Source organism: Pyxicephalus adspersus, chromosome 3 (genome assembly GCF_032062135.1).
Source record: "Pyxicephalus adspersus chromosome 3, UCB_Pads_2.0, whole genome shotgun sequence".
In the NCBI taxonomy this organism is placed as follows: domain Eukaryota; kingdom Metazoa; phylum Chordata; class Amphibia; order Anura; family Pyxicephalidae; genus Pyxicephalus; species Pyxicephalus adspersus.
In genome coordinates, this window is record NC_092860.1 from 32,821,032 (window position 1) to 32,965,210 (window position 144,179).

General features: G+C 36.5%; 1 protein-coding gene across 1 annotated transcript; it reads left to right on the forward strand.

The window, feature by feature from the left end:
* The first annotated feature begins 26,691 nt into the window (after nucleotides 1-26,691).
* CEMIP2 (cell migration inducing hyaluronidase 2) lies at nucleotides 26,692-83,954 on the forward strand. Its single transcript, XM_072404161.1, has 24 exons — nucleotides 26,692-27,044; nucleotides 48,086-48,434; nucleotides 49,105-49,245; nucleotides 50,514-51,075; nucleotides 51,296-51,465; nucleotides 52,902-53,090; nucleotides 56,724-56,893; nucleotides 58,514-58,708; nucleotides 59,785-59,990; nucleotides 60,547-60,616; nucleotides 62,189-62,317; nucleotides 63,261-63,349; nucleotides 65,928-66,059; nucleotides 67,267-67,302; nucleotides 69,463-69,618; nucleotides 70,760-70,937; nucleotides 73,263-73,478; nucleotides 75,163-75,371; nucleotides 75,654-75,827; nucleotides 76,839-77,058; nucleotides 78,401-78,502; nucleotides 80,392-80,540; nucleotides 82,331-82,437; nucleotides 83,371-83,954. The coding sequence occupies exons 2-24, from the start codon at nucleotides 48,104-48,106 to the stop codon at nucleotides 83,565-83,567; spliced, it is 4,128 nt and encodes a 1,375-aa protein (XP_072260262.1). The 5' UTR covers nucleotides 26,692-27,044; nucleotides 48,086-48,103; the 3' UTR covers nucleotides 83,568-83,954.
* Nucleotides 83,955-144,179: the final 60,225 nt, after the last annotated feature.

Sequence of the window (144,179 nt, forward strand, 5' to 3'; positions counted from 1 at the left end):
GTTAAAAAAAGGCTTTAGTTCCTCACATTTTTATGCAATCTTTTTGTTCAACCCACTGAAATAAAGCTGAAAGTTTTCTTCTTTCTTCTGAGTTGTTTCATTTAAAATAAATTGGGATAATGCACAGAACCAAAATTAAAAAAAAGTTGTCTCTTTTCCACCTAACTGTACCTTTAAAATATTGTGGCCTGGGGAGGAATCAAGTGTCTCACTAGATCTTGTTGGGTCCTGAAGAACTGCTTCTCCTTGTTCAGTGAGTCTCATCTTGTTGGTGTTTTTCAGATCCAGGTGGATGCCCTATTCTGCCTTCCAATCACCACTATTGGAGAGAAAGTCAAAAAGTGATTAGTCATATATGCAAACATTATACAACATTCTTTCTGATAGATTGAGATTTACCAACAAATCTTATCAGTTTACCACCCATCTGGCAACAACAAATTGTTAGGTAACTATTTTTCAGTAGTGCATTTTATTATTAATTCACACCAGATCCAAACGTTTCATTGTATTGTCAACAGAAATTAAATATCTGCCAATTTATACCCAACTTTAGAGATTATGGTTACCTAAATCTGAGGTTTGCTGACCATGGAATTTTAGTGGGTTTGCCAAATAACTGCTATTTTCCCAGACTGACTACGAGACAAAAATGCGGTATTTTCATAGAAAAAGTGGGATCCTTAGATATTAACTTTAAATTGAAAAATTAGATAATTAGGGTGTACAATCATTCAACCATTAGAGTATGCTTCTCTTTGATTACCAGTAACCCACTACCTTGGCCATGAAAACTTTAAATAGTTCTCCCTTTTTCATCATAGTTGTCCCATAAATGTATGACAAGGGACCATTAATAAACAGAGACAAAAGGATATTTACACATTAAACCTACTTCACCATTCTCCAATCACCACAAATCACCTTCAATCATCCACATGTAACTAATCTAGAGGTCATTTTTACATTTTAGTATTGTCTTTTTGCATAATGGAACAAAAGATAATCATACAGTTTTCCATGGGCAATTTTATTGCTTTACTGTGCCTGTGATATTTTACATTGTTCTGACATTAATGTTACAGCCCTGAGGGATGTGTATATTAAGACTATTGTAGCATGTTCCTCCTTTATGAAAAGTAATAATGTCATGTGATGTGTCGTGATTTCTTCACAATGTCTGACATTTTAGTTGTGGTGATGTGGAATAATGATAATTATGTGTTTGGTGTCCTGGCAAGTGTTAGAAAATATTATTGCATCAATACCCTGGATAATGAAGCTGTGACTGAACAGTACTCTATTAGATGTTCTCTTCTACAAAGGGTCTTGATATGTGTAATGGAAACCTGTAAATGATGCCTCCATTGCTGATCTTCACCTACCTAAAGTATCAGCTGTCTGGCTGTCACACCCCACTTTAGCTTTGCTAGGTTGGATACAGTCACATGGATTAAGATTTCTATTCTGTATACTTGTTGCAGAATGATGATTAATATTAAAGCAAAATGATCAGAATAACAACTAGGCAAATAGTATTTTCAGAAGGAGATAATTCTCTTTCTTAATGGCTTGACTTTAATGTGTACTACTTCCCTTTAATATTGATATTTATTATTATTACTAATAATAATAAACAGTAATTATATAGCACCAACATATTACGCAGCGCTGTACATTAAATAGGGGTTGCAAATGACAGACAGATACAGATAGTGATACAGGAGGAGGAGAGGGCCCTGCTCAGAAGAGCTTACAATCTAGGAGAAAGGGGGAAGCAGCCCACAATAAGAGGGGGATGCGGAGTTGTGGGTGAATAGTGAGGGTTTTAAAAGACAGAAGAAGATGGGTAGGCAATTTTGAAAAGATGGGTTTTGAGTGCTCTTCCCTTTATGTACTATTTCATTTCCTATTCACATCTATCCAAAACTCCCCAGATTATATCTTCTATATTCCGCTGTGCTTCCTCATCATCCTGCACATATGGCTCCTCTTCATTGTTGTGCCATTGTTAAGGGTCCTCTGTGCTCCTCTCCACTTGTACCCTTATTGTGCCATAAAAATTAAATCTTTCTTCAAACTACATAGGACAGGAAAAAAATCAGGAGCTGTCAGCCACTTGAAAAAATGACAACCCTTTTAAATCAAAAGACAACATAACTGTATGCTTCCTGTATGCAACAGGAAATGATTGTCAGCTTTATACAAGCCCTGATTTTTTAAACTGAAAAAATGAGAGGAGATTGCCCAGGGCAAGGATTTATTTTTTCCTAATACTATTTTCCTTAAAACTTGCAAAATTATCCAAAAATCTGTTTTTTGTGTCCCTCTTCTGCACATTTCTGGACATTAGTGGCTAAACACAGCAAATCACTTTTAGTGTGTACAATTTATATTAAGAGGAGTCAGAAGACACTCTACCTTATGCTACGTACACACTTCCAATTATTATCGTTGTTAAACGAACGACGAACGATCCTGCACGATATCTACGAACGATCGTATAGCACCGATCCTGCACATACAGATAACGACACGATCGTTCGTAGATATTGTACACACAATAGATACGATCGTTTGAGCGATAGAGGGAGTGACGTGCACGACAGGAAGTGAACGAACGTTCGTTCATCACGCATGCTCAGACCATGGACGATCAACGAACGATCGTACACACGAACGATGGTCAACGATCGTCGTCCAATCCGATCCGCCGGTCCGGTCGTTCGTTTCCAACGACTTTCCTCGTTCGTCGGCGTCGTTGGTTACTTTTTTCACGAACGATTTTTGCCCAATCGATCGTTCATCGTTCGTTCGTCGTTCATTTTGAACGATAAAAATTGGAAGTGTGTATGCAGAAATGATGAAACTTTTTCTTTTATTTAGTTTGTTAGTCTGCTGTGAATATAAAGCGGATAACATGCTTCCTACAATAGTACATTCTAGCAGTATTTTTCCTCAAATAATTGAAAGTTAAGAGTGGCTAAGTCTGTAAGAAAGGGTTTCATTTTTCGGGGGTACATAGGACAGCATGATGTTTAAAAATTGCCCAACAAGCAGCCTATGTGTTCCTAATCAGACAAGAAAGCCTCTACAATAACAAAAACTATTACAGTTTAATGACTGACAAAATTGCATTTTTGTCTGTGTTTTCCAAACTATATAGCAAGATGGGAACCTTAAAATAACCTTTCCAGTTATATATTTGGCAGAGAAACCCATTTTAGAACAAAGCTAAAATGAAACACATAGTTATTTGTGTGGTTGTTATTTATTACACGGAATGAGGCTGTGAGTCTGGTGAAATCCCTGTGGGATAGCGGAGTATGGCATTAGTAACTAATCAGCAGACCTGGATTTCACCATGACTTAATAAACATGCATAGCTCAATTTCTCTTAAGATTTGTACAGATCTAATTTGTTATGGCATGCAAGTAAATTGGTTATCAAAATACATCATCCCAGAAATGTGAGCAGTGTTGCTTATTCAACCATTTAAAACCTCCTTCTGTGCCAGAGGCAATCTGTGCCTTAATATTCTCCATGTACACAAATGCTTAGAGCTGCTCTATACAATGGCCTGCTGATCTACATGGATAGAATGTTTCTATACGTATAGTGATAATTAACATTGATTTCTTTACCATTAATGATGTCAACACAATTGATTGTGTGGGTAACAGGCTACAGAATTTGTAATGGCCTGTTTTAGGTAACCTTGTTTAGAAAAACAGAACAGATCAAAGTAATTGAGCACAGTCCAAATGATTTCTAAGTTCATACACACAATCACTGAATATTGGATCTTGTGAAAAAACATACATATTGGGATATGCATTTAACAACATTTAGGTGACCTGACAAGTAGATGGTTTGTACTACTAAATGTTAATATAAAATTGCCTAGAAAAGAGAACGCTAGATCAAAAGTAAAGATGTTCCCTATGTATTTACAAACTATTTAATGGTATGCAGAAAATTAAAGCTCGTAAATCATAAATACTTTGGGTTGGATATCCATTTTTGGTATCAAAACTGCTTCCCTTCCTATACATGTATACTGGCAGGTCAAATGGAGATGTGGGGTTTTACAGATATTTTGTACCCATCAATGAACTGAACCAATAGGATGAACTTATGATGATCTCAGATGTATCTCAAACTCAAACTTCATTTGACCGTCACCTCAAACCCAAAGTTTATTGACAGAGACCATAACAAAGTAGGAATCATGACTGGACCATTTCTTCAGGAACATGATTTCAACCAACGCCTGGGGTGGGTTTTTAGAGAAAGGAGGAATAAGCGTGGACAGCTTGGGAGGTGGCCAGATATCATGTCTTTGGGTAACAACGGGTTTATAAAGCAGTGAATTTACTGAAACATTCCCTGGTGGAAAATCAATCACTGCCATTGAAACACATAAACCTGGATTCTCCACTAGGGAATGTCTTATTGAATGTCAGATTCACAGCTTTACAAATAGAACCATTAGCACCAGAAACCATTGTTCCCACTATTTCTATTTATAGCCATACAGTGGGTTTTAGTGGTAAATCCTTTGTAGACCAATCTGCAAGAAACCCAAGTAAGCCCCTTAGCTTAACTTTCGTGACTGTGTACTGAACAAGTTTTATTTGGTAGATAAAGATATTCTGTAAAACATGTTAGAACAGACATTATAGGCACTGCTTATATCTTCGGGATCTCCCTCCCTACCCCCCAGTCAAAAAGTAAAAACTTTTGTATTTGCATTTGAACAGATCAGAACAATTGTCAAAGAGTATCCCTCAAAATGAAAGCACATTTTGGCAGAGCAGTGAGTTAGAACTTCCAGAAATGTTTTATTGTCTTTGCTTTTTTGTCCTGGTAAAGCCTGTACATCCAGAATTCTCCCCAGCCCCTTTTGGGCACACCACCCGGCTGTTTTTGGGTGGGTCCTAATCCAAAGAAAATTGGACAGTTGGGGCATAATACAAACATGATAGAAAAATGGGGCCTACTAAGAGGGTGGGCATTACAAAGTATAGAGGATGATATGGTATAACCGGTTACTGGTTTCCTATCGAAAAAACAACTGGGAACACTTAAGTTGTTAATGTAGCCCTGCTCACTGCTACACATTCCCCCTAGCCTAAAAAAGTTTCTGGGTAGACAATTGCACCCATTTTTCATGTAATGCATGTACCCCTTTATTTGTACAGGTGTTAAAAAACAGAAAATATGGGGAAATCTTTCCAGTTGGGTAAAAAAACCTTTTTATACCTGACAGAACATAAATTAAGTGTAATCTTTCAGGGAGACTATTTGCTTTGGTAAATGGTCAGACCCTTTCTGCATATCTGGTAATCCTGCAACATCTATGACTAGCTTTATGCAATAACAAAATCTAGGTAAGTTATGTCAGAGGCAATAAACGGTACTTACCTTTCCAGGAAGACCTAGGCATGAAATGGCTGAACTTTGCTGGTCACTACAAGTGCACTCCCACTTCTTTTAACAGGTGGAAGCCAAAATCTAATCTAACAGCCAAATCTAAAAGAAAGCAGTCAACACACAAATCAAACACATTTACAGAAACAATAAAAAAATTAATAGCACGATTTCACATACTAATCAATCCAGGCATCACACTCCCATATCCCAACATAACACATAACGCATATCCCAACATGTCAGTATTTCTCTCATCAAACTTCTTTGACCAGATAAAAATCTAAAACCCTGCAAACCTAAATCTAAAAAAGGTGAAACCTGTGCAAATGGTTGTCCTCAATATGAGCAGACGTTTTTACGCTTGGGGTCATACTGGACAGGAGCTGCCAGAGTTAAATTCCAGAACAAGGGGGCATTCTTTGAAACTGCTGTAGTGAAACTTATGAGACCTGAAAGACATTTTTTATTGAAGTAGTTGATGCATGAAGAAAATCAAGCATAGGAAGTTAAATAAACAGTAATAAAACAGTATAAAAACACTTGGATTACATTCAAGTCAGTTTGGCAAATAAGCAATTAATAAAGAAATTTGTATGGGCCAAGTCAGATTTATTTATATTAAAATAACTTTAGAAAGCCACGGCAAAACCAGGTAAAACAAAAGCTAAAACTCGGACAAAGTACTGCTCTGACCACTTTGTAAGTTTGTTTGAGACAAAATTTTGAAAAAGCGTAACAGAAAACAGATGTGTTGTTCATATTAAAAGTCAGATATTTGTTTCACTTGCCAGACTTTCACTAGAAAATAACTAAATTTGAGTGACTTTTTTTTTGTTGAACCCATAATCTGAACATAAAGGCTTATTTAAAAATGCACTCATTCAAATGTTTTCTTGTTTTCAGTGGACAAGGCTTAAAACCTTTTTTATTTTATATTGTAATTCCTCTTACTTCCTGACCCAAGAAAAACTGTAAAATTTTAGATTTTGAAAAACTTTCTGTCCTAATGGGCCTAATTTAATAAAGCTCTTCAAGGCTGGAGAGAATACACTTTTTATCAGTGAAGCTAGGCGACCCAGCAAACCTGGAATGGATCTGGTCCAGTATTCAAAACATTTGCTAACAAATAGCAAATTACTTTTAGGAAATCCATTCCAGGTTTGCTGAACCACCCAGCTTCACTGATGAAAGTGTGTTCTCTCCAGCCGTGGAGAGCTTTAATAAATCAGGCCCTTTGACTCCAATGAGGGGCCATTACGGCTAACCTGAATGCTGAATATTAGCAACATTGTTGTGGCTATATTTCGTCTTACTATTGCATAGTAGCATTATTACACTGGTTTTGAACTGATATACTAAGGGCTGTGGGTAAGTGAATCTCTTTGAGCAAGCTAGAACTTACAGTGAATCCAAATTCATTCTACTGCAAATCTAATTAAAATAAACTAGGAAATAAGTTCAAAGAACCACCTACCGGTTTGCTATAAAAAGAGGAACAGCACATATTTTCTGCCTTCTAGGTTGCTCCAAGTCTTACAGGATCATGTGAAAATCCTACCTAACCGGTCAAGAATCCAATCCAAGTGGGATGTTAGCACCCTAGAAATGAAGTAATACATTTATTTATTGGATGTTATGCAAAATATACAGGGGACATAATGCACATGGTTGTTAACAATACATGGTGGTCATATCCAGTTTGCTAAAAGTCGGTTTTAGTTAAATTGTGTGAACAGGTTAGAGCAGAGTTTCCCAACCAGGGTTCTGTGGAAACCAAGGGTTCCTCCAGAGGTTGTTGGGGTTATTTGAACAATAAGCAATTTGTGCCTCTGAGAGCAGATTAACTGACACCAGTGGGCTATCTGTTAGGGGGACATTCTTCCCACTGGCCAGCAATGTAAGAGGCATTTGTCCTAATGAACACCAAGTTAGTATACTGTGAGCTGTGGATATAGTCATTTTAGCAGGGGTTCCTTGAAGACCTGAAAGTTATTTCCTCCGTGTTAGAAAGGTTGAGAAACACTAGTTTAGACACTCTATATAGTTTTATGGCTGTACTTGACCCTGTTGAGGACATTTCTTTTTTTTCAGATTGCCATCGCTGGTCAGACGGGAAAGAAGTAACAAATGTCAATAAACAGCTTTTAGGTTAGAAAAGATTAGAACTTCAGTCAAATTTTACTTTTATTTTCCACTGGGGAGAGTTCCCTTCACATCCTGTCTCGGTTACTTTTAAAGTGTTGACTGGTTTTGAGAGCTGCTCTTTGATTAGTTTCTGTATAGCACTAAACTGATAGCTCAGATGCTGAGTGTGGATATCCTGCATGTGGGCAAAGTGCCCGTGCTCGAGATCATTCAATGACAAGCTGTGCATTGGCACGTTTGTCTCCGTCTTCTGCAGACGGCCCTCTATAAAAGATGGTGCACTAATAGCCAAGGTGCCATGTTCTTTTAGTTAGGGATAGAGCTTGGTATAAAACCACAGGGACATTTAGTATTTATAAAAAGGGGCAGACAATGCATCCTGATAATTACTTTGGGCAAAACTACTTTGGTAAAGTATTTAATGGAGATGTGAGTTTGGATAAAAGTTCTTGGGGAAAGTGTTTTTGGAAAAATTGTTCTTGGTAAATTGTTTAGTACAAAGTACCAAAGAAAATGCTTTGGAACAGTGTGACTGTCAACCAAGTGAAATCATAGCAAATAGTTATCAAGCAATTTTACAAAGACAGTTTTCCCACTGTTGTGAAAAAAATCATCCCAGCACAATTACAGCTGAATAGAACAGAAAAATGAATTCAGACTGCCCCTATGCTATCCAAGGTTCCTAAACGTGACTACAGAAACCATTTATGCCATTTTAATTTTAAGTCCGAATTCTATGTTTCTTTTCTGATTCTGAACAAATTTCCAGACCGTTCTAACTGGATTAGGTCCGACTTTTTTAAATTAATTTTTTAAGTAAAGGCAACAATTAATACCTTTGACATTTTTAATCTCCTGTCAATACTATCAGCACAACATTACATACTAATGTCCATCTATTATAAATAAATCAGGCTTGTATTAAAAGTCTCTGGTTTATAATGACTACATAAAGCTCCAGGGGAATTTTTTCAGTGTTAATCCATTACTGCTCATAACAATAGGAGATTTGGGAATGTTGTCTTTTGTCTGTGCCAAAGTCATTACCAACTGAATATCCAGACTGCCATGTTAGTTTTACAGAACGTCCAGCAAAAACACAGGCCAAAAAATACAAGCTGAATATCTCCCTTTCAACACTAAGTCCTATAGCGTACCCACTGCAAGACAAAAAATATTTAATCATTTTTAATTATTTATTTCTACAGCCATAACAAGAGCATTTTCCTAAATCATGAATGGGATGAAACTTTTAAGCACATGATTTGATATGTCTAAAGAAAAATGACCATAGTAAATTGATGGAGGAGACATAATTAGAAATCATTCTGCCCTAGGCAGACAAAAACAGAGATGCCCTTTTGTACAAGCTTCATCCTTTACATCATGAGATCAGTTTTGTAAAAACTAAAGCTAGTCTGTGCTATTACTTGTACACACCATTGAACATGATAAAGAGAGATGATTTAATGTTTTCTCAACTATACAGAGCCTTTTGATTCCTCTGAACTTTCCTTGTACCCGTCTACCCCTACAGTTCTCTTGATAAATTTAGCCACAAATGTCCAGAGGTGACCAAAAGGGGATAACATAAGAACTAAAAAGTAACTGCTCTGAACCCTTCACCTCTTGCCCTTTTTCTAGGTAAACTAGACCAATAGATATTCTAGGTATTTCGGATAGAATGAATTAAAGCCTCTATGGAGAGAGAGAGCCAAGTTAATGTGTTCTAGGAGGTATGGGAGTCATATATTACTGTGCTTCCCTATACACTATGCTGCATATTATAAAGACTAATGTGTTATCGTATGAGTCCCTGATCATACTGTCATATCTTTTTTTCTATTTTCTTCTTTTTGAAATACTGGACCTTTGCTTCTGTGTGTAAGGCCTTGGTCAGCACCAGTCCTCACCAGACACCAGTCCCCCAATCTAATGCCCCAGTCTTCACCTATACCAAGCTCACGATCAGCCCCGGGAGACTAGATGCATCTCCCAGCACTCGGTTGCCCCCAGGACTTACTACGCAAGGGATGGTGTCTGGGAATGGGCTGCTAGCAAGCCAGGAGCCCAAAGATAGCAGTACCAAGATTCCAACAGAGACAAGGTCATACAGAGCAGAGCAGAGGTCATACACAGAATACCTGTCCACCAAGCGAAGTAGACAAGGGCAAAACACAAGCAGATTCGGGGTCACAGGCAAAAGGTCGGTTCAGGCTGCGTACAAACGATATGTCTGGACAGGCAGGATCAGGAACAGTAAATCACACAAAACCACACCAGCAGCAAGTTAGCCTAGCCTAACTCTACAACAGGCACTGATGACTGCGAGCAGAGAGGCTTTAAAGTCCCAACAGCCCGATAAGCGTTTCCTAACACTGTGTGCGTCTTTTGAGATATTCCACTGCTCCAAAGAATGCACTTTACTCCCTTTCTTCAGTATCCCAATCTTTAAAATTAATGTTTATTAACCTTATTGCTTAATATACCGTATTTTTCGCCGTATAAGACGCTCCGGAATATAAGACGCACCCAATTTTAAAGGAGGAAAATCTAGAAAAAAAGATTCTGAAAGATTATTCCCCTTCTGATCACTCATGTGCCATTCATACCGGTATTCCCCTTCTGATCACTCATGTGCCATTCAAATTCCCTTTCTGATCACTCTCTACCTTTCAAATTCCCTTTCTGATCACTCTGTGTCATTCAAACTCTCCTTCTGATCACTCTGTCATTCAAACTCCCCTTCTGATCACTCTGTGCTTTTTTTCTATTGTACGGCAGTTAGGACAGGGAACAGCAGGTGGCGCTGTGCCAGCTTCTTTCGCTTTGCTTTACAGACAGGAGAAAACACGATGCTGTCAGAGGAGAGAAGAGAGACACGCTGCAGCCAGAGACACACGCAGGATCGGGTATCGGGTGAGTATAATATTTTAATTATTTTTTTTAACACATTTGTCGTATAGGACGCACTAACTTTTCCCCCCTAGTTTTGGGGAAGAAAAAGTGCGTCTTATATGGCAAAAAATACGGTACTGCCTGTATTGGGATTTCTTTTTGAGTAACTTATTCAAATGTTTGTTTGATCATCTGGAAATGAATTAATAATAAAAAAAAGGTAATTGCTATTTGTACTTTTTTGAGACACTTCCAGTGCTGTTACAGAAAATATAGGCCTGGATGCAAATTTAAAGCAAATGTGATCTGTGATAATAAAAAGAAATACCCACCTCTTAGTTTACTCATCGTACTGAGCCATGATTGTAACATCTTTAGGTGCTTCCTTATGGACCATTTGGCTAACCAACTTACCATATTGATTTTCATTGTTGATAGATGTATAATTCCATTTACCATCTTATATTACATTTACTAAAACTTCACTTTCCTGAGGAAGCAGCAATAGCTGCGAAATGCGTAGAGAAAGAGTAGGAAATTTTTATTATATATTAATATAATATATTATGTAACTGCCTTCTTTTATTTTCAAAACATTCACTTGTGGTGATAGAAATTCATTACAACAACCCCTTTTTCACATTCATTACCATCGGAGCAAGCTGTGCTTTGATATGCAAAAAGAAACAACTGCAGAGTTTGTCTTGGTCATTAAAGAGTTACAAGAGCTTGCACAACAGCAAAAGATTTCTTGCGAGCAAGTCATGCGAACTGCCCCTCCCCCCTCAAGCCTCCAACCTGAACACAAACAAGCAGGGAAGCCCCGTCTGTATGTCGGATGTCCTTTTTTTAATATTGTCCTTAATATTATGCAATAATTTATTTAATTAAAATAACTATTTTAATTGCATTCAATTTAATCAGCAAATTTTAGGCAACATATGCTAAATCACTCTTGTAATCTCTTTGTAATGTGCATACAAATAAAAATGCGCTAAATGTTGGTCAGCACTAAGTAGTTTGCCATATGCCACTGAAATAAAAGGTGCTAATTTCCAATGACAGGTTTCCCTTAAAATGATAATACCATGAACAGTCAGACAATGGCCATTTATATTTAGCGGTTAATGCTGATGGAAATGAAGAGGAGGATTGTTCCTTCCCAGAATGTACTTTGTACTGTAAGTGGTGATCTCATGCGCAGTGCACAGCTGAAAAGTGGGTTTGTCATGATGTATAAATGAACTCACACAGCATGGGATTCAGATAAACACTGAGTGTAATGTTAGGGACAGCGTGATTACTTATAAACATGGCAAGCAGATGTTTACTTGTCCCTAGGAATTATAGTAACAGAATGCCAATGGGACTGATTAGCAATAAAGTTGCTGCCATCATGTCTACCCTGTATTAGGTTTTATCTAAAACATACATTTACCAAAGTCAATTTTGGGTATATACCACAGGGATTTTATTAAATGGGAGTTTAGTGGTAGTTTTGGTCGAATATCTCACTATTTGATTCGACAGCTAATCAATCGAAAAGGGGGATATTGTTCGGGTGATCGAATGCCGAATTTGAACACCATTAAAGTCAATAGTGGGAAAATTCAGGTTATTTTTCGTGACTGTAAAGAACTGCAAGAGCAATCAGGGGAGCAGAGCTGAGCTGTTTTGAATAGGGAGACTTGTCCCATTTAACCTCTAGTGCCGGGGATCGCACACTGTTCTAAATGAATTCGACCACAGCTGCATTCATTGAGAATATCCCTGGGGCACTAGAAGCTAAATGGGGACAAGTATCCCCATTCATTCACCTCTAGTGCTCTGTCATTGGCTGGGGAACGGAAAATCCTAATGACGCTTGAGCTGTCATCGGGGTTTACCTTTCCCCAGCCAATCACAGAGCACTAGAGGTGATGAATAGGGAGACTTGTCCCCATTTAACCTCTAGTGCCCGGGAATCCCACACTGACAGGAGGATTTCCACGGCTTAGCAGCTGTGGGAATCATCCTGTCATTGTGGGATAACCTGTAAAAAAATAAAAGTTAATTACACAAATCACACACATTCAATAAATTACTTTAACATTATTTATTTATTTATTTTTTACACACATGAATTTGCGCATCCTGTGTTTCTCAGGTCGGGTCTATCCGAATTGGAACAGCCATATTCAGGTTTAATAAAAGGACAACCGGAATTCGAACACCAACACTATTTAGTGGTAGCAGCACTGGTCCTACATTGGCTCCCCACCTACCTGCCAAAACTGTTGGAACTCTGCTTTAATGTATCTGTTGGACAATACTGAAAGACAAAGACAATTATTTGTGCTGAAACAGAACAAGTGGGCAAAGTGCAAAACCATGCCAGGAAAATATTTTCATTTAAATTCCTAAAAGATAAAAAATCCAGAGGATGTGCCCATGCGCAGGATTTAAAATGATGAATTTAGTGTTCTGTGAGGTCCGAAAGGTTGGCGACCACTGCTCCAAACTACATGAGGCTCAACTTAGTGCAATTCTCCTAATTTACTCTTCACACCTATAAATTTTCTTTTGCTGTCCAGAAACCTCTGATCGGTCGTACTATTAATCAGAGATTATAAGGTGAAAAAGGTAAGGCCAAACAGAATAAAAGTAGCTTCCCCCCATGTGGCAGTGTTTCCTGGTGGGAGGAAGCAGTAAATGCACCGCAACGTCACTGCCAGTGTGAAATATACCTTATCGCATCCATTTCAACGCAATCTAATAATATATCCTAACTTAGCAAACAAAATACAATAATAATTATAAAAATGTAGAAAAAATGTGGTCATTTCATTTTACTAAATAGCTTTGTGAAAATAATCTTTTAACTAAAGGGAGATCGTTTTTTAACATTTGAATGGTATAATTTAAGAAGAAAACCTCTTTATATTTGTACAATAATTTCTCATTATTAAATATTAGTTTAACCTATGAGGGTATATGTTGTTTGTTTGTTTAATCTAATACAGTCTAGAAAAAGTAGAACGTATGACACAATATTTCTATCTTTGTTTTATTAAATGTATTGTTAAATAAATAATAATATTCTACAGTCTGTACTGTAGATCACTTTTTTCTTATATGTTACCATATCACTAGTTATTCTCAATAGCAAAGACACAAAGGGAAATTCAAAGATTAACAAGCCTAAACCTAAATTTTGTAATTTGGTATTTGTATTAACACATTTAGGGGGCCCAATACAAGAATACGTTTGGTGGGATGTATGACCGCTCCCCAGCCATGCACATCTGCAGCCACACCTATGCTCCTCCCTTGGCCACATCCTAAAGAGAATAACAGAACCGAGGCACAGAAGTAATATATTGTTTTATTAAGAGCACACACACAGTCCAAATAAAGGCTTAGGTAAATAAAAACTATTTTCAGTTTTTATTTGGAATGCATGCTGGTATGGTCTTAAAAAACAGTCTATACTATTACTTTGCCTATGGTATTACTATGTATCCATTTCCTTTGGCGGTTATTCCTCCAGCAAAGTGTTAACTTTCAGTGGTGTACTATCTGAGCAGTGCTGCTAAACTGGGCAAAAATTAGCCTATTTTTTTTTAATGTCACCACTTGCAAAAATATGATAATCACAGCTATTAGATTTATTTCCTGTTCATTCCCGCTCTGCACTAGTGCTGCAACATGTAGCTCGAATGACAAGCAATGCATTGCTAAGGCTTATTGCCTGGGCCGATCAGGAGAGTTGTCTTTCCATTTACAACTGATTAAGACATTCTTGTCAATTTTAATTACTTTCCTAGCTAAATAAAATTCAGTATTTTTTGCTTGCTTTTTAATTTATATCTAGCATTGGCAGACATCTAAACATATACCAAGGTTTTGGCAGTTTGCTTTTTTTAAACACAAACACTCTTCCTGGCCAAGATGTTTTATAGGGTTTCAAAAATCTATTATAGTGCATCCCAGACTATAGCTAGTCGTCTCACCACAACAGCCCTGACAAGTGTAAAAGTGCCACCTAATCTTCCAAATTATATATTTAACCTAACCAGGTAGATGAGCGTAAAAGCTGTTTTGTAAATTCCATTTTAAGTAAAACAAAACTAAACAAGGAAGCAAATATTTTTGTTTGAAATGTTTTAGAATTGCATGTTCATGAATGTTGTGCATGTTCAAGATAACCATTTTATATAAAATACATTTTTTTTTCTTTCACACACCTTTTTTAAAAAAAAAAAAAAAAATGGTAAGCCCTTCCTCTTTTGCGGCAGTAAGGACTAAATGGGAGTGCAGAGCCTCCTGGGGTACCTACGTCACCTATCTAAAGCTGCTTCTTCTGCGCATGTAAACTAGCATATTAATAACACACATTTTTCAACTCATTGGGCCTGATTTAATAAAGCTCTCCAAAGCTGGAGAGGATACACTTTCATCAGTAGAGCTGGGTGATCCAGCAAACCTGGAATGGATCTGGTCCAAGATCTAAAACATTTGCTAGCAAATAGCAAATGACTTTGATGAAATCTTTTCCAGGTTTGCTGGATCAACCAGCTTCACTGATGAAAGTGTATCCTCTACAGCCTTGGAGAACTTTTTTAAATCAGGCCCATTGGTTGTAGACCACCAAGCACTCCACAAAAAAAGGAATTTTCTCACTTATTAATATTATTATTATTAATAATAATAATAATAATAATAATAATATTATTAATAATAAACAGGATTTATATAGTGCCAACATATTATACAGCGCTGTACCTACTATACCAGATACCCCTGTTTTGGGGATAAAGTATATGAATGTTTTTGTTTAGGCTAACAACAATAAAAATTAAGAAGTTTTAACCTCCCTAGCGGTAACCCTGAGTGTGACTCGGGGTAGAAAAAAGTTGCTGAAAGTGGTAACCCAGAGTAACAGTACAGTATGTAAACCTTTGGGGAGGTTAGTAAATACAGCCTTACCTGATCCTCCGGTGTCCCGCTTTGTCCATCGCGGCAATCCCTGCCTTCTTTCTTCTTCCTTCGACGTCTTTTGCACGCGATGAGTCACCGAGGAGTTCCCGATGACGTTGGTTCATGTGTATGTTGGGCGGGAAATTCAAAATCCATTCTTATTGCATTCAATACAAAATACCTGTAATGAATGCAATACATTGGATTTATATGTGTAAAAGCAGTACATTGTTTTCATGAACATTTATTTTACAGTATATATAATAGTATGAGTGTAATATAAAAACAGTAAAAAAAAAAAACAAAACAATATATATATATATATATATATATATATATATATTGTATTTAATTTATTATTTTTACACTATTTTGTGTTTCAAACTTTATTATACTCATACTAATATATTATACTGTAAAATACATTTTCATGAAAAACAATGTACCGATTTTAGACATAAAAATCCAGAAAGAAATGAACCACTAGGGAGGTTAAACTGAACAATGCTATTGCGACAGGAACAATAAAATTCTGACAGCGTTTTCATGTTTTCCCTATTGTATTCAAGACAAAACATTTTGACTGGAGTTACTTTTAGTTTGGACCTAAAGTCCTGAAGTTAAGACCTGGCTCGGGATCAAGCAATCCTGCGTGGCTCGTGATTGGCGCTAGGTCACCCGCACAACAGCACTGGTTCTTAAAAAAATCAGAATTGGCAGTACTGTATCTCTTACTGCCAACCCAAGTCATTCTCTATGGGGCTGCCAGAGGCAGAAGCTACTTGTAGGGACTCTCCCAATTATTTGGGTGAAAAGCTTTGAAAATCGGTGGCCAGCAGGAAGGATGTTCTTCCTTATTGTGTTGGATAGCACTTTTACAAACTACTGAAAAAATTAGGAAAAGAGTCATACAACTGACTTTAAAAAGTAATGTTGGCTCCAGAACTTTGCAAGAGATCCACCAGTCCCTGTGGTTCCATTGAATCTTTATTAGGAATGGCTGCAATAGTTTTTAAAGCATTGCCAGTCTATTCTCTTCCAGATGCAGATTAATGAAACCAGGTTTCCTCTCACTTGAAGACATTTTTGACAAAACTTTGCATCCCCTGACTTCCATTCTGGTGTCTGTATCACTGAAATGTTTGCATGTTCATGCGGAAAGAAGAATTAGATGGCTTTTAGTAATTATAGGAAAAGCAGCAGATATGTGGCATGTATGTCTGTATTATGATTGTGTACCTGACAGATTGTACTTGATTAAATCCTTTGGCATGTAATACCAGCTAAATGATGTATATTATTTAATCCACTTCTACTGTCAATTTATAGCTCACTTTTTAGCTACAAACACAAGCATATCAATCCAGTGTAAAGTTTTGTTTAGGAAATAGCTGGAATGTTATTATTGTACTATATTTATTTCTATCTCTGTTTATATATAAATGTATCAGTTTGCAGGGCAGTACATGATGTAAATACTGTATCATGCGCCATCTAGTGGATTCTTCCCAAAACAACCTCAATCCCTACCTGCTATAAGGAATCAGTGTTCACAACACTTTTTTTTAATAATTGTGCAATTCTTAATGTGATTGAGGAATACAGCTACACAGATCCAGAATAATGTAATAGCAAATGGGGCCTTAGGCAAGGTATTATTAGTTTTTGGATTCCCTTCCATGACCTATTGTGATCATCGATTCTTTTATAATTTTCTGGTTCATGAACCAACTGATATATCACCAAACTGATAAAAGGTTTACAAATGTGATAGAGATGCCTGACAACCAGGGCTGCATTATCCACAAGGCTAGCTAGGATGTGCCCAGCTATAACCTTCATGCTCCCTCAGTAAACCAGAGAGATAATGCAGTTTGATTACATTATTGTTACTAAAAAAGGAATATTGTTGGGCAGACTGAGTATCAATTACAGTAAAAGCTAAAAAAACAGGGAATTTGACATTCCTCAAACATTCCCTGGTGGGGATCTTCCAGGTCCATGTGTTCTGGAGTGTACTGAACACTGGTATGGGAACATCAGCACCATGCGGCATAGGTCGTCTTACTGATTCCAAATCAGGGTACTTCCACCTTTTACATTCACAGCACAAAAATAACAATCATTATGATGATTTCTGGGCTCTCGCTATACCATAGGTACACCAAATTTCAGTTTGCCATTTTTCCACTGACGTACACACTCTACACAAGTTTTGCATTCCATATGGGGAGCCCAATACTTATCTTGGTCCCCCAGTATAATACCAAAATATGCAAGATATGCTTGTTTCACAAATTCTGTAATGTTTCCTCTCTGTTTTTGCTGAGAATATTCACCACAAATGTAGCAAAATACATGAAGGTCATTTAAACAACTTCTTCTCTGTAAAAAAAGAAAATGGATGAATAAAAAAAAGGCAAATGAAAGTTACATGAAAATAATGCTACATTTAATATATAAAATGCAAAACATCAGTGTAAATAAAGATTGATAATGATATGCTGTGTTAACATTTGTTGTTGGTAAAATCGTCTATTCTGATTTCTGTATCACAAGAACTAGAGCCAATTCAATGAAACTGATATCATTTCTGGATTCAGCAGACCTGAAATACACTAAATATATTAAAAAATCCTTGGCAAGTGATTTTTTTGTTGAGCTGTGTGATTATTATTATTAATATTAATAATAATAAACAGGATTTATAAAGCGTCAACATATTACACAGCGTCGTACATTAAATAGGGGTAGCAAATGACAGATACAGACCATGACACAGGAGGAGGAGAGAACCCTGCCCAGAAGAGCTTACAATCTAAGAGGTGGGGAATCATAAATGAATACAACACTAAAATATACTTACTATGCTTTGTCAGTATAATAATTGACATGCAAGGTAGGTACACACACTTGGTACACCGTGTTAGAGTAAGGTAATACATCAACAAAAGCATATATTTATAAGGGAAAATGTTTGTTTGAAAACAAAGGAATAAATACAAATAAAGTAGGTGTTATATCGCCATCTAGTGGAGGAAAGGAGGATTTCCATGGCATCACATATTTACCAAGCTTATCTATCTCAACTAAATAAACTTCAACCTCAAAACTCGGGCCCCTTTACACGGACAAAGATACCAATTTTTAAAGCATCTGTTTATGTTTTTCTGTATTTTGACAAAAATGAAATATTTCCAGCTGTTTTCATTTTAAAGATTCATTTTACCAGTAAAAAAAGCAGGCCACTCTAATCTTGAATGAATCTAATTATCTTCTGTAGGAGGAGGACAGATGGTGGAGTTTTTTTTTTTAAGGTTTGAATGTTTTTCAGGAATATAAGTGGTCTTCATGTCACTTGTTGCAGCCTCTAATGCACAGTGTGAGAAACTCAAATTGTGCCATGAAATCAAAGTCAATCTGTGGAGGAGCCTACAAAGGTAAACCTAAAAATTAAACAATAACTATATTCTTAGGTTTACTAATTTATAATGTAATTAATCAAGGACAGTACATTTTGGTGCACAAAGATTGACACTACTATGGACTTTGTACAGCGCTGCGTAATATGATGGCGCTATATAGATACTGTGTAATAATAATAATAATTGTCACTATCCATGAATACATTTTTTTAAAAAATTGTTATTTTTTTAGTAATTTGACTGTTATTTTCACAATTATTATAACTTAAGCTACGTACACACGGCAGATTTTTATTGCCCGATAATCGGCATCGGCCAATTATCGGGCGAAAATCTTCCGTGTGTACAGTCGGTGTCGTCCATCGTCCGGACGACTGACCTGCTGGATCCACGGACGATGGACGACAGCCGATCGTAATGAAAGTGAAGGGGAGAGCGCGCAGCAGGGTGCCGCTCCGTCACTCTCCCCCTCCCCTCTCCATAGAGCATGAACGGTGCTGTATGTACAGCATCGTTCATGCATCTTGCAGCCCCTTGTCGTTGGAAAGGATCGTGAAAGATCCTTTCCAACGACAAAAATTGCAAGTGTGTACGCAGCTTTAGTGAATGAAATATGTAGCAAGCCATGAACAGTGACAATGCTCTATTTACATGTAAAACAGCAGCATGGATGAACACCAGCTGTACTCTGTAAATACATTACAGAGTAATGTAAAATACAATACAGAGTAATGTAAAATACAATACAGAGTAAATACATTACAGAGTAATGTAAAATACATTACAGAGTAATGAAAAATATATTCTTGACTTATTATTGCTACATATTGGGTCTCTTAAGAAAAAGCCAATTCTAACATTACTGTAAAATAAAATTTACCATAGCTGTATATTATTTATTATAGGTAGCTAGTATATAGAAGCAATCACATCAGGCTCAGTTCCAGAAGAACCTATAATCTAATTGCCTCTGGAGCAGCCATACAATTACATACATCAACACCCAAAGGTCAACTCAGCCACAATCCAATTAACCTTACAATGATTTTCTTGAATTGTAAAACTGGAGAACTGTAAGGAAAACCCACACAAAATAATATACAAATGTTTCAGTGAATGTCAGAATCACTGCTTTATAAATAGACCCCAAAGAGTTACACAAGGATTTTTTTTAATTTTCAGCCATGTTACTAACGTTTCAAATCTCATTGGAGATTTTTGAAATGAATACAACTTATCCAGTTTTAGCTTACTGTGAATTGAGAAAAACAAATGTAGATAAAATATAAATAGAAGGGTGATTTATCTTGCTTTGTGTTTACATCTTAACTGATTTTGTAGTCTAAGTATAGATGGAAATTTCTTCTAAACTCTTACATGTGATCCTATTTATTCTTAATAGGTTTTTGCAAGATTCCATGTAGATAATTTAAGCATGGGCTATGAATGTGTCTTCCTCTGAATGAGAGATAATTTATTTTGGGTGTTATCCCTAATTTAATTTAAAATCCATACAGTTTAACACAGTGATTGAAATGATTTGTTTTACAGTAAAGCCTTTGTCAATACCTGAACAATATGTACAATATCCATAGGGCACAATGGGCTCTATTTATAAAATCAGACATTCCTCCATGAGAATCTTCCAAGTCAATGTGTTTCAATGGCAGAATTTGATTCCCACCGGAGAATGTCTGAGGGAATTTCAGATTCCCTGTTTCATAAATAGAGCCCAAGGCCTGCCACCAGCAGAAGAAAGAATTGAGAAATGAGAGAGGAAATAATTCAGGTATATCTTACTGAAGAGTCCATGGCATTGTAGACTCAACCCATTGGGCCGGATTTATTAAAGCTCTTTATGGCTGGAAATAATACACTTTCATTAGTGAAGCTGGGTGATCCAGCAAACCTGAAATGGATTTCTTCAAAGTCATTTGCTATTTCCTAGCAAATGTTTTGAATCCTGGACAAGATCCACTGCAGATTTGCTGGATCACCCAGCTTTACTGATGAAAGTGTATTCTCTGCAGCCTTGGAGAGCTTTAATAAATCAGGCCTGTAGTAACAGAATGTAAACTGATGCTGAAGCAGCAAAAGTAGGGGAAAGTTGCTTACACTAACAAATCTGCCAATATTCTTTTAAACATAAAATAGACAGATCAAAAATTCAATACTTTGTGGTTTAGGTTGCATAAATTTGAAAAAATATTTGTGGAAGCCACATTTCTTTGTTTGTCAAGACCCCTCTGTAAAATGTGGTGACAAACATTGAGAGCTCCATCTTGGAATAAATAAAGCAATAAATATGCTGGAGCAGGTATGCTCACTCCTCTTTTAGGTTGCACACCAAAAACCGAGCACAGTACAATGGCAACTAAAGACACCAAGTGTACCTCGGCATTAAATCCAGGAAGCAAACAAAAAGGGCAACTGATCTAAACAACATGCAACATGCACGGCAACTGATCTTCAATATATGCCTCTAAAGCTTCAATGGATATACATCTAATTTGTTTGCAACAAATGCATTTGCACACCCAGTAAAAGGTAGCATTGATATCATAAATGTGTTGCACATTGGTTGTGCAGAGCTGTAAGAAGGGTCTGGTAGGTCCACTTACTTCAGGTTATCAGCAGAAAAGTAGAGCAGAGGATACAAGACCAGTTATCCCCAGGGGTGCAGTCCTAAAAAAAGATGATGGTGCACAGTACTATACATGGTGAGTGTGCATGTGCATCATTGTTATGTAAACTCCTCATTCCCGAAAAAAAGTGAGCATACACATACATTATCCTTAATGTATTTGGACAATATTTGCTTATACTGGGGTATCCTTCTCTCAGTGGCCCTGATTTATTAAAGTTCTCCAAGGCTGGAAAAGATACACTTTCATCAGTGAAGCTGGGTGATCCAGCAAACCTGGAATGGATCTGGTTCTGGATTCAAAACATTTGCTAACAAATAGCTAATGACAAATAACTAATCCATTCCAGGTTTGTTGGATCACCCAGCTTCACTGATTAAAGTGTATCCTCTCCAGCTATGGAGAGCATTAATAAATCAGGCCCTGTGTATAAAAACTGCCCCTCCTTTAGTTGCTCTCTTGTGTCTTACCCTGATTGAGCTTGTTAAATTGTTCATGCTGGTCACCATGTTACTATTGATTATTGTCTGCAGAAGGACATATTTTGCCTCCTTGTAGTGGATGGGGGCCAATAGACTTCTATATTAAGCCTGCTGGCAACTGTTCTTACCAATAATGTTATGATCCTTTGACAAAAGATTCTGAAATATCTAGCTGCAGTTCTACCCATGTGTAATACAGGTAATGTACAAAGTATATACACTTGATTTTCACACAAGGAATACACTTGATTTTCAATTTCTCAGTTATATAAATTTGTCTTTTTATATTGGAGTGTGAATATAGTCTTTCCAAGCAGGGTGGAAGCTGTAGATACAAGGTTAATAAATGGATGATAAAAACCTATATATAGAAAACACTTGTATTATTATCACACATTTTTGCAGGCTACCCACGTGAGCTAATTCACTGTAGGACTAATAATTTATTACTCAGAAATGGCTCCATTTAAAGGAAATATAATATGCTGTTTAAGCACTATAAGCTGGTAGTGCTAATTTATTAAATAACAAGCTGAATATAATTTAGAGAATTGTGGCAATATATTACTATAGATAGTTACTGCTGTTTAGGAATAATAATGCGGGGCTCTGTAGTAGTGAATGTAGTGACAGCACATAGCAGAGAATAAAGCCATTTGTCTTATTTAGTGATTACTCAGTAAAATGCCATATCCTTAAAAGCATGAAACAATCAATGTACTGAAAAGCAGAATGCAGCTCCATTTAGCTCCAAACCAATCGATGACAAAAACATACTTATGCACAGAGAGCGCTAGCATGGCATGAAATGATTTATGAATTCTCAGTGTCATCCACATGCACTGTGACTAATTGCTCTTCCTTCCCTTACTATTATGGAATTAACTGAGTGTGCTCAAAGTTTTATTGAAACGCATAGTTGACCAGATGCCCTAATAAAATAAAGGACGTATTTGATCAACCCTTGTTTGGTGGCTACATCTGCCTGTATGGCACATATATTTAGTACAGTTTTAGACTAAAAAAAAAACGTAACTCCTTCTTAAGCACACCCAAGAGACCCTAAACATACTGGCATTGTAACATTTTTGGTTGGAAATGAAAGCCTAAAAAGTATTACAGTTAGCATACATTTCACCAACATCATATCTTAATATCTGGGTAACATCTGATCATGGTGGTCATGTAATGATCAGGGATAACATATACAAAGCATCCACCTTTTCCATCTGAAAGAGATGAATATCAATAAAATACATAAAAATACATTGTTATTCAATTTTCCATAGTTTTATAAACAACATAGGCATTGTATGTCAAGTAAAACAAAAAATAAAAACATACATGAACAAACAATAAGAATCTTCATTGAAAAAAGGGGGAAATGCAATAAAAATAACACAGTAATAACAAAGACAAAACAAGACAAAAATCTTAAGGCCATAAAACACATAATTGGAAAATATTATACATGTAGCATATTTATAGATGTAACAACCTGGTATTAGATCTGGTGTAAAATGATGGTCCAACCAAGGAGTCCCATACCTTGTAAAAACTAGGAAAAGAATCCCTAACTACAGCAGTCACGTTCTCCATAATCATAGTATCTGTGATCCGTGATATAACAGCAGCGAAACTTAGTGTAGGTTACTGCCAAGTTGAAGCTATAACTAATCTAGATACATGGGAAATCAACCGGTTTGCATGTTTACGATCTAAAGGGACAGGTTTATGTAATAATGCTTCCCAGGGGTTCTTGAGTATGGTAGTTTGCAATATTGTGCGGAGATGATTGTACACATGTATCCATAAATGTCTAACGACAGGACATTCCCACCTAATATGGAGAAAGCTACCTGTTGCTGTACAACCCCTAAAACACCTAGAAGAACCCCCGAGACAAATTTTGCAGTTCTAGCCGGGACCATCTACCAATGGAGCAGGGTTTTGTATGCATTTTCCTGCGTAGGAACGTTGGTGGAGCATGAGGAAACCAGGTCAGATCAGGTCTGCCAGATTGCATTCCAGTCCAAAAGCGGGAAGGGAAGATGAGAGCTCTTTGTATTTCTGGCCCTTTATTGCTAAGATTTACACCACCATAGAATTGTGGGAGATTGGGGGCACCCTGAGAAGAAATATTTTTGGCGTGTAAAGCATGCCAAGGTACATGGTGAGATTGCCGTAAAAATTGAAAGATCCTAAATGCTATAGTCCCCATACCTGTAACATATTCTTTACATTACAAGGGATAGTGTTGAACACATAAGTCCCAGCACTATAATTAAGTTTTTACAACACAAATGCCTTTCTGCACACAGAATAAAACACTAATACTTGGTCTCATCTTACACAGACCCTCAGTCATATAGCCAGGTAACAAAATATTACTGCAAATATCAGCAGAAGGGAGAGAGCAAGGGGCCACAGGCAACAAAGCCCCGGTGTGGTTCCTTGCTGCTTTGGCCCATCTGCTTTAAATGTTAGTGTGTTTGGCCTGTATACCTGTATACCTTAGTTTTAATGAGTGCTTATTTAGGTTACTGTTGGCTTTCCATCAGCTTGAACCTTTTCATTCTCCTCTGACATCTAGCATTTTTGCCCAGAGGAAAGGAAGGTGCTTCTATTCCACTATGGTGGCTGCAGGGGGAATGGGAGGATGGTAGCACAGTGGGGACTGAAAAGGAAAAGGGTAAGGGAAGTTTTTGGCATTGCGGTGTCATATGGAATGCTGCCTAAAACACATATTAGATTGGAATTTACTGAATCCAATGCAGTGTAAGTGTATCCTTCAAGTCACACTTTGACCATTCTCTTTAATTTTGGAAAGAGTGGAATTAAAGTGCAACTAAACTAAAAACAAAAAAATGACACTTACCTTTAACCCTGCAGGTCTTGATGGTACTGGTCCTTCCCATGATCCGGTCCCTCATCGTCCTGGAATTTCTCTTCGTCCCGGCACTTTGTCATCTTCAATCTTCTCTTCCGTCTTCTTCCTTGGTCTTCTTTCTTCGTCACCAGATCTCACTGCGCATGCGTTAGATCGACATATCTTTCCCCTAGGAGGAAAAGTGCCCCTTCTGCACATGTGCCTTCTGTCTACCCTTCTATGTAAAGTAAAAATGTTGAGTTTAGGTATGCTTATCAATGTCCCCGCTGGGTAGATGTTCCCCTATATTTGCCAGGGTGATGATTGTCAAAAAGACAGAAATTTAGGTGAAGTTATAATCAGAGCAGTAGGTGAAGGAATCACCAATCAAAACAACTTTCTGGAATAATAATTGTGTTCACCTTGAAGTGATTTCCCCTTATTTACTTGCATCTTTAGGATAGGAAGTAAAGGAAAATCTCACTATTAGTGTGCAGACAGCAAACAATAGCCTGATAGGGGTTTTAACCCTTCCTGTACTATACATAGCTATTTATTTGCAGGGAAATTACATAACAATTACACTTGTTGGTCTAGGTTACGTGGCATGGATTGGCCCTTTGACTACAGAATTTATACTAAGAAAAATGTATTGCCATCTCACAAAATATAAGAACAAAAAAAAGATTAATAGAAATGTATTGTTTGTTTGTATAAAGTGTGTGTGACAGCCTGTGTTTTTTTTTTAATTATTATTAAACACGTGGCACGCTGGCTCAGAGGTTAGCACTCCGACCTTTGCAGCGCTAGGTGCCAGGTTTGAATCTCAGCCAGGACACTATCTGCATGGAGTTTGCAGGTTCTCCCTGTGTCTGCGTGGGTTTCCTCCCACATCCCAAAAACATGCAGTTAGCTCAATTGGCTTCCCCAAAAATTGGTCTGGACAGTATTTGGAAACAGGTGACTATGGTAGGCCCATGAGATTGTGAGCCTCTTTGAGGGCCAGCTAGTGATATGATTATGGACATTGTACAGCGCTGTGTAATATGATGGTACTATATAAATACTGGGTAATAATAATTTATATAGCACCAACATATTAAGAAGCACTGTACATTAAATAGGAATTGCTCATATATAGTTCTATGCACACTGTTTTCTATGGGGTTTATTTAGTAAAGTTCTCCAAAACTTGAAAACAAAGACTATCACGACGGCTCAGGCGTTAGCACTCTGGCCTTTGTAGCACTAGGTCCCAGGTTCGAATCTCAGCCAGGACACTATCTGCATGGAGTTTGTAGGTTCTTCCTGTGTTTGTGTGCGTTTCCTCCCACAATCCTGAAAACATGCAGTTAGGTTAGTTGTCTTCCCCCCAAAAAATTGACCTTAGGTTACATTAATGAGATATGACCAAGGTATGGACATTAGATTGTGAGCTCCTTTGAGGGACAGTTAGTGACACAACTATGGACTTTGTACAACACTGCATAATATGATGGTGCTATATAAATACTGTGTAATAATAATAACCATGGGGGAAACTGGGTGATCCCGTAAACCTGAAAGGGATTTCTTAAAAATACTTAATGAATGTTTTCAATCTTAAACTAGATCCATTCCAGGTTTGCTGGATCAGCCAGGTTCTGTCATGACAGTCTATAACAAGTAAGTGTAATAAATCAGGCCCAATGAGTAGCAGAGAAGTAACAGCCAGCCTCTGCAGTGTGTGATCCGTCCAGTAGGGGAGCTCTCTATACACAGCCAATGATGATGATATGAGGCTCCGCCCCCTCCTCCAGCAGACGTATATATAGGGTACGCCGTGTCCCCTGTAGACTCGGATTTGGGAGAGGATTCCCCCCAGCAGAGCGCCTCACATTCTGTCCTCCTCACTTCCTCCCGGGACTGCTCCTTCACACACTGACAGTCCCATAAGCCGGCTCATGTACTAACGCCGCCCTATATAAACAATGCAAAGTCAATAAAGCCCCCCGAGCAATACACAAAGCCGGGCAGTCGCAGCTCCTTTGTTGCAGCGGGCTCGGGGTGGGGAAGTCGGCAGAGACGTCATTTCTGGGAGGAAAACTTTTCACCTAATAAGCAACCGGTGCGACGGAGTGCGGAGACCGTGCCATGGGAAGGAGGGCGGCGGGCAGCTCGGTGCACGTGTGACAGACATCCCCGGTAAGTGCCCCGGGTACAGGGGGAGGGGTACTACACCCATCCTAGTGGGGGCACAGGTTCTGCACCACGTGACCTGGTGCCAGCTAGGTGCCAATGTCATGGCAGTGCCAGCCTTCTCTGCCTATAGACCTCCCTTGTCATAACTTATAGGGAGCCCCCTGCTAATGACATATTTACAGCTTACATTATATGAGTATGGACATGTGAAGTGTGTAAAAGAATAATGGGTCAAAGTATTGGCAACTACTACAAATATATTGTATATTAAGTAATGGCAGAGGGAATTGTATTCTTCAGGTGTCAGTGGAAAAGTTCCCATTTATAAGAGAAGGGTCATTGTAAGTTGGTGGTTTCTTGATGATAGTCAGAGGAAGAAGAGATCCATTACACTGCTGGTCATTGGGATCAATGCTCCCTACAGTGATAGTTATTGGAGAAAGGTCCCTGGACCCTGAGAGAAGAAGCACCTTCTAATAATAGGGCTGTTTTATCTCTTAGATTGTAAGCTCTTCAGGACAGAGTCCTCTCCTCTTCCTGTGTCACTGTCTGTATCTGTCTGTTACTATTTAATGTACAGCACTGCGTATGTTAGTGCTATATAAATACTTTTTAATAATATTAATACTGATGGTCAATTCAAGAAAGAATTCATTACATTGGTGGTCATTGGGATCAGTGATAGCTATAAGAGAAGGACCCCTGGTCCATAAAGAGAAGAACCACCTTCTAATAATAGGGCTTTTTTATCTCTTAGATTGTTAGCTCTTCAGGGCAGGGTCCTCTAATCCTCCTCAATCACTGTCTGTTGCTATTTAATATACAGCGCTGCGTAATATGTTGGCCCTAATTAAATATTTATAATATTAATACTGATAGTCAGTTCAAGAAGGAATTCATTACAATGGTGCTCATTTGGATCAGTGCTCCTTTTACTGATGGTTATTAGAGAAGGGTCCTTGGTCTGAGAGTAGAACCACTTTTTATTAGTAGTCATTGATAGAAGTGCACTCTGTGGTCAGTATAAGAAAAGCTTTAGGCTAGGCTCAAACCTGCCTTCCGATCTGGCTGGTACTATGCCCAATCACATGCACCACCATGCTAGTTATTATTATTAATAAACAGGATTTATATAGCGCCAACATATTGCGCAGCGCTGTACAATAAATAGGGGTTGCAAATGACATAGAACCAGCATCTGCAGATTTGACAGCGGCCAGCATTGAGTGGTCCTCTTTCATTTTCTAAAGGGTCTGCCACAGATAGAAGGTACTTGTAACACAGTGTTCTTGGTAAAAGGGTTTCTTACATCAGTAGTAATTTAAGAAGGGTATCTGGTCAATTGGTAGTCATTGGAAGAAAGGCCATCTTATACTGATGGTCAGTGAGCTTCGTTACACTGGTGGTCGGTGGGAAGAGCTCTCCTTACATTGATTGTTATTGGAGAAGGGTCAATCTGAGAAGACTCACCTTCTGTCGGTAGTCATTAGAAGAAGGGTCCTCCTGTACTGACAGTAAACTGTGCTCTTTACATTGATGGCTATTGGAGAAGGGTTGGGTCAGTGAGAGCCGGATAAACTTTTATTAGTGATCATTAAAAGAAAGGCTTTTGTACATTGTTGTTGGTGGTCAGTGGGGAGAAAGTCTTACACGAAGTTAAAAATATCAGTGGTAACATAGAGGCAGAATGGTCCATTGTCTAGGAAGCCTTTAGTAAATTTTACAAGAATGCCGATTGAGAAACTCAGTACCAGCACTAAAGGACTCGGAAGCCCCAACTTGCAGCCTCATTCTTAAATAGCTTCCAACTGTTTTGGATTTCCAAAAGTTGTCTCTAGGAAGTTTTGTCCCTTCTGATCATCTAATGAGTTCATAATAAACAGATGCCCATAAAGTGCTCAATTCCAACAAAAGTTTGCCATACACATGAAAGCAACATTGTTACAAAATTGAATTAATATTTCTTCTCCATTAACATGTATTTTGTGGTTCCTGGCATTAGTTGACTGTAGATTCTTCATTAGCACCAAAGTAATGTCTCTGGAAGTGTTTTTTTTTTAATAATGACTGTGGTAGTAGTCTTTAACAGTCCCTGTGCTGCAGAAACATTGATTTGCTAGCCCCGTTCTGTGCTGCTGTATGCACAGGTATATTTGGGGCTGTTCTGCAGCTCCCTGCTACGACATCCAGAGAGTGATCAGAGACCAATTAGTGCCGTCTCTGATCATGTAACCACTAGGATTACAGCGGTTAGCCATTTGTGGTGATCAAAAGGAAATTTTGCTTTGGGAAAACAAACTTTTCCTTGTCATTTAAACTTAAAGATGTGACAGCTGGAAAGGGTTAAAGGACTTCTGTGTGAGGCTATTTTGGCTCCCGCTCAGGTACCAGCATATAGTCACAGTAGACGTGCATAAGGAAGGAGATGAAGACGAAGAGTCGCTTGTCCTTGGTACATACTAGGAAAATAGAGCCAGCTGGTGAGTTGCCAGTATTTCCAGTCCAAATGATGTAAAGACAAAATGCAAACATTTTTAGGGTTAAGCAAGCAGTAAAGAGAACCCCTCACTTTTTACCTGTACTAGTGCCCAAGTCTGTGAGACAGAAGAGGGGGGATCTCTGCCTACACCCAGCCCATATGGGGTATAAAGGGGCTGCTAACTACTTTCAGAATCTGTGCCCTGGGGAAGATATGCAAATGAGAAAACTCCGTCTTTATCGTCTTACTAATCAGAACATCAAAGTAATAAAAAAAGGCATCTGCATGACAGCAAGGCAACTTTCATTTGTTCAAGGAGAAAGGCTTGACAATGACCGCTCTCAATGTGAAGTACCTAGACACTGTTAGAATGCTACTGTGCTTTCAATAGCGAAAAAGGAAAGTTTTATGTCGGTACAATAACCATAAACTGGACCCAAAGTCACCTTATTGTATCTTTGTGTCCTAAGCAATACTAGCATCCCTTTGTGGTTACAAAGAGGACATCACTCCTGTCTATAGTATGTACTACTGTTTCCGGTGTATACTTATGTAGTAGTCATGAAGTGTGAAGTTGTGTGCTCAGTCAGTGGCCAGGCTTGTATGTGTGTGGTAGATGTAACAGCTGGGAGTTAGAACTTTTGTTCTACTGTTTTTAACCATTTGCTCTCAGTTAGGCAAACTCTTGTACTTGGTGGTCTCAACAGAGGATTAGCCCTGCTGGTGCTGGCATACACTTTCTAGTTGCAGAAATAAAAGTTTGGATCTTATCTGGAGTTCATGACAATCTTTGAATTAGCTATGTGGAATGTGACTGGTATTTTGTTCATCATTGGTGATATTGCCTTATACCATTAGACAGATGTTAAAGAATAACCTAACCAGTACAACTAATTACTATAATACATCAATAACAATCACTGCAGATTTCCATTTTTTTTGCAATTTATAAAAGATTTTCTGCTTAGTAGTCACCTTTAGGGGTTAAGAGTTATGCCTGTTGCTTTTGAAAAATAAATGGATTGCTGTATACATATAAGTAAGCACTGCAATATAAATATTCCTTTTCCTGAAAATATAAATTTCCTGATGGGTCTTGGCACAGCAACCCCTGGCTTGCTTACCACAAGTATTGGATCGATGGCACTCAGCAATAGAATGCCTTATCCCAAATTATTTGCAGATGTGAGTGTGTTTGTCTATGATTAATAAAAACTTGGACACATCTAGAAAATAGATATAGTTACTAAAAGAAAAAGAATGCATGATTCTGCACTTATCGCTATATGCTTTTGTAACTGCACTATACTGATTTATTTTTCATTGGTTTGTCTCATAAATATATAGTTGGGAAAACGGAAATTTAAAGATGGTAAGTAGGCCATTCAGAATATCTACCTTGAAGGTTGATATTCTAGATCAGCCCATCTCAACCCTTTTGACCCCAGAAGAACCCCTAAAATAATTTCCAGATCCTGGGGAACCAATACAAAGTGTGGAAAAATGCCCCTTACATTAGTGGTACATACATAATCTTGCTCTTAAAGACAGCTAAAACAATCTCTGATGTCATGCTTGTGGCTCTGCTAAGTGATGTTGCAAAGAACAAGGCACCGTCTAATAAAAGGTCAATCATCCACAGTCCACGGGAATCCCTGAAGGAACATTAGTGTTCCACAGAACACTGGTTGAGAATGGCTGTTCTAGATTTGCAAACTTTTGTTTCTTTTACTGGAACTCAAAAATGTTTTGTTACTACAGTGAAACATTTTGGCTAAGTGTTTTGCTAACTATTTAATGGAAAGCTGGGGCCCTGGATTCAGTTTGAATTCCCCCTTTATGTGGTTTTGTTAGCAGCTGTGGTTTTCCCAACAACTAATAAACATGCACCACCCGGCACTTTTTAGTAACCACCCATTTGTTTGTTAGGTGGTTACTGAAAAGTTGGGTTACAAGGACTGCAGCTTCTTTCTGGAGAATACTGATGCTGGTTGAATATATCTCTCTACAGTACCTTAGAATATAATCTCAGTGACTGTTGTTGGACAGGAGACAAATTTTTGAACATGCTCCTAATCTAATTTTTGCTGCCCAGAGACACGAAAACATGGTCAGTTCATGATACCACTCTGCAAAGTTAGTTCTCCAGTAGCTTGCAGGGTTTGCTTTGTTCTAGGAAGTTTATGCACATTCGGAAGGGAAAAAAAAGAGGACAGCATCATTGAAGACATGTCATCCAACCCACTCAATAGATTATTGGAACATATTTGCCACCTTGGAGGACAAGTAGAAGTCACCTTGCAAGTACATTCTTACTTGTGGCAAGTGTGAACATTTAGGGAAGAATTTTATTTGCTAGCTATTTTATCAGTATCATATGGATGGAGTGTACATCAAATTGACACTAGGAAAAACAAACAACATATACGTATGAGTAGTTTTGGGTGAAATAGTTTATATTATATGTTCTTTTTACTAAAATGCCTAGTTATGCAAATTGCATACCAAGAGGTTAAGCTTGCACTGATCTTAGGCATTTGAAAAGCTTCTAGAACTCAATAATAATCTCCTAGTTGCATGAACAGAATGGTAACAATGCAAAGTTTACTCTCCAAAGTTCAGTCATTATGAGCATGTCAGTCTATAATGTTTTCCATGCAGTAAAGTGTACAAAGGCTGAGTGGCAGGATCCTTCTTTAGATCTCGCTGTACAGCCAAAGGTGGTCATATACAGCTGGATATATACAAGAAATGAGATTTAGGCCTTCCTTGCGATAATATAGTAGTGTAGAGGATAACAAAGTTATAATGAGCATTGGGAGTTCTCGATTTTTAGATTCAGATACTTTCAGACATAATGGCAAATCTGTGCTCTGCTTTTTTCTCCTCCATGGAAAATAGCCAAGGAGAGAATGTTGATTCTTTTAACTGGTAAAGTCAGAGAGAAGGCCATGCCAGATCCACTGGAACCCAGATCCCATGTAGACAGCCAACATTTATACCACACATCTTTATGAGAAAATTCTGATTGTCCATGGCCACCCATAGAGCAGCTCAAATCAGGCTTAACATTTCTGGTAGTGTGTAGCCTGGAAAACATGTTTGTGTGTGTATGTATGTAAATGTATATGTGTGTGTGTATATATATATATATATATATGTGTAATATTTATCATTTACATTATACAACATGCTCCAACCAACCTGCATGTGACATTAGCTTGCATGGTGGAATTTCCAGCCTGCCAAAGGAATGATTGATAAGGGAAGTCCTGTGCCACTTACTTTAGTAGATCATTGTTCCATGTGGGTAGTTTTATGGCTGAGTATAAAACATCTGGACAACTAAACTAAAACTAAAACTGAACTAAAAGTGAATATGACTGCACGTACACAGAGAATACCGGTGGACTGAATTTTTTTATCACCGGTTTTTGGAAATAAGTTGATGTCTGATAAATATTTATTGAGTGGTACGAGTTGTCTATTTAAACATAATAGGCATCATTGGCACCATCTGTGCAGGCAGATTATTCCTAGGAAAATTGCCATTATAGTCACCCCTAAATGTGGTACTGAAAATAATTATAAAGCCAAAAATGTCTTCTTCAGCTTTGGAGTCAGAAATAGTTCCTACCTTTTATCTACCTTTTTTCCTTACTTACTGCCCCAGAAACGCAGCATGAAGTAAGAAGAGATCTCTTACTGTTGGAGTGTGGGCTGACACGTGGTAACATATATATAACATCACTTTAGGATGGATGAATCCTTTTAAGTATGTCTATCAGCTGATAAAGAGTTTCCTCCAGTTTATGAAGTCTCTTTATGTTTGCATCCTCCCAGTTCAGTTTGTATTTTAATTCTGTCTTAAGTAATTGCAAATGTCCGAAAACATGTGTATTTTCATTTCACTTGGCCAGTTTTGTTGAAGCTAAAAGAATATACATTTGTGCTTTAGAAAACAATATTTCTGAAAAGGAAATTGTTGACATTTCCTTAAACAATTTAAAGTTTAGTCCAGGAAATAAAGTAGTGAAGTATGAGGTACTGATACACTTACTGATTCAAAACATAAAAACATAATAAATGTTTGGCTTTATCATTATGTGTTTTTTCTAATATTTTTGTTTGTTGCAAAAATAACTTAACTTGGCATTGGGATTATTATTGTGGTTTAAAGTATAAAACAAAACCTCAGAAGATCTTTCCCATACCATAAGTTAACAACTCCTACCCTGGATTCTTACTTTCCCTTGTAATGGAGCAATAAGTCTGTGCAATGTTTTCTTCACCGCCCAGCAGAATCCTCTTTAGTGCTGGCTGATGCCCGGAGACTTAATGTGGGCACCTCCAGTCCCTCAGTACCATATAATTTCTTTTTATTTTGTTCAAAAACTTCAGAATGACTGACTCAATGGCCATTTTGCTGGTTGTCAGAAATGCACTGCACAGAAGGGTTAGCGCCACAAATCGGGGTAATATTTTAGCTATCTTTTTATTATAATAATATTCCTGATAATTTCTGATTATTGAAACCTGTCAGTTTAAACTCTGTGGGGTCCACGCATAGGCTGCTGTTCAATAGACATGAGTGATGCCGCTACTACAATTCCTGGCATCAATTGCGTTTAAAAAATGCGGGGCCATGCATGAACCAGGCAAAGGTGGAGCGGCCTGCTGGTCTATAGACGCGAGTGATGCCGGGAATTGTGGAAACGGCATCACTTGTGTCAACAGTAGCTTAATATGAATTGCAGCTGGCCCGCCGTTACTACAGATTGCATTTGCGGCGGGCCACCCTGATCTAAACTGTCCAGTGCTTCAACTTTCCTGTAAAGTGTCAATACATACAGTGAGAATGTGGGATAACTTGCTAACCAAACCCTAAATTTGTTTATTCTTAATCCTCCAAAATTTCGGCAAGCACTACAAATATCCTTGTATTTACCCCCCCCCCCCCCCCCATAGGATAACTGAACTAAAGACCAGATGCATAATTGCCCAACTGTTCAAGGTAACATGGGACTTTAGAACCCTAACACTAATTATAAAATATTATAGGTGTTGGTCTATTGCCCAGCTCAGCTATTTCCCTCCATCTTTTCCTCCATTTCTCTATTTTAAATCTTCTAAGGTTTAATACACTCATAGAACTTATGAACATACTACCTTTTGTACAAAAAACAAGTTCATTTTGCTGAAATGGCCTGAGCTCCTAGTAAAGCAATGTTGTCTTTTGGGGTTGCATGTGTCATGCCAGTTCTAATGACACTTCCAAAATAAATGAGCAGATCACGCAAGCCTTAAAGCAAAACTAAACCCTTGCAATCAGGCAAGATCTTGCAAAAGGGACTGAGTAGCTGAATGTTTGCTTAGTTTTTATTATTTGTAATAGTGTCTTCCTTATAGATCTTCACAACTCCATAGTAAAAAGTGTAGCATTAAATAAAACGAAATGACTTTCTGTTATAAATGTACAGTAATAATTAAAAACACAATTTGATGTGTTCTGTATTTGAAGCTTGATGTGCATATTTTAGTTTTAAAGACTGTATTCCGCTATGCACGATTTCCTGTGAAATATAGGAAGTTCACTGTAAAGTGATAGCTGCAAAACTCACTTTTAGTAGCAAGTGTGTTTTGGCAGTGAACTGAGAAATACTGAAGTCAAATCTGATTTGCAGGGCCAGATTACATCTGCTAGACAGCATGGAAGTGTTGTCTCAGTGTTACATTTGGAATTGTAGCACTCCATCTACATTGTGTAAAGATATCATAAGGTGCAATATTGCCAGGGCCATGCCAAATCCATGATCCACTCATGTGAAATGAATTCTCCAGTCTCACAAAAGAAGCTAGGGATCTAGGGAGGAACTGAGTCATCTTGGTGAAATTTTGTATTTATCTAGTGCTTTATTTTGTTGGGATTTTACTCTTTTTAAAATAATTGATTCATATTTTGAATTGTTGATCTAAATCTGCACCAAGACTTTAGACTCTTAGGAGGGAGTTCCAACTGTTATGCTGCAATACTATGTGGCAACACATTTGTGCTTTGTGTACTGTGGTGCCTTTTATTTTTAATGGCACCCAAATTAAAGCTGGAGTTTGGCTTTATTGCCCATGGGCTCATTTTTTCAGTTTTGGCAAAATAGAGAAGGTGAAATAAGGCTAAAGAAAGCAATTGTTGCACAAGAAGAAAACGCCTTAAGAGCCATCTAAAGTGTGCGCATAAATAAAAACAACAAAAACACCATAATTGCACCTTCATCGTTGACTTTGATGCATTTCGAGTGGTGAAAGTCAAGCACCTCTGTACCTTCCTAAACTGCAGTCTGTGTTCCAGATAGAAATCTTCCCTGACAGGTTAGCAAGTGAATAGATTTAATATTTTTTCAACAGGGCCTGTTCTGCTTCAAATAACTTCAGAAATTTGAAACCACAAAAATGTCTCTAGCAAAGGACTAAAATGCTAATAATTAAACTCATGACTTGATCGTCCATGACATGTGGATGCTTTTATTTTCCATTGCCAGTGAAGTAGCTATGTCACAGGACGTGTTGTGTTTGAGGTGTGTTGAAATGGTCACTAGTGCTTGCAATCGGGACAGGAAATGTGCATTACCACACTATGAGAGCTGCCTCTCCTCCAGAAGACTTTGATGTCCTCTCAGGCACTCAGCAGGTTATTATATGGAAAGATTAGATGTAATCTCTAGTGCTCCTGCTGCCCCGACCGAGTACCGTTTTACATATGGAAACAGCAACATGCTCAAAATGCTGAAATATAAGTTGTTGCTTGGAAGTCCAGGGCTGGTGTGTATTACAACCACAGCATACATTCCAGTTATGTGGCTATACTCCACAAGGCTGCTGTTAGGCTCAATTCCTGTAATGTACATTAGTGTGATCACTTGTATCAGCATTCTTTAGAGGCAGGAAAAGTGTTTTTTAAGGTAGACCATTCGTAATACTGATTTATTCTTATGGTGTTTTAAAGAGCAGGACACAAGTTTATTCTGTCTGGTAAGAGACTGGATGAAACAATGCCAGGTATTTATTACAAAACAGGTTTCATTCCAGTAGAGAACAAATTAATTTAGAAGCCAATCGGACAAATATTTAGGAACTTGGTTATCTAGATTCTTATTACTTGTATGTATATAGTGCTGGCTTATTTTGCAGTGTTACTCATCCATAGTCCTATCACTAACTGTTCCTCAGAGGAGCTCATAATCTAATGTCTCTACCAAAGTCTTAAGTCATCAACCCAGTTTTAGGACAATTTTTTAGGATGGAAGCCAGTGAGCCTGTTTTTGGCATGTGGGAGGAAACTCCAAAGTGCCCAGAGGAAACCCACGCAAACACAGGACAAGGTACAAACTCTGTGCAGGTAGTGTCCTGGCCAAGATTTGAACCTGGAGCCAGAGAGCTACCTCCTGAGCCACCTGTGATATGAGACATATTTTTCTCATGTGGCATGTTCCCCCATCTTTTATTGCCTGCTAATAAAACTCAGATGGCACCTGTAGAGATGAGAGACATGCTGTCTGAAGATTTCAGATGGTTCACAGCAGCCTTGCACAGGGAGGTACAGATTAAAAGAATGGAGGCATCTCCCACGCTTAGTCACATAGTGGGTGTATGTACAAGCTACACAGCTGATTTGTTTAGATCAGGTTTTTCCTGAATAACATTTGATTTTCATATGGTAAGCAAAAACAGCTCCAGTTCCCCTCCCGTTAGTGATCATTAAAAAGTGCAATATGTAGCACTTCTTCCTGGTAGGGTCTATTTACACTGCTTTCTCACGTGTGTGTACATGTGCCCTTCACATTTCCCTTTGTAAATACCCAATCCACTGCAGTAGGTGTGAACCGATCACAAGGAAAGATTGGGATTTCTACGTATAATACATTTTTATGTAGTAACATTCTTGGGTTTTACTGGAGAAAAAACAAAGAAGTGTTAAATAGACTTTTACTGTTCTCCTGTTTGAGGAAGCCTGAGAACTAGACACTGCAGAGCGAATGTCACCGCATCTTTAACTCCTCTTACATTAATAATATTATCCAGAGAGTATAGCACCCCACCCTATCAAACCAGGTATTCCGTCTTAATGAGAACATTGCCATATGAACCCACTATTAACTAAAGGTGGCCCACTTGTAATTTCACAGAAGGGTAAATGTTGTGAAAAAAAATGCAATGGACTTTGCTTAGGAAGTTAATATTATTAAACAGGATTTATACTTTACAATTTCATAAGTGAAACTGGGTGATCCAGCAAACATGGAATGGATTTCTTCAAAGTCATTTGCTATTTGCTAGAAAATGTTTTGAATCATGGATGAGATCCATTTCAGGTTTCCTGGATCACCCAGCTTCACTGGTGAAAGCGTATCTTCTCCAGCCTTGGAGAGCTTTAATAAACCAGGCCCTATAGGTATAACTTTAATGAATGTCCAACATGGCACGAGGCTGTCTATATCCAGCATGGGTTAGATTTTATTCTAATTCCAGTTGGCTAATTAGTACAGATGTTTTTATAGTTTTGTTTTTTCATATGAGTAGTAGGACTTGGTAGGGAGCAGGCAGCAAATGCATATAACCTACCATACGTTTCATACGTATTGTTTAGGAAAGCCTGTTGATTCGTACATTCAGCAAAATTACAAAGCCAGATGTCTGTTTGTATTAGAATTGAACACTGCAAACTCACTGAGAAGTAAATAAGTGTCAAATAACTAAATAATATGTAATACGTGGCTATGGGGCTGCGTTTAATGGACAGGGATTTTTATAGGGATTTCTTTCTTCATTGTGGTTTCACAGGTATGCTTTCCACATGGAGCTGCCAATATGTTATTAGCATGTATTTTTATGGAAAATGTGCAGGATCTTCCTCTGAGGAAAAACCTCACAGTTGCTGTACACGAGCAGCTCAGACATGTGGGGCCTATTGTTTAGTAGCTGGCCCCAGTCCAACGGAGCACATTGTTGTCATCAGCCCACAGTTGCTTTAAAGAATTTTTGTCAGTTTTTATACTTTAGAACTTTTACCAGTTGTTTTAGCAGACGTTGCTGTTTTTGCTTTTAATTTAGCATACTTTTGTTTTTTTGTTTAAAATGGCCCAGAAAGTATGAAAAAAATGGAAAAATTGCTGTATAACCTTTAAATGTTAAGCCTCTTTGGGGCAGGTTCTAATGTTATATTTATTGCAAAGTGCTAATTAAAGGGTGAGCAGATAGCTGCCAAGTTAATTATAAACCTTCAGAGCATAAGTGTCCCAATCACCCAGTGATAATGCTAAACTAGAAGCTTTTCTGAGTATTAAATTCTTGTGTGATTTTTTTTTTTTGGCTATGCAGTATTGTAGGGTTGTGTGAATCCAAAAATGGTTTGGCAAAATTTTGGCACATGTAGTACATGTTTATAGATGTTCCATTTCAATAGGTTCAACCTATAACTAATGCACTTTGTAAAGTTCTAAGTATTACATACATTAGACTGGCAAAATCTATGACATCCTCGTTGGTTGATAACCATTTTACTTCATCACTCTTGTTTTTTCCATGCGCTTGCCTTTTCCTGATAACATAAAATATTTACAATCCATGAAACATATTTTCTTGCTGCACCTTGTTGTTTTTTTTCTGTATGATTTGGCATTGTCTCATTACAATGGTGGCAGTTTCCAGTAGTTTAGTATAGAATTGGGAATAGGTTTGGTCTAAACAAGAGCTAGATCATATTCATGGTAATGGGAAGCTATCTTGTGTTTATAAAGCTTTGTGGACTTTTCTTGTAAAGCCGTTTCATTTACTATATGCACCTTTATTTTACATACAGTAATTAATTTTTTGGGATTTTGCTATCAGTATGATATATTTATTATTAGAGATTTAATAAAAATTCCACTATTGCTAGCTAATAATGATCTGCAATAGTCTGAATTGCTTGAATTCTAAATTACCTACAGAATAAAATTTGAATGTGAGCTAGTTTATTTGCTTTATACAAACAAGACAGTATTTGGGTTTGAATGACGGTAACAACTTTCATGTCATTTGCATCATTTGTTTGCAGCAAACCTCTGTGTGTGTTAGTGAAAGTTGCTTAGTGTTAGAAGCCATGTGAGACTTTTTTTTTAATGTATGTAAATGTTTGATTTTTGTTTAGAGTGTAATGTGTACTTTACGTTTGCTTGAGTTCTGTGGGTGAACTTTCACTTCTATGTGAATACATGTGTATTTCCAACTTTTTGATAGCATTAGTTAAAACCCTTGTTTTGTTGCCTTTTTTTAAAGAGCTGCAACAGGAAGTTATTAGAAATCTCTTTCCATCTGATTTCCTAATGTCCCTACCATAGTCATATGTCATTACCACAGTCTAAGGTCAATTTTGGGGGGAAGCCAATTAATCTAACTGTATGTTTTTGAAATGTGGGATGAAACCGGAGTACCTGGAGGTACTCCATGCAGATAGTGTCCTGGTTGAGATTTGATCTTGGGACCTTGTGCTGCAAGGGCCAGAGTGCTAACCTCTGAGTGTTCTTTGTAATTCTTTGTTTGCCTTTTCCATCAGATAATGTTTTAAATTCGTTCCTCCAATACAGTTTGATTATCCAACCAGTGGATAGTACATAGAGTATTTGAACGCAAAGGATTGAGTTAAATATTGATTATACTATTGATCGAATACAGTTGGGAGACATTGCCATTGCCTATCAGTTCGTGTTGAGACAAATCTGTTCTTGCTTGCTATGTTTTTTCTAGGTAAATTAAGCTTTCTAGAAGATGTGTGAGAATGAAAACTATGCAATGCTTCTGTTGCAAATGAAAGATTAATCATAATGCCCTTCCCCCAACCATGCTAAAGTGAGCCAACATCCCAGGATCTGTAATGTGTTTTTCCAAGGAGCCAAGGAGTGTCTATTGATTTTCTGTTGTTTAGCTGTTTGAACACACCAGCATAGCTGATCCATTAGTATAGGAACTACATCACCTAGTAATGTGTGAAAATCTTTTTTCCTTCAAATATTGCAATTATTTTTGTAACTCTCCACTGCATATTTTTTGGCTCACGATTTATTGCATGCAAAACATTGTTCTGAAAAGATAATTGTTGCAGTTTTTTTGTTTCCGTCATATTTTTCCATAAGCTGGTATATACATCAAAGCAACGTCACTGTTAATGGTTATTGCGTTATTTAGCATGGACTCTCACTGAGAGGTCACAGAGATCCCAGGATCTTTACTGTAAATCACAGTGTGACATGGATAGATGTGTCAAGACAGGATGCTGGTGCCCTACCTTTGTCCATTCCAGGCACACCCATGTCAGAAAGGAAGGCTTGTTGCTTGTACAGACTGTTTGGTACTTTTTCACATACTTTATTAGTTTTATTTCAGTGGTGCTACATATACTGGGCTTTACAACAAATCCCAAAATGTTATTTAATCTGTCGCAGTCGGTCAGAATTTGTCTTGTACTAGTCTGTGTGGGAATGTATGGCTCGTGGTGTAACAAGCTCATTGTTACTATATTTCCTTATTAGATAATATTTGATAGGATATGGCCCATACCAGTCACATTGGTGTATTTAGGCACCCTGTGTGTAGGCTTAAAACATAACTGCATCTAAGATTTAAAGCAAACATAACTTTTTTCCATAAATCATACATTTTCATAAAAACCTAAATCGATTGTTCTGCTTCCAACTTAGTTTGTTCACAGATCATTCTCATTAGAGTTGATTTTACTGAAGATGTTTAGGCTGCACATTTAGCAAAGCAAATTGTTATTACTCTAAAAGTGATAATTCAAGTTACTCTGAGAATTTGGGAAAAAGTAAGTTTGCAAAGAATACCCAATCATGAGCGAAGAAATCAAATTATGCTTTTTGGTTACATATGATTGCATGGCAGAAGTCAGCAGAGCTTAGTTTTGTCCAGGGCAAAGAGATTGCATAGACCCCCCTGAGAGTTCCTTCTCATGGTTGTAATGTAAATATCTAAAGATTTTTCCAATGTGAAAATCTTAGAAAAATAGACTTCAGTAACAAATAAAAACAAGTTCTCACTGAAGATGCGTGATAGCTTTACACTTGGCCAAGTCAGATTAGGTTTGCCACTTTCTCATCTGATTCTGTTCCACACATGTTAGATCTTTATTACATCACACGTTTTATGTACTACACAACTTTATGACCAGTCTGGGAGTGGGTTTGGTGGGCCGTGTGGTATCTAGACAGCACAGAATAAAACAGAAGACAAGTGCTAATGCTGGACATGGTTCATCTGAATACTAATGTACATCAATGGGTGGTGGTTGCCTTGTTTTACAGTGCATAGTGCTGCTTTACCATTACGTCTTGCATACTCCCCAGAGAAATCAAATATTTGACATTAACAAGAACACTGGGTAACATTTTGACTAATGGTAAGTCTATTAACAAAATAAAAATGTACTACTGCAGCCTAAAGGAAAACATTCCAAGAATTGGAAGATAAAACTAGAACTAAAGCCAACATTTTTTTACACTTTTGATGGAGTATGTACTGGCATAAAGTTTTCAAAATGCTGTTGTTGGTGTGTGTTGCTTTAGAGAAGCTTATTTATTGAATACTCCTCCAAAATCATGCATGCTGCACTTTTGTGTAGTGTAGTGTATTGGCAAGGTACATATAGGGGGACATTAAGTCTTGTGCATTGCCACGCATTATGCATTACACATATTTATTTAATGCATTAGTGGGATCAGGCCCCTACAGGACACCATTAGAAAAATTCCACTCCTTTTTTGTCACAGAGGCAACATTTTTAACAGGCAGGATTTAAGGTAACATCTGGAACAGGCCCACTAAAAAAACTCTCCACCAAAAAAAATATAAAATCATTTATCTGTTATTTGAACAGTAAGTGAGATGGAAATCTTTCTTTTAGAGCCATAGATAGTGGCTAAACACTAGAAGTAACCCATACAGAGTTTCTGTTTAAAACAAACAAAAAATGTGTTTTTTCTGGACATTCATTTCAACTCGTGAACTCATGTGACCAGATCACTGCTAAATTCCATTAGCTGTAAAAGGAAGCATTTTCAATGTAGTAGAGGCCAGACTCTGGTTGTTTTCAAATAGTTGTCTTATTCTGGCAGGTTGGGGATTTGTGTGCTTAGTACTCATTATTATGTGTTAAGTGAATTCCTCTCTAAAGAGAGAGTGGTGAATACAGGTGTGATTACTCACTGACAGTATGCCCAAAGATGCATAATGTTCCTAGACCAACACAGAAGCTGCAGATCTGCTTAAAATCTTGAAAGGCTGTACATAGAAACTGATGTAACAACTGAAATCCAACAAGGTCAAAACAGGTGTCAGTTTTCTTATAACAGCTGGTAATTCCTTCACTGAAGTCAGACGCCTTCTCTGTCCCTGTAAAGCATATGCAAAAAGAACATTGAATATATTGTATAATTATGATTTTTGTTGGCATCATTTATTACAGTACCTAAAAGAAAAGTCCAGATTCTCAGAGGCCTGCATTGAATAATTTTAGGCTGCTCTTAACATGAGTTTTTGCTGCTGTTTAGCGATGTGTTAAAACTTTGTACAAACAATTAACAACGACTTGTTGGTCTTAAGCTTACAACTGTCAGGAACGTGTGGACACATATTTGTATTTGTCCACTTCTACTCTATCTTCAGTTTGCCATGGCTGGGTAATTTGTTTAATGGTAGTTGGATGGGTTTCCTTTGAAAAAAGTAAGCAGAGCTTTTATTACTTTAGAACAGCTTTTCTCAACCATTCCATGAAACTCAGGGGTTTTGTGGTATAGTGGCTAGAAATAATACTTTATGATTTTTGTACATCAAAATCCTGTGAAGATAATTCAACTAAACTTTTTCCTTTTAAAGTAAATAGATAATTGCTGCTTGGGTTTCGTGTATTAATTGTTTTGACCATATTAAGCAACAGGCAGACAATCAAAATATACAATTTAATGTTTTTAAAGTTTCTTTCAAAAATACCTATTGCATATTTATTTTAGTGAAGGGCAGGTAAAGTAGCTGAAAATCTAATGTTTTATAATCCCCTGCACAGCTGCATAAAAGTTTTACATAGTCTTATAGTTTCTTTAAAGAGCAGCCACGGTCTGGGTAGAAAAGCCTGTACCGAGGTATTATAGGAGATTCTTGTTCTCTGTGTGGAAGCACTGGTCTCTCTGAAAAGATCTTATTTGCTGTAGAAAAATGAGAACTATACCCGTCTAATTATCCATCAACATGAGCTCTTCTGATTGCATGTCTACAGGTGTTGCTCAGCAGGGGAGAGTCTCCTGCTACCACCCAGAGACTGACACTCCTAAACAGTATGCTGGCATGTTTCTTTAGTGTAGGTTCTCAGGAATGTTTTTCTGATCTGGGTCTATTACCTGATGAGTAACTGGGACAAAAGTGCAGAATCAGATATTACAATTTTTAACTTTACAAGCTATGATTCTGTTCCAGATGACTGACTCACTTCAGCAGTAATGTTGACTGTACTGGTTTATCAGAGATACGTTATGATTGGCAAAAGTCATCTGGGGAATACCTGTCCAAAGGCTTGTGGAGTTCCAGTGCTGAACTCTCCTGAAAAGCTAGTGGCCTGGATGTCACAATGGTGCTTTGATTTGATAAAACTGTACTGAGATTGTGGAGTCTTCCATAGTTTACCTTATTATATTATACTATTATAAATTCTAGTTATCTGGCTTTCTCCAAAGTGATTTTTGTGTGATTTTAAATGATGTGTAGGTGTATTGGTGTTATGATTTGTGTGGCATCATTATTCCAATAATAACAAAATGACACTATTTTTTATCAGAAAGATCCTTCTACATTAAAGTATGTGTTTGTTGCCAGTGCTGTCATACAGGATGTGCACGGAACAAATTGCCAAGTACAGCACTAGGATGTTTTTAGGACATGGAGTTGTAAAAAATATATTGTGAAATGTTCAGGTTGATGCATCACAGTTTGTGGATTTAAAAGGTGCTGGCTAAGCAATAAGGAACAGGATGACCATTTGAAAATCAAATTTAATATTTCTTTTTTATTTGGATGATGAGGCAATTTGGTCCTTTTCAGAGAACTGTTCACTAGATGACACTTTCAATTTATTGTTAACATTACTGAAAGTATAACTCAACCCAGTTTCCCAGTCCTTAGCTGCAGTTGCTGCAATTGTTTTATTTGCCTTTACAAACCTGTGAATAACATATTGTCTGACCTAGGGTGACCACATTCCCTACATTGTATCTCTGAAGAAACAGTGGGGTGAGCCTGACTCAGGAAATATGTTAGAACTATAACTCTTCCACTTGTCATCTCCATGTCATCAGTGTGAGGTGTTCTGTAGTTCACATTGATGAACTCGGCAGGATTGATAACACTCATTGAGATAATACTGCAGCCTCTCTAACCGATATATAACCAGTTTCAGTGAAACCAGAAACTGTGATAACATTATGTGACCATTTGAGTCCTAGAAGATTTCTTTTCCTCTTGTCCTAAACCCTAACTTCAACAAAAATAAACCTCAAAAAGCTAAACCTAAAAATAAATCCTCTAAACCTAAAATTCACACTGGACACTTTCAATTGCACATGATTTACTTCTGCTATTTCTGTCATTTCCATGTACTTTTATCTGATGGTCATCCAAGCCTCCTTCCTCTTCCCCAGCATTTCCTTTAAAGGGAAACTTGGAAGATAACTCTTTCCAGTTGTTTTTGTCCTAATTGATAAATAGGAATGTTTTTTTTCTCACTACGGGTCAGGGGAGATAATCAGCCTTTATTCCTATGAATGTAATGATTCATATTGTTGTTAATGTGTCGAATAAATAAATATCAATATATATGCCAAAGCCTTAAAACCACTGACAGGTGACGTAAAATACATTATCTGGTTACAATGACAGATGACTACGGTAGATACATTAGACTGCGAACCCATTTGAAGGACAGTTAATGATATGACTATGGACTTTGTAACACAAGGTGTAATAAATCAGCACGATATAAATACAAGTAAATAATATCAGTTGTCAGGGAGTGGGAAATCAAATCAAACAAATGAAAAGTGTTATCCTAAAGGTGATATGTTGGAAGCAAAACTTTTCGCATAGGCCAACTAATAATAGCATGTATTGTGGGTGTCCCTGGTATGTAGTGGTTAGTACCTACCTAAAGTGTCCAAGGAGGGACAACTGGTAAAATGAATGACATGGTCATAGTTGGAGGGGTTGTATAATTGTGATTATACATCATATTCTTTATGTTTCTGGTATACTTTTTAATATATTATTTTTTTTTTTATTTAAGTTTAAGGATGTCAGAGTGTAAGTATGTTTCTTGTTAGGTGATGTGTTTATAGTAGTGTTAACAAGAATGTACCACTCCTTTTCTCTGGGGTCGTTCATCTGGTTTTACTTACCAGCAGTAGTGGTAGTATGCCTGGGGCATCCCTAAACCCAGATGTTCAAAGTGTGTGAGACGTCAGTGTATCACAGCTGGGAAGACCTGTAATGGTATAATTTTCCAGTACTGGAAGTGGATAATGAAAGGGTGAAATGATCACTTTGCGTAATGATGTTTACCTGGCTATTCAAGGGTCTTATGACATCCATGACCTATGTTTGTAAAGAGGAACTTTTCTTTCATCTTAAGACAAGTAAAAAAATAATTTTTTTGTACAAGAGAATATAAATTCCAAGACATTTCTATTTACATTTAGAAAGGATTTCTGTAGACTGCAATTTGGCTGCAAAATTGCTTTATAGATACTATAGGAGAGATGTCTGTAACCCTGTATTAAAATTATTGATCTCCTGGGAGTCCATCGAGTTCCATATATCTCAATTTGTTATCAAGCAAATGTCAGAAATAGAGCTGGTTTTAGTGAATTTGGGTCATGGATGGGTTTTTAATTTGTGGAAAAACAAGGTTTAGGTTTTTATTATTTATATAGCGCCATCATATTACGCCGCAGCGCTGTACAAAGTCTATAGTCGTGTCGCTAACTGTCCCTCAAAGGGGCTCACAATCTAATGGTTCAACACGTTACCCTTTATTTGTCTTTAAAGCTAAACTCCAGGCAGAAATAAAATAAATAATTTAATGCAATTCTCCATGTTTATATTTAAGTAAAGACAGAAGACCTCCTCAGCATGTTGCTTCTCTTTTCACTGTCCAGTTACATGCTAGGGGAAGGGATAAGACATGTTTGGAACACTTAACTGTGTTCAGGAAAATGAAAAGAACAATGCCATTCAGCTAGGTAACAGGAAATTAATGACAGACACAACTTAATGTCATTCAGTAAGTGTTTTAAGCTTACATTAACTCCTCAGAGAAGAAGTCATGTCATGAGAAATGAGTTGGATGGGCTAGCATTTCTGACCTCCTGCAAATTTCTGATGACTGTATGCTGTGATTTACAAGTTTTACCCCTTTGACTCACTGTACTAGAACAAGTATGCCAAGAAATGTCAGAAGTCCTCATCTGCCTATTTTATTGGCCATAGTTATTTAAAAAGGAATACAGTAGCAATGCAGTTCCCCACGTCTCTCTTATGACAGGTTATCTTTTTAAAATGGAATAATACTTCAGCAAATTGACAGCCTGGTGTGTAAATCAATGCGTTGCGTCGTAAAGTTAACATTCATTATCAAGGACATCTGTATTTCGGCCCCCCACCCACGAGCAACTGTTTGCTGTTGGATAGAACAAATGTGTCTTCTGCTGAGCTCTTCATACCTGTCCCGCTTGTAATAACAGTTGTCTTGTAATCGGTATTCATTGTAACAAATGGAATGTCATGTTTGTGTAAGGCTCCTATTCAACACAGCAAACTGTGCCAAAGCTTGCCTCTAGTTAACTGCTACCTTCCCTCGTTTGTCAAATCACTCAGCCTAAAGTCTGTGACTGCCAAGTGTGCAGAAGGAAACTGTTCATCTTAGGTGGTTGTGTCAGTAATTGAAACATCTTGCATTATTGTACAGCGCTGCGTAATATGTTGGAGCTATATAAATCCTGTTTATTAATAATAATAATAATAATAATAATTATTCCTATTGTTACCATTTATTGTGTTTTATTGTGCACAGTCTTAAGTGACTGGAATAAGCAATTCTAATGAGTAAGTAGGTGAGTTGTGATTTGTTTTTTGAAAAAATAGACAGGGGTAATGCTTTAATGTGCAATCTTTTTAAGGGTCTAATCATATGACCCAAACAATCGAATTTCTCTATAACAAATGTTATAATTGCTCAGATGGTTAAAAAAGTTCTTTGCGCGTGAATTGAAAATTTTAATTATGTGCATTTCATAAGAAACCCGTAACATTTGGGCATTTAAATATAATAAATAGAGCCCTCTGTATTATTATTTTAGTACCAATGTTTTATTTTGTGCATTTTGGGTATTTTGGAAAGGTAATACTGTTAGCAGAGCTGATTGTTATTCCTTTATTATCAGATCTTCCTAAATCAATGTTTTTGCATTTTGTTTTACAGATTTGACATCGCATAACCATGCATTCAGTTGACCACAGAGGGGGCTCCCGGCTGTTTCTTCAGCCTCAAAATGGCGCCAACCTGCGCTCTCCAGGTTATGTGCCTGGCAGAATCGTTCCATTACGTCCACCACCTCTACCAAAGACTCAAGCATCAGCCAAATTCAATTCTGCAGGGCAAGAAGCACATGCAACATTCGGGTTCTCTAGAGATGAACAGAACAATCATGCACAGATCATTCGCAGGAGAAGACATAAAAACACTTTAATATGCTTTGCTATTTCCAGCTTGTCATTTTTTATCATCCTTGCGATTGTTCTAGGAATATCCTCAAAGTATGCTCCAGATGGTGAGTTCACAGTTTTATCTATTTATTTATTCTGTAAGTGGCGGTCATTGAAATTTTTTTTGTTTAACCTTTAGATTATCATAGAAACAAAGATTTTTGAAAATTTCACCCATCTGTTAAATTTGACAAAACATATTTATATGAAGTACCTGGTTGTATGAGATTAGCACAGCAGCGATTGTTCTAAAGCTCTCAGTATATAGCAAATACAGTTGCTACACAAGTCAGTTTAATGTCCTCAGCCAAGTTCAATGGGAAATATTTTATTTGTAAATGAATATACAGGAAACAATAAAATGATTCTCTAGTTTGTGTACTTGCACTTATTTGCTATTCCTATTTGAAGAGCTATGATGTTACTTTCTTTGGTAAAACTTCTGAGCTTCTATATCTGTCATGGGATGACTCAGTTAGGAAGGAATAGATACTGCTTCTTGTTATGAGTCAGGTTATTACAATACCCAAATCTGAATGGATGAAGTTGTGCTTTAACTAAATGTACATGGTTTCAGAATGTGACATATTTCACAAAGGAGTTGTAGCCCTAAAGTTAGCTAGAACTATAAAAAGTCTGCTAAAGCCCTACATTTTCAAACCTAATAAAAAAGAAGTAGTAAAAATATATTTAATACTTTTTTTTTCTTTTTTTGATGTTGGATTTTTATTATAGAAAACTGTCCAGATCAGAACTATTACCTTAGTAACTGGAATCCTGGACATGATGCCATAAAGAAGGTCGTCATAAAAAAAGGGGACCTTTTTCGATTGCAGTCAGACGCCACTGTGCATTCTATCATCATACAGAATGGAGGTTTGTATATTTTGGTAATGTACTGAGGGACTATAGTAAGTAGGGCACATCTAAAGGATGTGATTCAGATTTCTTCTAATTGCATGTAACTTTATTCCACCAGTGATGACTGTGTGTTTTGTCATTTGCAGTTTAAGCATTACATAAGTAGTAATTGGAAGATGTCTATTATGCTATGCTGTTTATCAAAGTTTGATTGTAGGATTAGGTCATGTAATCTCACCCGTTGGTGCTTGTTTGGCAATTTAATACAAGGAAAGCAACCACCCATCCCACAGCTGACACTGCAGAATGTAAAATATGGTTGGCAAATCTTGAAGGCAGAAATTACATTAGAGAAAGCAGAGAAGTTTTTGTTTTTTGTCATTGTCTTAGGCTAATTGTACACAGACTGTTTGCCCAGCTTTTCCTGTCTGATAATTGCCTCAGGGCTGATATTGGACGGGAATCCGGTGTGTGTACATCGCTCGTTGTCCATCGCTCATGGATTTGTTCTGGTGGATCTACAGACAACGAACGAGGATCATGAAAAATCCTTTCCAACAACAATTATTCCACGTGTGTTTGTAGCCCATGTATAAAATTCTCATTCATTCCAATGCCCCAGACCACACCAGAGCTTGTTCTTGATGGGCAGTAAAGAAAACACATTCTTTGAAAGTGCTAAAACGCCCATAAACACCCAAACACACTTATAAACACTCATGAATTGAGCGGTATAGGGCTTTTTGTGGATGTTTCAGTATTCTAACTCTTCTCTGCCACACATCTTGATTTAAAATGGCTATATAATATAAAATGGCTGTGTGGGCATTTTATAAGCTTCTAAATCAAGTTCAAGTTCTTGAGACTTAACCATACGCGTTGTAGAATATAAGTGCTATATAAATGCATACATATTTATTACAATTTATTGCTGCAGTATTGTTTTAAAAAACAGTGTTTGTTACATTAGTTAGGGATTCATTTTTGTGAAAAATGTTCATTTCATACTGCCATTGTCATTTTGTTTTGGTTGGAATGCAAATGGAACATATTATATGAAATGAAAATGAAGAATGTAATTTTCTAGCCAAACAAAATGGGAAAACTGTGTTATCATGCAACTTTTGTATCTCCTGTGGTGTAAACACACAGACAGACAGCAACATGTTTATTTTTGCACTTTATCTGGTATATGAAATCTTTTTTTCTTTTTTCAGCCTGCCAACCTGCATTGTATAATGATGTGATTGGTAGTAATTGAAGTTTATTCTAATATATTTTAGGGAAACTCATCTTTGAAGACAATGCAAATGGTTCCAAAAATATTACACTGAGAACTCGTTTTATCCTGATAAAGGATGGTGGAGCGCTCCATATTGGAGCAGAAAAATGCAGATATAAATCACAAGCAAATATTATCCTATATGGTAAATCTGATGAAGGAGACAGCGATCCAGTTTTTGGTAGGAAGTTCATTGGCGTGTCATCAGGTGGAACACTGGAGTTACATGGATCTCAAAAATTATCCTGGACTCTGTTGTCCAAATCTGTTAATTCATCTGGGCTGACAGTTGGATCTTACAGTTTCGAAAGAACGTTTTTGAGAGGACTGAATGTGAGAGTTGTTGATCAAGAAACAGCACAAGTTTTAGTCACTGAAAAGTTTGACACCTATGATTCTCAAAGTGAAAGTAAGAGGCTACAGGAATTTCTCAATGCATTGCCACCTGGTCGTATAGTTGCCATGGCTGTTGGGGACTCTGCAGAAAGAAATCTACACGAAGACACACGGTTAACGATCCAGCGTCTTCTTGGAAGTAATCTGGTCCGAGGTTTGGATTATAGGTATTGTTAACTGAATTATCTGCATGTCTTACCTGTTTATATACCTAAAAGCTCTATTCCTAAACCCCACACTCTGCATTTATTTATCTGTTTCATTAAGTTTACTTCACTATACAAAATATTTGTGACTTGTTCAGTGCCACGGCTTGAAGTCTATTGGTAAACAAAACTACAGTTCTACTTTTGTTACTTTTGTAATTGTATTTGGTTTTTAATGCAGGCAGGCTTGGGCTCTTGTTAATGTTATTGGTGGAAGCAACACTTCATGCAGTGAAAGTACCAGAGACTATGAGAATCACAGCACAGGAGGAAAGGCAGAGGCCATGAACGTTTTCACCACATTGGATGGGCAAAAGTTTGCTGTAAAAGCATACAGTGAATGGAAGGATGGTATGTACCACTTGTATGCAATGATTATTTCAATCTGCAGTAAATGTTACCATGACCCCTTTTTCTCTTTGGTCCAGTACAGCATGCCTGGTCTAGGACTTTTTTTTTTACTAAACTTTCTTAATAGAACGCCGCTAAATGAATAGTTTCCAACAAAAATGTTTTGTGGAATCCTTTTGTAAATGACTATGTACATTATGTGCATCTAGAGCAGCGTATCTCAACCAGGGTTCCTCCAGACCTTTCTTGGGGTTCCTTAAGTAATGAGCAAATTGTGACTCTTGGAGTATTTTAAGTGACACCAATGGCCTTTATGGTCATATGTATGAGTAACATTCATCCCACTGGCCAGCAATGTAAGAGGCATTCTTCCTATTGAACACCAGTACCATGTACTGTGAGCTGTGGATATACTAATTATAGCAGGGGTTCCCTAAAACCTGAAAGTTATTTCAAGGGTTCCCCCATGTAAAAAAGGTTGAAAAACCCTGGTCTAGATCATCCATGGAACCACTCTGAATTCTATGAACACTGCCTCTTGTTAGGGCCTGTGTCAGCACACTTTGAACAAATTGCTTCTAACATCAGTGTGATGAAATCATTCAGAATAAATTTCATTTGCATTTGTTCTGCACTTTTTCTGCTTCAATTGACTTTTTGCATTCCTATGCACAGAGAAGCAGTTGTAAAGTTAAAAAAAACTGCCCACATTAGCCCTAAAACTAGGTTTACATGTGGTGGGGACCTCAAATCCTTTTTTAGTTGGCTCCAAAATTACATATGTGATACATGAAAGGTAAGTGTCAAATAAATAGGAACTGGACAGCAATAACTCTCACAATAAAAATTGCTCTATATATTCCTATATACATGGCCAAATGTTAAAGTTAAAGGTTGCATTTTATGATCAATCATAGTTCATTCATGTACTTCACTTTCATAATGACAATAAAACCTTCACAATGAGCATTCTTAAATAGTTTTTCATAATGCTTTTTTTTTTTTTTTTTTTAAGTTTGTGTGTATAGTAAATAAAGATGCTTATATTTTAATGATTACATGTTTCTTCTGTAGTTTTACTACGTTTTGGGCGGGGAATACAATGAGGTTGATCTATTAAAGATGTTTGGGCTGTTCCCTTTTCAAGGGATGCTGTGATTGAGGTGTAGCTCAGCAAGCATTAAACATATTTTTTTTTTTTTCAGTTCCATCCTTGTGATTGGGTATTCTTTCTAAACAGAAATGTACCCACTTTTACTACGTGAACTCTGAGTAGAGTGATAATTTGCTAAGTGAATAGCCTGAGTTCTTCCCAAATCAAGTTAAAATGTTGATATTATTTGCTTGGAAGGGTTCAGAACCGCATGTTCCAATATAGCACAAGAGCAAGTCCTGTTGCTGTTACTGCTAATTGTTTATTTCTTTGTTTTCTGCAGGTAAAGCCTTTTCTGGCTTTTTTGTAGAAGCTGTTGATGGCATTATATTGGATCTCATGGATGATGTTCGCAGTTGGCAGCCAGGAGATCAAATCGTTGTTTCCAGCACCGACTATTCCATGTATCAAGCTGAAGAATTTACACTTCTCCCTTGTCCAGAATGTAACAAATTTCAAGTCAAAGTAAAAGGTGCATTTGTGTTTAACTTTATTTTTAAGTTTTATTTAATGGTGGGTATGATGAAAAATGAAAGTAATAGTTCAATTTTGCTTTTGTCAATAAATCTTTCCCTTTATGGTACTTATATTGTTGCTTTGGTTGTAAATTTAAGAGCATATCTTAAAAGCAGTAAATGTGACATTTATCAAGAATTTTACTGGTATTTATTAATTCACTGTATAATACAATATGCTAGAAAGATTCACCTGCAGTGAATTTTATCATGGGCATAAATGGTATCACTTCAACTGTGCTTTTGTTATTACTGAATGTAAACACTGAATCCAGTAAATTATTACTAAAAGTGTAGACTTCTAAATACCAAACATAACTGAGGGTAATGCCATTTAATGGCTAACTATAGTGAAAATTATATTAGGCTTTTAAGACATAAAGATACGTTGTCTGGCTGGTTAAATTAGCATTTTTTGACCTACAAAATTCCAACTGTGTGAAGCCATCTGTGACACTGAATGAGATACAGTAGTTGGTGCCTGGAACTGAGCAAAATCTACACATGGTGACAGTCTTCAAAGCATAGCACAATTAGGACTTTTATAGAAGGGCCAAGGGGCAAATTTTCTGGTTCTTCCTTGCACTAAATGATATTAGAATAGTGTCCACATTATACAGAGTAAAGTAATTTAGTAGATTTAATTTAGCCAAAAGCTCATACATTCTGTAAGTGAAGTGTAAGTCTCTTTGTGCCAGCTAAGTAAAGTGAACTAATAGTACATGTTGGCACCAGTACTACAATAAAAATATATGTCTGTGTTAATCTGAAGTTTACTCTATAGCAAGAATAGTGGAAGACTTTAATATAAGCCTCTGCTTTGATCTCTACATATAACACAATCATTACAAACTTTTTTTCTAATTTTGGTTCTGTACACTACCACAACTATTTTAAATGAAACAACTCAGATGCAGTTAAATTGCAGACTTTCAGCTTTAATTCAGTGGGTTGAACAAAAAGATTGCATAAAAATGTGAGGAACTAAAGCCTTTTTTTACACAATAACTTCATTTCAGGGGCTCAAAAGTAATTGGACAATTGACTCAAAGGCTATTTCATGGGCTGGTGTGGGCAATTCCTTCCTTATGTCATTGTCAATTAAGTAGATAAAAGGCCTGGAGTAGATTTTGCTGTGAACAGACAACATGCGGTCAAAGGAGCTCTCCATGCAGGTGAAACAAGCCATCCTTAAGCTGCAAAAAAACATCTGAGAAATTGCTACAATATTAGGAGTGGCCAAATCTACAGTTTGGTACATCATGAGAAACAAACAAAGCACTGGTGAACTCAGCAGCACCAAAAGACCTGGACGTCCATGGAAGACAACAGTGGTGGATGATCACAGAATAATTTCCATGGTGAAGAGAAACCCCTTCACAACAGCCAAGTGAACAACACTCTCCAGGAAGTAGGCGTATCGATATCCAAGTCTACCATAAAGAGAAGACTGCATGAAAGTAAATACAGAGGGTGCACTGCAAGGCTAGATTGGACTTTGCTCAAAAACATCTAAAAAAGCCAGCATCTGGTGATGTCCATGAGTTCAAGACTAAAGGCTGTCATTGCCAGCAAAGGGTTTTCAACCAAGTATTAGAAATGAACCTTTTATTTTCAGCTTTTTAATTTGTCCAATTACCTTTGAGCCCCTGAAATGAAGTGATTGTCTAAAAAAGGCTTTAGTTCCACATTTTTGTGCAATCTTTTTGTTCAACCCACTGAGTTAAAGCAGAAAGTCTGCAGTTCAAATGCATCTGAGTTGTTTCATTTAAAATTAATTGTAGTAATGTACAGAACCAAAATTAGAAAAAAGTTGTCTCTGTCCAAATGTTTATGGACCTAACTGTACCCTTTATTTAAGTAACCTGCATGTGTGCAGGATGTGCAACATGTGTTTGCCCAATCTGATTATTCACAGTCATGAAATGTTAAAAGGTAGGAAAATTGGAAGTGTCATTAATTTTTTTGTGAATTGAAGAGAGTGTGTTACTGTATATTGTAATGCAGCACAAAGAAGGAGTGTCAGTGGTGTGTTAAGATACCAATATTATTAATAATAATACTACACAGTATTTTTTATAGTGCCATCATATTACGCAGTGCTGTACAAAGTCCATAGTCATGTCACTAGCTGTCCCTCAAGGGGGTTTACAATCTAATGTTCCTACCATAGTCATTTGTCTTTAATACAGTCTACAGTCAATTTTTTTAGGTGTAGCTAAATAACCTAATTTCCTGTTTTTGGGATGTGGGAGGAAAAAGGAGTACTCTGAGGAAACCCACGCAGACACAGGGAGAGCCTGCAAACTCCATTCAGATAGTGTCCTGACCGAGATTTGAACCTGGGACTTAGCACTGCAAGGGCCAGAGCACTTGCCTCTGAGCCACCTCGCTGCTAATGAACAGCGTTTATATAGCGCCAACATATTATGCAGCGCTGTACATTAAATAGAGGTTGCAAATGACAGACAGATGCAGACAGTGACCCAGGAGGAGAGGAGAGAATAGGCAGCGAGATATGTAGCGGTGGAAGTAGTGAGGGTTTTAAAAGACATAAGAAGACAGGTATGCAAGATTAAAAAAATGGGTTTTGAGTGCTCTTTTAAATGAGCAGAAAGTAGGAGCAATCCGAATAGGACGAGGAGGACCATTCCAGAGAGTCTGGGCAGCTCTAGAAAAGTCTTGGAGCTGTGCCTATGATGAGGATATGAGTGAGGAAGTCATTCGTCATGTCACTAATAACTTGTGTGATGCATTGCCATGCACACATGACATGACATAATACACTTGCACTCAAGTGGCAGTGACTGTTAAAAACACACAGGACAATGCACCTGAAGGACTTTAGTTTTGGCTGAGCTTCCTAATTCAGAGCATCACCCCAAGCTCAGTTCGCAAACTGAGCACTGTATAAAACTGTGCTGTATGAATGGGTTTTTTTTTTCTTTTACAGAATGGATTATTCTTGTCAGTTTTAAATTGCTTTTAGATTATTTATTGTTGGCAGTTTAGAATAAGTGGTTCCTAGCAGAGATCTCTCTGGAAAAAACTGTTTCAGGGAACAGGGAAAATGTGTCATAGCATTTTCAAATAATTTACAGTATAAATCTCCAGTATAATGCAGTTTTCCAGAGAGTAACATCAGGCTGGATTTTACAAATAGAAATATTTGTTTTGAAGCAGGAAAATGTCAATAAGGATTTTTATAAACAATGTTGCCTTTGTGAGGTTACAAAAGACACTGAGCCAGAGTAACCCATGTTTAGGTTTTAGAGGTCTGTTTTCCTTTTTATTTTAAGTTTGCTGCAGTATTCTAAATCTTTATGTAGTCTGTAATGAAAATGACTTAGTTCTAGGATAATGATCCAGATTTATTTCTTTAAAAAATGACATATCCTTAAGCTGTTGGACTATATTCTCCCAAAGACAATATTAGCAGGGCTGCCTGTATGATCTGCAATATGTTTTCTGACCTCTGTTATCTCAGCTATTATGTACAGTTGTGAATCTGGCATGTGGAAATGCACTACTATGGTATTCTATGTGTCCATCTTTTGTTATAAGTCATTTTCTTTTCTTTCAAACATTAGAGACGCCTTTGTACTTCCATATGGGGGAAATTACAGATGGGCTGGATATGCGAGCAGAAGTGGGCGACCTTACTAGGAATATTGTGATCCAAGGTGAAATGGAGAAGGCTTGCTATGGAAGTAACCATTGTCAGTTTTTCAACTATGACACTTTTGGAGGCCATATTAAGGTTTGTTTACTTCTTGTAATGGTATTTGTTGCTGTGGTATTGGTGTGCTGCTCATATGCAGAGTGGTATTATTTAATATTATTTAATTTAATGGTATAAATTTGACAGTGTCATACAATTGAAGAACCTTGGCCTTTCACTATAACAGGAATGTACAGTGCAATGACTTTTGATAGAATTAAAGTACTGGACCTCCTACATTTAAGCTAGATATCATCCTATGTTAAGAGAAGAGATTTTTTGAGAGGGGTTCTGATGGTGGGATTAGCGAGGTTTTAGGTATGTATTCGTAAATACTAAACGTTAGGTTACATAGTCAAGTGTAAGCAAATGACCCTACAGAACATTTTTATGCAACCCGGTAATTTTCTATCTAGATGGTAGAAAAATATGCAATTCCATTTGGTGTTTTATTCACCCATATTAACAGCTTCAATTCTTTTTATGTCAGCTTATAGTTATTAGAAGCTGCAGTTGAAACTCTATACATTGATCAAGCAGTGTCTTTGTTAAAAGCCAGCACTACAATATAGGCTCTGTGTTTGGGTACCCCAAGACAAGTAGAATTTCAAACTAAGAAAAATCATATGTTGCAGAAAGGATGCACACTGCTCCAGTAAAATATTTATTGAAAGGTGCCTTTTGCGCTATTTGGGAACTGTTTTGTCCTTTATGAATTTTATATCATCAATGTAAAATACTACATTTTTGTAAATAATTTGATGCTTTCCTTGCTGTGTGGTTGAGTTACAGTTATATACACAGCACTATAATCAATTACAGTATGAAATTGTTGCTTTTGACCAGTACAGTTGTTCTTTTTTTATTGCACAGCAGAAGCCTTTTCAAAGTATGTATATTTCATTGACTCCTTTTTCTTTATTATGAGATTCTCTTCTTTCCTACATCCTATTTACATTACCTTCCTTTGATCCTTTGGAAAACTGGACACAGTGCTCTATTCTGCTTGTTGTATTATGCTAGGCACTGGAAGCAATGTGTGGGATGTCATGAAAAGAAAGCAAAGGCCAAGCACATCTTGGAAACCTAAATGGTGAATCTGAACAGAAATTGTGCAGATCTCTTACCACTCTGAAATGAAATATTTAGTGAAATAATTGCAATGTGTATGTAGTTACATCATGATTTGTTATAATCGTACAGTTTATTTAGTGTTTATGGAAATGTGCAAATTAAATGTTATTTTGAAATCATTACTGAATCCAAAATGTTTACAAATTGTCACATACTCAGTTGGTGCCTGTGTATTTTTAGATGCAAAATTACTAGAAAAATAATTTACTTCACTAATTGCAGTAAGGCAAAAGTTATAATCAATATTTGCACACTATAAATCTTTATCTAAACTATTCAATGGAACTCTCTTTGGTTTATTAAATGAGCAGTGAGGAAAATGTTGCACTTCTCTGTTCTCAGTTACACAGTGCATAGAAGATTCATAGACTGCTTCTCACACCTGCAAACTGGTTTAAAATCTAAAGGATGTATACACAAAAAGATACTTAGATAGTGTAAGGAACTGGTAAAGAATATAACAATCTTATAATTGGAACTATATTCTTCCCGAAATGTCAAATACTTAAAATGTCCTTCCTATAGATTTTACAGAACTATACTTCTGTCCATCTGTCCAACGTTGAACTGAAGAACATGGGTCAGCAGATCATGGGAAGCTACCCTGTGCACTTTCACTTATGTGGGGATGTGGATGACTCCAATACTTATGTGGAAGGCTTGTCCATTCATCATAGCTTTTCCAGATGTGTCACAGTCCATGGAACTAATGGCTTGTTGGTATGTAGGTTATGTCATATATTAAGTTTTTTTGTTTTTTTTTATGACATATTTGCTAGTTTATTATTATATTAATCAAGCTAACCTGAAGGCTGCTACCAATTCAGCTTTATATTTTTATTCTACCTAATAAATATGACTTGATATAGACAGGACATATGAAAATGGGGGTTCAGTTGTCTCCTCTAAGTCTGCTTTATAAAATGATTGTGTTGCATTCACAGCAACAAGTGATGTCAAATTTTCAGTATTACTTTGTGTGTCCAAAAAAATAAATGGTTTCCCCCTAAGCTACTAAGAAATCTGTGCCTGTATGCTTTGTTTTGCTGCGCTTGGCTGGAGCGGAAAGTATACTTGCATAGTCATTAACATAGACCAGGGTTTTTATTGCCTTTTGCATGCATTTGGATCATACAGTCATAAACCCTGTCCTAAAAGCATCAACTGATAAATACAGTGTTTGTCACAGATTGTTTCCTTTTAATAGATCTGTGTGTGGGGAAAAAACTGCTCAATAAAGCCATGAGGGTTGACCTCAAAACTGGTATTGAATCTGTTTAGCACAGTTACCATAAACATGTAACTACATTCAGTGTTTTTCATATGTGTCCTTAGAAAATGATGACATGTTGTTCTGAAATTTTGCTGACTCATTAACTTGGTAATTAATTTTTTTAGCTATGCAGTCAGGTAATGGTGTTGACATTTCTTGGAACACATAAGATCTTGTAGCCAATCTGCTTGGCGCTGAGACAGATATACCCATTGCCAGAAGCAGGACGATATGTCCATGGAATAAGAGCCAGTCCAGTAAGCAATATAGTTTTTAAATAAAGTACAAGCCATAGAACTTTTTTTCTGCCAGAGTTGCTTCAGACATCTGTTTCATGTTACATTTATTTGTGGCTTCCACATATACAAGTTAGTATATTGTAAACTCATGTCACAATATGTGCGGTTTAGGCATTGAGAGGTGTAGTCTAATGTAGTATTTTCATATATATAATTTTTTTGCCCTCCACACTGCTTAAGTTCTTCATTAAATAGTCATCAGATGTAATTTCTTATTTTTGCAGATAAAAGACACAATTGGCTATGACACACTGGGCCATTGTTTCTTCCTGGAGGATGGTATAGAACAAAGGAACACTCTGTTTCACAACCTCGGACTTGTTACTAAGCCAGGCACTTTATTGCCCACAGACCGAAATAGCACTATGTGTACAGCCATGAAGGATAAAGTATATGGAAACTACATCCCCAATCCAGCCACCGACTGCATGTAAGTATTTGGCAATACAGCAGTAAGACATGAAATGGATCTGAAAGAGTTTGGCAACAACAATCTGAGTTACAGGTGGCCTAGATTATGTATTTTAAATATATATTGCCAGAACCTGCAATATTCTAAAGGCTCATTTATACATTGAAGCTTCATTGGCCTGTGGTAGTTATTCCGCAGGTTAATGTCATAAAAATGAGCTGCTAATCTCACCTAATGACACCTAAATGGTGCATGGAGCGTTTTTGGTACTGCAGTGGACAGTAATTAATGCTAGTTAGAGAAGGTGCTAGCATTGGGGTGCATTTTGGAATAAATGGCACTTCATATCGCCAACATACTTCATCATCTGTTGCAGCAGTTCAATAGTGTGACTGGGTCCTAAGAGAAGACAGGTAGCTGATATCAGTAGCATATATTTGTGAGAAGTATAAAGTTCAAATTTGTACGCAAGCACTGACTGTATGATAGAAACAGAATAAATAATGCACTGTTTATTTTAAATAAATATATTCCAATAGCTTATTTTTGTTTTTTGTTTTTTTGTTCCTTTTAGGGCAGTATCAACATTTTGGATTGCAAATCCCAACAATAATCTCATTAACAATGCAGCAGCTGGCTCTCAGGTATGCTACATATTTTTTTTTATTACAGATGTATGTATACTGACCTTTCATATGTACTCCAGTTTTTTTTTCTCCCCAAATCTAAATGCAAGGGTATCGGAATTTAGTTATCTGTTATTCCGGCCTCCTAGAAAGTCTTAATTCAATAAATATTTTAAACTACTGTGATAAATTAGCAGGCATCTACAGACAACTTGCTCGTTAATTTGTTCCAGAAATCACTAACCTGGGTGATCTATTTAAATATTCATTGATCTTGAAATCCTGCTCTCCTTTCCTTTTTGTCCTACCCTCATTTCCTTAGTTAAGACTCCACCCATACTGTTTAAATTGATTCTGCTTTTGGGTTATTTTTGGAAATTGCTTCCTTTTAATAATGGTGATAACCGTGGCTTGGACATCAGACATTCAGCACGAAGGATGTTGGTTGTCATTTATCATTCAGAAGTGTTATAAAATGATCTACAGAATGGTATTTGAAGAATTTGGTGTGTTGTTGCCTGCACTTTTTTAAATAATAAGCTGTAAAAAGCAATCTTGTTTTTACAATTACTGTTTCAGATTTAATGACCCATGAGCAATTACATTTACTTTAACTGCCTATCTTTGTTTTACTTCTAATGTTCATAATTGATTGAGGAAACCTATGTAAATTAATAGGCATTGGCTCTTATATTGGCAAAAACTGAATGTAAAAAAAGATATCTTAATTAGTGAATCAGGAACCATAGTGAATCAGTGGCCTCTTCAATAATCCTTTTTGTAGTGTTAAAATTAGGATGTTGTTTTTCTCTACTGAAAGTGTTTCATTCAAAGTATTTTTCAAGAACTTGTGCATTTTGATGTGTTACAGAGGTTTTCAGGGTCTATAAACTGTTTGGGGTACCAGTTATGTTATCATAGATTCCCAAGCATTTCCTAACTTCTGTTTTTTTATTATTTTTACACAGTATATAGTGCCATCATATTACACGGCGCTGTACGAAGTCCATACTCATGTCACTAACCGTCCCTCGAAGTAGCTCACAATCTAATTTAATACCCCTAATATAATATATCTAATATATAATATTGTCTTTAATACAATCTAAGGTCAGTTTTGAGGGGTAGCAAAATAACCTAACTGCATTTGTTTGGGATGTGGGAGGAAACTGGAGTACCCAGAGGAGACATGGGGAGAACCTGCAAACTCCATGCAGATAATGTCCTGGCCTAGATTGGAACCTGGGACCTAGCGCTGCAAAGGCCAGATTACTTAACCTCTGAGCCACCATGCTGCCCAATTCTTCTCATTCAAGGGGAATGTAGTAGAGACTTGGTTTCCAGACAAGATAATGTTGGTTTTAGGGTGGTCCCAAGGTTTATTTTGGAATATATTTTGCCTTCTCTGGACATTTGCATTGACAGGGGTGGAGAGGAGGCCATTGGTGACCCCTTACAAGAATACTAGTTGCCTGCTTGTCTCTAACTTTGCCACTTGTATTTCTAGTACAAAGTCCTAAAAAGCTAACGGCAATGTTAGTTTATTGTAGTAAATAATATACACACTAAATTCTGTTTTTTCATTGTAAGGATGCTGGAATCTGGTTTATTTTTCACAAGTCTTCAACTGGAGAATCTCATGGGCTGTACCCAGAAACCAAAGCTGAGCTTACTCCTCTTGGTATATTTTACAACAACAGAGTTCATTCCAATTTTAAGGTAACTACAGGGATGCTATATAAAAAATCCAGCATGTAACTACATGTCACAACATCTGCCTGTAGCTTCTTGTTTAACAATGAAACTGATTCTTTCTTTCACAAATAAAAAATCTATTTAATTTTGATTATCCAATGATTGTACAGCCCATAATTTCATTCCCAAGATTTAAAAAAAAAACTTTCCACCAACTCTAATTCTAAACCTTATTCTGTTATATAGATTCAAAGCATGCCCCTGAACGTGCCTGCACACATGCTATCCACCTGTTTTGACTTTAATACACATTAGTATACACAAAGTATATGCAAGCTAGACAACTGCTGGGCCTGGCACTATCTGCTCTGTAGCACTGACAAAGATATTTTGTGGTGTTGTCTTTTTGAATGATATTGCAGATTATCCTGTCACCCGCCTAATGTCTACAAGTAAAAGAACAGATAAACTGAGTAATGTGTATTATATTTATATTTACTTGCAATGTTTTTAAACATACTGGATAAATAAACAACTCAAGGAAGAGTCAGTTCCCAAGCACAGCCTTTTCCTCCCCCATATAGTTCTGTTTCTACAGGAGTGTCTAATTTTAATCTTTGCTGGCCCAGCCCCTGCTTCTCTTACCTTATCCCTTACAATAATCATTTTATGTGGCCCTTGGTAAATATCATAGAGGAATATCATATTGTCACTTTACATGACAAATTGAGTCTGCTAAGGCTGCTGGCATTGCATACAAGCAGGTGGCACCCAGTATCAGTCTCAGGCCTATTGGATGTCTACACAAGGAACACTTTTACTGGCAAATCACAAGCCGAAATGTGCTACATTAAATAACATAATAATGAGAAAATTGTTAAAATGAATGATCTGGCAACAAATGTTATGTGCAGGCAAAATATAAATAAACCTGCATCACTATAAATAGATGTCATTGCCTTTGCAGGCTGGTCTGTTTATTGACAAAGGTGTGAAGACCACACATGCAAGTGCTGAAGACCCTAGAGAATATCTATGCCTGGACAACAATGCAAGGTAAACTTTATTTTTTTTTTTTTTTTTTACAGGCAAGCAATTCCATTCGGTATGTAATTTGTGGTTTTAAAATGTAATTTTTTGCTGACATTGTGTAATGTTCTAAGAGAACAAACTTTAACTTCCACATTTCGGTAACATGTAAGGTAATATACCAATTACTGTTCATGTAACAATCTGACACTCTGAGGAAACCAGTTGTGACTTTAAAGCGCTTACGCTATGGTCTTGCAGCTTTTAAAAAAATAGTTGGCTGCCAGACCAGATCTCATAGTTCCTTCTTCTAAACACAATTTTACTAAAATGTGTACTTTACTGTATGTTGATTCTCATTTGTCATTACTTGTATGGCTCCACAGTGCTTTTGATATCTATATTAGCCTGTGGAAAGGAGTAACCTCATCAAAGCGAATGATATGACCACTAAAGGGAAAGGGAGTATTAGGTTGTTCTCTGATTCACTACTGGTTTCGGTAAAGTAATTATTCATCATCACTAAGTGACATTACCCAAAAACAGTATACCACCTGGAAGTCATAATACTTACTTTTACATACAGGTATTTTGCTTCTTCACAGATTCTCTTTAAGTTGAATTTGTGCTTTGCTTATGCTGGACAAACACTTTAGTGGCATCCGCGTCAGCAGCATGTGTTTACCTTCCTTTCACCTCCTCTTGAATCCATTTGGATACTAACACCAGTTAAATATAGCAGTTTTTAACCCAGTAATTTTTGAAAGCTGGGTGGGAGGAAATTGTAGGCGAGTGGCAGCCCCTGTATTGTGACCCATCTCTTCAGTAACCAACCAAAAACAGCCAGGTAGTTACTGAAAAGTGCCGGGTGGTGTGCCCAGCTAAAAGGGGCTAGGAGAACACTGTATAGTAATATGCATGTGAATCACCACCTTTTGTGACCGCACTGCTGCTTTGTGGTTTTCCCTTCAAATACCTAGAGTTTTTTGGACAACTAAGAAAAGAAAGAAAAGTTAAAGTTGCTGATAGGGATGCTATGAAAGTGAACCTGTGCTAGCTCACTTTAGAACATACATAGTAATAGACAGGTAGGGGTAAATTTGAATTTAGAGTTGATTTTGCACACAGGAAACGAGTTTATGTTTATATTGGTACAATCAGTTTATTGCCAACATCTAACGTCCTTGCTTGACAATAAACCAGAAATTCCTCAGCTCAGTATTTAGAATGAGACTTCTTTCTTTTTGGTGGTGGTCATGTCAACAACAACACATTCTTCTCTACCTTGTAATATATGATAGATCAGACCTACACAACATTCTCTGTGACTTCGAATGAACAGTGTGGTAAAACTGGAGCGAATTATAGCAAGGACCTTTACTTTTCAAGTGGAACATCTGCTAACTTTTAATACCCATGTTTTTATATAAAGAATTGTCTTCCGCATCCGCAATTTTCTTATTTTTCCAGGCAAAGTTTCAAGTGTTAGAAAGCAATTTATCAGTTATTAATGTTTTATGTGCCTTCTACTTTAAACACGTGGATTTGATTATTAAGGCAACTCAAACAGCAAAGGTAAATTGCAACCCATAGGAGCTATCTAGAATTCAGCTACATCGCTTTCTGTTAATATTAATGAGTAGCTAGTTGTGTAAAATAGAATAAGATATTCTCCAATGTTAGGATCTTTATTTTGTTTGACATCTTTCCTGTATACTTCAAAGAAAATACAATTCTGTCTGTGTGTTTTATCATTCACATTCTTTAACTGTTTTGGGAGTTGAAGCATTTAGGATTTGTTTGTAAAAGTAAAACTTCCTGATTTTCCTTCTTTGATTTTATTAAATGTGCTACTGTCAGACATTCTTAGATTATCCCCACAAATTCATTGCTTGGCTGCAAGGTAATTTATGCATGGCATTGCTCAGCCAACGTGTCAATATAAAATGGACATATTGGGCATGATTTATTAAAGCTCTCCAAGACTGGAGAATATATACTGTCATGGGATAACCTGGGTGATTCAGCAAACATTTAATGGACCTGGTCTAAGATTTAAAGCATTTACCAGCTATTAGCAAATGCTTTTTAAGACATCCATTCTAGGTTTGCTGGATCACACCATTTTCCCTATGATAGTTTAAATTCTTTTGTCTTGGAGGGCTTTGATACATTAGGCCATAGAGCCTTGGTTTATATTTTATTATCCATCTTAATACAATGTGTAATAGAAGGTTTTGTTTCTGCTTCAACATCTTCTGGTAAATTAAGGGTAATATTAAGTTATTTGTAATATGAAGTTATTTGTAAAATGAAAACTTTAACACTCCTCCTCCTGTTTGTATATTTAGTCCCTTGTCTAGTATTCACATGAACTATGCCAGGGGAATATTCTCCTATCTAAGCAGCAAAGAATTCGTGTTTATCATGTTGTAAAACATGGGTTGAATAAAATGGGTTGATTTGAATTTTGATGATTAGACTTTTGCCATAAAATAGTATTTATTGCTGGTATAGTGCCATTAGTATATATGTCATGTATAGAGGGTAATTTTATGCTTCAAGTTTTCCTATAGTTTTTAATTGAATTCATTCTTCTTTATAGGTTTCGCCCACATGTTGATGCGGATCCACTGAAACCCAGGGTTGCTGCTGTAATTGACAGTCTTGTTGCCTTCAAAAACAATGATCACGGTGCCTGGGTGAGAGGAGGCGACATCATCATCCATAACTCTGGGTATGTGAGACTTAACATGATGCTGTGTGTGAATAAACTTCTGAACATGCACATTAACAAACTAAGTATATGTAAACCTTAACAAAGAAATCTTTATTAGCTTCCTTTTTTGTGTTGAACTTCACATTGAAAGAATTTGTTATATATGTTAAATGCAACAAAACAAATGTGGATTCTGTCGTAAATCAGCTAGCTCCAGTCCCAGTGATATCGGATGTGTCAGGTTCAACTACAAGGTATCAGGTGTGAACTACAAAATACCATCTTAGGGAAAAGGGATGCTGCTTTATATTTAGAACAGTAAATGTATCATATTGTGATAATACAGCTCCTTCATAAATTTAATACAGTGAATATGCACAGCATACTTGCTGATTATGGCACATACCTATCTGTGTGCACCTGCCTTGCAGAAATGACAGGTCCAAGGCCTGTCATCATTGCATACTCAGAAGACGCTATCTTCGCCACCGGTTCCATGGCGAATTTCTATAAACACAGTGAACTTCTTCAGCCATTGGAGGGCCACTGATGTAACATTGTTACATTGTGCGTCTCCGGGAGCTAGCGATTTATTTTTTTTTGCTCTTACTACCTCCTGGTTACTTTTGTTTTTTTTTTTTAGTTTAGGTCCCCTTTAAGGACTGTGGAGCTAAAATATATTTCATTCTTGTGTTTAGATAAATGTTATTTGTTGGTATAATGTGTTTAATATAGCCATTCACTCATAGATAAATGTGTAAATGTAGCAATTATTTTTGCTGAAAAAGCATATTTGGAACACCAGCTTGCTAAACAGTTTATGAAATCGAATAATAAAACATATATATGTGTGAAAGCATTTAGATACTACAGTGAATAAGTGATCTAATGATGATGTGAACAATGATTTAACCCAGGGCAACCAATTGGACTGAAACTTCATATGTCCCATTTAATTGGTTATTTCTGAATGGTAGCTAATGTGTTACCAAACTTTTCACATTAGCTTAAGAAACCCTTCTATCTATTGGCTGCACGGGTTTTGTGGGAGCCCAATTTTACGCTGTGGACTCTTATACCAGATCAATGAAGCAATCCCAGCATGTGTTAAATATATAATTTATATTTTATATTAACACATGATGCATGATTTCACCCTGTAATATAATATTAGCATAATACTGTAACATAGCTAAATATTTTTTTTTCTTTCTTCCTTCTATAGGTTTTCGGACAATGGAATTGGCTTGACGTTTGCCAGGTTAGTGCATTATAACCAAAATCTACATTTTCACTTTTCCCTGCTAACATTTTTTTTTTTTTTAAATAAAAAAACTGTAAAAAAACATGAAAACAAGCCCTTACCTCCTGTAAGTGAGGTTGTGATGTGGTTACCACAGTCTCACACCCTTGGACCACTTATTTTAGTGAGATGCTACATGTAGCCTCTTACCCATGGTCATCCATAGGGAATAAATTTTCAGTACCACCCACTGCCAATCACTTGTTCTTTGAGAACCAGCACAGCGGTTCTTGTTTCCACTGCTAGTCTGAACATACCGAGATCAGGTTACATGTCTTGCTGAAATTTTTGTCTTTGGAATCCTAAAAATAGCTGGTTTACAAGATGTCTTTGGTATAGTAACGGTTTCATTTCAGTATAGCAGATCTTTAGAACTGTAGCATATAGTTCTTGGCACACCTCAGTGTTTTCTAACAGTCTTATTGTAGACAATGGGGTGTATTGTTCATGCTGAAACTTACAAGGGTAAATAAAAAGAAATAAACAAAGGTAGCCTTTTTTTTTCAGCAGTGCAAAGTGATGTAACCAATCAGAAATATGTTTTTACTTATTCAACAGAGAGTTCTAATGTATGAGGCTGTCTTTTGGTCTAAACTCATAAAGTGATGTTGAGAGGTTAAATGAGTCAAGGGCAAAGTTAGCAGAAGCTGATTCCCCTGTTATTCGTGAATGACTCAGAATATAACAAACACATACGGAAGGTATTTGTCCTCAGATTATGTTAGTTAATATAGCAATGGTCTGGGAAGTTTGCCAGCATGAATGTGTTGGTCTCCAACATTTTAGTATTAGCAAGGTTTATGTCAGAATGAAAGGGCTATTCTCTCTTGCTGAGAGTTCCTTACTATATAAACAATGTGGCCAGGACATACTAATGATGAGTTTCACAAAGAATTGTAGGGCCAGTTGTTTCATTCTTTTTCTTAGAAATAAGAGTCAGTGCTTAATTTGTGACTTAATCATATGTATCATAGGTTTTCTGGGAATATTAGTAGAAGGGTTCTAAAGAGCCATTCAGATATGAAGTAGCATATTCAGAGTACAAGTTAGTTGACTATAATTGATATAAACTTGGCTTGGTCTATGTTTATCTCTATTTCTTAGTTTACAAATCTCAAAATATTAAATATCTAGTCTAGAATTATGTCAGTGTCTTTTATTGTTGCTATTTTGGCAATTTTGTATAATAGATTCTGTATCCAGCTTGTTTATAAGTGGTATAATATGTTGATAACTTTATCTTAAAGCCTGCATAACACAAAAATAATTAGATTTAGCTTAAAAGCAAAACTCCACTCAGTGCTTTTTTTCATAATACCTAACCACATTAAAGCTTGAGAAGGCCATGAGTTCTTTGTGTGAAAATCTCTAAGTGTTTAATAATTCTTTATTTTTTTAAAAAGACTTCCTAGACCTAGTGTGTTGAAGCTCAGGCCCAAAGAAGGAAAATAAACACTCTTATCCCAGTATACAGTAGGAAAGCTTCACTGCTAATAAACAATGTTGTCAGTACGCATGATGAAGTAGACACATGAAGGTGGGCACAGACACAAAAAATTACAGAATGTCAGATTTTGTATCCATAGCAATTGTTTCTTTATTCCAATGTGTAACTGTATGGTGAAGGAAGAGTTGCAGACTGTAAAAAGCAAATACAATTTCAAGATTAGAATTGTACTCTTGCCAGCATTAGACTGTTGGTCGATAAGGGCTTAAAATGATGGTGACAAATTACACAATGACATGCATTGTGCTGGTGATTATCTAAAGCTTCCAGTCTGAGCTTTGCAGGAAGATACCACATCAAACGCAGGCACACATTCTCTGAATTGACATTTTTGCATATACATACATATTTTGTTTTAATTTGGGGCACATTGATAAGTATTTAAAGAAAATTGTGTTTTGATATCTGTATATCTGAAATATATATTTCTACATTAACTATACAGAAAATATTCTAATATGCATATTTGGTGGCCCAGTATCTTGGAAATTTTTATTCAGTGTTTGTAGTCTTTTTTTACAGAGCTAATGGTTACTGTCTGTTTTATTCATGCAGCAGACAGGCAAACTCAGACTTATAGACAAAAATGGTAATTCTTCTATTTTCCACAGTGACGGAAGCTTTCCCAAAGATGAAGGATCCAGCCAGGAAGTTTCCGAATCTCTGTTTATTGGAGAAAGCAAAAATTATGGATTTCAAGGAGGCCAAAACAAATACTGGGGGACTGGAGGCGTCTATAATAAAAATCGCACACTTCCTCGAAACAGGTACATACTTAGCCTAACTTTGAGTCTTTCGTACTGCTATTTTTAAGTAGAATTGTGGAAATGTTAATACTGTGTGCACCAGACCATGACGTTCCATACAATCTTTAATCAGAGGTTAAACTCCTGGCCTTGTAACAAATGCTTGTTTGAGTTGCAATTTTTATTAAAGATCTTCAAACAGTGGATCTTATTTTCAGGATATAAAAGGTTTTCTTTACTTTCAATGGATAAAAAATCACATATGTGGTAATAGTCTTATGGCATTCCATGTTGAGGCAAATGGTATTTAAAAGGTTTTTAAAGGTGCGTACACACTTCCAATTTTTATCGTTCCAATCGAACGACGAACGATCGATTGGGCAAAAAATCGTTCTTAAAAAAGTAACCAACGACGCCGACGAACGAGGAAAGTAACGAACGACCGGACCGACGGATCGGATTGGACGACGATCGTTGAACATCGTTCGTGTGTACGGTCGTTCGTTGATCGTCCATGTTCAGAGCATGCGTGAGTCCGTTCACTTTCCTGTCTTGCACATAGTTCCTCTATCGCTCAAACGATCGTATCTATTGTGTGTACAATATCTACGAACGATCGTGTCGTTAACTCTATGTGTAGGATCGGTGCTATACGATCGTTCGTATATATCGTGCATGAACGTTCGTCGTTCGTTTTCCAACGATAATAATTGGAAGTGTGTACGTAGCTTAAGGGATGTTAGTTGATAAAAACATGGATGATATGTACACAATGAATGTGTGTTAAATTTTTTTTGGATAAGGTCTTTTTAATTTGGTTATTTTTAAAATTAAAATAGTATGGGTAATTTTCTGCATTATTCAAATCTACATCTAAGGCTAGAATGTTGGTCCTTTGTTAACATTTTCTGTTTTACTGTATCTGCTGATTGGTACTTCCTCTAGGCTTTTGTTCTGTTGGAGACTTTCTATGTCTGAACTTCTTTCATCCTTTGTAGAACTGTTCATAGAGTTTATTACGGTCATTGGGGAGATTATGTTTCCTTGTAATCTATAGTCCATAAATAGGAATGCTATCCGGAAGTATCACAGCCTTGTACATAAATTAAAAGTATTTATTAAATACTTAACCCTTTCATTTTTTTAATCATTCAATCATCAGGACTTTTCCAATCAGAGGATTTCAGATTTATGATGGTCCAATCCGCCTTACAAAGAGCACATTCAAAAACTTTGTGCCAACACCTGACAGATTTACCAGTGCTATTGGCTTCCTAATGAAAAATCCGTGGCAGCTTACCCCAAGAAATAATGTTTCATTTCTTAAATTTGGAGCCAATGTAAGTACATTTTTTGTTTACTAGTCAATACTTATGCAGCATGCCTAATAATAGGATTTTATTGATGTGGGAAGTTTACAACCATCTTTGAACTGAGTGGAAAAAGGTGTATAGAGTTGTAGCTAGTAGTTATTGTAAAGAATATGGCCTTCCCAAAAATGAAGGTAAACAAGATCTTTGTCCTTTATTTTAGAATAGAAGTAGGAGCCATGGAAAGGAAAATCATTCCTTTTTATGCCTAAAAGGTCAACTGTGCATTCCAGACCTTGGGTTATTGTAGCTAAACTTTCCAGTTATAATGAAACCTATCCAGAGTGAATGCTAGCAGTGTTACGAGCAAGATATGCAAACCTTGGCTTCTACTGAAAAGCAAAATGACCATTTACTGATCAGCTTATCCAACTGTGATATTTCAGACTTTGGTAATTGCTTATTGGTTAAGGACCCATAATGTAGGGTCTGTTACTGAAGAGTTGATGGACTGTTCTAGTAAAGTAATATGTCCTTTCAACCTACATATTTAATTTTTAATTGTGTAATATTATAGAAAATGCTGAAAGAGTATTGGGTCTTCTTCCATTCGATTTTATAAAAGTTGATCAACTGGAAATTTTTACACCTTACTGCCTGAAAGAAGTTAGAAACTGGTATACTAACAACATTGTCCCAGCAGTTGGAGCAAAAATTAGCCAAGGACCATCTCCCCACAACCCTGTGCTGGTGTTCCCTGTGTAGCCAGTGGCAAGCATCAAAGCTGGTTACATGAGAAGTAGCAGAATTGTCACATACGATATTCTGGTACCTAAAAGCACTGGGTATTTTTTAGTTGCAAAAATAAAACTAACTTTAGCAGCACCTTCCTAGTTAACTATTCTTGCAATCTCTTTGAATGTCTCTCCGGTTTTGAATAAATCTATAGTATATAAGATTTTTCTCTCTTGCTAAGATTAGCCAAGCAAAGAGATACCTGTTGCACAGTTAGTCATCTGATTTCACTTAGTTATATAGAGTTATGAATGCACTTTTGTTTTCTAACTGCAACTACTTTGTATTACTAGAATCACAACAGGCTATTAGACAGGAGTGGTATTATAGGCATGCAAGCCACGTGAAAAATAAGATCACATTTTCTTACTTGTCCTTGTTGTTCATGCTTGATTTCACAATTGATGTGAATGGTGGAAAGTAATACAAAACCTTTGCGGCCCCAGGAATTGCCCACATAGAAGGAACTTTCCTCTTTTGTCGGGAACAAACAAAACAGGAACATTCTTCATTTGTATCAATTTTGCAGCTGACCTCAATTGGAACAGCACCACCTCCTACAGCACACTTCTGTCTTTTTAAATTATTGGAACATCTAACCTCTTCTTACACAATCCATACCTTGTGAAGGCTTTTTTACTATGCCCACAAATCCATGATACTCCACCAGAAAAACCCTAACCACCTTTTGCAGCATATTGGAAAAAAGATTATTTTTAATTTGTGACCGGTTGGGAATTTCAAGATATTCTTTTAATAACACATTGGATCAGCCTGTAATTTATTTGTCTTAAAAAAACTAAATAATTTCTGAGTGGGCTAGAACAAGCTGCATCTGTATATTTGCTATATTTGATAGTAGTGATGAGGTAACATTGTTCATTACTGAATTAATAAAAACCTTGTGCTGGACATAATTAAATTGCTACCCGAAAAAGTCTCTGCACTATTGGACAATGTCCATGATTTTTATTTTACTTTCTGTAGTGCAACAGACAATGTGTCCCTTGATTATTGCAATGTTTCCTTTGTATTTCTAAAGCTTTTCCCGTATTTGACTCCACTGAGGGCAATAACACATGTCTTCACTTAAAATGAAAACCATATATCTGTTACAAGTGCTTTGAGTAGGCGAAATTGATATTTTGTTCTGTTATTATTTTGCCTTACTTGTTAATTCTTGGTGATCCTTATTAAAAATCTGCTTTTTTTTTTTACAGAACACCGAAAGCTACTAAAAACTAGCAAAGGGAAAAGAGTTGTTAACTATAGTATCTGAGTATTCTCTACTCGGCTTATTGTAATTTAAATTTGACAATTGAAATTGAAGTTGTTATGGGTAGCATTTTTAAGCAGACACTTGTATGGTAAAGTTATGCTTCTTATTAAAAAGGAAAATATGACCCCCATAGCATGTCCTCTGATCAGGAAAACCGAAGTGAACTGATTTGAATGGTTGCAGATCTCCTTAATGCAATGTAATATAAATAATATGACTAACTAAAGATGTCTTCTACCTATGCCTACTGCAGATAATTCATTTATTATTATTTTTTTCAGGTTTCATTGAGAGCTTTTTTTGGACAGTCTGGACCATGGTTTGAAACTGGTGATCTGGATGGAGATAAAAATTCTATTTTCCATGATGTGGATGGGTCTGTTACCAACTATAATAATACTTTTGTGGCTCGAATGGACAATTACCTGATCAGGCACCCTAAATGTATCAACATCACTGAATGGAATGGGGTTATCTGTAGTGGAACATATGCACAGGTCAGAATTTTTTTTTAACTTGCACGTATAGGAAACCTGCAAAAAGAAAATCATTCTTAATAATCTTTTTGACTGGCTTTTAGGTTGATTCAGTAGTTTTTAAACCCTTTGTACTAATATTTAAAATATGCAGAATAGGAGTTCTGACTTCACATGCTGCTTGGTTCTTTCTGCTTATAGTTTTTTTAACCAAATACCAGTAGTTTACGAAGGAAGTCAACCATAAGATGCCCTCATGTGTAGGTCAAAAAGAAGCATTGTTTATTAGTAAGCAGAAAATAAGTACACACCTCTCCTCACTTGATTTGTCAAACCAGAATGACGTGACTTTGTTTCTGGCAGCTAGGTATTCCAGAATTCTACATTGAGCTGCACATGTACAGCTCAGTGTACATTATATATTAAGATTGCAAACAAACAGTTAACTTGAATTTTAGAAATATGCAGCAAATATTAAAAATAGGTTAAGTATGAAATCTAATATGATGTGGGGGAAAAACATTCACAGCATATTATTATTTACATATGGAAAATCTATGTGTAATATGGCGTGAACTAATTTAATATCACAATTTAGTGAATAAAGTTATTTTTTCAACTTCATCTTCATCTGCTGACTTTCCAGCATCATTAGTATTTCTTAGAATTTCTCTGATTCACATGGACTATGTAAACTACATGAAGCTATGGATCATGTGTCTATTATTACTGGACTAAGCATTCACTTATCTTTCAATGGCTACATAGAGATGTGTAATTGAGAGTTAACTGTTTTTTGTCTGATTTTTTTTTTTCTTTTTTCTTTTGTGGTTTGGGTTTATTTTAAGTTTCAAATAATTTAAAGTTAGAAGCACACTGACATTTGATAAACTAGTGGGGTTTTGTGTATGTTTATGTCATCTTCCTATCTGTTTAACATTCTAAAGCAGTCTAACGTTCTGTATTGTGATATGACATCACCTTTACAGTCTCTTCTTATGATTCAGGGGTACTGTGACTGCATTTTAGCTGATTCATCACCAGAAACAGTACTAAAATTCAAAAAGCAAGGCTGTGTGATGTGGCCAATTTTTGCGACAAGCGATAGGCTTGTAGCTTGGAACTATGGCCCCTCAACAACTACTTGTCTTGAGGCCGGAACCTGTTCCCAATACATTACATCACTGTAATACCTTCTTTATCTCCATGCAGCATTTGAAATATCATATATGGGTAATACTTTTTTACAGTAGATGAAATTACACAAAACCATGTACATACCTCCATTATAGGTGACATGGGCATGGACCGTGCATGTAACTAAATAACTTTTGCAATCTAGTTCCTTTAACACTGAAAGCTCAGCTGTAAATGATTTTTCCAGCTAACTTATTTTCCACTCATCCAGGACTGGAGCCAAAAAAATGATAAAACTTAAACTTATGATTAAAACATTTTGTAACGTGTAATGTTTTTCTGACCTATCTGGTATGTTTTGGTATAAGAAGAGGGAGCTTGTGCAAAAAAAATAAAATAATTCTTGTTAGATGAAGTTCTGCACGTGTTGCATAACATATATAAAATAATTAGGTTTAAATTAAAACAGATCTTTACTAAAAGCAAATAAAACGTTTACTCAAAAAGGAATAAAGCCATAAATAGTCGTTTTATTATTAAAAATGTATCTTTTTTTGCTTTCCATTAGGTATATGTTCAAGCTCGAAATCCACAAAATCTCACAATAACCATTGCAAGAGATGAGTATCCCTCTAAACCTATGTCTCTCCGAGGAATTAATCAAAAGGCTCCTTACCAGCAGTATCAGCCAGTAGTGATGCTTCAGAAAGGTTACACCATACACTGGAATGGACAGGCTCCACAAACTATTCACCTATATCTAGTGAACTTTGATAAGTAAGTTGGTATTCAATAGTGTAAAAATATATTACACTATTGTGTAAGTATTGTACACTACTAACATCTTGGTAAATAAAAGTCCCTCCTGCCACCCTCAACTCGACAGCTCATTGTTTATTGTATAATAGTGTCCAACTCCTTGCCTAATATAAAATATACAAGGATTGATTGACTGCAATACCAGCACTATTCAATGCATATATTACAAGAGCAGTTCCTTCACTGGACATGTGTGCCAACTTCATTGTTGTGATTAATTCACCTTTTTTTCCCTTACAGAGGTGACTGGATCAGAGTCGGACTTTGTTACCCACCAGACACCAGCTTTCAGGTCATGTCACAGATTGTTAAAAGCCAGACATTCCCTGTTGAAGAATACCAGCCTGTAAATTCCATGGATGAACTGGAGAAAAGACGAACGCAAGCAAAATACTTCTTTGACAACAGTACCGGGTAATAAAAGGATTAAACACTGTACAATAAAAATGTACACTAGCATTAGCAAGCTATGTGTAATGTTCGTAGAGTAGATGTACCCTGAAATGTTGGAAACAGTTAATGTATTAAACATTTGCGTATGATATCAGCTTTCAAAGCAAATTCTTATGACAATATTTATTTAAGCATGTACCTTACCTCAAAAATATCAATGTGTACATACAACTCTCACATTTTTATGTTCAGTCCAGCAATGTGGACTGTTGGGTATAGTCAAGGTTTTGTGTTTCCTAAAGCTAATTGCCAAAAGAACAGCAACACATGGCCGCCATTCTCCATTCCTTTTCACCCTTATCTGACTTTTGCAGAGTGAAATAGGAATGGTTACTAGGGGATATTTACGACACATATCAACTGGCACCTAAAATCTACAGCAGTGTGGAAAAATGTGGTCTGTGTAGTAAATGTAGCCAATGGGATAGTTATTAAGGAACCTGATTTTGGACTGTTTTGGACTGTTTTTGGAGGACTTTTGCAGTAGAGACGGAGAAAGATACATAAGCAAATGAAGATTAGGGTGAGGAAATGTTGGTCCTAGTCTATAACAGCTAAGGGAAAGCAATGGGTGATTCAGCTCCCACAGATAGAAATGAGCATTTCAATTCTATTTTAGCTCTACCTGCTACTGAATAACATTTTCAGTTTGTATTCTTTATAAAAGTGTTGCAATAAGGCTGTAATATTATTGAGTGTTTCCCATTAAGTTCATTTGGCTGTGTTTATCTTGGTAGTGTGATGTTTACCGTTTGGTTTTAATACTTCTTAGAAAAAGACTCCCCTTGTACAGTACAAGCTGACCAGAAATCTAGCTTTAAAAAACACATAACTGCTATTCATGGGTATTTGCAAGCATAGGCATAACACATTGAACCAATATTATTTATTTGATTTAGCTTTAAAATAGAATGTCGTAATTTTGTTGACCACATTTTATTTTTTATATTTTTTTCATTTTTTCTTTTGTAGGTTGCTTTTTATTTTTTTACAAGCCAAGCACAATCGTGAAAGTCACAGCTACTGCTCTACTCAGGGATGTGAAAGAGTTATGATCAATGCCACATTTCGATCCAAAGCAAATAGCAACTGCATGACCAAAGCCTATCCCAAATATGCCAAAGCACCTACTGCAACCAAGCCCATGCCAGCTAAATCAACTGCCACTTGTACGAGCTGTGGAGCTTCTCAGGTAAAGATGGCATTAACTTTATATTCTGTAACAAATTTTATAGGTTTCATCAGTCAGAAAAGTGCAAAAAAAGCAGCACATAGTATGTACTCATTACATATTATGTACCCATCATGTGTACACAAAATGAGTCCTTCATTTTGGATGTCAACCATATGTATACCCTTTAAGGACTAGAGCAATTTCTTGTGCGAAATGCATTGAGGAAATAATCTGGTAAATAATTATACATCAATTTTACCAATATGGACTGATGGCATGCAGTAAGATCCAGTCTCTGCAGATTGGCTAAATAGGCTGCTTGTTGGCACTTTTTACTCACCTATAAATATGTCCTATATATCTTACTGATTGGTAGTGATTCATGGTATGCATGCACACTCCCTTTGGTGACTGCTATAAACGGCCTTCAGCATTTTTGTGGCCAAACTTAAGAGGTTCCACTGTTGAAATATGATTCTACCTGCTGACAATTCCCTGGAACAACCCTGTTCTGAGATTCCAGAGTGGATTGAAACAGAAGCCAGAAAAATATCAAACGGCAAAAAGTGCACTTTAAACTGCATCTGTATTTCCCATGATACCCAAGCAGATTATCCATTTTTGTTTTTTCAGATTGTTCACTGCAGTATAATTTAACAGAATTTAGCTGCTGTAGTCAGCACAGATGCTTTCTTTACAGCCCTCTACAGTATGAAGTGTACATAGAACAATAGCCAAAGCAATATTTGTTCAGCTTAACATAGAAGACTGTATGTTTGATACCTGTTAATGCAGTTTATATTTATTTCTATGTCCTAGAGATTGGATGTAATTAATGAACTATTGAGGGGTTAAGGAATGCTTCCCATTCATCATAGCTTCAATATATTACATAGGTAACCTGTGACTAAGAAGGCCCCAATATTTTACCGTCATAAACAAAGTCTCTTCATAAAATTTTAACAATAACACATTTCTAAACCCATTAAACTTTTTGCTGTAGCTTTACAGTTTGACCTTCACATGTTTACCAAGAATTGTCTCTTGTAAATTTTTATTGAGAACTTGTAAATGAATTACAATATGTACAATTCATCTGAAGGCTAGCGCAACTTGCAGCGTGACACTGGGGAAAATATCACATACAAGTATTATATATATATTTTAAGTAAAATATGTTAAATAGTATTGATGGCAGTGAATGGCAAATAAGTGAACATTTAAAGCGGACCTATCATTGTGGCTAACCCTTTTAATGAATGAAAAAATGCGATTTAGATGTTCTGAAATTACTTTTAACACAAGTAAAAGTGTTTTTTTGGAATACATTGCTAATTTTTTACATTGTTATTTTTGTTAGGTGGTTTTTACCAGCGATCCTCATAATATCTACCTCCCTGTGGAAATTCAGTCTCTTAGTAAGGAAGAAATCCAGCAAGGGGCAGTTGAATCATATATTACAGTAAGTACAGATCTCAATTTGTATTGTACAGTATATCTAATGCCATTTAAAAAAGAAAAAAAAAGGAATGGTAACAAACCTTGTTAGGTGTTAAGTTTCTGTATTGATGATTATGGTCAATAGGATGCAGAGAGGGTGAATCACTCTAATGGGGACACAGACCGTAATACACTTACCTGGACACTAAATCTACCCTATCCAAAACAAATACAAATAAAAAGTCTCAACTAGAAAAAGACTTAGATTACAATACCTGCTGCTGGTGGTAATGCTGCAGGTGCATATTTTGAACGTTTTTCTTTTCTGCAGGTAAAATCTGAAAGGGAATGTATGTTGCTTTTTTAATTAGAATAATATTATTAGAATAATATTTTATTAAAATATCAGCTTGAAAAACATTGTATTAGTTCTCAAAGTTTACAAAGCCTTATTCCCATGTTTAATGTGTAATTATGTGCACACAAGTTTCGCCATATTTCTCATATTTTCACGTGACACTCTGCTTACTGCTTTTAAGTGCTGTTCTTAGGAAATATGAGTTGGCCAGTTTACTGAAAATATACTTAATACAATGTACTTCCTGTGTGACTGATATGTCGACATATGTTAGCAGTGAAAAATTAAGTAAGCAAGCTACTGAGATGTCCCACTAGTTGATTATCTGCAAATCTGTATAGGTTACAAAAAAAAAACAATGCTTCTGAGTATACAAAATGTACTATTATACATAACTCCTTTGAAATGCCTGTTTATAGAGTACAGCTGCACAAAAAGTTTAGAAATGAATTGGTAGATGTTGCAGTTTTTTTTTTAATATTTTTTATAAATGTGTTTATTTTCATATTCTGTGTTTTCCTGATGTAAATCTTTCAATTATTTAATTTCTCAAGTTTATTACCAGCGCCACTAAAAACTGTTCAGTTTTAGGTGGCATAAATAATGGAACAGTTTCTAAAAATGTAACGGTTTGTGTACTTTCACCCACTTTATTGAAAGTTGAAATCACCAATGATATGTCTTTAACATCATGGAGAATATGGAACTCAGAATTCTGTTCAGAAGGGTTCCTGAGAAACAGAAGTGATTTTCCTTTCTTGATACTACAAAAAAATTGTATGCATTTTGAGTGGAATATTTACTGCAATCTTTAAGCAGAAATATGTTTGGCACACAATCCTGGCATGAGTACAGACTGATAAGGACTGTGTAGAATAGTATGTCCCCTATTTGGCTGCTGTTCCTCCTAATGATCCCTTCATTACTATTGTATCCTGCAATGATTAAGGGTCAGCAGGAGAAACTGGAGTGACCATCTGGGGGGGGGGGGGCTGCTATTGAACCAGCTGGTGTAGTCAGATAGATAGAATCCATGCTGGGAGCTCTGCTGTATAGCAAAGGTATGTCTCACTTTTCTGCACAGATTAATTTTTTTGTGATTTTGTTGACCTCCTGATGGGGTTGTATTGCTGTAATATTCAATGGTGTATATATATATTAGTAAACTAGAGTTATAAGCTCCTTTGGTAAATATTTTTAAGCATATGTAATGTGTTAGAGACCAGATGCTGAAAATGTAGTAACCTAAAACTTCACTAAAAAGAATGTTGTTTAGGTTAGTAAAATATTTGCAGACCCGCTATTTATTGACTTAAACTTTCTGGCTCTCATTTTCCCCAGTGACGTATTCCTAGAGTCCACCCACAGTAAGGAAATGTAAATGAGCATCAGTGCTTAATTTCCTTGTCTCACTTGCCCTGACAGTTAAAAGAAGTCTTCTTATAAGCAATGTCATCATAGTTTTACATACCCAGTTTGTGAAGGTTCATATGGTATTGGCAGTGCTCTGTTGCAGTTGGCAATTCCTCATGTTTTTTTTTTTGTGATTTTAGGTTAATGGCACCAAGTATTCATTCCAGAAAACTGGCTTATTAGTTGTGGTCATCGATGCTTGCACTGGAACAGTTAAAGAAGACATGTACTTTCCACAAGACGATTTTGAGAGACTGGAACATTTTTTAGGAAGCAAAGTTCCTCAAAGGTACTTTTCACAAACATATTAGATCTGTTTTCTTTCAAACACAAAGGTTTAGAAAGTAATTTATGGTGAATTAATCTTACCATAGTTACTTCTGACGTCTTGTAAGATTAAGTATTTGTTCCAGTAGTTTTTTTTCTCACGCCAAAAAAAAGGTATATACATGAATATACATTGTTACGAGAAAATGTTAAGATCCTTATAAGGTGTTGTAACTACTGGCTTTTAGGTGTTTTTCGGGCCTTTGTCAATCTTATCCCCAATAGTCCTAGAGCTTGCACCTTAAGTCTGCAATGACAGCTCTGTGTCTCTATTTCTGTGAGCTCTGCCTGAAGCAGACTGCATAACAAGTTGGAATAATGCTTTATTCTTGGCTTGGCTGTGCATGAAAAGGGGGTCACTATTTAAGCAATTGGGGAGATTTGGAGATGGTGGCAGCATTGTTCTGTCTTTTTAGTTCCCTGTAAGAAGAAATTTTGTGGAACGCCACCAAACAATGGGACTTTTTAGGCCATCCTTTACCAAATTTGATTTAAAATCAAACATAAAAATAAAATCAATGTATAACATAGAACCTCCTATTGGGGTTTCCCCTGAGGGTGCGCCGAATCTTTTCTACACGTTTCGCAGAATAAATCTGCTTCCTCTGGAAAAATATGGAGATCTGATGTATGCGGACATGCAGACATGCAAAACCTCTTCCAATGGATGAATTGAGGATAAATGGAATAGCAGCAAAAAGATTACTTTTCAAATTATTGATATGGATCTCAGATATTTTCTCATATATTATCCAGAACTTTGATGTCTTTTCCTATATTTGTGGTAGGTATTATAATTATCATGAAGGTAATTCAAGAATAGCAGACAAACACTCCTCCAAATATGGATACACTCAGATACAGGAGGGTACTTATCAATAATCAACTTTTGGTGAATAAATGCTTCCTTCCATGCATGCAGAACGGCACACCTTCCTATATTCCAATTTGGATAACTCCTTTGCATGCTGCCCCATTACATCCTGTGCAGACATCTGTGTGAATGTGGAGTGTTTATTGGGGATGTGGTCATGTCGAGAAAGGAGAGGTTGGATATGTCTATGTTTTTAGTTCTCTGTAATATTTGCAGTTTTCAGAAAATACTACAAGATCTGTTTGCATTTACCCTGAATATGTAGGATGATTACAGGCACATGGTTCCACTCAGTGTATGAATATGCCTGTCTATAATTTTCTTTCTCATCCATATAGGGACACAGGAAATCACTTTCATACTGCCATAATTCATATGGCCACTTACATGGAAATAACAAAATATTGTAGGCCAGCCCAAAATAACCCTTTCTGCTACCAGTCTGCCTCAGTTGTTGTTAGTGTCCTAGAACGATCTTACCGTTAGCTCTTTAAGATGCTTCTTTGACCCAGTTCTGTTATTTTTGTGATTTCAGACATCCCATAAAAACCTTTTCTTGGAGTCCATTGTGTTTATGACTATGCCCTTGGTACCATTTTGCTACATCGAGGCATGCTGGTAAAAGGAGAGGTTTGGGTTTTCCTGGTCTGGTCTCCAATTTCTTTGCTGGCCCATCTCTTCCATAAGCAGCCATAAATCCCAAAGTTGAATGACTTCCTGTCACATCTCTCAGTAGAAAAGGGTTTTACAAGAACAAAAATCATATATTAATCACATGTTTTTTTTCCCCATTTGTATTGGTCTGCTTCAATTTTAGTATATATATTCAATATACAAAAACAAATTTTCAGTTTTTGTTTTCTAAATTTATTTTATAGATCAATAGTTGTTTTGGCTTCAAGGGGATACATTACAGATTATGGTAACCTTGCACAGCAATTACATGTTCTTGGAACAGCCAAACCAGCATTTCTTCAAAATAAAGGTAAGTTGTGTTTACCTTGGCAATGCTCAGGACATTTAAAAATATGTAGATCAAAACAGACATCAGAAGGTTCTAACATTACTAGTTACTAAATCCCAGATATATTGACAGGCCTTTAGCTCTAGTTCCAGGCTAGAACTTTATGTTGGACCCCTCAGCCTTTCATAAACTTTTTGTTAGTTTTGGGTGCCACACAAGATGCATGTTAAATCTTTTCTTTCCTATGTGCCACAAGAAAAGTATTACTGACCATTATCATATCACATAAGGAATGCCTGAAAAGTGAATGTTGTTTCAGAAATATGTTGAACTTGAAGCAGTTGACTATTTCTGCAAAACCAGCTGCTAATAGTTAGTCTTGTTTCTGGCTGCGAGCTTATCGGGGTGAGATGTTTTCTCCTGTCTATAGAAAAATGTAATCTTTAGGGAAAGGGCTCCTAAGCTTGATTTTTTGTGAACAGCTTCATTAAATATGTCAATTCCTTAATAAATTACTCTTCAAATATTTTTTCTTTACATGTACATGCTGAAATGTACATGCTGAAATTTAAACAGACCAAAACTTGTCTTTTAATAATAATAAACAGTATGTATATAGCACCAACATATTATGCAGCGCTGTACAATGGACTGTATATGGACTTAAATGCATTACAAACACAAATGTCAACAACTTTACATCAAAGGTGTGTTACTTTTAGGTTTATGGACCCTTCAAGTTGTATTTAGTTTTTTTTTCTTTTTTCTTGTGTATACCATTTTTATTACGTTCTTTGTCCCGGTAAAACTTCCCCCATCTCCCCACTTCTGACTATATAAAAGTGTGGATAAACCTCTCTCTGGAGAGATACATGGCAAAAAAAGATAACCTTTAAAAAGTTCTGAATTACACTTTAAGTTGGCCAACAACTACATTTGCTTTTTGTTTTTCAGGTAGTATTGCCTTCTTAGGATTCAGTGGAAAGTTTAAGCCATCCTGGACAAGACTATTCATGAGTCCTGCTGGACAGGGCTTGGGACTGATAGAGAGATATATTCCTCTGCAACAGGAAGTGTATGAGTGCCGAAGAGCCAGCACAAATAAAAGGAAAGATGTGGACCTGTTGAAGAAAGCTTTAAAAACACATTAGATTAATATATGCCTTAAGGGTAAAACACAAAATGTGAACTAACTTATTTAATTTATGGCAATTACACTGTTATCCAGCGTAAATCAAATTACTGTTTTATTACAGAAGGGGGCCTAAAATCTAAGCCTTAATGCCAATGCACCTTTTAGTTGTATATAGTCATGAATGTTTTTATGACTGATTTGTAAAGATAGGTTTTGCAGATGTTGTGATTTTTTTGGGTTGGTTTTGTATGTGCTGTAAACTGTATTTGTTTTTTATACTTTTATATCACTGATATTTTATAGTGTTTATTTTATGGATCTGACTGGAAGCGTTTAAAGTTCGTGTTTCTTTGCACCGTGGTTTACTTGAAAGATATTTTCATTAAAGTCTTTCAGCAAATTACTAATGCGTGTTATAATTTTATCAAACCTTATTGAATGGCAGAAATGAAAAAGATGTAAAGAGAAAATACAAGTTTCTGTCTGTCCAAATGTAATAGCTTCACAGTGTGTCAGATTAAAACACTGTTGTGGCACACATCTGAATGTTAGTACACAGAAGACTTCAGCTGTGACCATGGCATTATATTTAAAAATGTCATTGACCGTGTCTGTACTTAGCTGGTCTATAGAAGGTTTTTTTTTATTATTTTACTTGGCAAAGCCTTACATATGCTCCTGGGTCACCACGTGTGTGTATATATACTTCAAATCTAAGTTTTGCTATCTAACAAGGATTTATTAACATTTTAATATGACAGACCAAGTCAAGCCAGCAAATGTACCTCACACATAATTCCTGATCAGAAGCAGCAGATGTTTCACACATGTGACAGACCCTAGACACTTTAGGTTTTTCTAGTCTCACAGGAGCCATTCAGGAGTTAAATGGATATCCCCTTCCCAATAATGCTTTTTGTTTCTGGAAACACATCAGTGGATGGGATTTAGCAACAAGAAAGGATAAATTACATTGACAAATCTTACATTTAAAAAATCCTGAGCCAAGAGAACATGGAGGCTGCCATTCTTCAGAAAATGCAAGTTTCTCTCACTTAAAGAGGAAATAACCTCTGGAAGGTATGCCCCCAAAAATTCTGGCAGAGGGCAAATATCTATTTATTAGTGTTTGCTTGCAGCTAATATTTTACTGACTTACCATGTATTGTTCTGTGTGTCTGTGTGGAGGCAGCCATTTTAGTGGATGCAGCGCATGACTTCACCAGCAAGGAGAACAGTGAGCAACAACTTTGTGATACCAAATCTCCTGATAAGAGCAGTCGCAGACTGCAGAACCATAGATGCCACACTGCGTATAAACAACCATATGGCTGTAGCCGCTCTCCCATACCAGGAAATACACTTTTCTTTAAGGAGATTCTCAAAACTTTTCACGGTTACTTCTTAGGCACAATTACCAACACTTCTAAAGGTTCCCTAAATCATGGCACATTTTCACTTTTATTCAAGTTCTATTTTTCACAGATGATCCAATAATAATAACCCAACCATCATTAAACACGATACAACGTAGCACACTGTAGTGCAGGATCTTTTGCCGCTTACTGTACTGGTACATTGGGATGTCACTATTCAGAGTGCTGTGTGTTACTGTAATGCAGTAGTTTTCAGACAGCCGGAGTTCAATGATAAGATCACCATGCTCATGGTATTTTTTTTTTTTTTTTCTTTGTTGAACAACTTAGGAGCGCACCTAATCAATGTAAAATCTAATGTCCACTATATAAAACACTACCACTGTTAAAGCAGCTGTATTTATACTTATCTGCCCTGTTCCGCATTATTGAACATGTTAACATAGCAGTTCTCAACATCCCACAAACCTGGGACTCTGAGATGGCTGCTCCCTCAACCAAGCAGCTTGGTACCACTCACTTGCTTCTACCTCATTAAAAACACAATACGTGGTACTATGGTCTTGAACATAAACTGAACCAAGCAGTCATTTGAGGGTAACCGTTCATTCCATCTAAAGGCGTTTTAAAAAACGCAATAATATTTTCTACCAAAAACTGCTTTTACAGTTCTCTAAATTGCTATGTAGACTTGGTTGAGTTACTAGATGTTCTATTGTCCTGGTTTCCTTTTGTTCTTTTTACAAAAAAAGTCCTCTTGCACCCTTAAACTTTATTGTTTTCTATATAGCTTCTGTCTTGGGTACAGTGATGAGGAAGTGGCATTTTAGTATTTCAGTGTTGCAGCAGTTTGTATAGTATATCATTTTTACCTTATAAATCTGTTAGGCAAATCTCTTAAACAAATATGGAGGATCTCTATCCAAACTGTAAAAATACAATGAAAAAATATGATTACTGAAGAATGCAAAACCTTTTTATATTTCATTTTTAAGCACTTCTTTCACATATTCTTTGTGGAAGCCTTACATATTGTGGAAGCCTTTAGAACACCCTTGAGTGTAATCTTTATGGTACTAAATAACCGTTTCCTAACTAATCTAGAACTGTGGTCAGGCAGCAGGATTTGATGGGCATTTCACATTTAAAGCCACAAGAAGTGTATTTTTTCCTAATTGGGGCAATGACATTACATAGAAAGCACATCAAAATAAAATTTGCACGGGGGTTCAAATACATCACCACTTGCACCACTTTTTTTTTTCCTAATTTTTTGTTTATTTATGAAGCCTTTGAACCCTGAGAATAGTATAGAAAAATGTTTGTTAGAGTTCTACTTTAAAATTATTTGATAAATAGATAAAGTGTATGGCCTTCCTTACTTAATCTGGGGATCTGATAAAACATTGTCAACAGAACTGAAAGTGAGGGAACTCCCCATCAGATAACAGGGAGATTTTAAAATGTTTTTCTTTAGTAGCGTAGGTATAGCATAAAACCCTATTTGTTCTAATTGCAGATTCTCATACACTGTCTGAAGAAACTGATGTCAGGAAAAGGAAGCAAGGGCAAATCTAACGTTCAAAATAACACCCCCATTCCATCCAAATCTAGGAATAACTGTTTAGTTTGACATACGCTTTAATCAGAATTGAAGCCAATACAAATATCTTTTCAGTCCATCAATAGGATTTTCTAAAATATGTTACCTAAAAACTATACTATGCTGTATGATGTTTTATACCATACTTCTTTATCCTGAATTTTTAAAAAAATGGCTAATGATGGAGTTAATGAAATTAGAGATAAGTAGTTATAAACTGGGGTTTGTTTAAGTACATTTACTGAAGTCACATTAGAAATATAAAGGCAGACACATACTATTGTCTATACGAGTAATTGGAAAGAAAATGTTTGGGGAGTCAAAACCCAGGCCAACAGCACAGAAAAAACTATAGCTGTACAGTAGCCTTTATAACTGCCCGAAAATAGCTTTTTTCGCTGAGGATGCTTTAATGTACAAACTTGTCACATGTACTGTGTGCCCTCTGAAATTAACTTGAAAGTAAAGCTTGAACTTTTTCTCCAGAAATCGCCCATAATTACAACATTAATATACTACTGCCAAATAGCACAAAGCACATAAACAGAAATAATCAGAAAGCTCCAATATTTACAAAAAAAAGTATAACCATGTTGGATCTTTTGTACATCTGAACATTTCAATAAGCAAACGGGAAACAAAACAACCTCTCTCACCAAAGGTGAGAAAGTGCAAGATTCAGCAGTGTTCATAAATCCGAAGAAAAGTCATGGACTTTCTTTCCATGACAACTAGGTGCATATTTTGGAAAGAAAGGACAACTGGTTTGCGGAAGGCATGAAAGAGGTCTTCTACATCAAACTAGAACAACCATCTCTGAACAAAGGTCTGCCTTCAACACCATCTGTCTTCTACCCATAATGTCATCTTAAAATCCAGGCAGGTAAAGGTAGGTTGGTTCAACAAATTTCATCTCTTCCTGATCTTGAACAATATAATATGAAATCTGGCACATCTGTTTTTTTGCTGAATGACCATTTTATTTTTGTGAAGATGCAATAGGCCTGGTTTAATAAAACTCCCCAAGACTGGAAAAAATAGACTAATTTAGGAGAACCTGGGTGATCCAACAAGCCTGGAATGGGTCACCTCAAAAATGGAAAACAGTTGCCCACTAATAGCACATTATCTTCAGGAAATCAATTCCAGACTTCCTGGAACACTCAGGTTCTCTCATGATAGTCTATCTTCTACAGCAGGGGTGCCCAACACGTCGATCGCAAAGGCAACAGGAGTCGATCGTGGAGCCCTGCCTTACCCCTCCCTGCTGTTTACCAGCAGCCCTGCTTTGCTTCTATAGGGATGATGGGGATGTCTTTCAGTGCATGAGAAGGCTCCGTGTAACAGTGGGGAGGCAGAGAGGGAGGGAGGGCGGTCTGAGGTGCACAGTGCTGGGCAGCCAAGTCAGTTCAGGCTCGGGGTTCAATTATGGAGATACCTTTGTACAGATTAGCAGTTCTTTTTCTTGTGCAGCACGTCATTCTCCTAGTACAGGTGAACTGTAACTTTCCTGTCACTATAGTCTTGTATGTGCAATGTCTGTGCAATGTTCTGCCACATTCAATGTCTCATTAGCTTCAGTCACTTCTGTGTCATATTCGGTATATATATAAATAAATATATGTTTAGCATGTTTATTGTTGGTAGATCATTTTGACTTTTTTTAAAAGTAGCTTGCAAACCAAAAAGTGTGGGCACTCCTGTTCCACAGCATTGAAGAGCTTTATTAAATTAAGCCCAATATATTATGGAAGTCAATACCAGCATGAAGGCCAGCTCTCCAGAATAGTAAAATAACACCAAGGATGAAAAGGAGGGGCGTTCAAAGAGCCAAATTGTTTGGTCCTTGAACTCCCCTCCTTTTTTTACCTGATGCTAATGCATATTGAAGATCCCTATTCGTTTATTCTGGGATCCTGTATCATCTGATGTGGTTTTAGGTGTCAGCCAGGAAAGTTTTGAAACACTTGTCTTGTTAAGAAAAATGGAGATTGAAGAGTTTCTGCATTTGTAAAGTCCTTTTCTTTGATATCTGCAATATTGCAAGGTGGAACCATAGCAATTTGACTCCATTCATTCTGTTATACAGCTGAAAGCATTTGGAGATTGGACATTCCTGAATTCTATTTCCATAAGGACATGTAAATAAATACTCCTGTATTTTATTATAACATATGGCAGAAGTTTTACCACCCCCCTGAAGTGAAACTAAGATACATCACTGTCTCCAGGTGAATGTTAAAGTGCAATTTTGTGTTAAGGGATTTCCTCTTAACCTCAGCTGAAGAGTTTAGTTTATAATATAGCTATCGGAAAAGATCATTACATTTACAGTCACTGAATTATCTTCAGGCAGACTTGAGAATTAATATGTAACTATACATATAGCTAAAAGCAGACCATTTCCAGGCCTGAATGTAACTTATATACAATTCCCAGATACAGAATTTGTGAAAAAAAAACATTTTACTTCACTGAATTTTAAAATTCAGAAAGTCTTATTGCTTTCAAGGGCAGCAAAAAAAAAAAAAAACCCATAGGTGCAAGATCGCCAGATATCTTTCCGCTTTATCTTTGTACGAGAATAGACTATTTTTTTTTCTGAGTTTCCTGTAGATGATTAGTGTATATTCTGTAACCAATGGGTTCTGACCAGCTTAAGAAGTAGCTACAGTTATATGATAATCATAAAACTGTTTTATTGCTCTGTGACCCATATGGATTGTCATATCTTCTTAAGGGTTTGTGTGTTTTACTACAGATTTGTGTAGATGTGTGGAAGAGATAACAGATTCATTATTAATCTGTTGTAATATATATAATATATATATATATATATATATATATATATATATATATATATATATATAAATAAACACAAAAACATATTATAACACGACAAGTCCTAGTCATTTTTCACCAAAATAAATAACAATTTTAAACCTTTTTTTTTAAATCTGAATACTGACTTGAACTGTGGTCGGATTTCTTGACTGATTGTATGTGACCTGACTTGAATTTTTCCCTACAGCTTATAGACCTATTGAGGCTGCTTCTTCTTGTCAATTCAGGCATATTAACATTAACAAATCAGGTCTTGCAGTCATAACTGGTAGACAATAGATTACCCCTGCACAAGGTATAAAACCAAACATGTAATTTAAAGATTGGTGTTTTTTACATGTCACCCTCAAAGTCACTTAGAATCAAGGACCCTCCCCCTGCTGTATGTTATATTTTTATTTCAATAATTTTTGTAGCATTGGTATGTCCCCCATCTCAGTCCCCGACTCCTTGTGCCTTTTTTACAAGAATTTGCTCATTAGCCTTGAAAATGTCATAGCTTTGTAGTAAGAATTGACACCCCATAGCCTTCAATAGGGGTCACCCCATTATCATGAACTGAACTGGGGCTCACTTGTGCATCACTAATACCCATAAAGCAATCAGTAAGAAACAATCCAATAGCCTGATAGCTCTGCTATTGAGTAATATTCTGTTTGCCAAAGAAGAAACAGAGGTGAGCTATATTCCCATTTACATTTCTAAGCTTATGCATATATGTATGTTATGAAATGCATATGTGTTTTGATGAGCATTATACAAGATATATTTTTGCATGCGTTTATGCATTAATACTCTTGTATAGTTGTGTTACCATGTGCTTTCCATATGTGTTTTATAGAGAGTGGGAGTTTTTCTGTGCAGTCCTTGGCATTAAAGTTTATGTAAACCAAATAATAAATAAGAATCAGTGAGCAATACTGAATCACTCTCTGCTGTCCCTATTTATACTTTAGGGGGTCCCATGGGCAGCGGTTTCCTGGCATGAGGAAAGAGTTTATTTTATCATCTGAGAGAGAGATTTGCTCAGCAGCCATATTACTTCCATAGATTTGTTTTAGGGTTCATATTCCTTAAAGTGAATTGTTCCCCATTCCTTTTCTGTCCAGTCACAGGCTTGGCCAAGCTTTTGTGTTCTGCCTTCAGGGAAAAATCTGTGATGTCTGGATTACAAAACACCATTTGCACATATGTATTTGAACCAGTTGTATGCCAACACTGACACTTTAATGACATGGCTTTATATCTTTCTAGTAGACATTGCATTATTTTTATAATCTTCCTGGCAAGCAATGATTCACAGATGCACTTTGTCATGACAAACATGAAAATACCCATGCCTGGCAGGACAAATATCAGACTGTTTGTTTCCCAGCCTGGCGTGTAGTGTTTCTCACTACTCGGGCTTCTTGCAGGCACCTGGGTTGACTTAATACAAAAACTGAGGGCCTATTAAGGGAATTTGGTAAATGAGGTGAAGCTCTCTTTCTAGACTGAATATCCAGTAATGCCCAAATACCTGCAGCCAGCTTGTTTTACAAGACATTATGCAAAGAATTAAATGTTTCAGGATAGAACATTAGGAAAGCTCACACAATTTATCATACATAGAAGACACATAGAGAGTATGCATCCATAAGGCAGACAACCACATCTAAGAATTCATAGCTTGGCATGCTGTGCATCAGAAGGGATACAATAAATGTTGGCCAGCAATACATACTCATCTGACAGGTAAGAATTATATGGAAATGCCTTTGTACTGTGGCACAGCAGGTGTGCTACTGCCTATATCAGAATATATACTGTACAGATGACTGGTAGGATAGAATGGTACATGAACAGGCAGTACATCTGTGGTTACCATACATCATCCTTGCATGCAGTGGCAATATAAATATAAATAAGCAAAAAAATCTTTTAACTGCAGATTGAACAGTATGAAGCAAAAATTCTGCTTTTTCATCCTAATGTGGCTAAACTAGGAAAGTGAGAACATGACCAGATGTCCACAAGGTAAAATTGCTTAGAATATACAGTTTCAAAACCTTACTCAATCAGAAATAACATGTCAATTAATAAAACAGACTGTTCCATGCACCTAATACAAGTATATCTCTGACTTTTTGTTTGTTAATTTTTAAAGTAAGACCTCCACGCGTGTTGGATGTTGCATGCTTGGTAGCTGCACCCACCATCCATTACATCTCTACAGGATACATTGGTGTCTCAGATAGTTGTGGTGGCATGGTGTTTCAGGGGGGCACTCTTGTCCTTGTAGCACTAGGGTACCAGGTTAAAATGTTAACCAGCATGCCAATTTGCATGGGCTATGTGAGTTCTCCCATATTTGCAGACGTTTCCTCCCATATCCCAAAAACATGCATTTAGGATAATGGGCTTTCTTCCAAAAATTGGTTTAAGATTGTTAATGACATATGACTATGGTGGGGACATTGGATGGTGACATGACTATGTCAGCGCTAAATACAAGATAATAATAAAATTGTACACATGTCATCTGCTACTAGTTCAAATTATTTTGTCTAGTGACAAGGTCAACCAAAAATTTAAATTACAATTTATTTTAATTGAAAATATATTAAGATAAAATTTGAATGATATTAACAGAAATTTGAATGATATCAATGTGTCCTTGCACCTACTTAAAGATGTGTATTACAGACATTAGGAATAGTCTGACTTTAAATGTAAGACACAAACATTGCCTCATATTTTCCAGTTATTTTCAAGGCTTTTTCCAGATGCGTAATAAACTGGTGACAGCAGGAAGAGATCTGGTTGTGCCAACATATGCAATCTAGGTGTCCTCACTCATCATCTATCAGCCATTTGCAGAAGTCACAGCTATATGAAATATATTAGCAAAAGCATTGTATCCTGTGATATAAACCATGACAATAATCCTTAGTAATGTGAAGATACCCATTTCCTTTTTATGATTGCTTTGTTTTAACTGGCACACACACATATAATGAAACTTCAAAGTAACAATCATAGGAGTTGCTGAAAACTTTAGGGGAAATGTAAAACTGAAACACCTTTAAGATCCCGTGACCAAGCATATTCTGCTCTGTTTGTAGTGCCAGAAAGAAGGGCAAAATTGTTTTCTTTTTTGGGTGGGAGGGCCATGAGGTGGCAACGGAGTTCCTTTGAACAGGAACTGAGTCAATCTCCAGGAAAGGGACTGACTGTAAACATCACCTAAGAACATATGTATTAGAATATCTCAGTAGCTACAACTTGTAATAACAAGCTTAGCAGAACCAGATGAATCTATTTCCTTCCTTTTCACTGTCACAGCAAAATTCATTTCGAATCTGCTCAGTTTCAAAGTCTGCCTAAAACATGAGTCTTACACTGCGATATCGCAAAGTATGCCCTAACTGAGATAAAAAGGGAAACCATGCTTTAAAAAATCACATAAAACCAGTAAAAACAAAAAAACAAATCTTTTCTAATAATTGTATTTATTTACATTTCTAACTTTAATGATAATTTGGTTTTAAATGACATTTGGCTCGAGTCTGGTATATCACAGTACCATTGTATGCAAACACCAAAATCCTTGCTGCCGCTAGAGATCTGACATTATATTCCCCAATGCCCCAAGAGCTGGCAGATTTGAGGCCTTGCCCGATCACAATATATACAGCAAATATTCATAATGATGAATCCACATAATACTCTCGCTCACTGTTGATTTAACTTTCATCAGGTCATCTTTCCACAAATCTGCTATATTAAAGTATGTTCGGAAAAGGTCATGTCTCCTGATTTGTAGGGGTATTGATCTGCTTGTTTCCATTTAAATATATCAACCTCCATTATCCTAGAGAGGGAACATGCTGATCAAGACAGAATATTGCACATAAATACCAAAAGCAAGTCTAAATGTGTTTGTGTTAATATGTGCAAAACACATGAATCCTAAGGTAAGCTGCAATATAAAATTGAATCCTTTATACAACATCTTACAATGGTAGATAGTGACTGCTTTATTCTACTGTTTTTGTTTTAACAGAGATTGTCAGCATGTGGAAACTAAGTTTAAAAAAACAAGTCTGTAATCACTGCCATGTTAACATTGACTAAACAATTTGCTTATCATTTGACTGTTTTCACTTTGGCTAACATTGTATAACCCATCACTATCCAGACAGACAGTACAATAGTCTGAATCTTACATATGAAAGAAACAGCAATAAAATCATGCAAGATACTAACCTTCTATCTATTCTTAAAGTGGAACTATAGCTAAAAGTGTACAAATTGTGACCACACTGGTCCTTTATTGCAGTGTCTATGCTGCAATAAAATAACCTTACCTGCCTGATTGCATTTTTTTTTTAAATACACTCACCTGTCCTTAGTCTGTCCTGAACATTGTCACTTTTCTCTTTTTCTCTTCCATGTGTCCTGATTTTTGTCAATCTTGATTGGCCGGACCAGGATGACGTAAGTCCTGTGCATGCATACCCTGGCATCGTACATTGAGCTGCACATGTGCAGCATATTGAAGTTGCACATGAAACTGACAAAAGCATTTTTTTATTTTGTGTCAAAGTCCATCAAGACTCAGGAACAGACAAATGTATTTTCAGAATGTGACTGGCAGGAGATGAAAAGGAAAAGATCCTTGTTCCTTGCTTATAAATAAAACAACCATTTTTCATTTCCATGTTTAGGACTTGTATTGTTTCCTGTTTAACACATGGAAGACAGTAAAGATGATTAAAGGTTTTTGATGCTGTGTTGTGTATATGTCAGGTAATAAATGTTGACATACAAGTAAAGGAAGTTCATGTGCTAACCAAATGCGTACAAGGCAATCAATTCTATCCAGAAAAAAATGTTCTTTCTAAAGGACTAAATGTATAATTTCATACAGAAAACCTTAACATTTTGATGTATTTTTATTTTTAATTTTAAATACATACATAATTTGTGTTTTGGGGTTGATTTATAAAAAGTGAATATGCTGTTCATTTCCTTATTATTATCCTTTTGCAATAGTTCAGGTAATTTAGTAAATTAGGTGAAACATTGCCATCCAATATTAGGAAGCAAAAATCAGTTTCGTTTTTTATTTCCTTGTATGTAATTAGGTATTCTTTACAAAGTTCATTTTTACCACATTCACTAAGCTAAATGAATTATCACTTGCAGGGAGATAATTTACTTTGCTAAATTAACAGCCTAAGGCTACATGCACATGTGCAATAATTGTCATTAGAAAGGATCGTTCACGGGGGGAAGGGAAGAACAACGGAGCGGCACCCCACTGCGCTCTCCCCCTTTACTTTCATAGACGATTGTTTGTCTATCTTCTGTATATCCGCCAGTACGGTCGTTCAGGCAATGGATGACGAGCACTGTACACACACAAGATTCTCGTCCGATATGAGCCCCGAGTTGATTATTGAATGAAAACTTTTGCACATGTGTACCTAGCCTAAATGTCTTAGTAAATTAACCCCTTTGTATAAGGCAAAAAAAGTTTATTGGCAAAGTTAGATTCTTCCCATTATCACCCTTCTGAATGCTCAATTTTGATATACATACACCCACTGGCAACTTTATGAGGTATACCTTGCTAGTGTCAGGTTTGACCTCTTTTTGCTTTTGGAACTGCTGTAATCATACATTGCATAAATTCAACAAGGTGCTGGAAACATTTCTCTGGGATTTTGGTCCATACTAATATGACAATATCATGCAGTTGCTACAGATTTGTTAGCTGCATGGGACTTCATGATGTGACTCTCCCATTCCACCACATCCCAAAGGTGCTTTATTGAACTGAGTCCTGTTGACTGTGGAGACTTTTTAAATACAGTGAATTGTAATTTTTAAGAAACCCATGAGATGATTTGAGCTTTGTGACTTTGCGTGTTCCTGCTACAAGTAGCCACCAGAAGATCCGTACACCGTGGTCATAAACGGATGGACATATTCAGCAACAATATTAATGTAGGCTGTAGCTATAATCAATGCTTACCTGGTAATAAGCGATAAAAAGTAAAGTAAAGATCTCCCACACCATAACACTACCACCAGCCTGTTCGGATGATACAAAGCAGGATGGATCTATACTTTTATGTTGTTGATGCCAAACTCTGACCCTACTATCAGAATGTCGCAGCAAAATTTGAGTCTTATCAGACCAGGCAACGTATATCAACCTTGGTGATGTAATCTGTAACCTCAGGTGCCTGTTTTAAACTAAAAGCAGTGACATACAGTGTGGTCTCCTGTTACCTTTCCAATATGTTAAACCATTCTCATGATTCTCCTCTGACCTCTGGCATCAGCTAGGCATTATCACCCAGAGAACTGACAGCCATTGGAAATGTTTAATTTTTTTGGCTCCAATCTCTGTGGTCCCTAGAAATAGTTGTGCATGAAAATCCCAAGAGGTTATCAGTTTTTGGAATGCTCAGGCCAGTTCGTCAGGCACTGATAACCATGCCATGTTTAAAGTCACCTAAATCTTCTTTCCTACCCAGTCTGATGCTCAGTTTGCAGCAGCAGTTCCTCTAGCCCAGGGGTCATCAACCTTTTCGGACCTACAGACCCCTAAACCTACGGACTGCGCATGCGCGGGAAGCCGTATGTTACTCAAAGGGGAAGAAACTTCCCCCACAGTGAAGTCAGGATGCCAGAACCCTGCCCACTCTCCCATCACAGGTCTGAGCCTGCCCTGGGAGACAGGGAGGGTTGTGTTCCCAGACAGAACCTGCCCACCCTCCTGAGATTGTGATCCGTACGAAGGGCATGGTCGGCGGCTCTGGCCAGAGTCTCAGACAACCAAAAGAAAAAAAGGAAAAAAAAAGCATTTTTTTCAGTAAGGATTTCAGTTTGTTTATTTGTATAAATGTTATTTTAAAAGGAAACTGTTTCAAGTCCAAGCGTCTCTTTGGCAAGATTTAATCTTCTTTTATAACAAAAATGTTAATAGATTTACCAGGTCCATATTACTGTAACAGAACTACTGATAGCATGCATGTATTCAATCAGATTGCAATGGTAGTCCACTAATGTGTTAAAAAAATAAAGACAAACTTTTCAGGTGATAAGTAATAAACTTGGGCTTCATACGAGTAAATGTTTATATAAAGCAAACCATAATAATGGGATAGAGAGAAATGGAGCCTGCAAAATAAGTAGTGCCTATGTTGTATTTAAAATCATTATAACACTTTTCATCTGTAAAAGTTTATTAAGTACAGTAGCAGAGTGAGATGACAATTTTCTAGGTATTATAATTCAGACAATGTGCTTAAAATTAATTCTAGATATGGCTGTATTAGAATTTTGAGCATACTACCACACATTTTAAAAAAATTACTAAAGACACATACATTAAAAAAATAACAGAACTAAGAAACATGAAAATAAATGAATATTTTAATGTTACCATTATATTTTGATATATTTAATAGGGTTAATGTTAATGCGGCATTTTGAATCATGCCACTTCACAGCTGAAAACCAGTTAAGGAATTTTAAAACCACATAAGCAGACTGGAGGCATTTAGATTACTTTAATCTGCAGGATTTAAATTTAAAGTTACACAGCTGGAGCACTGAATAAAATCAACCTTATTATTTAACTCCAGGTTTGCTAAAAATACTTCAATAACATGGCTCTTAACTTCCAAAGATGAGAAAGGGGGGCACCTTTTTATGACAAAAAAGTTTTATTCAAAATATATTAACACGTATAGATTAAAACCAAACAAAACAATAATATAATGAAAGTACATAAACATAAAAGAAGAAAAGTTGGAAAAACAATAAAAATAAGACAAATATCAATATCATTTAGGGCTACATCCAAGGTGCTAAGAAGAAACAACAAAACATGTAGATGTAAGATGTAATATGCATCCTGCCTCAGATCATAGAAAGTACAACAAGAAAAATGCACTTTACATATAAATGTATGTATAGGGAGCCAAAAAAAGGAAGATCCAGGCCAAGCTCAAAGGGTATTGGGCTGGATGGGCTCAAGGAGGATTCCACATCCACGGTCCAAAACTTCAGATTGACCTAGGACCACACCCGGCATTACTTACATAATTGAAGGGAAAAGCCCATGTTTAGAGGCTTATAGTGCCAAACACAAGTTTTCCAAATTTTGTTAAACTTAGCCATATTTAGGAACTGCTGACAACTTTTCATTCAACACATTCCACAACATTTTGTTCTTCCTCTGGGTAATGTTGGGCAGTGCAGTGACCCATGCTATCGCTAATACCTTCTTAACTTCTGTAAAAATAATTTGGGGTACCTGGAATTGACTGCTTGACATTGAAAAGAGCATTCTTGGGGTCTTAAAGGACATATTTAGTCAAAACCATGTATACCAGTACTACTTTCCAATATCCATTCCCTTGGACAGGAGGCACCTGGTGAAACCTGGTAAACAGGCTAACCATGGTCTCCCAATTTCTTCCACCCTCCAGGCTGGATGTTAACATGAATCGTCAAAGCTTACTTCAACCATCTGACCCTGTAAACTTCTAAACTGCACTTGAACATGATAGCGTGGGTTCCCTGGTCACCTGCCAATCCTTTGGCCTCCCCAGGTGCCAACCTTTGCGAGTGCACAGTAAACCCTCTGAGAAAAGTCTGCGGCCCATCAGAACCTAAGGTACCCCCCTTGAGAAAAATGTTACTGGTGATCACCACAAGTTGTCAATCCTTCATGATGCCTGTAAATTATATTTCCACCTGTGGCCCCATTCCTTGGATATTGAAACACAATGAAATATATGTCCATCCTGCAGGGGCACCAACAGACCTGCAGGCACAGAAGCAAGTTGCTCACTTGTAAGTTACTCCGTTAATAGGATTGACATTGAGAAGTTTTATTTAAATTTCAGTGAACATGGAGAGATTTTAATAAAGGTTTCAAGCATTTTTGTAAATAAAATGTAAGGGTCCAAAAGGGCACCAAAGTTTTTACACACGTATTTAAACTATAAAACTGCAAATGTTATTGTCCCATATAAATGATTTCTAATTAGCTAAATGATTTTTTTTTTTCAGACCAAGAGAATTTAAACTTACAATGCAACAAAGGTCACAAATTGTCAGTGTATAATAGAAACAGCGACCTTTGTGGAAGAAAGCCTAATATTAATAAAAAAAAAAATACAGCGTTTGAAAAAATAATAATAAAATAGATTTTAGTTACTTAGGTCTACTTTAGGAATTTAGGTACGATTTTAGTTCTACATATATGTAATCTAGCTGGTAGGATGGTTTTCTATATACTATATTTTAGCTGTTATTTCGAAAATAGAAAAGAAACCTGAGCTTTAACATGTCAGTGTAATTGGAAAGCTAGAGTTTGAACAAGCAGGGACAGAGCTTTTGATTTTGCAATGATCAAACAGTTTTCCTTCAGGGTTCACTGCAATTTAACTGGATTTCATTCAGCAGGTTACTGACCTGTATGATGTCTTCACAGACATTTAACACTGCTAGACGCTAATTAAATTGCATATCCTAAAGAAATTTGACAAGGTAAAGTTTTTGCAAGGCTATCATTTATACCTTTACTACCTACTACATAGGCATGTATGATGCCTGTGTTGAGATTTTTAACCTGCAAGGTTGCACCTTTGTTTCTGATAATTAGTTATATAAGAAAATAGATGCTAGCCCAGAGTTTCCTCTTAAAAAACAAAATTGGCTATACCAGCTTCCACTTTTTTCTGACTGTTATATTAGTAGTCTATGTAGTACTATTTCTTATATCTAGCCTTGAAAGTGTCTAGACCCTGTGTTACCCTTAATAAGCATTCAGTTAGTCAATATTGGGGTTCTCCAAAGGGATCAGTATCAACCCCCACAGGTTGTTGGCACTACCTATGGAGTTAAAAAAAGTACACCTATACCAAAAGAATTGGTGCCAAAGAATTGTTTGCTGTGCATTCACTAACAACTGGACATTTAGGGGCTGATGACCAATATAAAACTTCATAAATGGGTGACCTAGAGATTTTGGAGACACCTGGTTTACATCATCATTATAGTAATTACAGCTACTATGCACAAAAACTGGATAAATTTAACAATTAGTCCTGTAGGTTTCTGGCACAGAGAGTAGCAAAGTGGCCCCTATCTCTGCAATTATATCCCTTTGTGGCCCCTCACTTGTAAGTCTATTTCTCCTTGTGGCCCCTCCCATAGTTATATAGTTAGTCAGGTTGAAAAAGAATACACATCCATCTAGTTCAAAAATTCTAGGAAACCTGTATATTCTAGATAGATACATATATGCACAGGTCAGCCAGAGAAAGGCAAAAAATTCATGGATAGGAAAAAAATTTAATTGCACTTAAACATGATAGCGTGGGTTCCCATGTCACCTGCCAATCCTTTGGCCTACCCAGCTGCCAACCTTTGCAAGTGCACATTAAACCCTTTAAGAAAAGGCTGCAGCCCATCAGAACCTAAGGTACCCCCTATGAGAAAAATGTTACTGGTGATCACCACAAGTTGTCAATCCTTCATGATGCCTGTAAATTATATTTCCCCACCTGTGGCCCCATTCCTCGGAGATTGAAACACAAAAAAATCATGGATAGGAAAAAACTTGAATGTTCCATGGATAAACAGTCTCTGATATCATTACTTTTAAACTTAAATACCCAGTTATATTTTGTACTACTAGAAAAACAAACGCTGCTACTCTCCCTATTCCATTGCAGGGTGTCGCCATCTTCTTCCTTCTTCACTTCCTCCAACTGATTCTCGGCCATCTTTATTGGTCAGGCTGGAATGACGCAGGTGCATGAGAGTTCATTCAGTCCTGGCAAGCCCAGGAGATTGCTGATTATTCCAGATACCAAAGCTGAGCTTTTTTAACATATCCACAGGCGAATCAGTCAGGTAAGAATATATGTATGGTGATCATATTCTCCCTTAAACACCTGTTCTCAAGGAAGAATAGATTGAGTAAGGATAATATCTCTTCATAGCTGAGATCCTCCATTGCACTGTCTCCAATTCAACAATATCCTTTTTGTGAACTGGTGCCCAAAACTTGACTGCATATTCGAGATGTGGTCTTACCAATGCTTTGTACAGGGGCAGGATTATGTCTCCATCTCTGCAGTCTATTCCTCTTAGAATACAATATAGTATTTTGCTAGCTTTGGGAATGTAGCTTGGCATGGCATGCCTTTATTAAGTTTACGATCTACCGGAACACCTTCTATGTAGTTAGTAAATTATCCCCCGCACACACACTGTCTGCCTTCCCCCATAATCAGTTTTCCTATGTCACTTGCCACTGCAACCAGCTGGCTAACTTAAGCTTATTCACATATTTCACCAATAGAACATAGCATCATAAGTGGAAGCAAGACTGTCTCTAGATTTGTAAGTGATGCTGTTAATGTGATAAATCACATGGCAAAGAACTGCTTAGATAGGGATCAGGGATGGCTCAGAGCTTAGAACTCTGGCCTTTGCAGTGCAAGGTTCCACGTTCAAATCTTGGCCAAGACTCTATCTGCATGGAGTTTACGTAACATGTTGGTGCTATATAAAAACAGTGTAATATTAATATTACACTGTAAAACTAATATATGTGACTCCGTTAAAGGTTTTAGATTCAGCATTATAAAAATATGAAAAAAAATGTATAAATGGATATCTTATTTGTACTAATTATCAAACTAACATTCCTAAAGCAAATCTGATAAATAGTATATTGCCAGTAAAATCTTTGTAGTTTTGCATAGTATGTGAAAGTATTAGAACCTCTGCCATGTTAATGTTCTTGCTGTCTGGGTTTCCTTTAGACCACTATCACTTCACCAGAAAGGGACAGGAAATCCAAACATTTGTCAGCAGAGAAGGAAACACCTGTTTTAGCGACAGGTTGGTGAGATTTCCAATCACTTTCTGTTTCCAGAACACAAAGTGAAGAAAAATATCCCCATTGAGAAAAAGATAACAGAAACCATAACAGAGGCTTTAGCTTTTTACTATTCTATCTCCCTAAATAATAAAAAGACACAATTCAAGCTCCATATAATAACTGCGAAGCACAGACCTTCTGTTATACGCATTTATCTGCCAAAGCAATAACTGTTTAGTGCGAAGTTAATCCTTTCAAAAAGAAAACAATTGGGCAATTGGAATAAGGGAAAATAAGCAGCGGATAACAATTATCCTTTGGGAACCACAGGCACAGCTGTACCGAGTCCGGTGGAAAATGTTTTGTTTGGAAAATGTTGGATTTGATGTTTTTAGAGCCAGGTGCAATCAGGATTATGAAAGGCACCATGTTTGATGTTTGGCTAGGACACTATCCAAAAAAATCTTTTACCTGTGTTTTGTCTTGTTTAACACTTGTCCAGCAAAGATGTGTGAGGCATAAGTGAGACACTGCCTTACCCAACTGGGTGTATTATACACATGCAAATAGGTTGTAAAGGTACCAAGTATAAAAGTACATATCAATAGTTATAAGTAATTAAAAATATGTAATGTACCAATAAATAATGATTAGACTTACAAATGTGTTAGTGATTTAAAACTATTTTATTAAATGTATTCAGCCAAAATCAGCAATCAACATGATTATTATATTAAATAAATATTTACATCCACCCCTCGAATAAAAAAGTACATAGTATAGACATCAGATGGTAGCTTTATCCAAGATTTGCTGTGACAGATTCTTCTAGAGAGGTGATGTGTTCTATTGTGCATGCACAAGGATGCTACTATAGTAATAAATGGGTATTCACTGTATCAGGTTGCTGGTGACACAATGGCAAAATGCATCTAAATAGAAATGCATTTCCACTAAAATTTATATATGTGCAATTTTCCCTGGAGTCAATAAAGAAATGGAAATATAGTGGTTTACCTTTAAATAGTTGTCCTATTTCCATAACATATACCTGGAGCCTAAGTACATTCTTCTTAGTCTGAATCCTCATTTAGCTTGATGCAGAGTAGGTTTCTTGTCTCCAAACTGCACCTAGTATTGGTGGCCAAGATAATCCTATTTGAGATAAATGGAAGCATTTTATAAAACGTAACTCGTCGATTTGCTATTTTTTAGACAACAATATCATGATCACCATACCCAAATGAGTTGAAAAATTTCCAGTAGTAATGTCTCAGCCATTGAAGCTAGTTAATGGTACTTGGGACTCTTCTCCTTATCTGGCGTATGTCCTCTAAGATCCGAAGATATTGGATAGGATTATTGGCATATACTGTGATGGGCTTCTCATTTCCCAGGAAACCCAAGAAGCCAGTGAAAGCTCAATTCAATTTGCAACCTCCTCAATGTACACCCTCCACAACTGAACCAATTGACAGATCTTTTTAAAGCCCCCAAAAAAGGTGTTGGTGAAAGCTTGGTGGTCATCCATTCCCACTGTAGCTCACATAAATGGTACGGTTCTGTTGCAATGAAACATTTTGAATTATACAGTCTGACTCTATGAACTAATGTGTATAGTCTCCCTTGCTGGAATATCACTTCTTGGCAACATTTCATCATTCTTTGTTGACACTCTAACATAATATTTTATGTCTTTCAAGGTTAATAATAGTTGTTTCTTAGGCTATTGAGCAGTGTTACCTTTTTTCCTCCCCCATCTCTAGCTCCTTCTTCCTTTTCTTCTACTCTTCTTCTGTTTCTTTCTTTTCTTTCATTCTGTTTTGCAATTGTTATTTAGGGAACTTTTATAAGGCTATAGACTTCCTTTTTAGTTGCTTTGTGCTTCCGGGCTGTTTAGTGGAAGATTCTAACAATGTATTCTCAGTAAAGTCAGGTTTAATTATTCTTTATGTCTGTGATGGGTATTTTACTTTGCATTATTTATATCACTTTGTTTATCGAGGTTGTGAGGTTGGCCTCTTTTAATTTGTGTTTCTCCTTGATTGTATCTTCTATATTTCTCTTATTAAATATTTATTGGAAATTAAATAAAAAATTCATAGTAGTCAAACACATTAAAAAGAATAATCACCAACCTTGGCATTTTTCATATTTATTTATTTGAAAAGAAAACAGGATTCACACCTTTTTACCTGTAATGTACCTGTAACGGCTGAATGATAAGTTCCAATGTAATTTGGACTGACAAGGGTTAGTCAAGATGCAGCCCTCTGACCAGCCATTACAGGTACATTTTACTCCCTTACAACTCTGATCTCTATCGGTTGAATCCCTTCAATCACCTATACTCATTCATTCCAATTTGAGCTAAATGTTCTAAAAAATACCCCTAAAGAAGTCAATATTCAAAGCGTATTGGGAAAAGGAGAGACATTTAGCTTTTTTTTTCTGAAATACTGATACAATAGGAAATTTGATTTCGGTCTGCACCCTCAATCTATTAAATGGGGCTGGACCTTTTGTGATTACTTACCCTGCATGGAACCTATAATACCAATTGTTCTGTAACTATCACTTGTAATATGTATTAAATCATTTTGATTTGCCAATTTTTTTTTTGCTTTGGTCTGCTTGCTCTTACTATTTACTGTGTGTCAACTCACACAGCTGTGTGAGTGGGGTTTGGCTGTTTAAAAATGTACCTATGGAGATAAGCCTGTTATTTTTTCTATATATCTCAATGAATTAAATAATCAATTCTGGAGCACTTTAACAAATCAGGCTTACTGTGTTCCATGCGTCATTGTGACCCTGACCGTAGACAATGCATTGTGTGCCCTCCTTTGTCTAACAGAAGTAAATTACTTTATTGTAGTGAAGCCTATTTCTCTATTGTTTCACGTGTTTTAGAAAACCCAAACCTCATATAATAATGTTCTATTCCAGTCGTCTCATATTTTGGTTATATATTTTTTATTTGTCCATTACAGAATTACCCATAGACAGATTACCATAACCAGATATTTTTGTTATGTACTGTACAGTCTTCCACCAAAAAAGTATTAATCATTCAGTTCCTAAAAATGAACAAGATACACCCTTAAATAAGTAATCAGAATAGTGCAAGGTAATATATAATTAACTGGGATTTTACATGACAAGCTTTCCACATTCATGAGCATTATTTTGTCTACTAGCCAAGGAAAGCACTGAAAATATTTTTCCTTAGGTGTGTACAATAATAAGTTGTTTTTTGAAGAACATATGCATGCAAAGCCAAAACCTAAAATGATAGACAGGACTGCAGATAGGTATTGGCCATTTTACAATGTTTAGGAAATTGGTTCATTAAATAAATGTGCTGTTTTAGTTTTAGTTCTAGTTTCATTTTATACAGGAAAAACACTTTTACGGACTCCAAAAATGTATAACTCATTTTATGAAAAGTTTAGTTAGGAAGTATACTATTTTGTGTTGTATTCTGTATTTTGCTATTGAAAAAGTATGTATGATTTGCTTTATCTAGGAAAAGTTACTTGCCCCTGAAGAAAAAGTCCAATGTTCTGCAGACTGGGGTCAGTGCGCTTCTTCTATCAGTGATTCCAGGCTTTGTCTCTCTGTATATACAATTATTTCTTCCTATCTGCCTACAGCTGCCCAATGGCTATGGCAGTCTTTAAGTATGAAAATTATAATTCCTAAAGTAAAGGATATCTTTCCTACATAGCATATATACACATAGCAGCTATACTTTTATTTTGCATGTCAGAAGCAACTGACTATCTGGTCCTAATAATTTGTCAATAATTCAAAACAGCTATGACAATTTTTTTATTTTGATCTGACTTTCCTAAAATACTGTTCATACTTGTTTGGAAACTGCTGGATGGTTTCTTTCAGGATCATAGCCAGGCAACATGCCGTAACACATCGTGGGAAAGACATACTTTTATACTAAAAAAAAGCATCAAAGTACCTAGCTGGTATTCCCTGAAATTGAATCTTAACCATTTTACTAAATTGTCTAAAATTGTACACTCATTGGGTGAATTGGGCTGTTGAGACTTCTCAGAAGGTTGACCAGCTACAGTGAAAGTCCCGTGTGACATGTAGAATCCCTACGCATTTACAGACTACGGGAGTAAATAGTAATTGGAATGATTGCAGCTAGTACAGTAGAAAGGAATATCTCCCAGCCTTACTTCCGTCCATGGTGCTAGTTCCCTGTTCTAGGCAGTGCAAGTAGCAGGAGAAAATAACAGAGTTTAAGTAAGCTCTACTGTATAAATGTCTTTTTGTTTCATTAGCTTTACAAGGCTAATTGTGACAACCCCACAAAAAGTGCCAGTGGAGTCACCATTACTTTCAGGCTGCCATCCTCTGTACATTGTCAGTACTAGGTATTAGTTTTTGGGGGGTTATTAATGTCCCCTGTCCCAGTTACCTGGTGTGGCCCCCTCAGTTTCTAGCTTTTATAACTATGTCTTCAAAATAGATTTTCTTTGCGTCTTTGCATTGTGTTCTTTTTTTCCGTTTTATTTATTTTACATTGCCTACAGTCAGGTTATAAATTTGCAAGGTTAGCAGATTGCTGACTCTTTCTACCAGTAAATTCATTTTTGCATTTTTGACATCATAAATAGTTTTTTTTTTTGCACAGCATGCTTGCATAGCTATGGAGAGGATTTCAGAAAACCACAGTGTGGGAGTGAGTTGCGGTTGGCTTGCCACTGTCAGCTCATTACAACTAAAAGATGTCATCTTGCTTATGGGATACTTAAGTTAAAGTTTCACAATTTCTTAAATGACCACCCACTGATATTTATGTTTCTCAGGCTCCTCCATCCTGAGCTTTGTCTAATGGTCTCCTCCGAAATGCCCAGTACATCCTGTTATGGTGGGAGGATGCGACCTTCCCTTCCTTCCTAGATGCAGCATTCAGGTTTAAGTCGTATAATGATTATGATTTATATAGCGCCATCATCTTCCGTGTTTAATAGACAATACAGAGTACAATTAACACCAAAACTGAGCTTCAGAAGCCGATCACTAGGTTTACTAATACTACAATGCTGAAAGAGGAGCAGGCCCTAACAATGGGCTTGATTTATTAAAGCTCGCCAAGGCTGGAGAGGGTACACTTTCATCAGTGAAGCTGGGTGATCCAGCAAACCTGGAATAGATTTCTTCGCTAGCAAATGTTTTGAATCCTCGACCAGATCCATTCCAGGTTTGCTGGATCACCCAGCTTCACTGATGAAAGTGTATCCTCTCCAGCCTTGAAGAGCTTTATTAAATCAAGCCATTAGGCCTGATTTATTACAGATCATGGGAGAACCTGGATGATCTATCAAACCTGAAATAGATCTGGTCCAGGATTGAAAATATTTACCAACTAATAGCAAATAATTTGTAACAAATTAATTCCTGGTTTGGGGGATCACCTCTAAAAGGGTAATAAATAAGGCCCCATAGCAGTGACAAAGGAAAGAACTATGGGTTAGACAATGATCAACGGGGAACCAAGGGATGGGGGAGGGGATCAGCCAAGGAACTGCCACCTTGCCCTATATAGATAAAGTGAACAATTCTGTTCATCTGAGGATGCTTTCAATTTACCTGCTGTGACACCTGTTTAGGGGAAATATGAACTGATTTATGGCAATATGTATATTGCTGTGTCAGTGGTTTACCAATCTAAGCCACTGAAAAGGAATTGTAATATTTTTATTTGTTGTTTTTTCATAATACATAACTAACAAAGATGTAAATTCGTACCAGGACTGAATTATTCATCTGTGATTACACACCACCATTCTAGATGGTTGACAATAGTATACAGATACTAAAACAGTGATTTGCTTATTCATACAGTTCTTCACTGCACTGTCAATTGAATAACAATAATTTTATGATAATTTAGATACAGAAAAGAAGCACAATTACCTCTTGTTTCAGCAATTTTCTACAAAGAGACAGTTGATTCAGTTCTCATTCAAATACTTTTTGTCAGCTGGAAAATATAATGCTATTGATTTGTTCTGTACTATTTGTGCCTAATACCAGCAGCTTTACCAGAAGTCAATATTTGAAGGCACATTTCAGTCAAAATTACAAATCAAACCTTGATATACAAATAGGGAACACAATCTACCTGCTACATTCTTTAGTTTACCATTTAGACATCGCTCTATGGCAGTGGTCCCCAACCTTTTCTAGCTCACAGACCCTTAAATGCACAGACTCCGAACGGTGCATGTGTGGGGAGCCGTGTGCCTCTCAAAGAGGAAGAGTAATGTCATGATGCCAGAACCCGCCCAGAGACACAACCCGGCCACCACCCTGAGCCTGTGGTCCGTATGGGGGACATGGTCCGCGACTTTGGCCGATGTACCCCCCCAGTGTGGTCCTTACCCTGACCCCGCTGGGGGGTGCACTGGCCAGAGCCACGGCCTACATGTCAGATGGCTACGACCCACTAGTTGGGGACCCCTGCTCTATGGCACCCTTTCACCCCACTTCCTTTTGTTTACCCTGATGATCCTGGAACACATCTGCTGGAAGTAAAGTGAAATACTGACTTAAAACTAGGTTAAATGCCAGAAGTTTTCCACTGCCACAGGTAAAAATTAAATCTGTCTTGAATGTTATAAGAAAAATTGGAATTAGACAAGAGAAGAAGGTACAAAGCACAGGCTCCATAAAGCACATTTCTATTGTTCAGCTACAGATCCTGTAAATAGATATGTGTCTATTTTGTAGTCGATTACTTTCTTGAAAAACTCAAATTAAGTAGTATTTAACCCTTCGAAATAAAGTAGTTTCTCTTGAGATACACTCTGTAAGTTAAACAACTTTTTGGAATAAATTATTTTACCTTTTATAGTTATGCCAAACAACTTTTAGGTGCCAACAATGGCAAAACTTTTTTTGCACTATTTTCCCAAACTTCCGGAGCAAACAGGAGCATACAGTATTTAACCCCTTGATAGCTGGACTGCATGTTCCATGATCCTTTGGGCACAGATTAGGCAATCAACTGGTGATCATATACTGGAAGAGGGACCAGATTTTCTGATGGAGTTGCCTCCATGCACCATGTATCTTTTCATGTGGCTGCAGCTGTGGTTAGGAGCATGCATGTAGGTGTAGCTACACTGGAACTCCAGCACCCCATAAAAATGAAGGTGTCCCCTATCAGATCTTGAATTTGTTCTTCGAAAAGGTATAAATGTTCCATTTTCCCTATTCTATTGAAAACAGACCAATGCAAAACAAAAACAGGCCTGGCTTTAGGATTAGGCACAACACAAATATGATAATGGTCTTCATCCTGGAAATGTCATCTCTACATGTTGAAATTGGAATTTTAGTGCATGGATTTCACAGTTCTGAACATACTATCACTGATCAGAACTTCCATGATAATGTAGTAGCTTTTCAAAATGGCTTTTATGTTGCTTAGCATTAAGTTCCAACAAATGACGTGTTTCCATTTCCTATGACTTCCTAGTTTCTGTACAAAACACTTGCAATATGTTGGATTTCAGGTTTGGAAACAATACTGTTTGTTTACAGTTGAAATAAGGAGCTTTTTTTAATAAGATGCCTTAAGTATTATATGCGAACATGTATTAGTAGGAGTGCTGCTAAAAAAATAACACAGTTGATGTTATAGACTGGAGGGCAATTATGCAAAATCCTTGCAAGAGGACAAAACCAGCTACTAAAGCCAGAGGTATACTGACTTTTTCTACAGCACATAATTAAATCTATTGAAATCATAAATATTTTTTCTAAATATATTTAAAAATGTCAATGGGGTGTACTTACTTTATCACACAACTGTAAGAGTATTAATAGGCAGAACATTAAAAATCCTTTTGTAGCTTATAAAATGTTGGTTTAAAGTTTTACAAAATCTCTTCCCGTAGGGTTAGTCTTACCATGTGTAATGCTATAGATTAACATTGTAGCTATTTAAGTCTCATATGCTGGGTGTGTCCCATCGTGAACTGACGTTGGCTGACCACTGGTTCAGATTAAGTAATAAATTAAAACCACCTTTTACTAGAAACTATATCCTGGCCTGTAAAATGCAACATGTGGGTAGAAATACGTGCTTGTACTTTTTACACCACTAATGTATCAATTTGGTTAATGCAATAACTTTTATGATTCTAAAATAATCAAACATTTACATATATACTGTACATATCTAGCAAATGTCCAAATGATTTTTTCTCTATTGTCTATAACAGAAATAACATCATTACATTTAGACAGGAATAATGATCAACATGGAGCATATAAACTGATTTCAGACAGCAGTAATTTCAATTATGTGAAGTGTATAATTTTATTTGGAGTGCTAATGGTTCTTGTGTAATGCAGCTCATTTTGAAAGTGTTGCATGATAAAATAAATAGCTAAAGATAAATATATGCACATCTGGCTATGATAATATCTTTCTTAAAGCTGAATTCCCTGAAAAGTAAATTATTTCTGTGTATTTGAATTGTGGTGTCCTACGTATATTTTTTCCAGATCTGTGCAGGAATCCAGCATGAAACTGCCTCCTGTGCAGGAACTTGCTGTAAAAAAGACCATTCACTGCTGTTCTCTCTCTGTGTATAGAGTAAATGGTCTTGTATCCACCCACCTACTGTAGTTTTCTGTAGGCAGGCTGTGGTCCCTCCCATAGCTCTGCTTTCTGTACAGTGATGATTTCAGTATTACTTTTACCTGGTATTATCTAGGTCTGTAATGGCAGTTGGTGAAACATTTTTTTTTGTGCAGAGTGAAGCGTTGATATTTTATTAAAAAAAAACTTTCATGTTATGCAGACTTCTGTAGTCATCAAAAGTAAAAATAAAATAAACTTTAGCTTTCACTGATATGTGACTTTCAACATATACAATTATTGTGTTGTAGAAACTTTATTTTTGTGCTCTAACAGGTGTATCCCTGATACAGACTCTGTATAGATCTATGCAAAAAAAGAAAAAGAAAGCATTTCTCAGGGTTATAGCTTTGCTTATAACTGCATGTGCCATAAAATTCTTTTTATCTCAATCATGTTATAATTACAATGCACAATTATACGACCCCATACAACACAAAAAGAATAGAGGTAGCTGTGTTCACCATTTGTCAGTATGAACACTTACAAGAATAAAAGTAATCCTTTCCACCAGGATTTCCTAATTCTTCATTCTATTGGCACTTTGCTCTTTAGCAGTAGTTACTAGCCTATATACTACATGTTGGCATTGCTGCTTTTTTATGTATTCTTTTTTACAAGTTGTGCGTTTTTTCTTTTATATGCACTCTCATTAAAAAAAATATTGAAATGAAAGAATATGGAAACTTTCCAAATGTATGGCCAGTATTGGAGTAGATTAAACAAAGTGAAACTATCAGGAAAATGTATCCACCTGCCCATTTGTAACAATGTTTATTTTCCAAATTTTAAAGGCATTTGAAGAATGTGGTTACTAGCATAATATTATTTTTTTACCATTAAAAATTCCACTAATTTCTCACTCTACTTTTCAATGCCATCTGGATTTACTAATTACAAACACATTGATGCAGCGTGAGGCTGAGGAAGCTCGGTCCTTTCACAGGCCTCAGGAATAAGGAAAATGTGAAAAATACAGTTAAACCACTTTAGGCAAAAACATTTAACTCTTTTTTGTAAGATCTAATTCCATCTACTTTATCCATAAACATCATAAAGTCTCCAGAGGCATACTACTGTAGTCTCAGGTTTCCATGGTATGCTTTGGAATTAAATTAGGTAACTGGTACGTAACACCTTTTTAAATATGTCGTTTCATTTCATGCATTTTCAAAACGCATACATAAAAAATATATCTAAAAAATAGCTGATATGCCTTGTTTCAGGAGAAGAATATGTATTGCTCAATGCAACAGTTTCTCATTTTACTTACAAAAGTTACAAATCCAGTTACTATAGAAAGTGCTTCCACTTTTTTTTCCCAAGCAGATGTGCAGTCTTTGAATCCAAATTTATACAGCTTCTTCCCTGGCATGCTCCATTGTGTGCGGATAAGGCTCAATGGGAATAAATATAGAACATCCTATATACATTTTTGCAATTTGGGATTCAGAACCATACATTAAGGGGGTATAAGCAACTAAAACAATGTAATAAATAATGATTAATAAATAATTTAAATAATTGAGACATGGTTACTATGCTGTGTTAAAATATAAACATATATATAAAATATAAACAATATATAATTTATAAAATATAAATAAAAATATATCATACAATGTATGAACCCAAAATCTATTCTTCAGTATGTTTGGCATCGTGCCCTTTAGAATACAGTTTTCTTAATATTTTTTGTGCACCTATCGCAAAGCTTCTTATCTGGTGATCCTACTAGTTATAGCAATTTATATAACAGGTTGACAACAATAAGTAAATTTGTTGCAACTGTACACAGTGGGGCTGATTTACTAAAGCTCTCCAAGGCTGGAGAGGATACACTTTCATCAGTGAAGCTGGGTGATCCAGTAAACCTGGAATGGGTTTATTAAAAGACATGTTCTATTTGTTAGCAACTGTCACAGTCCAGGACCAGATCCATTCCTGGTTTGCTGGATCACTCAGCTTCACTGATGAAAGTATCTCACTCCAGCCTTGGAGAGCTTTATTAAATGAGGCCCAGTGTTGTCAAAGTGTAACATCTTTCAGATTGGGTACCTATAAGGCCTATCAGGCAGTTGAAGAAGCCTTTTCAGCAGGCTGATAATTCTTTTGAATTGAGAACCAGTGGCTAAGTGTAGGCAGTCTACAAGTAGAAGTTCCAGGATCTTCATTTAAAGGAGAAAGCTGTATACAGTGAGGTGTGATGCCATGCATACTAAGAATAGATTTCATTTACACATTAGATATTTATATTCGTGTGTATATTTATTTACACTGTATTTGTTGTGCTAATAAACAATAATTCCACACTTATATACTTAGAACTGGATGGTTACACCAAAATTCTGTGCTATTTCACGTTGACCTCAGCATGTACGGATACAATGGAAGAGGTCACTTTAATTACTGAGCTAATGTGCAATCCTAAATTAAAAGTTAAATGGAGGGAATTAGAATAACCTTTGTTAGCTGAACTGAATTAATAGCTTGCGGTTCTCATTTCTTGTAACTGCATATTACATAGCAATATGCCTGGCTGTGTTGCCATGGTCACATATTCCAAAAATTATAAGTAGAGCGCCTTAAGGAACTATACAATGGACTCAATGTAAATGCCTTTTCAAGTTCAAAAATGTGTATTGGTTTGGCATCAGAGATAGGACACCGGGTGGAACTCAGACTAATTAAAATGTAATCTGTTTGAAAGTGAGGATTCTTTATTCATTTTAATACTCTACTAACTATGTATCTATGCGTAACACCTCCAATGCATTTACAGTTAACTCACCACAAAGTTTGCACAAAGCAAGGCATGGATGGCTCCCACTTCATCAAGGGTTATGTTTATTTACTGTTTGGTCAACCTCAACTTCTAATAAAAACTTAATATAAAGATACACTATACTATACATTTCTCAATATGGCAGTGAAAGATACATCATAAGCTTTGTTTGTTATAATATATACATTCATTTTAACAATATAATATTATTTTTTATTTCTTTTTTGGAGTTTTGGCTTTTCCAAAGTTATGTTATTTATTTACTAGTGGCTTTTTGTCAGGTATAGGTTCATTTTTTTTTTCTTGCAGATCGCAATTTTAGTAAAATATATCCATCAGGTTTCACTTATCTCACTTCAGTAGAGGTAATAGTTGCTCTGAGTCATCATTATGCATTATTATTACTCTTAATTCCTATTTGCTGAATACACCTGTGATTTTTTAATGGATTACCATAACATTTATTTCCAGCCATCCCTTTAGTATAGAATGTGTTTTATTTTACATATGCTAAGAATTCAGCAGAGGGCAGTCTGGTCTTAGGCTGTTTTGGTATGCTGCTGAAACCACAAGAAACTTGCGTCTTGTACTGGCCTTCCTTGAGAGAACATCTTTTTCAAACTCATTTATATTTTATAAAACGTATATTTTATTGAAAAGCAGGCAGATGAATAGAACAGGGGAATGCAGTTTACTAAATTGTAGACTGACAGATGATAGAATAGATCAAAACACGTTTTAAGACGTTTTCTGTCTTAATTCAACAGTAACATAGAGAATAAGATATTAGAGTGTATGAAATGTGTTGCCAGATAAAAAAGGGGGAATATGGGTTACATGTGATATTTGATTATGAGATTACAAGAAATGTGCTATTGGATTATAAAATAATTATAAAACAGTAAAGATAGAATAAATGAGTAAAAAATATTCATTACCGGTAATTGCATATGACCAACTGGGAATAACTGCTTTATGTACTACTTGTTTACATGCTACATTTACAAGTTACTGTTCTGAATTTTAAATATTGTCCCATATGTATGTTTCACTTCCTTTCACCTTCTCTAAATAGTTCTGACAAACTCAAACCCTCTAGTCAACTCAGGAAGTCAAATAGGAACTTTTTTTGTATCTTCTACATTTTTTACATAACACACTAACTTTACCTTTCAAGTAAATAACTATCAATCATTGATCTGATTTTTACTTGTGGACCTGGAACTGGCAAAGACTTTTTTTTTTTACCTATAAAACTTAATAAGGGCTACAACATGAGGTATCGAAGAATCAGTAGTGTTTTAAGGTGTTTTGGGTTCTTTGGGTACCCTTACTCTTTGACCTGGGATGCATGAAGGAAAAGGCCAGATCACCAAAAGCTCAGTTCTAAAAGAAGGAAAGCAGGAAAGAGTAAATACACAAAAGACAAGGAAGAACCAATATGAGTATAATATAAGAATAGGAAGGAAAATCACTTAACCAACTATGCTACAAACTAGACAATCTTTCAGTCTATTTCCAGAAATTATCACAATACACAATTGTAAAAGTAATGTCAATACAGCATACCATGCATATAAATGTAAGTTTTATTCCTATAGTTGCACTGTTATGAATGTGAAGCAAAACAAAACATTACACTGTAATCGAGTGCTTGGTCAGCTGAAACCAATTAATTTTCATTTACTGAAAACTAAAAAAAAGTATATCATTATTCCCATCTATTCCAGTTTAATACCAGTCTTTCTTGTTTAGGTCTTCATTTGTCAGCATTATGGGGGCTCTAGCATCTACTGATGGTAGATCTAAATCAGTTACATATTATTTCCTATCAATATTAGTGGCCAGCTACAATATATTCCTGTGAATGGAAGAAGATCCATTCACAGATCCATAGAAGGCATCCCAGCTCCCATTTGTACAGTGCCACAACCTAAGTAGGCATCATCAGAATAAGTGCAAAATTTATCTAATCTATTCTAGAATTGAGAATTAAAACTGCAGATGAAGATGAGCTGACATCTCTCAACCAGCTTTAGGCTTGGTAATTTACAGAACATGCAAGTGTTTATGTAAACATATAAATGTATTTAAATGTAAAACATGTAAATGATTTTTCAAAGTCAAAGTTTGAGGAATTCATATAGAGCGTAGAACCTTTATAACAAAGAGTTGTTAAATGTGTGGTTAGCATGCTGCTTATGCAGATAAAAAAATAAATTATTTACCTGTCAGTTCAATCTAGATTAAGCCATTGATTCCTTGGAAGACATAATATTTACTATTGTGACTGGAGGAATCTTTTGATAATCGGTCACTGAATGGTAGAATAAGTCTTAGTTTGAATATGCATTGAAACGAGCAATGAATAAGCATTCAAATGATTGTGCACAAAAATGCAATGATGGGCAAACAAATTTAAATACAGAACCGTACATGTAGTCCCCGAGTTAAGGACGTCCGACATACGGACGACTCCTAGATATGATTGGGGCTTCCCTGCTCACTCAAGTGCAGGACAGAGGCTTGATGGGAGTGAGGGGGCAGTTTGCATGACTTGTAGAAGAAATCTTTTGCTAAACACAGCTGAGGTTGTGGATGATCTTAAGGGATGAGCTCTTCTGCTACGTCTTGTAACTCTTTAATGACCAAGACAAACTCTGCAGTTGTTTCTTTTTTGCATATCAAAGCACAGCTTGCTCCAGAAATTAATAAATGTCTAGGCTCCATAAAGTTTTTTTTTGTTTGCGATTAACACACAGTGGGGGTGTTCACAGTAACAAACACTATGCTGCCTAATAATATGTTGAGACAAACATCTGTCCTAATTGCATTTATTAAAATAATGTACCTGTTCCAATTTACATACAAATTCAACTTAAGAACAAAGCTACAATCCCTATCTTATAAGTAACTACCTGTACAAGATTTTTAGTCCCAGAGAATGTATGTGCAGATCAAACCAGGAGAAGTTTTAAATCCTAATTTTAGCTTAGTCATTGTAGTCAAAAACCAGTTGGCCTTCTGCGTCTCTAGTAAATCTGGGCCTATCCTATTTAAAATTGCCCTGATCTTAAACAATTTTACACTGTTGTATCATCCGTGGACTTTTGTTCTCTTTATTTAGAACCAGCCTACTTCTGGTCCGTTTTACACTGCTGTACCTGAAAAATACTTTTTATTTATTAAACTGTCATAAATCAAATTGTGTGCTGCTGTTTAGTGTATGATTCACTGTATTTTCCACATGTGTGACTGTCTGTAAAAAAAATTGTACTCTTCTGTAACCCCATGTGTAGCTTAATAACATGAAAAACAAAAGATTTGAGTTATTGAATAAAAAGGAATGATTTGTATTGGTAATCAACTTCTAATGTTTTTAGTATTTTGCCTATTAGTCTTAAAATTAATTTTTTAATTTTTTAATTTTCTAATTAAAGAGTCTCTTCCCACAGACTTCAGTGATATTTGTCTCTAAGTTTGGGTTTGGCAAATTTGGAACAAGATTCACAGAGTCTGCCCATCACCACTAAACAGAAAGTGATGAATTAATCTCTCTGTCGCTGTACTTTCTTCTCATATCATCCTGTTTTTTGTGAGTACACTGACTTATTTACTGCTCATGGAGCCATTAGCTGTGGTATGTGATACCCACAATGCTACACAATATAGTTCAAACACAATACAATGTAATAAATCTGTGTACGTGTGGTTACACAAATTACTTTTCAAAATTTTTCGTTTTTTTTCCCCCAGAATAGATAGCAGTACAAGTGAAAAGGGTTTTGTAGGAGCGAACGTGTTTACCCAAATTTGGAAAAGTAGTACAGTAATTTCTGAGCCATGAATACGTTATTCTGGAAATGGTTTATAGGATATTTTATTTTGTAAAGGAAACTCTTGTTATGATTAAATCCAAGAATACCATTTTATTGTAGAGTAATGGATGTCCGTTAGAACAGTGGTCCCCAAACTTTTGGAGCTTGTGGACTCTTGACCTCGCATGCACACTGAGCCATGTGTCATGTAAAGGGGAAGGAACTTCCCCCAGAGTGATGTCATAATGCCAGAACCCGCCCACTCTCTCATTGCAGGTCTGAGCCTGCCATGCATACAGGAGACGAGGTCCGTGGCTTTGGCCAATCCCAAGCGGGGTCCTTCTCTTTACCCCTCTGGGGGTTGGGGACCCCTGAATTAGAAAGTCAAAGCTCCCAGTAAACCAGACCCAATAGCTCCTGACAAGATTCTCTAGGAAACATGGTAGATCCAAGTATTATGTAGATATAATGCATTCAGAACCTTTAGGAATATTCCAGCACTGACACGTACAGATCAACAGTACATGTGTAATACCAAATGTGCCCCAAGTAAGTGTTTGTTCATATCAATGTGATGCAGCCAGAAACCAAACATATATAACACATGTATTAAATGTGTAGTGATGGGATAAATATTATTATTTTGTAAACTAAGTATATTTACTGACTTGTAAGCAGTGTGTTAATTTTGCAATTATAAATTATGACTCCCCCCCACATTGTGATGAGGTCAAGTGTGCCCTGCCTATGACAAAGCAATGTTAGGTGATCCGTCTGGGACAGCACATAGAAAGATAAATAAAGTGGCACTGGGGAACACTGCACAGATAGAAGCTTCTAATGCATGCACAAAGAATAAAAAAGTTGTCCCGAAGGGCTAGTACTCATGGACTTGGGATCTGAAAGCATTTGAACAATTGTTACCAACCAGTTTTCTACACATGGATTGATTGTAAAATGATTGTGCTGATAAATATTGAAGAAAAGTATATGCAAATTATTATGTACTATAATGTAACTTTGTACTATTATGTGTTTCTTATACAAAAAATTAGGTTACTGAACCTAGGTATTAAGATGAGTGACTAATAGATGGTCACAGTGTACACGGTAGCCACATATTTATTTCATACATACCCCAATACTCTAATAGTTTGGTATAAAGACAAACGTTCCAATGTTTGTTTTAGAAAGTGGAGCTACTGAAATAGTGGATTAAGGCTCCGCTTTTCTCGGACCTTCTCCTTGGCTCCATTTTTCTCATAAAGGCTTTCTTGAGCAATTTAACTGAAAAGCCATGTTATAGCAATGCTATATTTTAATACGTTTTTTATTCATTTTTGTTTACAGAGCACATACTTTTTTCAAATACCACATGTCGCCAACTTAGGGTTTTACTGTTGAAGTGGTAGTGGAGGTAAAGGAGGGCCTGCACAGGAAAAAAACGCAAATATATTACAGGTTTAGAAAGACCGCAATGGCCTATGGCCCAATGTGGTAGTACATGGAATTTTATTGATAGATTTATGCACAGTAGCATTGAACCTCTAGCATTAAAATATTAAAGCTCTCCAAGACGCAGAAGATAGACTATCACAGGAGAACTTGGGTATTCCAGAAAACCTCAAACGGATTTCTTGTTTACTATTTGCTATTTGTTGGCAACGTTTTTAATCCTGGACCAGACACATTCCAGGTTTGCTGGATCACTCCGTGATAGTCTACCTTCTCCAAACTTGGAGAGCTCTAATAAATTAAGCTCAGTGACTGAATGATAGAATTTGGACCAAGGTAGGTGTCCAGAGGGGAGAAATACTTTTCTTTTCCTTTTTGCAAAGGTCAACTGCAGACCTTCTGCATACCTTGTAAAAGCTCTTGAACATACTGTGGACTACTGAAAGGGGTTGTTGTAGTACTACCATGAAAGTTAGGTAAACTGTCTGGGTATACTAGACAGCTTCATACCATGTGTGCAATGTTTGCTTGATGTACAACCAACCAAATGTTGGTCTAAACACTTCTAAGCTTTCTTTAAGCATTAAGAACACTGTGAAAACAACAAAATTTACCATGCCCCTAAACCTATCAAGAATGGTATCGCTGTACACTTTACTAGTGACTTAATGAATAACATGCCGCAATAAATGTTTAAACTTGTTTATAATTTAGTAACAGTTACAAGTAAACAAAGAAATACAAACTGTTCTGCGCACATCATGGTAGTTCACCTTCTGACACCACTTTTGTGCGATGTGCTTTTAAAACTCTGAGCCTCCATAGTTCCTGCTACAGGTCATTTAGCAATGTGTTCTCTTCAGCAGTGAGTGATGTTGAAAGGGCTGAATTTGGAATTAATAGAGAATGCTTTTCAGCTTCTTCTCTTGGAGGATTGAACCTTTTGGCACATGAAAATATCACCATACAGTTATAACAGCTTAATGATATGAGTCACCATTGAATAACACAGTTTGTTTAATCTCAAAGACTTGTGTAACCTTATAATGCCATATCTAATTGTTTCCTTCTCAGATTTTGACCTGAACAATCATAGTTGTTATGCAAATATCCGTAATTTATAGTAATTAGGTTGCCTTGATATTTTGTCTTATGCATTGAAGAATTTTTCTACTGATGACCAGTAAAACAAGGACACACAATGATCATAAAAAGTAATGTCTGAAGAAGAATAAAAGGAATGACATTAAAGAATAAAAAACTGTGCTGTGAAGTTGACTATTTCAATGATGAAAAGCATGCACATCTTTGTAAAAATGTTCCTTGTTGTGATAGCAATTAGTTTATGTTTTTTATTAAGGACTGGGTGATCCCTACATATCTAGGCTGTGCATTATTACCATACAACATACAATTGGGTTATTTCCTATTTTACTGACCAATCCTTACAAGTTTTTTTTTTGATGATAACTCTTCCACTCTCACTCTTCTCCCTGTCTGTTCCCCAAGGGTCCTGATTTGCAAGGATGATGAGCACATTTTTTATTTTATCAACCTTTGTTCATTCTTGCCAAGGTAATTGTATGCTTACTTAGGTGATTGACCATAGGCTTTCTTTTTTCTTAAAAAAAATAGATTCATACCACTATTATTGCCATTGTCACTGCAATATTCTATATGGGGATATACAGTATTAGTAAGCTATGGAAATACATTTAGAATAAACCATTTGTTGATCACAGTTCGCACCCACTGATTTTAAAACATATTCCTTTATATGAATACCTCTTCTGACATTAAAGGTCACTTTTGTTTTCTCTGTGTAGTTTGTGTTTACTTTGAAACTTGTCTACCTGCCTGATGTTTTGGTATCATTTTGTTTTACTTTTTCCTAATGCAATGTTGCATATTCTAAACAACAACCTATAAAAGAAATTATAACAAAATGTAATGGAACCTCATAACATAATCATTAAGGCATGCTGCCCCTCTAATTTCTATTTCAAAGGTAAATTCTGTAAAGATTCAGAATAATAATGATTTGTTTGTAAAAGCATAAAGGATACCAAACTGTAGACACATACATGTTATTTAAAATATTTACCTGAATACCAATGCTATCTTAATGAATAATTTGATAGCCAGACAGTTCTGGGCCCCATAGGAGTCACGGGGTCTGCTACAGTTTTAGTTATTCATTTGGTAATAAATGTTAGCTTGTTCCTAATAATTTTTCTTTAGCTGAAGTTACTATCATAATAACTTGTAGATCAGTTCCCCAAGTTGGCTGGCTAGAATTAATAACTGCTGCATGCTTATGTTTCAGATTGCTTATAATATCAATGTCTCTGTTGACATTTACAGGTAATTAGGTGTGAGCAGCAGGACCAAGCAGCTCTCATTTGCAGACACTCTGTTAAGGAATCCTCATGCTTTGTTCCTTAATTAACATAATGTGAAAAAGTGCACACATAGCACTTGTATTTCTATGTGTCATTCTTTTTATGAACTAAATTCATTTTTTTAATAGTAAATTTAAAAATAATTTAATGCAAGGTAATGATTAACTATATAACAATTACAAATAATTTTGTTTTACTTAAAGGTGTTTTTTGCATTTATCGGCTCATACAATGGTACAGTGCATTACCTAAATGCCCAGTGCAGTTTGTTTAAAGCTGGGACCAGGCAGGTCCTTTATTGCATTTGTTCATTTACTAACAACTGGAATGGCAATTATGCAGGCAAGAGATGAGGTGGGAATAATTCAGAATTTGGAAGCATGTGCAGTGACTGTTTTATTGGACAGCAATTGAGGTGCTTAATAATTTTTTGTAATCAAGATAACAACATTAAGAATACAGAATGAGAAGCCCAGAGGAATTCAATCTATCGTTGGACCTCATTGAAAAGGGTCCTTTTTTAGGCATTGTATCTCATGTGTGAACATTGTTTAATAGTGTATTTGTTTTAATAAATATTTACCAATTTTTTAAGCATCAGATTGCAAAATGCAAGGCTTTGAAAATGAAGTTGGCTACTTTTCAATGTTGACAATGTTGTATGTAGTAGTATCAGACCACAGAGCCAGAAATGATACCAGTTCTAAATCAGCGGTCGCCAACTGGTGGTCCGTGAGAAAATTTTTGTGGTCTGCAGGAAGTTATCTGGCCGTTGCGCCCCTCCAGTGGGGTCCTTCTCCTGACCCCGCTGATAATGTCCCCTGGTGTCAAAGCCCTGTGCTACTGTCCCCCCAGGATGTGGTGGGTTCTGGCATCATGACGTCATCCTGAGGGAAGTTTCTTCCCCTTTGAGTGACACACAGCTCCCCGCGCATGCGCTGGATTTAAAATATTGAATTTAGTGGTCCGTGAGGTCTGAAAGGTTGGCGACCACTGTTCTAAATTATGATCGTAGATAAATTATCTTCTTTCGATGTGGATTACTATATAAACATATTAGTGTACTAATTAATCCACTGTAACTGTTGGATCACAACAAGCTCTTCCAGGCTTTACAATGTGCTAGGTCAGCAGTTCGTGTCTGAGAACATAAGATAACACGTTTTTTTGTAATATTTTAAAATTCTCAATTTACATATTATATATTGTAGTGTTTGCAAATCATAGTTATGAAAAAGTACAGACTTCTGAAATATCTTATTAATAAACAATACAAAAACCAGTAACAAATATGTACTAATGTATATGAGACATAAAAGGCAAGAAGGCTCATATAAGACAAACATTCCTTCCATTGATTATCTAGGTCTTGGTCTCATCTAGGCTGCGCTACAAAAGGATCAAACTCTAATGGTAAAGGGGTGAGGGGGGTTGAATATGTACCCTCTATGTCCACCCTATACAAGTACTTACGTGCACCTATGCTTTTGATCCTTGAAATTACTGCTGCTGCATAGTAGGTGGAGCTTACAGGGGTGTTCTAACATAAGGATGTAATATATATATATATATATATATATATATATATATATAGAAAAGTATTTACATGTGTGGGTTAATATTAAAGCCAACATTATTAAGAGGTGATCAATGGTAAAATAGATGTTTTTCCCATGAAAAGGTTAAAGCAGCAGGCCCCTTTAAATAGCTATCTTGGCACTACTGGTCTGGGTGGCCCACCAGGCCCAGGGCTATTTCAAGTCCTGAATGAGCTGATATTAGCACATAGATGCTAGGTGCGACAGGTCATGAAAAACATTTATTTGATATTTGTTGTAAGTGTATTTGTTTTGTCAAGTATACACCTTTCTGTTATCGCCTTTTATTTTTAGGAGTTAAAGTAATTAAAGTAAACCCACAACTAACCCAAAACGAAAAAAACAGACTTACCTTCAATCCAGCAGATCAGTCTGTCTGTCAGGAGGTTTCTTCCATCAGGTCCTGCGTCTTCCCAGTATCCTTCTTTGGCCCGGCACAGAAGGAGCGCCAGGTGCCACCATCTTCTGCTCTCTTCTTCCTGGTTCTTCTTCCTACGTCACCTGATCTCGCACTGTGCAGACGATAGAATGGGTGACATAGATAGGGAAAAAACTTGCCGATCTGCCTGCACATGCGTGAGATCGGCAATATTCTTCCCTATTGATAAAAGGGCTCCTTCTCAGAAGGAGCAGCCAAGCGCCTCCCGGGATTTGTGGCATAGGTATCCTGGGAGGCTCTGCGCTCCTAAATATTCTTGGTTGCCTAGACGACTGAGAATTCATTCTTTTTTTTTAAAAAGGACATTGCAAAAACACAAACAAATAAAATTTTTACACTGGAGAATTCAGGGGGCGGTGCTGTGCTCTTTTTCTGTTGCACTTAAAAAAAACACAAATAAAATTTTTGCTTAAAATAAATGGTTTGCCTACCCCTGTTATGTAAAGTGGAAATTCTGAGTTTAGGTATAATTTTTTTTACAATGGAGATACTTAAACTCTCCTATATAGTTGTGTCTGGTGTAAAATGGATGTCTTGTGTTTATTAGATCATCCAGATCTCAGGTTTGCTAAAGTGGTAGAACAAATCCATGAGTTTTCTCTAGGCTTACATCACCTAAATAGGAAAATATGCTCACTGTCATGGAATTTACTTAACTGTTGTAGCTGGCAGTACTCCAGGGTATTCCCCAATACAAAAATAATGTATTCAGCATATTATAGTGTCAGTGTAATGTGCTTTTTTGTATCTCTTATTGTAGAAAATCTTTTAAACCAATTATTATCATGGTGTAAAGCGCAGAACAGATTTGGGGTGTGCATACTGCATATTTTAATATGTCAACCAGGCGTAGCTTCATAGCAGATAAAAGCAGGGAATCTACACCTTTTTGGGTGGGATCAGACAGCACTATTTACAAATGGGGATAATTAATGTGACCTAATAACCCTAATTTAAAATTTCCTAGAGATAGTAAATTGGAACAAGAAATGATATGGCTTTTAATTATAAAGACCTTGTTTTACCAATAATAATATAGTGTGTTTAACAAATCTTTGTGTTATTTGTATTTGCAATATCATTTGTATGTATTTTTAACTGTTACTGTTACTTATTCTTTTTTTTTCTCTTGAACTATTGAAGTTGGCAAAGAGTCACATGTGTCAGAGGTCTTACAGACCTTTTTATTGGCAGCAACATTAGCTTTTGTTTATTAATCAGTGCCACAGAGGACAGAGTACTGCCCAACATTCTTGGAAAACGAATAGGAATACTGACCGTAACTGGACGTTCTAACCTCATGAGGCTAAAACCCAGCCTAAAAAGGGTGCAGTACCATAAATGTGATCATACAATGACACTTGCCTAGTAAGGTTGCATTAGAGACTAATCTGATGTTTCAGAAGTAACTATCACTTACTTCCCCATGCTTCCATAATGTAATGCTAATTTACTGTACTTTTGGCTTGTGCTTAAGAACTTGATGAATTTCATGTTACATAAATGATAGAAAACAGATGTGCTTATTGAGAAATAGTCCCACAAACCACTTATTCCCTAACATATGTCGTAGGCATCTGGAAAAACTACAATGAAGGCGTGGTCATTTTTTTCATATAAAGAAATCAAAGATAGAGAATGTGATTGCAGAATGCTAATAATTACTGCAATTATTCTTGCAGGAAGGTTCCTAAATCTATTGTTTTACATTTTATAGATGTCTCTGATATTGTAAACGTAAGTATTTTTATTCAGTGTAAAAGAAATTGACTAAAAGTCATATATATATATATGTATGTATATATATATATATCATTGATTGTGGCAAACTTCAATACAGATTTATATTTAATGCCAGTAATGTAACTTCCTCAGACAGAAAGAAGTAGGAGTGCTATGTGTGCTTGCTGTACTTATGTGACTAGCCCCAATGGTGATTACATTACATTTCCTTCTTTGCTAGGTTGTGTTTTTCTTTCTACTGGTTTATACCTCCATCTAGATTTAGCTTAGAGTTCTAAGGACAAACAGAAAAAGTCAGTTATCCATTCAGTTGTGAATGCTGAAATGTGTATGGACTTTTTGAGTTTTCCACACTACTGTTTATAATTGATAAATCAGGTGAGTTCTTATGCAGTTCCTATTTTTTTAATGTTGCAGTATGCATACACAGTAAACTGGCAACGGTCCTATACCAAAAGCTTTGGTTACTAAGCATCAACCTTTGTTTTCATTGCTTATTCAACTACTATTAACATATCGTTCTTACATTTCACTACCATTTTCTTTTTTTCAACTTTTCCAAAGGTGTCTTTCCACCTCCCTGGCAGTATGGTTAATGAGAATTTTTAAATGTAAAAGCAGTACATTTAAAAATCCTCATTTTTTTAAATTTCCCACCCAGTCCCACTTACCTGCCTAAAGGTCCCGCCATCCAGTCAAAGACTCTCGAGCAGATGCCTAGCCAGCATCTGCTTCCCCTGGCCTCCTGTCCCGAATGTTCACATGTCGGGGATGCAGATGCCGACCGGGCTTCGCCAGGTTACGCAGATCGTCAGGGGAAGAAGATACTGGGCATCGCTGGAGGACGTCAGGAACATCGCTGGAGGATGCCATTGGCACTGCTGGAGGACGCCGCTGGAACATGACAACCAGGTAGGAGTTTTAAACTCCCTGACAATTCCACCCCAAGTGTGGTTCAGGGTTACCACTTCTAGTATAGAAAATCCCCCCCCCCCAAGCACTCGGGAATACTACCAGGGAGGTTAAGTACCTATATTCTATTATAGTAGTAGCTAAGATATTATTTTTTGGCATTTATTTACTGAAATCTAAAGACAAATTGTTTCTGAAGCATTAATAAAATGTTTCATATTAATATTATTATTTTTATTATTAACTATTTCTTATACAGCACCAATATATTATGCAGCACTTTACAAAGTCCAGTAGTTTGCCCTGTTTTTCCTGCATATCTTTTTTTTTAAAAAGGTGAGTATACAGAAACAACAAGAACAACACTCTATGGGAATTATTTACATTATACAACAACAATCTGAGTCTTGCAGAATTTGGCACAACTCAAATGTCCATAATCCCCACCATATGTGCAGTATAACAAGATTTGTTTTTTATTATTATAATGCTATTTGGCAATTGATATGTTATTGAAGACAGGAATGTAGCAGCTCTATAGAATAATTTTTTACTATAAGTTTTTAATTTAATCATGTATGTTAGGCTAAGAACAAGCTAATACTGACATATTTCAGTGGTTGTACCCAAAGAACATTTTATAATGTGACCAAGTTATTCTAAATATCTTAGTAACCTTATACTCTTAACTGTATTCCTGTCTGTGTACTTTCATAAAAGCTCTAATATATGCTGTAATAAGCACTTAGGGGTCTATTTATAAAACAGTGAACCTGACATTCCCTGGTGGGGAATCTTCCAGGTCAATGTATTTGCATGGCAGTAATTGATTCTTCACCAGGGAATGTTTTAGTGAATATCAGATTTACAGCTTTATAAATAGTTACAAGAAATTGCAAAGATATGATTTTTTTTTCTTATGTTGTTTACTAATTAATCCTGACAGTTGCTGTCAGCAACAGACAGTTTTAAATGGTAATTTGTAATACATTTTTTTCAGTGAAATAAAAACTGACATATGAAACTATAAAAACTTTTATACCTTGGTGTTTATGTTGTAATTAGTTATTTAAAAATAATTACACACACACACAAATATATATTAGGATTTGTAAGTTTGTTTATTAAATTACTTGTTATTGTTATTTGTTTAGCTGCTATATCATTAGAGTACATTTAGCATGATATGGATATGTGTGCATTATATGTTAGACAAGTTATGTCATAATGCTACTCAGTTATATAATGTAAGATAATGTAATTACAGAGCTATCACTAAAGATCTGATGTGCATAGTGTTTTCAGAATTGGATATATAATACAATAATGTTGTAATATAACCAGAATGTAGAAGTGGTTTCCAGAGGACATCAACTCTCACTTTAATTAATGCTGATTTTACATATGGGATACTTAATAAATATTTCTCTATTGATGTGAAAATTTTAAAAATGGCATTTATTTGTGTATAAACAACATTTCCATATACTGTATCTATTTACTAGATAGATATGTTGTAAAGTGTATCTGTGCAACTAATTTGAATAGTATTTTCTATCACAGCTTAACTGACGTCCTAAATGTTACCTGGACATCTTCCCAAGCACAGTATTCCCTGTAAGGTCTCCTAAATTTTTGGTATCCTCATCTTAGTGTGTATGCTCTCACATCAGACTATAGGTAACCTTACCGAGGAATAGTATGCCTGTATTTAGCACATATACTGCTGGGCTACTGGGAAGAAAATGTGATCACCCAGCAATGGCACCACAAGCAAGGACGAACTGACCAACTTTCTACAGGTACACAGCCTAGGCCAAGCACACATTTCAGAACTTTTACATTCCTGTCTGAGCCCTCATTTGCATCAAGTGAAAATTAGTAAACCTTTTATTACCTGATTAAGAAAGTGTTATCTTAAATTCCATGTAGTGAGCATGTGAGGTGGTGCTAGACATTGTCTGTGGGTACATCTGTGATGGTTCAACACATGGAGAGTCCTTGAAGTCAGTGCTTTCAAGTTCATGGAAGTTTTCACTTACCTCTATAATCTTTACGTATTTCTGATACTGTCTTGAAACAGGATAGTCAAGTCACAATGAAGTTAAATACTTATTCCACATATTCACTCTTGGTCAGTGACTTAAAGAGTACTGAACACATTTATTCAGCATTCCAACCAACTAACTAGCATTTTCAGGAGAGTTTACTAGTTTTGGGCATACTTTTGTAAAGGTTTCCAGTAAAATCGATGTAAACCCTAAGGGCAGGTTCACACCGGCCTCTATATTGGGAAATTCTGCTTCCTGCACACCTTGCCACTCACTCCAGCACTGACATGGCAGCTCTGACACTTAAAGAACTAGCGTCTGCACATGTGACAGCTGGTGGAACTAGTACCACTCATTGCCCCCCCCATACATTTACCATGGGGCTGTCAGTAAATCTGCCTCCCCCCAAGAGGCAGTGGTTCCTTGTGCGAGGAATCAGTGAACACACTGCAACCTCATTACCAGTGTGAAATTAGCCTAACAGAATGACTTTTCTTTTGTTACAGCACTAAGCATTATAAACCTTCATAAACTGGGTATCATATTTTTTAAAATGGCAAAATGATTTGGTTCCCTTTATTCATCCATCGCTCTTCTCTGTACATGCATTTTATCATTCTCTCTATGGCACTTCCCATTCGATGCCCGTGTGACAGGGGAAAATGCACGAGAATAACCAGGGAATGGAAATAGAGTGAAAGTGCCTTATTAGGTAATCTTATACCAGGATTACTTTATTTTTTTTAATAAAAGATTTGACAACATTGAAAATTATTTAAAATTACAATTACATTAGGATTGCATGACTACAAGAATATGTTTGAATCCATCCTAAAAAGTTGTTTATTTAAAGGGGTAAGCTCACCCAGAATATGTTGGTGCTATATAAATACTGTTTATTAACAATAATATTAATTCATCTCTGTGAAAAAAACACTTCCTGGCTCTTTTGCCAAGATTCGTCTTTTCACTTTTTTTATGCATCTGTCATTTAATTTGCATTGCAGATAATTCAGCAGCAAGAGTAGGAGGAAGAGCAGTCAGGTGGGGAAGAGTTGTGAAACAAAGAAGGAAAATGTTGCTGCTAGAATCCCTTAGAGATATAAAAACGTGTATGAGATTCCACCCACCACTACCTGTAAAAAATACAAATGTAAAATTTGTGTGTATACCTAACAGACCAGTTGAAAAAATATAGTGAAGTATTTGTTTTATAGTGCATATTAGCAATTCTCTAAAATAGTGATGGGTGTATATTAAATAAATGTTTGGAAGCTAGATTACAATAATGTAATCCTTTCAACTGCAAATCATAATTGATTTTAATTTAAACTGAAAACTGATCTGGCGGTTATGGTGGCAGGCTTCATTGCTTCTCAGTGTACTGGTGCTCAAAACAATATTTGAAAAGGATTTGTATGTTTTCCAAGGACCACACAAGTGCATATCCTTGCATAAAAAACTGATTGATATAGGCTAGTAAAATCTACCTAAATCTTAAAAACAAAAATTATTTATTGCAGATTACAGATCCATAGATTTGCACCCATGGTAAAGGCTAATCCAAACCCTTATCTCGTCACCATCTCTATCATACACCACATCTGGTAAACTGCAATATATTATATTATTTTGGGTTTAGGTTCACTGTAATAAACCAGAATCTGGTGATCAAATCTTGACATTTTTAGTTCTTTTTTAAACTAGCAAATACTGTTTCCAGACTGACTCCAAAAATTAGGCTAAACATACTTTTTCACATACAAACAATTTTACATTACGTTGTCGTGTTCGTCTCTCTTGATGGCAAAATGTTGCCTAGAAAGATATTTATAAACAGCTAATTATGGATTATGTCTAATCCAATGACCAAATTACAAATGAAATAGAAAAACTGGTTTAATATAGCACTGTCATGTTCACTGTTACAGTGCCCGGGGGAACATATTACATATATAAACATCAACTTTGAGACTCTCTTTCAGGGTTTGTAATTTAGTTCCCCAGCTAAATTATAAAGAATTGCTGGGAGCTAGAGCAGATGCCATGGGTAGCAAGCACTGAGGACATAGTGCTCTAAATCGTAGCAGATTGCTAAACTATTGAATCAGAGGAGCAGACTACACCAATACAATATTTGACCTTTTTAACACGAGGGAACCCTTGAAATTACTTTCAGGTCTTAGGGAACCTACATATACTATACATGTACTAACCCTACTATAATTGCTATATAAACTATATAAAGGAATAACTATATAAAAGAATAAGTTTACTTTCAAAGTACACACATCAATTGTCCACCACCTGTACATATGAAAGGTCATTGGCACTCCCTGCTTGTATTACTATAGACATTTAATTACTTTACCAGCATAAAGCTACAATTTGAAAGTTTAGTTAGTCTTTGCTTCTCCGACTTATATGCCATTTACCTGGTTTACCCAGTACAAGTAAGAAGGCCGGTTACACAGAAAGTGAGGTTGCAGGAAGAGAGGACACAGTTATGTGGTGTTGAATAGACAATGGGAAGGACACCGAGATTAAAAGATACTGAAGTGAATCGGTAAGGTTTCCACTTTTTAAGTGTGGTTGTGGTGAAGATGCTAGAAGAGTAATTATGGCAGTTGTAGACATTTTTTAACCACCTAGCCTTTAAGCCCGACCTTCATACGGGCAAAAAAAAAGGCTAGGATGGTTAACCCCGTATTTTTGTCGCATCCATACTTACCTGGTCCCGCTGTGCTCATCCAGCGTCGTTCCAGCGTCGTCCTCCGTCCATCGTCGTCCGTCAGTCTCCCTCTCCAGCGTCGGGTGCCAGCGGGACCGGTAAGATGCCGGCCGGCATCTTTTGTTCCGCCGCCCGGCATCTTTTGTCCTGCCGCCCGGCGGAACACAAGATGCCGGCCAGCGGAACACAAGATACCGGCCAGCGGAATATAAGATGCCGGTCGGCTTCTTACCTGGTCCCGCTGATCGCCGATGATCCTTCTTCATCCAGCGCCGGGTGTCTTCTGAAGCGAGAAGCCGTCCGGCTGAGAAAAAAATAGCCGGACGGCTTCCCTGCGTGCGTGATGACGTTGGCGCGTGTGCGGGAAATTCAAATTCAAACTCATTCATTCATTTTGTATTGGATTCAATACAAACTCCTGTATTCAATCCAATACAAAATAATTCAAATAAATACAAAGTGTGTAATTGGTAAATTCAAACTGTCATTTTGTATTGGATTGAATACAAACACCCGTATCCAATCCAATACAAAAAATTATATTCATAATATCTACTAGAACCCTTGTTCGGACATATTTCTGTAAGTTACAGGTCTACAATTTAAAAAAAAAAAATTCATGAAAAACAGTGGATCACTTTTGGTACAGAAATCTAGACCTCAGTGTAACGCTCAGGTGGTTAATCATCCACCAATGGCTCATGACAAATCATTGCTGCATGGACGGCCAGTGAGGAAACCATGTGCTATGAATATGTGAATTTTTTTTGTCCATAGACTGGGCCCTTTTGTATTTTTAAATAAAATGAGAATTCACATTTAAACATATTTGTAAAAAAGCCATGATCTATTCTTCTTCATACAAAATATCATGGCTGCTTTTGTTTGCATGCATATTAGTATACACTGGCCTTTTCTTTTTGAACACTTTTAAATACCCACACAGCTTTTATGTGCGTTTAAAGCCTTTTAAATCAAGATTTGTGCCACAGAAGAACTAGAATAAGAGAAACCACTGTTAAATGCCCAAAAGCACCCCATGTATTTCAATTAGGGTAATTGCAACCTTTATTGGAGCTTTTAAGCATTTTTGAGCAATTTTGGACATTTATGGTTGTTTTAACAGTTTTAAAAATGCTGTAGGATGTGTCTTTTTTATAGTCCATTAGGAATATGCCTCATTGTGGGCTCATTGGGATGAATGGGAATTTTAAAAATGGGTATTTAAACACTTAGTTTAAACGCTGGGAAAACAGTCCATGCAGACGTAGCCTTACCTGGTGAAGTCTACACATCATTATACTATGGGAAAGGTCAGTAAAGGCAACTTTTACAAATATTAAAATTTTTATTATATTCACCCAACATTTCTTTTTGGTCTGACTGTGAAATTCAGCACCAACTAAAATAAATATTGTGCTCATGGGGTGAGCAGAAAGTGTTTATAGTAGCTTAGATAAGTTCACTGGTGTGCCATAAATATAGGGATTAGTAAATAACCATTGTAACAAATACACAAAGATCTTAAAGCAGTTTAAATTTACAGCTAAGGCTGGGTACACATGTGAAATTTTTGTTGCTGGAAACAATCTTTTATGATTGTTTCCAGTAACAGATGAATGAACAGTGTACACACAGCGTCTGTTCTGTTTCATGGAGGGGGGAAGGAGGAGGATGAGCAAGCGGCACCCTGTTGTGCTTTCTTCCTTTGACTTGTATAGCGATCGCTCCCAATCCCACTATACAAGTTTTATACAAGAAATTTTCGACCTAGCAAGTAAAACTTTGGCTACATTGAATACCCAATCATAAAAAGGATAACATATGATTGGATCATTAAAGTGAATACAGCTTTACTTTTTTATCCTAAAAACACTGAAAATACACTTTTCACAGATAAAATTCCCCTTAATAAGTAAACAGTTTTTTTTTTAATAAGAAGATGTTAACCTCACGTCAAACCTCGCTGTTCTTTCTCTGTTTAGTGATTTAATATCTTTTGAAAAACTCCTTTACGCAGCAATTGGTATTTTGTCCAGGGTTCCAAGTGATTTCATTCTGCAGAAAGAGAATGCTTGTTGTGTTGGAAGATGGGTTGGGTTTTACAGCTGAAGTTAAAGCTCTTCTGGGATCTAAAGTAAAGTTGCATAGTCACCATTGGGGTGGTCTTTTTAATTATTGCAGACATCTACAGCTCTTCTTTCAGCTAAAGAGACAACAGTTTAGCAGATGTGAGAGATGTAGTACGATGCAGTTGTTTAGAATTAACACGTGCAAACACTTAGTTGTAAGATTGCTAAATGCTAAACTTTTTTATTTTTATTTTATTGCAGCTTTTAAAATTATAAACCAAACATAACAGACATTATTAACATAGAATTCTAGTATAAATAAAAAACAATATTTAACAATCTTGAGCTGCATATATAATCCTCATCAAGCATAAAAACTGAAAAAGGGAAAGAGGTTGAACCAACATACACAGGGTAAAAACATGGGGGAAAGTAAGGGAAGGGTCAGGGAAAGGGTTATTGGTTTTGTACATTAATGTTTTACAATTTATTGGTTTACAAGTACCTTATTTAATCCAATCGTCAAGGGGCATTCCCACAATCAGCAATTCCCATACATTTTTTTATTTAAGATTCCAGGGTTAGATATTCCCTGTATTCAGGAGACTCCTGTAACTGTAACCAGTAGAACTAGGTGTTTGTTTATCATGTGGAACCCACAATCCTATAGACGTTAAATGTGGTTGTTTCCACAATAGAGGTATACAGGCTCTAGCTATGCTAACCATATGTCTGATAACCGACCTATGGTACTCTTTCGAGGTCTGTCACTGTGATGGAAAAGGAAAAAGGCTGGATCATCCAGCACATATAGATCTGTGAACTTTTGCATCACCTCCCTCACCTTACTTCAAAATGGTGTCAATCTCGAGCAAGACCAAAATTTATGTAGGAAGGTGCCTCTATCACGTTCACATCTCCAACATCTTTCAGATGCCTCCGGGAACATCTAATGTAGCCACGTTGGAACCCTATACCAGCGTGGCATTAACTTATACCCTAGCTCCTGAAATATACTACATAATGAAGATTTGTAAGTAAGTTGTATCATACCAGATCTCTGGTCAGTGGACAGTGTTATCTCCAACTCTTTCTCCCAGGACATGAAGGAAGTAGTGGAAAACCCTGTGGGTGGTGAATGCAGGATTTAGGACATTTCTGAGTGTGTGTCGAGTTGCACCTTTCTCTACACACAATCTCTCAAAATCTATCAAGAACCGGTTGAGATTTTGGATAGGGAGCAATGTTTTAAGAAAGTGCAAAAGTTGGTTGGCCATCCAGTGTGTCAGTTTTTTAAGAGAGGTTCAGAACCGTCAATTCCGAGATACTTGGCCACCTGTCCTGAACAAAAAAATGTTGAGCTCTAATTCCGGGTGGTCAATGTATGCAGTTTTGGATTTTCCAGGCCCAGTGAAAAGGATAGGTGACCAATCACAGGCAATAAGGGTGATGGAAATGCTGATAGGTTTGGGGAAGGGAGGTATTTGACACAGATACTTTTCGTGGCACCTATTGTAGGATTTTGTGTTTAGGTTCTTGCAATCAAGTTCAGGATCCATGGGAGTAGACAACTGAACGTCTGTTCCAGGCCCACCCACTATTTACATCTCAAGTGGCAGCACCAATTTATAACCCTCGTGAGGTAGGCCACTGAATTATAAAGAGAGAAATTTGGCACACCCAAGCCTTCTTGGGATTTAGGTAGAAACAGCAATTTATTATTTAGTGTGGGATCCTTGCCACACAAAATTGAAAAGCAAGGTATGGATATTTTGGATCCAGCATGCAGCTGAATCTATGCCTTATTTCAGTATACATGAGATATGTCATGTATACTGGTGATACATTATAGAGATTTTCGTAACAGCCGCAGAAGGCTTCCACAATTTTCTCCACCTTAAATTGTTTCTCCCCCGTTTTATTCACAATAAATGGTATATAGGATCATTGCTTCCCATACCACCAGAGGGTAACTGTCCGGGGTAGTTTTGGTTCTAAAGTAGTGAGTAAGTTCCCCAGTCAGTGACCGTATCCTTCAGCAAAGATTCATTTAGCCTTGAGTTCCATGACCTAATTCAATGACCAAGGATACCAGGGCATGATTCAAAAGTGTAAAACTCTTGATCTTGCAACTTTTAACTCGATCTAGGTCTCTCTCTCTAGCAGAGGCAATAATGGTCAATGCGCAAATATGATTGATGGGGATGTGAGAAAAATGTGTAATCACGGGTCGTTGGGTTCATAACTCTTCACATTTAACATCTAACATTTGGTGATGGAGGAAGCATTGCTTTCATTTTAATCTATCAGGAACAAGCTTTGAAAATGCACCTCAACAATAAAAACTTTTGTAAAGATGCTTTTTTTTCATGTATGTCTGAATTTCTACTACTAACAATCTTAAGTCTGTAGACTTAAGTAGACCTACCAATAAAAAGAGGTCTCCTTTTTTGTCAGGCTTTTCACCCCAAAACATAATTAAATAAATAATACTTACCCCAGTCAAGCTTCTAGGAGTCACAAGTGATAATGTGTCTTTTAGAACTAGGTGCACGTTATAATGCACCCCTGCAATGGACTGTAGTGCATTGATTTCGGATTTTAAGTGCCCAGCCCTGCTCAGAGACACGTGTCATACGCATACTTCCTGGAAGCATCAACATTTTTGTTTTTGAAAGGTAAATTTTTTGCTGAATGGCTTTTTTTTGTTGTTTTACCATGTCTTTTAAAAATAATCTGTACCAAACCAAACCGAACTAGTTCTGACTGGCTTCAGAAAGTTTTCACTTTTTTCATTTTTTTTTAACTTGCAGCCTTTTACAATCATTTAATTTCTTTTTTTTTTCTCTCATTATTTACACTCAGTACCCTATAATGACTAAGTGAAAACAGAAATTTAAACAAATTTGTAAATTTATTAAAAACAAAACTAGGGTAATGTAGTTCATTCAGTCTCAGCAAGTGCAGGGGAATTCAGGAGAGTTGGGTATTCTGGGAACCAAAGCTGAGCTGCATGTGCATGGCAATCATGCCCTGATAATACCTTTTTTAAAAGGAGTACTTTAGTTCCTCTTTATAACCAAGTTTATAAGCTGAATGGTTGCTTTAAAGGAAGATTGTTAGATACCATAAATGTTAGCAAGGTAGTTTATACTTTATGTTCTTTTACATTTCAGGTAGGTTCTCTTACTAGAAAGCTGCAAGTAAATCTAAGGGAAATGTTTTAATTAAATTTTAAAGTGTGTGGCCAGCTTTAGGGTGAACAACCACATTAAAAAAAAAAGTTCAATACTGAATACCTTCTCAAATTGCACGCAAAAACATGAGCTAATCTGGTGACCTTAATCTCAGCGGTTACCCACAAACTTCCTTACATGCTGAAATGTGAAACGAGATATGGTTTGTGGTTGCCAACGCAAAAATTGTTGTTCCGGTGCTACGTGACCCCAGTGCAAATAACAAAACTTGTGCCGGGGGTATCTTCTGAGTGTTTTTAAGAATATGGTGCTGAGGACACTTTTTCTACATTTGGTGGTAGTGTCCTATAGTCAATTGATTTTGGATTAGAATGTACAACCACTTCCGATCTGTCCCACAGGTTACACTGTGGAAGAATGCCGTGGGAAGCCCTGCTACACAGGCCTGTCTCTCCTTTATGCAATAACTCCTGTAAACTAGTATATTTTGTCTTCATTGCTGCAAGGCAAACAAGAGCAGATGCTTTAAAAATACCTTCTTTAAAATTTGCAATGGTGATAACTAAAGATACTGACATACTGGTACAAGAATAGAGGACTGCTAATACACAAAATTCTCTACCGACTTTTATTAAAGTTTGGTCTCCTTGGTAAGACCCTCATCTCTCCTGATAACAGATTCTTGCACTTGTAATGACTTTGGAAGAGTTAACAGGGGTTTCTGTTGTGTTATAGCTGCAAGACCAAGTTGAATTTGTATGTAAGTCAGAACAGGTACATTATTTCAGTACATGCAATTGGGACAAATATTTTTCCCAACACATTATTAGGCAGCAATATGTAAAAAGAAACAACTGCAGAGTTTGTCTTAATCAATAAAGAGTTACAAGAGTTTGCAGAACAGCAAAAGATATGCGACTGCCCCCTCAATCCTCTGTCCTGCACACAAACAAGTAGGGAAGCCCCGTTTGTATCTAGGAGACGTCCGTATGTCGGATGTCCTTAACCTGGGGTCTACCTGTAGTCTCCATTGTTTCACTCTCCCTACCCTCCTTTTCCTTGGACTCTATTTTCTACTTTTTTCTGACCTTTCTCTGGTTTTGGTCTGTTAGAAAAAAAACAGTTTAGCACATAATAATGCCTTTGAAATTTCAACTAGATTGGTACCTGATTGATCTTTAACATATTTTCCATATGATATTGCCTACCTGTTTTTTTTTCTTTAATATTTCTCCTGTTTACTGTGTTATTTGTCCACTTCCCATTATGTTTTTTGTTACTGCTCCTGTTTGTCTATTTTAATATCTATAAAATGTGAATGACCCTAATAAAATGTATTGAACAAAAAAATTGCACAACATGAAATCTTGTGTTTTAGTTATGATTGTCCAATGGCCACCTATCAGATTCAGCTCCTCAAATGAAAATGACCAGTAAAGACATTTAAAGTTTACCTCCAGTGAACATTGTACTGTCACAGATCCCCATAGGACCAGGGAATCTGTGCCTGTGTCTGTACCACCCACCTCACATTCCCCTGCAGCCAGCAGCAGCCCTGTTCAGCAAAACTGTCCACTGCCCACTTCCTGGTCCAAGTCATGTGATGACATGAGAGCTGCCCCTTTACCCCAGAGAACCAGAATATCAGAATAACTCCATCTGCTGGCAGAAGTGCGAACACCACCTGAGCTGCCTTTGCTCCCTCACTCCCTCTGGTGGTGGGTTCTCTTACCTGCATGTCATATGATTTCCATCTGCCTCATGACCTCCCCTATAGAAAGAAGTAACTGGCAACAGAAAGTTGCCTGAACAAAGTGTTTCCTTAGGCTCTGTCCCATGTTCCTGCTATTTCTACCTGCATCTCCAGCAATTGATTTCCTGTGTACTGACTCTGGCTTTGACCCTTGGCTACTCCTGCCTGCCACCTGCCATGACCCTTGGCTCGTTTGACCTCAAATCTGTCTCACTTTCCTGCACCTTGTCTGATTCTTGTCTGTCAGCGGTCACCTGCCTCTGCATGCATGGGAACAGCAACATGGCAGTTACCCGCAGTGTAACATCCTCACTTCTAGAGGGTCTGGTGAAGACCAGGAAGCCCCCCGCACGTCTGTGCCAACTGAGCTGGTGACACAGAAGGTCCACCATCCTGCCCTGTGGCATTGTGACATGTACATTCTAAGAAACTCGATACAAGATTCCTATTTTTCTGTGTTCTAAAAAAATGTTTTTACCATGTCCATTGCAACATTCTGAATAAAAATCAGCAGGTATAGTTCCCATGCCTAAATGAGAAAAGCTGTAGTGGTATGCATCCATTTAGGTAATTTCTCACCACAAACCAAATGCTGTTTCAGGTTGTTAGTAATACTTCCCAATGTAATACTACCCTCAGATTTTCCTATCTGAACATAGATGATGCGTAAAATTTGACTTGACAAAATGAGTGAGCCAATCACATGACCAGGAAATTACATTTTTGATCACATTTATGTAAAACAACAACAGCAAAATCACTGTATCAATTCTATATGCGATAATATTGTTTTAAACAAGAGTTACTCTTGTACAAGAGTTACCCTTTAAATGTGATTGGTACCGATGGAACAAATGTTAAACACACACATGGAATGTCTAATTGATAACATTCACCTAAAAAGGAATGAAATATTAAGTAACATATAACTTTATTACACATAAAAATAATAGGTTGTAACTTTAGTAGTCTTTTATTTCCATTTCTTTTGCTTTTATGATTTTTGTCCTTTGCCTTTTATGACATGAATGCACAGTTTTTCTATAAAATACATTTAAATCAATATTCATTGAATTAAATGCAGCGAAAAGATAATTAGCATTTCCCTATTAAAATAATGAGACTAGTAGCTAAGGTGACTGTATACTGAATCATGACAAATGCCAATGGCTTCAAATAGAGTCAGTGACAGAATCTATTGATTGTATTTTTACAGAAGATCAAAGCAGATTACCAACACACTGGGAAAAAAAATTAAAACCCTCTGGTTAAAAGCAAATGGTAATGTTTAGTGAGTTCAAATAAAATCTGAATTCAGCAGAAGAATAAAAATGGTAATTTACTTATTCACTTGCAATATATTGTTAGCTAAAATGAAAAGATAAAACACATCCTAATTTATAATTTTCTTAGAGTTTCTTTGTTATTTCAAGAGTATTCAAGATCAATATGCAGCTTGAAAGAGTAAACCTGATAAAATTAAATCAGTAGTAGTAGAAAAGGCAAGCAGCAAACAATGCATTTAAAAACAAGCTTTCCCCTAATGTGGAATATAATAAGACCAAGAAAGAAAGGAAAGAATAGACAAGAATTCACTACACACACATCAAAATGTTTGATTTATATATTTATATATTAAAGATATTTATATATCTGTAAATAAGATATAAGATATTTTTACATTACACTAAAAAAAAGTCATTGTATAATGCAATGTACAGTGAAAGTAGAACAGATTTGGAACTACTAAACCTTTTTGAAAAAAATTGTGTTCCTTTCTGCCTCCTCCTCTCTCACCAACTTTTTCCCTTTTCCTTTATACTTCTAGATATTTTAGGTTTCTTCCACTGCTCCACTTTTACTACATTGTCACCTAATCAAAAGTAAATGTTGCGTAAAGCAGAAGTACACTAACAAGTGCCAGAAAAGCACCTGCCCCAGAAGCAGCATAGTCAAAATCATTGAATCTGCATGCCACAGGCATAAACAATAACCTAATAAGCTCTTTGCTTCTGCAGGAGAACCCAGAGTACATGGCCACCTGTGGGAAAAGGTCTAACATACCTAAACTTTTACATAGGATCTGGAACCTTTAGCAACTATGAAGTGTTTAACAAAGAACATTCTTTCATTCAAGTCAGTTTGTACTATATGTTATGGACAAAAGATAGCTTTAAACCCCTTACAACTGAACTGATTTTTATCTACTAATTACAACTAACCTTAACAGAAATTTGTAAAAAGTTTGTTCCCTAACACTCACTTGTTAATAACTTTAGGCCATTGTCCCTGGTTCCTTTTCTGGCCCACCTTTCCAAAACATTCTGCTGTAGAGGGAACCTTGATGACATCACAGAACAGTAGAGGGCATAGTTCAGTCTCAGACACCACTGTTACTACCTTGTGTGTGTTGGCACCTGAAAGGTTTTCACTCCATGTCACACTTACCTCTTCCTCGCAAAAGCGCAGGAACCTCTCCCCTGCACAAGCGGGCAGTTCTGACCCTGGGCACGCCTCCTCTTCCAAGCTTTATCAGTTTCATCCATACCTCCGGCCATTCAGCCTCTTAATCATCCCTGGCTATTAAGCTAGCTCAGACACGGCACTCAGCGTTCCCACAACGTGTCTCCACTAGTGCCTAGCCTTCTAGCCCTGCCGATTAGTTCTTCTACATCTGTTGGTGAATTCAGTGCTTTCCCTGTCCACCTCCTGTGTTAACCCCTTGTTGCCCAGTCTGTTGTTACCGAGCCAGTTCCCTTGTGCTGTTCCAGTGTTCCTTTCTGAATGTGGATACTCCTGTGTCACCTGTGCTAGATGCTAGATTTTTTTTTCCTAACAATATTTCATTAACTGTGTCCAGCGACTGAGCAGCTCTTCAACTTGAATATGATTGAAATCTTCTACAATGTCGATTTTCCAGATTTATTAAACTTTTAAGGCACCAAAAGTCATTATTCTTTACACAACATCATAAAAAACAAAATGTATTATTCATTAAAAGGCATACATGAGATATCAGTTGACAGTTTTTCCATAGATTATATGGATATGAATGTTAACAAAAAATGTCCCATTTTTCATTCCTAAATGCGTTTTGCAAGCACTGCTTCCTTAGGAGGCATGGGACATCACACAAACAATATTGATTAGTCTAATTATACTAGATCTTCATCGGGCCAAAATGTCTATATGTGTTAAAAGGGAGATATAGATCTTAAAAAAGATCTTACACATAAAAATTGAACTCAAAACACCACGTTGTCATGACTTATCTTAGAGCAATTTAGAGGAAGGAATATGTGCTATTCATCTTCAGACTTTTTATACCTTGTACGATGGGGTGCTGAGACGTTCCTGGCTTTGCCCCCTTCCAGATGAAATAGAAAAATGAGTGTGGGGGCATATGGCAGCCTAATATCTTAGTATGTAACTGTGCAAATATCAGGTCTTTGCGATTCCTAAAACTGATTTTTCTTTTAGTGAGAAGCTGTGATGGCAGAGGCACAATCAAGTTTAACGTCGTTGGAGTTTCGGGCCGTTAAGAAGTTTTTTGTTTCTCTAGGGAAAGTCAGCATAGGACATTCACACTGAGATGTCACAAACACTGGGGGAGAAGTGTCCTTCCTACAGCACTGTCAAAACCTGGATATATCGTTTCAAGACTGGGCATTTCCCCGTTGAAGATGAGCCCTGCGGTGGGCGCCCCTCAACCTCAACTGACCCGGCAACCTGTGATGCTGTCCGTGAGCTGAATATTGAGGATCAGCAAATATCCACAAAAAAGATAGCCCAGATACTTGACATGTCACAAGAGCGAGTTGGGTTTGTTATCACCACTATCCCAGACATGCGCAAGATCAGAAGAAGGAACGAGTTGAAGCATCCAAAGCCGTTTTTGCCCATTTTGAAGCTGCACAGGACTGGACTAGGACTGGCTAGGCTAGTGACTGATGATGAAACCCGGCTCCACATCTATGATCCTGAAACCAAAGAACAGTCAAAGGAATGGCGCCACAGTGGGGCCCCACGGCCGAAGATTTTCCGAACCCAGAAACTGGCCAAAAAAGTCATGGCGTCCATTTTCTGGGACAAAGACGTATTTTGTTGGTGGACTGCCTACCTCAGGGCTCTAGTATCACCAGGCAGTATTATGCTAACCTCCTTGACCAGCTGAAGGAGGCAATTAAGATGAAACACTGTTGAAAGTTGACCAAAGGGATCCTTTTTTTTTGCAGGACAATGCACCTGCGCACACGTCCAACGTTGTGGCTGCAAAAATGAACAGCCTGGGTTTACAATTGGTCCACCATCTCCCCTACTCACCTGACCTGGCCCCTTCAGACTAATATCTGTTCTAGAATATGAAGAGACACCTGAAGGGGCAACATGAGGACATTTCTGACGTCAAAGATGCTGCTGAGAGCTGGTTTGCGGCCCAACCAAAGGACTTTTATTTGAGCGGTCTAGAAAAGCTGCAACTACACTGTATTAAGTGCATCAATTTTGGGGGAATATGTTGACTAAATGTGTTATTTCATAACGCTGGCTTTCTTCTTTCTGGGCAAAGCCAAGAACTTCTCAGCACCCCCTCGTATTCTGTGCCACAAAAATATCTGCATAACCTTTCTTTTCAGAAAAACAATCAGTCAGGGAATCTGCTGCATGGCATGGACAATTTTTGTTAACATTTATATCAATATATCAATATATTCAATGGAAAAACTGTCAACTGATATCTCATGTATGGCTTTTAATGAATAACAAATTGTGTCTTTACAATGTTGATGTTGTGTAAAGAATAATGACTTTTGGTGCCTTAAAAGTCTAATAAATCTGGAAAATAAACATTGTAGAAACTTTGACTATGGACATGGCACCTAAATGTTATAGCTATCCCCCAAATTGATGATCTTTCATGTTGAAAACTTGTTTAAAGTTGCTGTATTGGCGTGGCTTTTTAAAATATCCTCCATCAAGCCTCCCTTCAATACAGTAAAACCAAAAATGAAAAACTACTAGAGAGGTTTTTTATTTATCCATATTTGTAGAGTTAAAAAAAAAACATTTTAAATATAAAAAAGCTCTTTTACCTGCCAAATGATTGTCTTTTTGTCCATTAAGCATTTAAGACATTTAAACAGCTCTGTCACACAGCACAAATCAGTGTAGCAGGAATGAAGACCTGATTTTTTTTAATTACTGTGGTAATAAAAATGCATTTACACTTACAGGTTTGGTCCCACACTCAGTCTGTGACTGAACAATGAAAGGAGAAATGCCACACAAATCCACTCATCTTTCTGTTCCTCTGCTCTCTCTTCCTATCATTCTTCTTCAAATGCAGCACAACTGATAGTGCTGCTTCTCATTTCAGTCACAGCACTTTTGAGCAGATAGTATTGCAAGAGACTAATAACATGGTAAATTAAAGTAATTACACTGCTTGTATGTAAAAACTATAGTTAATTATCTATTAGGTACAGAGGTCAATAATTTTGTGTCTGATATATCTGCTGAAGTTCAACCTAAACAACAGCTTTAAAAACACACAAAAAAAATGCAGTATCATGCAGATACATTCTTTACAAAGGTTTATATATCATGTACAAATTATTATTATTATTATTCATATTAATAATATTATTATTATTATATTTACACGGTATGTACAAATTGCAAAGCTTTGATGTTAAAATATTTTTTTTAAAGGTTTTATAGGTTTATTATTTGTCAGATGCCTATAGCTGTGCATTATGGTAACAGGGGAACTAGTCACACGATCAATGTGAATCAGAGAGGTCATGAAAAGTGTAAGTGTGACCTGAGCACTGATTCATCCTATGAGTATTGCAGTAATTTAAATCTTAAAGTTATTAGAAGCCAGCACAAGGTTTTCTGCATTGCTGTATAAACAGAAGATCATTTCTAATCATAACTGACAAAAGGGGCGTAAAGGACTAATGATTAATAAGTTGCTGACATCTTGAATATAATTTCCTGCCTTCTAAGCCCGAATCCATGATAATATTCCTTTTGTTCTGTTTAATATAGGATATTTTACAATTAGAATTTTTCATCTTAATAATTAAAGATTTTCCATAGCTACCTGAGGTGCGTTACCATGGACAATTCTGCCTACTGCTGAGCGTATGCACAGCAGGTCAATGTACAATTATTTCCTAAAGTTGGTATTAGATTATATTAAAACTAATAGCAGCAGTGAAGACATCTGATATTACATTTTATTCTTGTTATCTTCAATTTTTTACATTTTTACATTTAAATTTTTTACATTTAAAAAGCTGTTTACTTCTTCAGTATTTTTGAAGTTATTTTTATTTTGGTTGTTCCTGCTTTTTTTCAATGTTCTTACAGTAAATCAAAATTGATAAAATCCAGTAGTATAGGGTCATGTATTCACAGATTTAACGTTGAAATGTAGGTTCCTATAGGCGTGGAAATCCTGCGGTGCAACCATGTAAAACACGTGGTATATCCTAATATGTGCAATATATTTTCCTCCTGGTCTGTCACCATAGTCTTCACTTAGGGAAGTCTGCTATGCTATCATGAGGCTAGTTGTGCTGGCTCAGCATTCAGTTGACCCCAGGATTTGAATATGCAAGGGATGATGGCTGTAGGGAAAGGATTCACAAGTGGTCAGGGAAACTTCTGGATGAAAAGGGTCATACACAGGACGTCAGTCAGCCAGGGAGAGAATCTAAAGAGTTAGAGAGCTCATGGTAAGGTGGTAACAAGCCAGAGGTCATGTACTTGAGGTCATTCAACCAGACAGATAATCCAGGCAGTAAACAGGGGTTAGTGAAAAGATAAAAAGTGTCGACAGAACATACAGAATATTACGCTATTTGGATGTGGGTGACCATGTTTAGGTTCTGAAGGTACAGGGTCAAGGGTGATAGGCAAGGGTACTGAGCTGAACATGCCCCTCTCCAGCCTAAAGGGCAGTACAACTGCACCAGAGAATACAAACAACCATGGCTGGCTTATTCGTGTCTATCTTGGTAATGAAAGAGAATTGCAGTGTTGTAACCTTACACCAAATTCCAGCACATGTTAAGAGGGTCCTAAAAATATGTCATAGGCCCTCATTGAATAATTTAATAGAGGTTAAACTGTATGTTTGTTTCCTGCACTGGAATATAACAGTGGGAATTCATATTTTCTAATGCTTTAATAGGCCTTTAAAACATTTATTTTCCAATAAAGGAGCCATTTGTGCTGATAAATGAATATT

Coding starts and splice junctions, on each gene's coding strand:
- CEMIP2 (XM_072404161.1), top strand. CDS start 48,104: ATGCATTCAGTTGACCACAGAGGGGGCTCCCGGCTGTTTCTTCAGCCT. Junction 63,350..65,927: donor TGCCTGGACAACAATGCAAG/GTAAACTTTATT, acceptor TCTTCTTTATAG/GTTTCGCCCACATGTTGATG. Junction 82,438..83,370: donor AGCATTTCTTCAAAATAAAG/GTAAGTTGTGTT, acceptor TTTGTTTTTCAG/GTAGTATTGCCTTCTTAGGA.